General features: G+C 49.0%; 1 protein-coding gene across 2 annotated transcripts; it reads left to right on the forward strand.

Annotated features, from left to right (window-relative positions):
- The first annotated feature begins 24,221 nt into the window (after positions 1-24,221).
- Positions 24,222-96,855, forward strand: JADE2 (jade family PHD finger 2). Of its 2 annotated transcripts, XM_066329029.1 has the most exons (12): positions 24,373-24,777; positions 31,212-31,269; positions 33,733-33,818; positions 44,887-45,044; positions 61,114-61,283; positions 70,842-71,053; positions 74,747-74,914; positions 75,409-75,525; positions 81,019-81,480; positions 85,955-86,072; positions 89,980-90,108; positions 92,345-96,855. In XM_066329029.1, exons 2-12 carry the CDS (start codon positions 31,212-31,214, stop codon positions 93,193-93,195), a joined length of 2,529 nt encoding a protein of 842 aa, XP_066185126.1. In that variant the 5' UTR covers positions 24,373-24,777; the 3' UTR covers positions 93,196-96,855. The 2 variants fall into 2 exon arrangements, with proteins under 2 accessions (XP_066185127.1, XP_066185126.1); XM_066329030.1 differs by lacking the exon at positions 89,980-90,108 and having other exon boundaries at positions 24,222-24,777.
- Positions 96,856-110,757: the final 13,902 nt, after the last annotated feature.

Here is a 110,757-nt window from a genome sequence, read left to right on the forward strand (position 1 = left end):
CTGACAGTTACTGCTGCCCACGGCTTGCTTTTATACTTTCAACTATTTCTGCTGCCTTTGCTCCTCTCCCAAGCAGAGGCTTTCTCTGTGAGCACTGCAGCCCTGCACTGGTGTCTCCTGGAGCGTTGCTCCCATCTTTCTGCACCTGGTACACACCCAGTATTTTGTCTGGATTAATCACGAGCTGTAAGTTCCAGTCTTCTGCATCCTGACATTGACACTGAGCTCTGTCAGGGGAGAGAAAAACCTTTCTTCTGATTATTAAATTGTCTATCCGAAGTTGAAGAGTGTGTTGCAGCTGAAATGCTGATAAAAGCACTAAATGTGGAGCTTGCTAATACAAAGCTATAGCAGCAATTTAGCTCGTTATCAGGCAGTAAATAAGACTTACCTGCTATTCTTTGATCATCCATTTTTCTGTTACGAACTGCATGTGTTGACAAATTATGTCACCAAAAAGAAATCCAAGTCTTTGATGAAATAACAGGAAACATGCATGTGCTGGAAGTTTAAAAATGCATTTAAATTAACTGCTTTAGCGTTTTGGATAGTGGTGGTGGATTTGCTCAGGGTGCATGAGGAAGGGCTGGGCTGGGCATGGGGGGCCAAGAGAAGCCAGAGTGGCCTCAAAGTCACCCAGAGCCCCACACAGGTTTTGAGCAGTGTTTCCAGAACACTGGAACTGCAGCCACCAGATGTGACTGATTCTGCTTTGGGTTTGTAACAATAAACCGGCAGTTCCTGTAGATGGGTGGAAATGGATGCCTCTTCAGAGGAGAGGTGCCTTGATGAGAGCCACACCGTGCAGTACCTCATTGTGATAAGCAACTCTTTAAGGGGGAGATTTGGATCCACGGCTCTGACATGTGGAACTTTATTATTATTAGAATGCTAACAGTGGTGCTCGAAGGGTCCAGTGGAGCTTAGACATGAATCTTGGTCAAATTCCAGCTTTCTGAACTGTTTCCCAGAATATTAGACAGAACTGAAACCAATAGGTTTCCACGGCTGCTTCTTGAAAAACACGGCTGGAGAGCCAAGTGAAACAAGATACCACAACAAGGGAGAAGCGTGAAGCTGGAAAGCACAGATTTGGACCTGAACTCCCCCAGAGTCTGGAGGCTTTTAGATCCAAATTCTTCATTTGCTCCATCTCAGAATGTGAGGCTGCCCCTTGCATCCTCCCTGCCTTGAATTCTTCCCAAGTGCAGGACAGAGACTGGGGCTCTTCTCAGGTCAGTTTTTTCTGCTGTAACTGAACTCTGCAGTCAAAATCTCTAAAAGCTGGTCCTTCCCTAACTATAGGCATGTGATTGAGATTGGCTTCTGTCAAGTGTGAAAGGTCTCAGACTGTACCATGCTGGGGTCCAGCTGGCTCCTCGCCCTGTCTCCAGCAGGCTCAGTCTCACCCTGTCTCAGAGGCTGCAGAAGAGGACCCAGGAGACGTGGTGGTGGGTGTGTGCACAAAAGCCTGTTCCCCAGGAATATTTTCTCCCCCCAAATATGTTAGTCTAATACTGGCTCAAAACCTGATCTTTTCCCAGGCTGTGGCTCTGGATAGACAGTTAGATTTACCCACACAGGGCTTGGGGCTCTCCTTGGTTGTTGTTGATTTATGAGCATCCAGGATTTCTTCCAGCAGATCTAACAGTGTACTTTATCAGTTTTGAGTTTACCTTTTCACCTAAACGAGCATTAACTGACCACTAGATCAGGTGTTAGGAAGAAATTCTTCCCTGTGAGGGTGGTAAGGTGCTGGAAGAGGCTTCCCAGAAAAACTGTGGCTGCCCCACACCTGGAAGTGTTCAAGACCACGTTGCAGGAACCTGGTCTAGAAGAAAGTGTGGCAGAGGGGTTGGAATAAGATGGGATCTAAGGTCCTTTCTAGCCTAAACCATTCTATTATGATTAATTATATGATATTACAGCTAAATTATCCTTTATGTAGTAATATATTCAAATTGATAAGAATTAAGCCCAGAGGAATTAAACAGGAATCTTTCACATATTTTTCCAGTGGCTCCACCACTCACTGATGTGTGTTCTCACTCCCTTCTACTGAGCACTTCTCATGTGAATGGGAGCTACTCTGCCAGAGTAGCACTTCAAATTGACCTTGTCCAGCACATTTTAACCATGGCTGCTTGGGAGTACATTAATTTCTCCTTCCCCACTGACTGGCACATGCAGGATGGGCAGGTAGACCCTGCAATTAACAGGGAGAGACTTACAATTCATCTTAATCTCTCTCACATATAGTGCTCAATAAATACATTTGATTGCAGCTTTGATGGAGCTGCTGGAGCTCCAGAAGGCTCATGAAATCAGTGTGTTCAGTCAATTTTTAACCCGCAGAAGCGACCAGTGAAAGGTGTAGATCCATTTGCTGGGAAAACAGCTGAATTGGAGAAATGAAACATCTCACCAGGAACAAATATTGTTTGACAAGGTCGGGGGGTAGCAAAATACTTTTCACGGTATTTTTCTGCCTGAGGCACCTCCCTTTTGCTGCCAATACAATATACAGGAGGGATGATGGTAATAGTGGTGAGAAGGGATTATTGACAGCTTTCCCCTGTACTTTCTTCTTTGCCTCTCATCACAGCCACCAGCACAGCATGTGGGAAAAAAACCCTCAATGGGAAGCTCCTTTGCTGCCTTTTCCCTAAATTAACCTGCACAGAGGTGATTGCCATGGAGGAGGAAGGGGATTAGCCTTTCCAAATCCCTCTGATCTTCAGTTCCGCAGGAATCTTGACATTCCTCTAGAGACATTTTTCACTTGCAGTAAGAGCAGAGGCGTCCATGGGCTCCTTCCAAAGGTCTGGGAAGGGTTACTAAGGAAAGCCAACCTACTGCAGCCCCTTGGGGGAAATACTGGGGGCTGCTAAGCTGGAGAGGCTGCTGACCACCCCCTTGGGAGTGGAGGTACAACCAGGTGGAGCTGTGCCCCTGTCTGAGCCTGCTTCCTCCTGCCTCCCGGCTCCGGGCTGTGCTGCACAGACTTGCCAGCTGCGGCTGCCCACAGAAACAGGCTCTATAACCTAGAGGGAGGTTTGTGATTCCAGACAAGCCTTGCTGCACCACCTGTGCTGGGGCAGGTCTTTCTCCTCCCCTCTCCTTAGAATTCACCCATTTGTTTTGTCTACATCTGCTGGATCTGGCAGGAGAGTCTCTGTAAGTCTGAGGAGGAGGTCACAGCTATGCAGGATTTGAGCACCTTTTCAATTTAGGAAAGGGCTAGAACTGCCGTGGGAAGCCTGGGATGGATTTCTTCTAAGGTTTTTTTGTACCGTTTGGGTGATGTGAAGAGGACTTGACACAACCTGACTTCATGAGAAAGCCAAGAGACCAGCCCAACAGTGGTAAAATGTCTGTGGTCTCTGTCTCCGAATCTGCCCTAATTTGAACTTGAAAGTGAGCTCCAAAGCCCTGCTGCTCACTTTTGAAACTACAACCTTCTCATTGTTCAAGTGAAGTTCAAGCAATCACCAGCTTGAAGCTCTTAGATCCCCATCCCTGTAAAGAATAAACTCTGCCTTCCCACCACCCCTCTCCGCAGGGGAACATCAGAGCCTGTGGACGAAGCTCTGGGAGGAATTTTTTTTTTAGGTTCCTGTAGTTATCTCAAGCCTTCATCTCTAAAATGCAAAGGCTTTTATAGACTTTGTATTCTATTAGTGTAACACCGAATGCCCTCGTTCTTCAGGTATTTATAGCAACTTCTGCAGCTCCCATAATAACTCTTCGTGGCTCAGCACCTCACAACATGATGTCTTGTTATCCCCATTTCACAGATGTGGAAATAGGGCACACGGAAATTAAGTGATTTCTGCAGGATCTCCTATAACCCACTGCAGTGTCTTGACTGTAACAACCACCTTCATCTGAGTTTCAGCTCAGGTAGGAGATTGTGAGCTTCTGCTATTCTCTTCATTTAAGATTATATAAAGAGACATAAATACCAATTCTAGAGCAATGCCCTGATTTTTAGCAGTTCTGAGGAACCTCAGATGTCTCCGGACTCAATGCAGACATCCAGGAACTCAGAAAATTAGGCTGGGTTTTAGCAGCTTAAATAGTGGTGGTGTATTTTCTAGCAGAGCAAGGGATTAACAGGACATGGAGGGTTTGATTAATTCTTACAGCTACACTTGGTCTCAATCCGGAATTGAGCTGCAGGGGAGCAAGAGCCAGGCCCTGTGAGCCAGGGCAGAACTGGAGTGCAGGGCTCCCCAGGAGCTGTGTGGGCACACATGGGACCATGGGATGGAGCTGCAAGGCTCTTCCCCCTGGTCTGATGAGGCTGCAGGATCTGCAGGATCAATAAACTGCTGCTGTGGGATGGTTTTATGCATCCAGAGATGTTTCCTTCTTTTGTTCCGCACAGCAGGCACAAACAAAGTCCCTGCTTTGCTTGTGCCATCAGCAACGATTCTGGCTAATCACAGAATCACAGAATGGTGTGGGTGGTGTGGATCTTAAAGATCATCTATTCCAACCCCTGGTACTGGGCAGGGAGACTGACACTACACCAGGTGAAAAGTCTAATGAATGGCCCTGGGCAGAGCTGGATCAACAGGACAGTCCCCATCCTCCTCAAAAAAAATCCAGTGCTGAATCTTCAGCTTTTTTGAGAGCCTGCCTTGTCCTGAACCACACTGCACTTGAGACGACGTGGGGAAACTCCAGGAAAACGGCTTCTCCCAATAAAACTATATGAAGACGGCCATCCGTAAGGTTTTCATTAACCTTGCTCTGGGAATGCCTATTGCTTCCAGCCACGGTGTCTGGTTCTGCTTGGTACTGAACACACGTGGAACTAACCATTCCTGCCCCAAAAGAACCAGCAGTGCAAAGCTGTGCCTGCTCTGGAGACGTTTGCTGCACACACGAACATCAAAGGTCTGCAAAACCCTCTGTGTCAGTGTGTTACACAGATGGAATCCTGGAAAACTGGCAGGTACCAACACAGCACATTTTAAGAAGGATTATATTTTGTACAGCACAATGGTCCTTTATAGCCAGGGCCTTAATGTGGTGTTGGTTCACGATGGCAATTAGTTGGATTAAGTTGTACCAATATAAAAAAAGTATTAATGAGACAGTTACAGTAAATGGAATGAGCAGCACTCATCCTGTGCCAGCTGCAGGGGCACTGTCAGATGTTTGGGATGCAAAGCCTCGGGTGTTTGTGGCACTGGGGAGGACATTCACAGCCAAGCCATGAACATCCACCTGCTCTGGTGGCCTCTGCTGCTAAATAGAGCAGAATGGGGAACAGCAGCACTGCTGGCATCCCAGCAGGCAAGCTGGTTCCAACCCCCAAACAGGCAATGACAAATACTTCATCGTGGGAGAGATGAAGAGCTCAGAGGAAAAGGTGAAGCAGCAAGGCTAGAAGTAGGACATAAAATCAGATTATAGCTTTGCTATGTTTGAATTGCATTGCTTAATTCCAGTTTCTACTGCTCTAAGACTAGACATCAAATAGAATTTTAAAATTATTCGAAACCAAGCTACAAGTCTCAACATCAGAATGCCTATTATACTTATCTGTGACCTTCTTACCATTAAAACCACCATATTATCATTATTGTACATTTTCAGATTATTATTAGGCTTCTGAACTCTGCTGCAGCTTGATTTATAGAAACTGCTTAGTCACTGGCAGCAGTGCTGTGCTGGGAGTGGGAGAGATGCTCGCTTGTGTTTCAGCAGAGGCTCCTGCCAAGCAGCAGACACTGCCCTTGACAGATCATTGAGAGCTGGTGAGCATTTCCCTCTCATGTAAAACTTCTGGAATAGCTGCAAACCAAACCAACCTTCTTCCCTACCAAGAGCAGGGGTGAAAAAACTCAAGGCTCCATTAATGCATCCCCTCCAATGGTTTTGGGCGCATTTATGTTGCCCTTTGCATGGAAAGAGACCTTCTGGTTTGCTGTGTGCCTTGCTGGGAGCACTGCTCTGGATTTTGGGGAGGTAGAGCTCCTGTGAAATCGGGATTTAGGGTTTGGAAGGAGCAGTCTGACAGGACAGAAGTAGTCAGCAACGTGGGAAGAAGCCAGGCCAGGATGGGAGGTGGGGGGGGCTCAGCAGGTCCAGGCACCAGAGCACTGAAGAGCACATCCAAAATTAAACACAGGGGAGAGTGCCTGCTGCTTCATCACATTAATGAGGGTGATGGTTTCTGTGACCTCACTCAAGGAGCAAATGCTCTGAGCAGAAGTTGAAGGACAGGCCCTTACATGAAGGGTGTTTTCCCTGCGTTGTACATGCACCAGCGCAGAGTAAATGCTAATAATTTACAAACCTCTGAACAAACCAAATTACAAACCTGTTTCTTTGAGTTATTTGCTGAGTAATGACTATGCTGAGCTCTTTATAAAGTGTAGACAAAATCAGAGTCCTCATCCCTGTATGCCCTGAACAGGTAGGGAGTGATGGCTTGTTCACCACTGCTTCAGTCAAACTGCAGCAGCCCTGCAGGTCTGGCCCTCCACAGCCCTCTGAAACCTGCAGCTGAACTGAACTGAAAATAAAACAATAGGTATCAAACACTTCCATCCTGATTTCTTTTCAGGAAATGTTTCAGCATCACTAATGAAGTGTGCCTGTTTGCAGCATGCTGGTATCCTGGAGATTTAAATCCAATACTTCAAAGGACACACATTGGTTAAGTAGCTTAGTCTTTAGTTTTATTCACGCTGGAGTAAACCATTGCCAGATATTTTCAGGGAGCTAACAGGAGAGAAACAATGGCTCTATTTGGCAGAATCCAGTGGATGAAAAGTATCAAAGTATAAAGTCCTAAACTGCTGAAAATAGTGAAAAATAATGGATTGCTTCTTCTCTCCTGACTCAATACCTTTATTCTTTTTGACATTTATTTTTTTTATTGCCTTTTCTCCTCTAATGCATTGTGGTGACTCATGTGAAAGGTCTCTAATAATGTTTCACTGCTGTGAAGTCACTGGATAACCACCGCTCCTGCTCAGGCCCTACACAGTCATGTATGTTTAGAATACAGCCAGAAACGGGCTGACATTAATACAACAGGGTAAAATAAGAGGTGGAAAGAGCATTTAAAATCAGGTACTGAGGAGTCACACACTCAGAAAACAATGATTTATATATCTGTTGGAAATCAGAAAGGGGCATGCAATAATCCGGGTGATATACAGAGCTATTTCATGGGACAGCTGGTGCCACAGCAGCTCACTTCTGTCTTCCTTCTGTTCAAATAATTGCACTTGCTCTCAGATACCACGCTTGAGTCAATATTTTCAGGAACTTTGCAACTCACTTAGGCCCAGACCCTATCTGGCGTTTCACATTCTCTCAGAGAACAAATCCCATCCGTGTGATCCTGCAGATGTGCAGGGCTGTGCTGCAGAAGCAGGGCTGAGCTGGGATGAGGCTCTGGAGAAGGGACCCATTCCTTGGTTCGGCCTTGGATTTGGTGTTCAGGAGGGAGGTACTACCTCTCTTAAAGCCTCTGTGCCCAGTTCTGAGTTTTCTGGCTCATCAGATGCCTGGGTGTTGCTGTAAGGAGCAGAGAGCCTCTTCCCAGGGACTGGACTTAGTTTCCTCTCTTAGCACGGACATCTGAGGGCCATATTTCCAAGGAGAGACATCATGGCTTTGCCTAATAATAAACCTATTGACTTAGGGCATTTGGGGGCATGAATTCAATAAATTTGTGTTTTACTGAACATAGTGTCAGCCAAGCCCCTTCTAGCCAAAGGCCACCTCTTCTGAAGCAATCAGAGCCCTAAATGCAGCAAAACAGAAAATTTATAACTAAAAAAAATGAGCGAGGAGTGCTGGTTTGACAATATTGCACAGTCCTGTCCCACTCTGCATCCAGTTCTCAGCTATTCTCTGCCTGCAGTCCAATAGTAAAGTCATATTTATTTTCTTGGCTCTGCTGTGTTAATGAAAAAGCCACTTAACAAAACAAATAGAAGGAAGGACATTTGCAACCAATTATGGTATTGCTGATCAGTCACATTGTGCTGGAAATTACACACTGAAGTTCAGCCCAGGCAGCTGATCAATGGCCTGGTAGCTTGGCACCAGTGCACGCTATCAACTTAATAAATCAATGTAATTCCAGTCCCCGTGCCAGCAAATATATGTGTGGTCAATATGACATCAGTATTATGTAATGATGGTTAAAACTAATTGCCCAAACACGGTGGTCTCTTACCTGCTGTGCAATCCCACCAGAGCCTGACGGTGCTCCAGCAGCCAGGGTGGCATTTGGTACTGGCTGTCCCTTAAAAATGCCCCTGGGCATCACTTAAAAATCATGAGTTTAAACCCTTTTTTTTTTTTTTTTAACCACAAGGGAAGTCAGCACTCCAGCGTGTCATTCAGGGTTGACCAAATTGCCAGCCAGCTCCCTGCCTCTGGGAGGACGTGGTGTGCACGCCGGGCCCTGGCACGCGCTGCAGGAATGGGGTTTCTCCTTGGTGGCAGATGCACATCTTGGCTGGTTTATGCATGGCTTCCTCTTCTTAATTAGCTCTGACATTTTAGCTGTTGTAATATGGGTTTGGCTTAGGAGCTAAGGCTGAAAACTCTGGGAGTTTTTTGTTGGAAATGAAGTTTGGTTTAAGTACAGGGAATCTGGGATGTTTCTAACTGTGATTAAGCTTTCTGATGGGCTGGACCAGGGAACTAGAGAGCTTCTGAGAATGCTGGTGGTCACTTCCTCCCACACCTGATACCACCAGTTTCAGCGCTCTCTGCTCTTGTATTTCGTTCTTGTCACAGAATCTACAAAAAGCACACAAACTACTTAATTTGTCCTTATTAAAACTCTGTAGTTTATATTAACTGTTTAGAAACAGCTTTTTTAAGGGTACCTGGACACTGAACGCATCCTAACAGGGTTTTTGTAAGTCCCAACCCTCTCCAGCCAAGCGATTCACTCATCTCCCCACCTCTAATGTTTTATGCACAGTGTTTTACCTGGAACCACAGCAATGTCCACTCTGGCACATGCTCCAAGCCTCTTACTTGGCCATGGCTCCAGCTTTTCTGGGAACATACCTGGCCCTGTGTGATGTGGGACCTGCTGTTTGTCCCACACCAGGCCAACAAGAAAAGGGACATTTGGGCAGTACAGACCCAGCTTGGCACAGTAACACTGGTTGTGTCCTCACACCTCAGCTGCATTTCTCAGATTCATCATGTCCTGGAGTCACTGGGAAGATATGTGAGAGATTTCTATCTCATTCCTCTGTGTTTAATTCTTATAAATTCAAGTATTTTATTATATAAAGGACATTTTAACCATAATATTGATTAATCAATCATCAATGAATCATGATAGAATGGTTTGAGTTGGAAGGACCTTAAAGCACATTCTGTTCCAACCCCTGCCGTGGGCAGGGACACCTTCCACTATCCCCGGTTGCTCCAAGCCCCATCCAACCTGGTCTTGAACAGGATGGGGCAGCCACAACTTCTCAGGGCAGTCTATGCCAGTGCCTCACTGCTTTCACAGAGAAGAATTTCTTGTAATAACCAACATCTGTCAGTTTGAAGCCATTCCCCCTCGTCCTGACACTCCAGGCCCTTATCTGTTCAGTCTGATCTCCTTTCCCCCTCTGCTCTGTACCAGTGACAGCTGCAGTTCACTGGTGGTTCCCAGCTCTGCTGCACCTTTCCTCCAGGGAATGCTCTGTTATCAGCATGTGTTTATACTCTGGGAGCATGGACAGGAATTGAGCCATGGCTCTGTGAGGTGCTTTGCAAAAGTGGAGGGAAGAAGGCAATCCCTGCCCTGAGTGTCTTATGTTCTGCAGGCACTAGGAGCCAAGGGGGATATACAGCACTTGCACACACACAAAAGATGTGTGTGTGTGTGTACATACATACATATATATATATATATATATATATATATATTTATGGCAATGACCTTTCTTAGGCAGCATAATTTAGTTTGGCTAATGCTTAGCTGAGAGCACAGATAGGGAGCAAGGAAAGGAGTGAAGAAAATCCTGATTCATGTTGCCCAGCCACAGCCAAAGCTAAGTTTGGCTGGGCTCTTGGCAGAAGAGAGTTGTAAGGATACTTCTGAAGGAGGAGAAAGGAGTGGCTGTTCAGATGTTATCAGGAAGGTTTTCCCAGGCTTAAAAGAAAGCTGGGCAGAGAGTCTGTGCTTTGGGAAGGAGCTGACAGAAGGATTATAGAGCCTGGTGGGGTAAAGGTTGTGGGCTGGCTGTATGTAGGTAGGTTGTTGTTGGTTCAGCCAGGTAAGAGGAGATGTGCAAAGGTAACAGGAATAAAGAGCAGAAGGCAAGAAGCTCGTAAATTATGTAACTGAAGGTCTGGTATGGTTGTGGAGTGAATTGATGTGGCATTTGAGGGTAGCTGCTAAAACTGAAGTTTGTAATAACTGATGTAAGAAGAAGGAGGCTTGGAGGAGATTATTTGAAAAAATAAAGTTTTAGACATGATAAAAAGAGCAAATTTGAGACATGGTTCCAAGAAATCCAACCTGGTATCACTTGGGTGAGAAAGAAATGGAGAAAAGAAGGAGGGTGGCAGAAAACAACTTATTCCTGACTGATTGGGGGGCGTAGGGGGGTGGAAAACACTGACTGAGCTGCTTTGTAGATCTCTTGCAGTCTTTTTGAGTTATTTGGGTATTTCCCCAATTTGTTTTTGGATTAATGGATTTTTAAAAAATATCATTACTGATTCTGGTAACTTACCCAGTGTCACAAAACTTTGGTGACTGTGGGTGTACCCAGCCTGGTTCTTCCTCATAGGATACCAGCTTCACACAAACTTGGTTTCTTCTGCTATTTCTGGAAGGTCATAGTAGAAAAATACTCTGAGAAAATTTTGTCTTGTGGTGGCTTATACTTTATAACTCTGGCCATTGCTCAAATAAAAAAATGGCACTGGTCTGTGGAAAAAAAGAAAAATAGATTCTTAGTTCTCTTTTTCCAAACCACCAGAGCAGTTTACCATTTCTGGGAAAAGATGCAATCAGGCAACATTTCCCTTAATGTCAGAATGCAGAATAATGCTTAGACGAATTTTTCAAAGAAGACACTTTTATATTTGTCCTGTCAAATGGAGAAGATAATCAGCTTTATCTTTCTCTTACCCTTAAAATATTTACATCAAGAAATGTTAAGTAGATTTGTTTTCTTTCCTTAGTTTGCTTGATTTGGGGGGGAAAGAAAGGGATTTTCAATTGATTTTTTTGGTTTGTTTGTGTTGGAGTATAAAACCAGGACGTAGAACAGTTGGAAATGGGTTGGGGGATTTATCAGTTACACTTGGAGGGCAGCAGATCTCAGTATGGCATGATGGGAAGAAGGTGTGAAATCCTGGATCCAGCAGCATCAGTAGCAATACTTCCTTCAGCTTTCAGTACCTTTATTAGATAAGAATAATAGAATAATTTGTACTCTTTCAAGGCTTCTCCAAAATAAGCGAGGTCTTTGTGATCCTCCTCAAACTGGAAGCCGCCTTACTCCGTGTGAGTTCCCAACCACAGCAGTGACAGCTCTGTCTCTGCAGAAACCTCCATCCCCGCCCTGGCTCAGGGTCTGCTGGGGTCTGCAGGAGGAGATGCCCAACTCCCCGTGCCCATGGGCTGGGATGCTGAGGAGCAGGGCTGCTCTCGGGCAGGTGACACGGGTCACACCTGAGCTCCTGTGGCCTTGCTCAGGAGGGAGCAGCTCTGCGTGCTTGAGGCATCTCCTCCTGAGAGCTCTCCTCAGGGAGCCAGGAGCTCTCCCGAGGTCTGCAGCAGTCTCTGTGCCTGCCCCCAGCCTGTGACAGACATTTCCTCCCAACAGATGGCTGCAGGGGGAGTGACGAGGAAGGTGAAGCGATGCAGCCTCCGACTCTGCTCCCCACCACAAGACGCAGCTCCCGAGGCTCCTGTTTGACCGGTGAACCCACAGATCTGCAGGAGCGCTGTCTGCTGAGAAACGCGGCCCCAGAGGAGCCCTGTGGCTGTCCTCGGTCCCGGGTGGCACGCACAGATGGCCTCTCCAGCAGCCTGGGTGGCAGCTCCGGGCTCTGCTGTGCCGGTGACGGCGGCACACCGGCACAAGGCGGCAGCGGGGGAGCGATGCGGACAGCACAGCCCGCAAAGGCGCTGCGGCCAGCCCGCTGCTGCTCCGGCCGCGGAGCGTGCACCTTTCTCCGAAAGCAGGGGATGAAAGGCTCTGTGACAAGGGCTTCCTTTGAAAGGGCTGAGCCCGATCCTCCGCACAAGGGTTTATTACCAGAATCGCTGATCTCCGGAGCATTTAATGCCCCTGTCCGCACCGTAGGCAGCCAGCACTCACCGCGGCCTCGCAGTCTTTTGCCGAGTGTCTCGGACTTACTCCAGCAATATTGCTGCTAATTGCAATAAAATAGTGGATTTAAGGGATTTACCTGCTTCAGTCCCTTGTTCAGGTAGGCTCAGGACGGTACACGGTGACAATAACAACCTGAAATGGCAGTATTTGCCCAATTCCTCAGCTACAGGTGTGCAGCCAGGCAGACCTGAGCCTGTCAGCACAGAACTGTCTAAGAATTAACCAGACCTGCACCTTCCCTATCTGTCTGCAGATAAGAGCGTTACCTCAGACACAGGCAGTGGATATTGCTGATAGACTGAACCTGGGTGCTGGGTAACTCCTGACTTTGACCTTGGCCACTTATATCACAGGAGCAAAATTCCGCAGGCTTTGTTTGCTTACATGGAGATAAGGACACTGGTCTCTGGATTAAAAGTGTCATTAAGGAGGCACATTATGATTATAATTATTATTTTACAAGCTGAACAGCGTGGAGAAGCTGGCAGGGCTGCTGCTGAGGTCCTTCAAGGAGCGTGTGCCTTTGCGAAAGGCTGGAAGAAACTGTACAGGAGGATTTTCTCCTACATAAGCTGAGGAAAAGGATTATCTGTGAAACAGCCAACAGTTTTTATTTACTGTGAAAATCTGAGTCTCACTCTCAATTTCCCATCAAGATAAAATGCAGCCATTTGGTTAAAATGGTAACTTAATGCTCCAGAGGTTTAATTACCACCACTCTATAATCAAAATCAACACAGAGTGCAAGCTGTAGCTCCCAACTCCAACAAGAAATGCAGCTTCCCACAAAGCAGTCAATAAAAATAAGATATATAGCATGTGCTTGGATTTTGGGGTTCTTCCCACAGCTGAACTTAGCAAATCTGCTATTGCTAATTGTTTTCTTTCAAACCTCAAATTCTCCCTTAGGATTTATCAAACTCCAGAGCTCCTTATTTCAACATTTTAACTTTCTCTGTGTATAATATCTATATACAAGGTACTGAATTAAGGGAGTTCACAGTGCTGGAAGCTAAATTTAATTTTTTTTCCCCTGTACCAACAGAAAGCACTGAACTAATCTCAATAGTGGTTATTACTGAAACTTTATAAGGGCCTTGGTTGGAAAAAGTGTCACAAAAGTAGGGATGTCTTCTGGGCTGGGGCTGGTATGACCCCTGGCACAGACCTCCACAGATCAAATGATCCATCCTCCTCCATTGCAGCTCCTGGTGCTTTTCTTTAGGGACTTCAGGACCTCTGGATCATAGGACCAGCTTGGGTCTTGCTTAGGACAGTTTTCCCTTTGCAAGTTGAGATTTCTCCTGTGTCTCCTCCCAGTGCATTTTCTGAATGAGGCCGTTGTGCTGTGCCAAGTGATGATCCCTGTGAAAACTTCACATGCTCCGTATTTCGTCTGTTCCCTTGCAAGTCGGGTTTCTTGTGAGCAAAGCTTTTACCTGTCCTGCAGCCACACCCCTGGCAGGCACCAGGGCAAAGGTGTCCAGCATGGATACTCTTAACAATGCAGTCCTCTGTCCTCTGCCAGGGGCTGAGCCCTGAATTTACATCCTGGGATGCTCCCAGATGCTGCAGCAGCAAACACAGAAGTTGCTCTCCAAAAAACCTTTGCCATGGTTTCTGCCCTCTAGGCAAGGGTTAATTTTCCTGCTGATCAGCCCCCCATAAAAAGCAGCACATTTTGTGACCTGCTCCTACTGACTAGTGGAAATAAGAGATACCCTATTAGCAATCCTTGTCCAAACAGTGTTGGACTGGTTAGTGCCAGCACTTTCCATCCAGCACTAGTATTTGTTTTTCCATGCTCTTAATCTTAGAAATTGAATTGAGTCTGATAAAAGTGACTTCCTGAATATTGCATAACAGTTTACGTCTGTCAGGAGGGAAGACAAACAGACCTGACCTTGAACTCGGAAAGTTTCCTCCCAGCAGGTAAAAGCTTCCAAAAGTCTGAGTAAGGGCTCCTTGTCTCCTCACTGTCCTGGGACAGCAATGAGGCTTCCCTGGCAGCCTTTCTCTCCAGAAAAAAAAGCTCTGTAAAATGATTTGGATCCTCCTCTGGGACCTGAGAATCCCCTGAAAAGAGCAACAGCAGGAAGGCAGTTTCATGTTCTTGCTCCAAAAAAGAGGGAGAGGAGAAATCCTGTCCATATCTGGCAGGGTTTAGCCTCCAGGGATTAATTAAAGGCTTTTTCAGTTTTTCTTTCAAACCTCACAACATTCATCCCCGCCTCACTGAATAGGGAAAAGGGAGAGGCATTTTCTCTGGTGAAGCACCAGCCTGTTTCAATCTTCAGTTTTACATTGCAGTAATATGTTTTTCCTAAGGGAATACCACAGGAAGGGCAAACTTTGGCTTCTCACCATTGGAGCATTACGTCATTAAAACGAGCTGGAAATCTCAGCAGCGGGCAAAACAAATTCCCTAAACTTAATAATTCTCCCTTTCCTTGGCGCTTGTGTCCCCTCTTCCCTGCCCACAGGCAAGGCAGGTGGAGGTGTTGGCAGAGCCAGCGTGGGATGGGGACCAGTGAATGAGGAGGGGGTGATGATGCTACAGGAGCAGGGAGGAGTCATGCACCTTCTGAGCTGCTGGCACTGCTGGGGCTGGGACTAACGGAGCTCTGGGGCAGCAAAATCCTTCCTTCTTTGACTCAGGATTTTGGTGGTGGTTGCAGTTGGGGTAAAGGTGCCACCTGGCTCTCAGGATTCCCTGTAAAGCGTTTGGGGTCTTTTGCACAGCTTTCCCACTACCAGAAAAGTGCAGGGCTTGGGAGACTCCATGTTTTGGGCAGCATCCTGAGGAAGCACCACAGCTCCCAGCTCAGCCCACCCTGAGTGTGTGTGTGGTGCCCTGCAGAGCCCCTGGCAGTGCCCTGCCGTGTTGTTTTCTCACCCCATTACCTATTCCAGTTTGGTTTTCAGATGCTTAGGCTTAATTATTTTAAACCCCTCTATCTGATAATCAGCAGCCCAGCCAGGCCAGATACGGGGATCCTGGGGGATCCCCAGCAGTGCTGCAGAAGGATAACTTGCCTCTCATTCATGCTTCTGAGGGTGTTGGTCAGCTGAGAGGGCAGGGGGAAGAGTTACAGGGATATTCCAAACGGGATGAAGGCAGCTTCCCGTGCACCCCCTGTGCCACAGCCTCACAAATCTCAAACGGTGCTGCAGGATGGGGTACCTTGCTGCCGTGGGCGTGTGGGGAGATGTGTCCTGGCAGGTGCCCAGCACCCCAGGAGATCTCAGTAATGCACACCAGGGCACACAGTAACCCAGGCACGGGCAGGATGCTTCTGGAAGCAGAGCAGCCCAGGGACACACCGGCACGGCAGGGTGCAGCGGATTGGTACCCAAACCAGGCAGCCCTGTGAAACCTTTCCAGAGCTGCCTTGCTCTTGCTTTTCAGTTTTCTATTGTTGTCCTAGAGCTGTTTTCCTCCTCCTCCCCCCAGCAGGATGAAGCAGCCTCCAGCTGGCCTAGGAGGCTTATCAGCTCTGTCTGGCTGGGTGTTAACAGTTTATTTGCATAAGTACCTGTCCCCGTCATATGCCGCTTGCCTTTGTGACTCACTGTAGTTGTTTATTTTTCCTCCAGCAGCCAGGCTTTCGGCTGCTGCTCCCTGAGGTATGCCAGGGCAGATGCCAGCACCCCAGGCACTGCGGGATGCCTGGCACGCTTGGGGCAGGAGTTCACCCTCCCTGGCTCACCCGCTCCTCCAGCCCTGCGGGACCAGCTCGGAAATTAAATGTGTAACTGGTCGGGTCCTGATTTCTCCCGGCTGTCAAGATAAAATTAAACTAAACCCTCCCCATTTCACACCTCAGCAGCTGTCCCTGGCTGGGGAGAGCCAGGCTTCACCCAGGCCCACAGTCCCAGCTCCTGCTGCAGGGAAGGGTGATGCATCTGGGTCGAGGGCTGGGTGATGGGTAGGCGCCTCCTCCCTGCTGATAGCACTCACAGAGTCTTAGAATGCCCTGATTTGGAGAGGACGCACACAGACCATTGAGTCCAGCTCCTGACCCTGCACAGGACAACCCCCGAAATCCCACCATGTGCCTGAGGGTGTCATCCTAAGGGAATTTGGACATTGTCCAAATGCTCCTGGAGCTCTGTCAGGCTTGCTGCTGTGACCATTCCCAGGCGAACATGTTCCTCTGCATGACCACCCTCTGGGTGAAGAACCTTTTCCTGATACCTTTATTTTAAGGACCTGAGATCCTTAAGGTGTTTTCTGCACTCAGGTCTCAACTCCAAAGGCAGAGGCAGTGTAACCTGCCAGACCAACTCTTTGGGCTGTGCTAAAGCAAGCACTGTACAGCTCTGCTCCAAGGGCTGGTCGTGACCGCGGAGTCACCTCCTCAGCTAGGAGCCAAGCAATCTTGTTTCTGCTCATTAGCTCTGAAAGGTTTCTCCATCCATAATAAGAAAGTCATTAATGTTAAACTTCCGCTGCCAGGTAGGATTGATTTGAAGATTATAACCACTATAAAGGGGGGATGCATTGCATATACAATGTGTTGAAGTCCTGGCATGCAGGAATTGTTGCTTCAATGGTTGCCTGTCATCTGTGGAGCCCATCAAAGCTCATCCATGGCAGCTCAGCAGCCTGGAAGGGCTAGCAAAGAGTGGCTACTTTCAAAGGAAAAGGTAAATTCAAATCAGTAGCATCCTCTGCAGAAGGGCTGTAATCCTATCCCAGGAGATGACAGAATTGGTGATCTAACGTGTCTCCATGCTCTTGTTGCTGTGATATTTTACAAATATGATGCACAGCCTCAGTGTTCACAGATGTGAAAAGCTCAATGTGGAAGCCCCTCTCCAAGGAGCTACCAAGACTGACGTATCTTCAGGAAAATGTGTCCCAGAAACCTGGATGCTGTGATGTGGTGTGTTCTGCTGATGTTTCTGCTTCCCCTCCACGGCTGATGTGTCAGTGAATCATCTGTCCACCCAGCCAGCCACTTCTTGTATGTAAAAGTTATTTTAGACATGTATTTTTGGTGTTCATCATATCATTATAAAGTGCTTTTGACAATGTACCAGTTGAGCTGTGCCAGGCATGCTTTGCTCCTCTGACTGGGAGATGGGATGGATGGATGGATGGATGGATGGATGGATGGATGGATGGATGGATGGATGGAGGGATGGATGGATGGATGGATGGAGGGATGGATGGATGGATGGATGGAGGGATGGATGGATGGATGGATGGATGGATGGAGGGATGGATGGATGGATGGATGGATGGATGGATGGAGGGATGGATGGATGGAGGGATGGAAGGATGGATGGATGGAGGAACTTGGTGAGAAGAATGAGGGATTTGGCTCAGCTTACCACATCCAGCCTCAGCTCTGACTGTGTGATGTTACAGGGCAGACCAAAGTGTATGAGAAAGAAGTAAACATGGAAAGGCAGATAAGCATTAGTTTGCTATGTGTATGATCACTGAAGAATCCGTGGATTTGGTTTGTCCAAAGAAAAATGCAGAGAGAGAAAACAGAGAGAGAAAGAAGCAACCAATACACCCTGTGAACCGTTCGAAAAGTGGTTAAGATAAATTCGTGAAGCCAGGAGAGTGCTGCAGGAATCTCATTATAAACATCACGTTAAGTTGTATATCAAGAAATCCCCAGCTCTCCATCTTTATCTCTTCTCCTTAAATGCATTAGCAGCTGAATTGTCCTTCTGACTACTCTCAGGTCTTTCTGAGACATTGTTTCCCATTCCATGTGCTTCCCTAACCCAGGCTGGGTTTGCTGCATGGGAACACTGATGGAGTGTCCATGTCAGCCCCCCTATGGTTAAAACCAACCCTGTAAGCAAACCTTCATAATTTTATTTATGACTTTTGGATGAGATAATGGTTTTCCACTTTGAAAAGAAAGCTTGCTACTTCAACATTTATTTTCTATAAATGCCATGGCATTTATATTGCAACAGGAGACTATTCAGTGACATTATCTGATAAATATCGTGTTATACAGCTGCAATTTACAATGCATATATTTTTAACGGTGCTTCTAAGCTAAATTAAATGCTTCTAAAATATGGTACTTAAGGAAAACAAATGTCTGTTCTAGCAATTTTGTTTTTCAGAGTGCACTATTTTTTTAAAACCAGATACCATCTTCATCCTGTCAGGCAGTAAATTATGCACTTGCACTTTCATAAACTCTCCCCTTGGGAACTTAGTCAATGAAATGGAAATGTCTTTTTCACACCCTCCAACTCTAGAGAAATACAAGGAAATAGCCAACTTGGTTATAAACTGAATGTCTAGAGGGAATCCATATAAAATGTGGATTAATGCAGTCCTGATCCATGTATTGTTTAGCATATGTACCATTCACTCAAATGGTGCATTGAGTTGTGACTGGGATCAATAATGTCTTCCCTTTTATTTTTTTGAATTGAGAGAATAATTGCATGTTCTGTGGTGGGATGTGCAGGTACAAAGACCCCCCTGGCACTGGACTGTGAACCTCTCTCCCAAGGCAGGACACCTGCAGGAGAAGGAAAGCTCTGCTGGCCTGCTCAGGGAGTAAAGCACTTACACTTGGGTTGATCTTTGCTGTGCTCTGGGGTGGGAATGGGCAGGACACAAATGGCAAGTGCTGCCCGTGGGATAGCCTTTCATGAGGGAGAGCAGAGCTACTGAGGCAGCTGAATTCGATGTTCCCTGTAGGTCCCTTCCAACTGAATTACTCTAAATCTACTTCTACTTTCGCCATCCATCACCCAGAACCACAGAGTTTTGCCTGTTGCAGTCAAACGTCTTCCCATGAAGCCCTGTGTGGTCCAAGGAGTTGTGTTATCCCCTCACCACATCGCGTGTGGAAAACGTGAAAAGCCAGAAAAAGGCAGCAAAGGAAAGAAAGCCAGGAAGGGAGATGCAGGGGAGTCTGCTGAGATGCCCAAGGATCCCTCAGAAGCAGGAGGAGTTATAGCAGCTCTCTGGCCCAGGAAGGGCACTGAAGCTGTTCGCTTGACTACTGATGGTTCTCATTTCCCTCAATCTACCTTTAAGAGCCCTCTAAAAGCCTCAGCTCATCCAGCCTGGGCAATGCATGAAATGTGAGATGTGTTTAGATGTATTTGGCCATAGCAGCAAACTTAGAGAAAACAGGAAAATCAACAGCAACAACAACAAAAAAGGAATCTTGAAATTTGGCAGAAAAAAATGTAGTGCAAACCCCACAAGAACGTGAGTATCTTCACAAAAAGCCACTCGTGGATGCATTCCTTAAAGGTAATCCCTTCAGACAGTGTGAGGCTGCCATTTCTTTGAAAGATATTAAAGCAGCTGTTGCTAGAACACAGAGAATTACAGAGCTAGCTGTCAAGGGATGGACATTTTGTAATGCTATATCTACTTTTTTTGTTTTGTTTTGTTTTAATTTACAGTTTATTTTGATACCAAATTTCCAGGTATTGAAGGTAATTGAGACTGCAAACAAAATCTCACTATCCACTGATCTGCCAAATCAAATTTTTTCTCCTGTAAGTATAGGTTTTTTCCTTAGCTTCAGAGAGGAAAAGAATTATGCAGAATGAATGAGAAAGAAAAGGGATTAGTTTATATAATGACCATAGCAGCCATCTCTCCCTTGATCTGTAGCAGTTCATCCTTGAAGATGCGAATGATTATTATTGCAATTTAGAACAGAGCTTGTCCATTTTCCTTCTGCTACATCTGCTTACTACTCTACAAATTAGCACATATTTTAATAAAAACTAAATATCCTGTCTATAGCTGGGATACTGGATGGCCCCAGCTGGGATATGGATGCAGCAAGATTCTTATTATCTTTATGTTGCCCTCCTGGAATGACTCTGCACTGCTCTGGTCCTTGAAAAGAATTAAAGTAGCCACGAGGCTATTTTGATGACTTCTGGCCGCCAGAGGCCTCAAAAGAGGGCATCTAAGGCAGTAAATTAGCAGCTGTGTGTCTCCTGCGCTGTTTTTAAAGTTGTGTGGTGTTTCTGAGGGATCTCTAGGAACTCTCGGTCATTGGAGCAACTCCCTGCTCCATGATGGTCCTCCCACACCCAGCACCAGGACTGGGTGGGTGCCACAGCAGGAATGGGCCAAGGGAGCTGAGCTTCCCTCGGGTTCTTTCACTAGCTAATGTCAGAAGATAGAATAGTTCTAAAGATCTTCAAAATTACATTGCATTTTTGCTCTCTTTGGGAACTACCTGCACTCCCATGGACCAGTCCCATCAGTCTGGTTCTCCTGTACTATGGCAATGAAATTTGATGCCAGCGTGGGCATCCTCCTTCTCTTGCCTTCACTGAGATTTTCACTGGTCTCAGCTCGTACTGAGAGGTTTTTTCAAATCGAAGTGTTGAAGATGAACTATTTCATATGCTTGTTCTCCTGAAGTCGCTTTAACACTTCTGTAGCTCTAAGGTGAGCCAATTCAACCCTAAAACGCAGGCATTCGCACCTAATCACTCCAGCAGGATGCTCCTCCAAGGTGGGAAAACAGCCCCGAGGTGACAGCCCTGCAGCATTTTGGGGGACTCAGGGTAAGTGATGGGATTTAACTCAGCAGAACTCATACAAAACTCAGAGACTCTGTGTTTCACTTCAAAACATCTGTTAATTCTACTTGCATCCTCATCATCGAAAGGCTGCCTATATTTTTCCTTTCAGGTTTGAGAAAATAAGCACCGGTGAATGAAGATGAAAGAGAAATGTTGCTGGTTTCTTCCCTGGAGATCATATTTCTTACTTGTTGCATAACTGCTTATTTTAGCATCAATCAGCCAAGCCTTTGTTGTGCAGACAATTCTGTCCTTTTAAAGGATTTGTGCAGTATTGTTTCTTCCAAAATGCGCTTTTTTTTGTTTTTATTATTAGATTTATTTCCTCTCTTAGCAAACGCCAACTGACAACACCCTGCAACACCCCGTCAGAGCTCTTCATAAGTGTTACATAAATGTCATACCATGTAAACTGAGTGTTGTATATAACATATACACGGCCTTTTGGAGAACCATCCACCATGACACACGTTTCAGTGTGCGTCACGTTCATGCATTTGTACACAAGCTGTGTTTAAGTGTGCGTATATGGTAGCCAAAAACCTATTAAAGGTAGTACTCAAAAAGCAGAAATGTCCGAGCTCTTGTCAGTGCAACTCATCTACACCCTTTTGCTGAAGCAGAACAAGACTTTAATTGCGTGTTCAGATCCTCTTCTCCTTCTGCATCGCTGTGTGTGCGGTGAGATGGTCAGCGAGGGCTCAGCAGTGCCTATTGTTCAGCACAGGAGCCCAGGCAGAGCACATTATTCAGCACATTATTCACGTGTCTGACCACTTTTGGATTTCACAACAGCAATAGGAAATACAGCTCCAGTATTTCTCTGTGCAGTTTTCAAAGCAGAGCAAGGTGCTCATGTTGTGGATTGTAAAAATGTACTGAGGGTTTACAACTAGGCATGCTGTGGACCTGCCACGCCATGCCATGACCTTCTTCAGAGGTGAACTCCAGAAATCCTGGAGAAATGGCCCAGAGGGTGGTAAGGCTGTAGCATGCAGGACCAGAGCAGGGACCTGCAGGTTCCTCAAAAGACAGAATTATTAATTTCCTCATGGCTTTTTCTATAGCACTTTCCACTACACTGCCTCAGTGCTTCAGCACCTTCATTAATCTTCCCCAAACACTCATTCTGAAGATGGGTCAGAGTGACACATGGATGGATTAAGGTCAGTTTTGACTAATTCAGGGTACTCCATCTGAAAAGCATAACGTCTGCGTTTTCAGAGCATTTAACATGATACAGCACTTCATACATGCAAGCACAGCACCCAGTGCTTCCAGCTGCACAAAGATGGATGCCAGCAATTCAGGCTAAAGGTTTCCAGCCACACACCCGCAGTGTGGGCAATACAACCATCAGCAGCCAAAAGTTTGGGTTAATGACTGGTGGTGTTACACAGCCTGTGGCAAGGGCACGGAAAGAATCTGCTTCTTTGGGAGAGTTTTGTCCTCTCATCACAGTCTGTCTGTGTCTTGTAGCCCTTGCATTGCTCCTTTGGCAGTCTTTGGTTGTGCAGATAAAATGAGGATCTGGCCAAAATTTGTTTCCTTTTTGGACTTACAGAGCAGATCCGTGCTGTGCAGGTGTCACAGAGAAATCAGATTGTGATAGTGTAACTGAGAACTGCATTCGAGTATGTGTGCACAGCCAAATCTCCAGAAACTGGTATGGAATGCCTCACTTTGGACACTTCTGACGTCCGGACCAGGTAACACAGTGACCTTCACAACATCCCTTAAGGCAGACTGTGCTACAGATGAGGTGGGATCTCTGGGAGAAGTCCTGTCAAGGACTTCAAGACAGGGGCTGTGGTCATGAATCCCACTGCTCTTGTAACCCCAGGAAATGCTTTTTAGCCAGTAGCTGATGTCTCCTGTTCCCTGGGGGGCTGCTGAGAGGGCTATGAGCACCTGAAGCAGCAGCTGCCCCAAGAGCAGCATTTTGAGATTTCAGCTGCCAGAACTGGGCATGTTTAATTGCTGTGTGGTGAACTGCTCTTCAAAACCCAGTAACATGACTGATTTGGGTGGATTTGTCTAAAAGACCATGAAAGGCTGCTTCGTGCCAAATTTCAAGACCTTGTTTCCAGTGTTAGTCCTAAGAACCAGAGCAACTCCAAGAATGACCAAAGTGATGCTCTTCTCCTACTCTGCTTTGATCCTTGGAAGTGCCAAAGGACTTGGAACGTTCGGAAAACATCCAGCACAGGCTGCCAAGGCAGAAAGTTACAGCCTAATTCATTCAAGTTTGGTAATTTATAAGGAGCCACAACAGAGATGTAAGTCGGGGAGCATCTGGCTATTGTAGCTCTGGTTCCTAATGGTTTATAATTGGTAATTCACAGTTTTAGGACTGACCAGCTTGGCAAATTATAAGAGATGATGGCAGATTGTCACTGAAAGAGAGTCTTTAACTTGAGTTTTAATCTTCTGCAGTGATGGTTTAAAACAGTGCAAGCCAACTTCTGAAGGGCCCCTGGGAGTTGGGGAACACGTATGCTGTACATCCAATTATTATTATTATTTTAATTTGAGAAGCCGTTTCTATCCCGACAGCACTGCTGTCGTTGCTTTTAATCCTGCGGAAAACAGCTGGCAACAGGCAGCCCTGAACCACCCAGAGCCCAGAACACTGCTTTGGGGAGCGCACAGCAGCCTCATCCCGCGCGGAGTTGGGCGGCAGCCGCGCCGCTCCGCACCTCTGCGCGGAAACTCTGCGAAGTTTTTTGGGGGGAACACACACATACACGCACACGCGCGGCTCGGGGGGACTCTTCTGCTGCGGCCGCATCCCCAGCCCCGCCGCTCCTCGCCCCTCCGGAGCGGCCGCGGAGGCTCCGCGTGTCCCCCCCGCACACCCCCAGCGCTTCCCACGCCCCGCGCCCGCGGAACTTCGCTACGCGGGTGCGGGAGGGAGGGAGCAGCTCCGCACCGCGGCCCCCGCCCGCCCCGCGATGGGCAAGAGCCGTCTTTTTGACGCAGGAGAAATGGCAAATTTTAAGTACGTCATTAATATGGCGCCAAAAGCCTTGGTTTCTTTTTTTTTTTTTTTTTTTTTTTTTTAAGTATAAGCTTTCCCCCCCCCCTTTTTTTTTTTTTTTTTTTTTTTTTTTTTTTTTTCTGTAAGGTTGGCGAAGCCGGCCCGTGTACGCGTGTGCACAGCGCGGAGAGGGGGAGCGGGCGGCGGGGCGGGAGGGCTGAGGGGGGGCGGAGAGCGTGAGTGTGTGCGAGTGTGAGTGCGTGTGTGCAGGGCCGGGCTGCGGGGCGCCGGGGCTGCGGGCGAGCGGCGCTGGGGCTCCGGGCAGCGCCATGGGGCCCCGGCGGCCGGCGGGGGGGGTGACGCGGGGCGGGCGGCGGCGGCGGCGGCGCGGCCCGCGATGGGACCCGCGCTGCCCGCACCTGGCCCTGCCGCGGCGCCCGGGGAGGGGAGAAGGCGAAGAAATTGAAGATTTGGGGCGGCCGAGGCGGGGGGGGGGGGGGGGTGGGTGGGGGGGGGTGGAAGCACCGCCACCATTATCCGTCCCCGCTCCGAAAGTCGCTTCCCCGCCTCCCTGCCGGAGCCGGAGCCCGGGCGGCGGCGGGGCGCGGAGCGCCGGAGGAAGTGCGGGGTGAAAAAGAAAGAGAAACAGGCGGGCAGGGCTTGCCCGGCCGCGGCGGAGCGGCCATCTCGGCTGGGAGCGGGGCCGCATCCATGGAGTTACCGGGCGGGCGCTCCTAAGGAGGGCCCGGGCGGCGCGGCCCCGGCGATGACACCGTATTGAGCCGCCGAGGGGGCTCTCCCGGCCGGGGACTGCGGGAGCATCCCCCGCCCCCGCCTCCTCCCGCCTGTCACCCCAGAGACCGGCGCAACTCCGGGCGGACACTCCTGGCCAAGGTAAAGGCTCGGCGGGGTGGCGGCGGGAGCGGGCTGGGTTTGCAGCGGATGGTTATTTTGCAGCTCCCCCTGCTTTTGCCGTATTTCTCTCCTTTTTTATTATTTATTTTTTTCCTCTCTCCCTCCCCCGGCTGCCGGGCGGGGGATGTGCAGCATTCCCGGGGCGGATGGCGCACGGCGGTCACTCTCCTTTGGAAGTGCGGGAGGGAGGCGGCGGGGGGACGTAAACAAGAACTTTTCGAGGCTCGGTTCGCCGCTTCGTCCCTTTATTCCCCGAATTAATGACTGCGGCAGCGGCCCCGCGCCCTGCCCCGGCCGCCGGGAGAGGAGGGGACGGCGGGGCGGCCCGCGGGGCTCGGGCGGGCAGCGGCGGCTCGGCGGGCGGCAGCGCGGGGCGGGCGGCGCGCTCGGCAGCGGCGCGGCCGCGGGCGCGGAGCGCTGCGCGGGGCCGGGATGGCGGTGCCCGGGGGCGTGGCGGCTGCCGGCTCCCGCCTGCCCTCCCCTTCCTCCCCCCTTCCCTCCCCACCGCGGGGCTTTCCCCGCCGCCTTCCCCCGCCGCGCCGCGCCGCTGGCTCCCGGGGCTGCCGGGGCCCGGAGGCACCGCCGCGCTCCCCCCCCTCCCCCGGCGGCATCAGCCGCGCTCGGAAACATCCCGCGTCTCTCCGCGCCCTTGTCCCTCCGGGCCGCTCCCCCTTCCTCTCCCCGGCCACCTGCCCCCTCCGCAGGCTCCCCGCTGCATCCTTCGGGGAAGCCGGCGGCGCCCCCGCCGCGCTGCTGCCCCTTCCCCACCTGCCGAGCCGCTTCCCGGGCAGGATGCGGCGCCGGGAGCGCCCCCCGGCTGCCCCGCGCCCGCGGTGGGAGCGGCGAGCTGCAACTTGGGAAGCGCTGCAAAGGCGGGAGGCTGCTCAATTGTCAACCTCGATCGCAATTAGGGGAGAAAAAAAAAAAAAATCTCTCTCTCCATACCTATACGTTTTGAGCGCTTTTTGAGTGGGAAGAGAAGGATGGTGTGGCATTCACGGGGAAAATTCTCAGTGCCTTTTCAGCCCCCACAGTGAAAATTGTTTTGAAGGGCTTGAGCAAGGACCTTCCGACCGCTTGGACATTTCTAAGAGGAGATTTTGCTTGGGGGAAAAAAAAAATGATCTGATCTCAGCCTTCTCCCCAGGGGTAAGGATCCCAGCTTTTAGGAATGGTGTTTGACCTTTAAGCATTTATTGGCTACTGGGGTTAAAATAAGCTTGAGATAGGAGTAAAAATAGCTTGCAGAAAGGTTAAATCGAAGGTTAAATTTGTTTTTCTTAGGAAAATTGAGGCTGATGTTCAAAAATGTAGGCTTGGAGGAAAAGATGGAGGGTACCCGTTAGGGGGTCTGTAGGCAAGGAGATGCAATTCTTTTAAAGTATTGATGGCTGCTAATAGTGTTTGACACCCAAGTTCTGAAAGTTGCTGGCTGGGTGGTCCTTCAGATCAGGTCTTAGTCTTTACCTTTCTGTGGGTTTTCATCTTTCCCGGAGATTGGAATGTCTGTAGCTCCTGTTGATTTCCTCTTGAGTTTTTGATGCTCCAGAGACCTGCAGGATGGGGCAGCCAGCTGTGGGCATGGAGCTGTACCCGGTGTCCCTTCTCATGCCCTGTGTCCCTGCCTGCACCTTCCCCCAGGAAGGCAGGGGTGGCCCCAGTGCCCTCAGTAACCTTTCTGATTACCTGTGCTCTGTCTGGGCTTGCCAAAGAAAAAAATGGATAATTAGAAGGTAACGAGTCAGAAGAGGCAAGTAAAGTTAAAAATGTGAGTAGTAAAGAAAAAAAAAATCCCCTTGTAGATGGGGAGAAAAGCAAAGCACAGGAAGTAAACGAGGGCTTGTTTTGTTTTAAATTGAAATGAGATTAAATTTTGCCCTGGGGAGCCAAGACAGCAGAGTTGATACGGAGGAGAGGAGGGATGGCTTGCTCCTCACCTGGGCACCTGAGCTTTTGCTGGAAAGCTGGGGCTGGCAGCAACCTGTTGAGGAGGCGAGGGACAGACGAGCCCCGGCAGGCAGGGGCAGGCTCCTGCTGCCCAGAAAATGGTTATTCTAGGTACCAGGATCCTGCCCTTTCGCATTTACACTTTGCACGGCTACCAGGGAGGTTAGGAAAAGCTTCCTCCCAGATGTAGGAGGCTGAGCAGCGCGATTTGCTGCGAGTCTTGTTGGCCCCGCTGCTGTGCATCCTTTGGTCCAAAAGTTTGCTCTTCTGTTACTATGAAATTGGGGCTGTGCCAGTTTGGGGGATGCTGCTGCTCTCTCAGAGCCTCCTGTAGCAGTGCTTGGCTCCAGAATTTGCTCGTGGGAAAAGGCAATGGGACGAGGACAACCCTCCCACGGCGTTACAGACTGGGGCGTTCCAGCCCTCCACCCTTTTTATTACACTTTCTAACAACTGCCTGGTGTTCCTAGACAGAGGGAAAAGCACATTTGAGGCAGAGGGGAAGCGCTGAGGGGAAGCGTCGGGAGCAGCCCCGGGGCTCGGTGGCAGCCGGCGGCCACAGGCACCGGGACGGGGTCCCCGGCGCGGGGTCGGTGACCGGAGCCGTGTGCGTGCCGCTGGGGGCACTATGTTCTGTTTGTGTTCCTATTTCTGGGCCGGGAGAACAAACAGGGAAGTGGTTTTTCTGCAGTCTCATTGCAGCTCACAAACAGAGCACATCATTCAGGCGGTGTTGCTCACAGCGTCAGAGGTGACGGCGCGGGGACGGAGCGCGGCGCATCCCTCAACCTGCGGGGAGGAGGTGATGACCAAATCCTTTTCCTTTTTTTTTTTTTTTATTTTTTTTTTTTTTAAATTCCTGCGACTTACGCAGGTTTCTGTGCCTGTTCCCTGTGGAAGTGGGGAGCACAGGCACGTATGAATTTCTCTATTTGCTTGCCACAATTCAGAATGTTTCGTTCTTGGAAACAGTGGAAACAGCCTCTGCACAGGGTGCTGGGATGCCTCTAAAAATCTCCAAATCGCACGTGGACTTGATGTGAAGAAGAGTTTGCGGGGAGCTGGGAAACATCAGGGGGTTTCCCAGAGCACAGGGCTGGCGGAGGGGGTCTGCAGAGAAAGATCTCTGTACTAGCTGAAGGCTGGATGGGGCATTTGGGTTTAGTGTGGATGGCAGCGGGTGCCTGTCCCTGGCACTGTGCCCAGTTGAGCTCAGGGTCTGGGCACAAGCATCTCCGTGTTCCAGCAGTAGCTGTCTTCACCTCTCCCAGGTTGCATGAACAGGGCAAAATTGCATTCCCAAGAGCTCCTCTCCAACCTTCCCTGCTGTGAGGCAGGACCAGCCAGCCTCAAGCCATCATCCCCATTTTGACACCAATGGTGGTGCTAATTTGTCCAAGGATGTAGTGATTTACATTTGTTTAGGCTGATGAAGGGCCATCATCCTTGGTTTAGCATTTATCTGCCTTTCTCAGCTAGAACAATGGCAATGCTAAACATGTTGGTTTGCAGGCAGATCAGTTTTTGGTTTCCAGGCATTAGCCAGGGCTATGCCTGTGGATTTGAGTTGCAGACACTTCAGGGGGATGTTCATTTGTTTATAAAAGAAACCCACATCTGTTTCTGTTTGAATTTTTTAAGCAAGCCTACATAGAAACCTTTCACTTGGTTTCTGGCTCTGTAAAAACTAGATTTTGGGCCAAGTTTGACCTAACAGTGACCTTTTCAAAGTATTACAAATTTTTTTGGTATTTGTTTATGACTTTATTAATGATGCCATGTGGGGAATGGGTCAGTTAAAGGTGAAATTAACTTTAAATGTAAACAAAGATTAATTTTGGAGCAGAGACCAGATTTTGTGGCGACTTCAGTTGCTCAGTAGTTCACCAGCTGAATTGCTCCTGGGAGCTTTTGGGAGCAGGAGTTCTGGCCCTGGGAGGGATGTGGGCAGTGGGTCCTCCCACCCCCCATACTCGGTGCCAAAAGGGTGGTAGGAGCTCAGCCACCATCAGACTTTATAACTCTGGGATACAGATGGGGAAATGGCCCAATTACCCTTCTACAGTAAATTCCTCTCTTAAGTGCCATGGGGTTTACTACTGTCTGGCTGCTCAAGATGAGTCCCTCTGAAAAAAACAGCACCTTCTTAGCATGGCCTGGAATGTAACCATTTTCTGGAATGGCCTGGGTTTGCCCAAAAGGTTTTGCTCCCTTCAGGCTCACTACCTTGTGTGTCATCCCCTGCCCAGCCTTTCAGTGCTTCTGTTCAGAGATGCCTCTACTTCGCTCAAGCCAGAATTTCATTCAGAAATTTAATGCGGTTTGGTTTGGAGGATGCTGTCTTGGATCCTGCCAAACAGTGGCAAAATGATTTACTGGAGTACAGACACTATTTTTACCTGCAATGTGAACCACTTCTGTGTGTGAATATCAATTAATCTTGTTACGTAGTGAGTGTGTTAATTCTGTAGGCAGCTGTAGGACAAAAACAGGATGCAGAGACCAAGTTCAGCTAGAGGGATTAGTGCATCTCCTCATACAGATCAGCCAAAACCAGTGGCAACCTCCTGCTACCTGTGCTGAGCATTGATTGGAAACCTTTTCCCTGCCTTGGAAGCAGAGTGATGTCAGTGATGCTGTCTTGCTGTAAAAGCAGAGGTGGGAAACCTGGGAAATCTCACTGGCTATCAGTAGCATTCCTTTGCTTCAGCTCAGGTGTTTAGTTCCCTCCTCATGGCTTTGGTTTATTTAATCACTGTGATTAGGAACTCTTAATAAAAGCCTTGCTCTGTCTTTGTGCTCCAAGTGTCTGTTTGCCACTTCAGACCAGTAGGAACCAGTTTAAAAGGTTGAGGTAGGATTTTCACTAAAAGTAAACTGCAGTTTGAGCTATCTTCAATTTCATTTCCCCCAAGCAAAATCTAATGGCTACTTGGAACAAGGCTTTAATAACATCTGTTTTCCCTTGAATCACCAAGGGAAAAGTATTGATATTGCCATATTCTCAGGGAGTGTTTTAAGTCACATTTTGACAGGACAATGCCTTACCGCAATGCTGATAGTTAAAATGTTAAGGATATTTTGTAGTATTTTTCCTTATAATGCTGTGATAGCATTTCTATTGTAAAATACAGCTATTACAGGGTTTTTATATGCTTAACTTGAACATTTCCTGATGTTTGGGGGGAAATGTCATGCCTGCTATCCCAGTCTGTGCTGCTTGTACCTGCTGCAACCAAACCACACAAACCCAATGTTTCATTATCATTCCCACTTACCATTTGTGGAACCAATAGTGGGTATGACGTATGAACACATTCACATTCTTTGAAAATACCACAGAAAGTACCAGGAAGGTTTCCATGAGGTTAAGACTGTTTTTTGTGGATATATTTTGGCTTGCAGCCTGGTGGATAGTTGTCTGCTCCACAAGTAGCCCTTTTCATCCAGAAAAGCCCAAGCCCTGTATTGGGGGCCACGCTGATCAGCCACCAGCCACATTGGTGAAGTCTAGATTCTCAAAAGTTAAAGTACCTTTTTTTTTTTTTTTTTTTTTTTTTTTTTCCTTCCCTGAAGCACCTGCTTTGAGTTCTGAGTGCTTGGCTCCCGAGGGGCGAGTTCAGGAGAACCTGCTGGTTTCAAGCGCTCCTGTGGCTTGCTCAAAGTCTCGAAGCAAATCAGCTGAGCTTGAAACGGGTCTCCTCATCAGTGCAGTGGTACCTGCTGCTGTGATTTTAGGTCTGAAAGGATGGAGAAGCCACTTGCTCACCCCTGGGGGCTCTGGTGCTGGCAGTGCTGCCTGGGGGAGCTCCCAGCAGGGCAGGACACAGTGATGGGAAGTGCTTTGGGTTGGCCTGTGTGACAGATACTGCCTGAGTCTTAAAAGAAGTAGATGCCATGGGAAGATGGGTCAGAGGGTAAAACCCCAGGCTTGTGGTACACAGGGGTTCTCTTCAGCTTTGGGATGATTGTACTTCCCCCTGCAGACATACTGAGAGTGTGCAGTTTCATTCTTCTGTCATTACACTTCTCAACTTTGCAGCTCTGGCAGGTGGTTCACAGGATGTCTTTTCTCCCATCCAATGGCACCACAGTCCCTGGTAGGGCATCCTCTGGTCCTTGTTGGAGCTTCCTCCCTTGGCAGTGCTCTGGCAGAGGAAGAGACATTTGGATGCAAATCCTGCATAGACAAATTTCCATGCAAAGCTGAGTGATCCAGATGCACTCACTGTAACTGCTGGGAGTGGGAAAAGCTGGTAGAAAGACAATTAATGTTTTTTTAAAAATCCACGAGAATTGTTTTCTCTCTTTGTTTTTTTTTTAGCCTCTGGGTAGTTGTCTGTCCTGAGGGTAAGGACTGACTGGTGCTGGGGTAGAAGGGTTTGCAGATATTCAGACAGCAGTGCTTTGGTGCTGAGATGGGTTCTCTGGACATGAAGTGTAATGTTCAATTTCTTTTGTTACAGATGGAAGAAAAACGACGCAAGTACTCCATCAGCAGTGATAACTCAGACACCACTGACAGTAAGACTTTTAATTCAAAGCTTTGAACAAGATTCACCTCCAGCAGTCAAAATGCTTGAATAATTACTTTACAAAGAGTGGAGGAAACTGCATTTACTGGGAAGCCTCAGCACAATGAATAGTGTGTAGGGCTGGGTTTGTCAGAAGTGCAGCAACAAGCTGATATCAATTTATTTAAACACTTGGCTGTGGCTCCTCTTAACTGATGAGAGTGTCTCCCTCGTGTGAGGAGTCTGGGTGAGGAGAGCTGCTGATTGCAGATCTGCTAACGAAGCAGCAAACACCCTTTGTAGATGAGTTGTCCTTTCCTGTGGGCTGCAGCCTGAGACTAGTTTGCTCTTGATTTGGGTTGTTCCAGGGGAAAGGGAAGTTTTTACTGGAGTCAGAGTAAAACTGGAGCCGCATTGTTCCCTTCTTGCAAACTGAAGAGTGATGTGAGAAAAGGGATAGGGCTCAAGCCAGCAAACTTTGCAAGCCCATGCTTGCTTTTCAACATCTACCTCACTTCATCCTCGTTCAGGAAGGCACAGAGGCATATGTTCAACAATAAACATGTGCAAATGTGCTGAATTTTGTCTATAAATAGAGTGCTCTCCTCTCCCACTTACCCCAGGGTTTCACCTGCTGCAGACACACCGCAGTGCCTCGGTGTTCAGTACCCTCAAGGCACCAGCCTAATCCCTTGTCTGGACTCCGGAGTTACTTACTAGTTGCTCTTGGTTTCTTACAAATGTCACAGTAATTTCATCTGGGCAGTGCTGGGAATTTGCTCTCCACACTTTACAGGATCTGGCTGCTGGATATCCAAGAACGAAAGGGACTTCAGTAAAGACACTAAACTTCTGAGCTTTTTCCTAACAGGATGATGGAGAGATTACAGGGGGTTATGGAAAGGCTGATCTTGCTGGGCTTGGCTGCTGTTCCCACAGCTTTAGCCAAAAAAATTGTCAGTGTGAGTGGAGTTAGCACCACAACTGCTGAGGGGAGCCTGCTGCTGGGCTGCCAGCGGGGACCCCCATCCTGCTGGAGCCCCGGGGGCTGAGCTGTGCCTGCAGAAAGTGTTTCAGGCTCTGTCAACACCGCTCACTTCTCGTAAAATGAAACATCTCTATCTCAGAAAGGGGTTTGTTTTGGAAGCCGTGCTCCAAACTTCCCGTCTCCTAATCCCCAGATGCTCAAAGGCTTATGGAGCCGAGCTGTGCTCGCTGGCTTCACTGCCTTTCGGGGGTAAGGCATCTTTAATCATGGTATTAAACAACATGGCCTTATCTCTGTGGGGCTTGGATATTTATGCTGCAGGTGATATCTAAGCTGTTGACAAATGCTCTCCTGCAGGATAGTTGTAAACAGAGTGGTGACCTTCTTTTTCGTGCCTCTGCCAGGAAAGGGTAGTTGTGGTGTGTTATCCAAGCCTGTATAGCTGTGGCATCATACTGTAGCTTGAGAAGAAGGGGCAAGGTGGAAATCAGTGGCTGGTCTCTCCATGAAAGCTGTGGAGCTGCTGCTGCTGCAGTCCTTGGAGCACCTTGCTGAGTAAAGCAGCGTGTCCATGGGCTGCAGTGTAGGGATGTCTGCTCTGGGCTTTGCCTACACTGTCCTGTTATGCTCTGAAATGTTATAAAGAATTTCATCTGTGTGGAGCCCTCTTTAATAACATCTGGCCTGACACTTGAAAAGCAAGCTGTTATTTGGGAACAGGTGATGCCCCCACATTTGGTCTTCATTTTGTGAAGTACAAGAAAGTGCGCTGCAAGTAAAAGAGTACAGGTTGAGCTGGTGCCTCTTCCCCTGCCAGGAAAAACAGGCATGTGGAGTTTACCTGGGCTGAGCTGGTGGAAGAATGGGTGTTTCCCAGTGCAGTGGTACCACAGCCTGATCCCTGAGTCGGCTCAGCTCCTGGGCAGAGAGCACTTCCTGAGATCCCTGTGTACCTGGCTCCATGGGGTTTGGATGTTGCTTCCGCTGGTTTCCTCCTATTTAGCCCTCCAAGGATAAAATCAGTGTTAAGTAGGCCTACTGATAGTTACTTTGTTGCAACATCACAGAAACATTTTTATATACTAGAACATGGAGGGGTCCTGCTGTGCAGAAGACCAAACTGTCATGATTATTATACAGAAATTCCGATGATCAGTTTGTTATTTATTGTTAACAAATATGACTGTATTAAACTGTGTTAATACGACTATTAAACTTTCATTTAAGTGATAATGACACAAGTAGGTTAGAAATCAAGATCAGTAATATAGTGGTTCCTGCACATTTCAGGCTTTAGCTACCCTTCCCTTTGGGAGTGGCAGCAGTGGTGATGATACTGCACAAAAAAAAAGTCATGTCAAGGTATTATTTCATCTCAGTGCTGACCCATAGTGTTGGTTGAGGCTGGAGCAGTGGGCTGGTGGCAAAGGTAAGGAAAAGCTTTGACTCTTTCCCAGGTAACCTGTCTCTGTTGCCTTGTTGCAGGTCACACCACTTCCACCTCCAGATGCTCCAAAATTCCGAATACCAAATCCCCCTGGTCACGGCAGAAGGAGAAGAAGCCCTCTGAGGTACGTGGGCTTTTAGGCTTTTCCCAAAGGAGAGTTTTTCCCATGGGACTGTACTTGCCCAGATGTGGCAGCCAGTGTGCCCATGGCTGGCTGTGGGCAGCGGGTCCAGGACAGGGCATCCCTGGGCAGCCAGAGCCCGTGGTGCAGAGCCACAGCTCCCAGCAGCAGTGTCAGCCCCAGCTCTCCTGGGGAGGGAGCTGATGGATACACCAGGAGCATCTCTGGGGAATGGTGAGGGTCCTTGTGCCCACTCTGTCGCTGTTGAGGCAAGTAACACAGAGTTAAGTTGGAAGTTAAGTTTGGTGGGACTGGGAGGTCCTGCAATACTGGAGTGTCTGCCTGCCAAGATTCCCTGGCTTGGGTGCCTTCCTAGGTGCCCTTTTATTAATGACACAGGTCACAGCACTGGTGGCAGGGGAAGGTGATGTGGAGACTCCTCCCCATGAACAAGTGAGAGGCGTGGAGAGCTGTGAAATGACAGCACAGCTGAGTTGCAGATTGTGCTGTGTTGGTTTCCCCTTGTCACGGGGTTCAAGGACATTAAGCTGAGGCCATCAGTGTCTGACCTTGCTGCAGGGTTTCCCCTTGCTGGTATGAGCATTCTGGGGACACTGCCCAGGTTCACCTGCTGGCTCTGTAGTGCAGGGTCTGGGCTTTGGGTGGGAGGAGCTGTTTGTCCCCAGGGCTGTGCTGGAAGGGGTGGTGCTGTGTCCTGTTTTCCTTATGTGCCTCGGATACATTTCCACTAGCCATGGAAACTATACCAGGCATGAGCTGCTGTTGTAGCAACCTCAGTGTTTGGCAGTGGTCATCTTCATTTCAGCAGCAGCGTGAGCAAAGCCAGAGGGACATTGTTCTCACATTCCCTTCCCTCTGGACTGGGGTCTGGAGTCAAACAGCGCTAATTTTAGAAGCAGATGAAGCTGGCATGGCTCATGTGAACTCCCCAAGCCCTCCTGGTTTCACCTCTCCTGACACTGTGGCCTGGTGAGCACAAACCCCTGTAACATCCTCCTCTTGCATCAAGCTGAGTAGAGATTTTGAGGTTTTCCTGTGGTCACTGCCTGAATTACAGCTGCACTTGGTTCTTACTGCTCTGACAGGTTCACATTGATATATCTGTGTTGGCAAAGGACACAGACTGAAAAAGTCGAAGTTACTTGTGCCTTGGGTAACGAGAGGGACTGGAAAGCTGTTACTGCCAGCTGAGTTAGTTGGAAATACTCCAGAGAGCAAGAACCAGGGGTGCAGATGTTACTGACTGCTGGCAAGGCTGTTGGTAAATTGAATATTAGCACTCGTAATGCTGGGTTTTGGCTATAGATATGTGTCTCTGTGGGTGCAAGGGAGATTTCTGTAAGCTGAATCCTCCTTTGGAAAATGAAGTATTTTAGGCATCTGCTCCTCCTGTGGCATCGTTACCCCTCTCTGAAATAACTGCCCATCCCTGTGCCTGCTGTGTCCATACAGGCCTTTAGTGCTGTCAGGAGTCCCTGCCACAGACATGCCTCATGTTAGATGTGAGAGGATGTGACATGTCACTATGGTGTCACAGGTGCCACCCTGTTGCTGCCCAGTAAAATCTTTTTCTAAGAACTGGGCCATCTTTCTGCCTCAGTGGTGCAGACACATTTTTGTCTTTATTATGAATGACTTCAATCGGCCATCTAAGATTTTACCTGACTGTTACAGAATGTAAGTCCAAAATTCCTAGTGAAAATGCTTCTGGACTTGATGGTAAGACCTGGATCCAAGTTGCAGCTCTACAACAGCTGGAGGGAAAACTAGATCTTAGTCCATGGCACCTGAGGAGACATCAAATGGCTGCAGAGGGCTTATCCCTCTGCTTACTGCTCCATTATCCCTGAGGAGGGTTCTCAGTGAAATGTAGCTGTGGAACAAATAAAGTGGAGTAAAAGCTGAACATGCCCGGCTTAGCAGCAGTTGGGACTGAAAGTGAACCTCTGTGGCTTGTCTGAAATGAAACTCTGGGGGAATTTGGGGAGGCGATGTGTGATTACTCAAGCTGGAGTTTGGCCAGGATGCTCAAGCTGACAAACCATCTTTTACAAAAGCATGGTGGGCACACAAGCAGATGGAGCAGTCCAGAACTCAGCTGTGCTCCCCTCACTGTGCATTGTCCCTGCACTTGCTGGTGTCTAGACCTGCTGGAAATCAGCCCAGCTGAAACTCAGGGGTCAGGAGATTGTCAGAGGTTGGATAGAGTATCACCCCAGAACCTGCAGCAGTGCAGGGAGATGGTTTGGAGGTCACTTCCAATATGAATTTCCTCTCCAACAGCATCTTCTAAACGTTTCAGTGGGTGACCCAAGCTCTCTTCCTGTGAGCACCCATGAACACATGTGGTCCATGTGTGGGATCTTCTGCTTGTCATCTGTGAAATACTGTGGGCTTTGGCACATCCTCCTACAAGCACTGGGGATTTCAGGCATAGGCTGGGACAGGCATCATGTCCTGTTGGAGCAAGTACTGAGAAATGTAAAACACAAGCGACACCACTATCAAACTACTTCACATGAAACAGTGAATCACCTTTTCTTTTGTCCTTCCTGCTGAAGATGGAAACTACAGGGGAATAACAGGGAGAGCAGGATGTGTGTATTAGCAGATATTGAACCCCCAGCCATTTTGGGTCTGGACACACCTTTTCAAACAATAACTCAAACTCCAGGTTTACACATGGCTTGTAGCTCTGTCAAGAGCTGCAGTGGGTGCAGGCATGTCCTGAGGGATGGCCGTGCTGGAGGATGGGCTGGGGTTCACCTGTGTGTGGACCCACCAACCTGTCCTGCCCCTCTCCAAGTCATGTCCCCGTTTCTCTGGGAGCTGCTGTCCCGGAGAAACACGCATTCCTCCTGACAGCCCGGGCAGGAGATAAAAAAAAATGGAAAGCATTAGTGTTACATAGTTATTAGTCGGGTCAGGGGGTGATGTTTATTATGAAAGACTCTGTGAGAAGGGATTAACTATACACATTAAAAACCATCCAATACGAGGCATCTGGAAAAACAAGCTTCTTAACATGGAAAAGTACTGAGCTGTTTGTAAACATCCGCGGAGGGGCCATTGCCAGGGAGGGCGATTATATTTATCTGTGCCTGTCACGGGGCTCTGCCCGGCCTCTTTCCTCACTGTCCCAGGCACCAGGCCTCTGTCTTGGCTCTGTCCCTCGCCGAGGTGACAGTTGTCCTCCCCTGCCCCTTGCCTGGGCAGCAGAGCCTTTGGGGCTGAAACCTGATGCTGCTGGTGCCCTGGGCATGGCTCTGCTGCACTGCTTTGCCTGAAGGCAGAGGATGAACGTGGGCAGCTGCCAAAGGCTTCTTGCATCTGCAGTGATAGCAGTACCAATCTGGTGATTTTAATTAATCTCATTAGTGCTCGTTTGTCTCTTAACTTGTCTGCAAATGGAGCGTGGTGGCTGGTACCCATCTCCCTGGGTCCCTGCGAGGTGCTGCTGGTCGTGCTCCCCACCCTGGGAGCGAGAAGGAGGGAATGCTCTCTCAGGTTATGCCTGCTGTGGATCTGAATCTGCAGCAGGGAATAGACATGCCTGAAGGACAGATTTCTGCTCCTGTCAGTGGCACATTAGTGCAATCCTGCCCCCGGCTGTAGAGCTGCTGGGGATGTGAGCACGAGCCTCGCTGGTTTGACTGCAGTCATCAAGCCTCTCTCCTGTTCCTGACAGGGAACAGTTGTCAGTGTCTAAGGAGAGGATCTAAGAACAAGGCAAGGGTGTAATGATAGTCGCTGGTTCTATCTGCCAGCTCCCAGCCATCAGCAGCCCGGGGACTCCCTTGGATGCTGCCTCTGAGTCACTGCCTGAGCTGCTGTTAGTCACCACCTCCAGAGCTATCTGACATCCACAGTGCTCACCTGCACTGCTGGAGTATATTTTGTAGGGACAAAAGCCTGCTTTTTTTGTGCAGAGCACCTGCCTGCCAGCCCTCCAGCTGTCCTTTCTCAGCTGAAGAGCTGTGCGCAGTCTGGGCTGTGCTGTGCAGGTGCTGCTCATCCCACCGGACATCCTCACTGCCCTTCTCCCTCACTCCAGACCTTTGGGAGGCGAGGGGACTGCAGCTGCAGGCAGGGCTCAGGATGAAGGGGAAACCACAAATTTATACAATTTACATTGTTTTCTGCTTGCCTTGTTTAGATATTACTTCCGTGTTTTGAAAGGCACCTTTTTATATCTCTTTACAAGGATTTAAGTCTTTTCTCTTCTAAAAAGTAGTTCTTTGGATCAAGTAGTAGCATTGGATCATGTGTTTTTCCTCCTCCATTAGGTATATAATGACCCAGTGCAATGTGAATGTAGTTCCTGTGCTCTTCCATGCTTTGAGAAGAGCTTTAATGGATGTGGCCAAGCAAGACTGGACATGCTTTTATGGGGCTGGATGGGGAGAAAATCCTTCTCTGTTGAAAGGTTTGACTGCAGTTTGGCTTTGACTGCAGTTTGGCTTTGTCAGTTTTCCCTTGCCAGCATGGGGATAACAGATTAAAACCATTGTCTTCTGAATGCTGAGAAGGGCTGGACAAAAATGCTTCTTGTTCCTATTTTGAGTTCTGTTGTTCATTGAATCTTTAACATCCAGCATTTCAAGAGGAAACAAGACTAGATGAAGAGATAGGAGGCTGGCTCCCAAATGGACATGGGAGTTCAGAATTTCTTCCCCCACAGGCAAATAATTCCTCCTTGCACACACACTCCTTGCATTGCCACATTTCAAAACCTTGCTACCGAGTATCAATGCTCCTCTCATTTTGTAAAGGGCAGGAAAAATGTGATAGAACAGCAGGAATGTAGGACTGGGAGGTCCAGAGGGGAGAGGGGTGGGATAGCCAGGGCTGCACCAACAGAGGTGCCATCTCAAGCTGATATCAAGACAGTTTGTACAACCAAAACCTATTCTCAGGGCTCCCATTGTTCCCGTTGTTTTCTCTTTCTCTAAAAATCCTTGTGACTCATGAACTATAACAAACAATTTTATGCTTGAGAGAGTGAAGGGCTAACAGAGCTGGCTGGAAATGAGGAGGGAGTCCTGCGAGTATAGCAGCTGGAGAGTTCCCTGGTCCCAGTGTGGATGGAGGAAGGTGGTTATGGCTGTGGTTATGCAGCAGTCAGCTGCCAGGACTGCAGTCACAGAGGGAAAAAAAAGTGTTGAGCCAAAACCTGAAGAAAATCTGTTGTCTCAATATTAGGAAGCAGTCCCACACCCTGCCTGCGGTGACCTGCTGCTGCCCCTGCTTGGAGCAACGCTCAGAGCACCCACTCACTGTCCCTGCCTGCTGTGGAGGGATGTCACTGTGAGATTCTGTGTGGTGCGGAGTGTGAGGGTCGTCACCGTGAGATACCACATGGCTGCTGTGGCTGTGAGGGCAGCAGGGAGGATTGCAGGCCTGTTGGGTGATGGAGAGAGTGAATTCAAAGGTGAGATCTTGGATGCAGGCTGTGACCATCCCTTCCCACCTCTCCTGCCTGCCCTCACCCTAGTGAGTGCTGTGTTTTCTGCATGCACTTCATTTTGGGCTTCTGTTCTCTTACATTGTATACCAGCACTTCACAGCGTGGGGCACTTTGGAAAGAGTTCCTGTCGCTAAGACTTTTTGGGGACAGAGGTGTTACTGTATATTAAAAAAAGGCATCCCATCCTGGGACTTGAAGGAGGAGGGCCTGAGCTTATTCCTCTGGCCCAAGAGCAAGGTCTGAAAGCTCCAAAGTCAGCAGGGTGCAGATGCAGGGGAAGATGTGTAGCAGAATTCCCGCCAGCTCAGGACGCCTGGTGTGCAGGGAGCCGTCCTGCTGGAGCCCATCTGTGCTGGGCTGGGCCTGCTGGTCCCCGTGGGGCTGTTCTGTCCTGGGCTGGCTCGCAGCAGGCGCCGGGAGCCGAGCGCCCTTGCCGGGGGATCGCCGGGCGCGATCGGCTGCGCCGGATCCGGCACAGCAGTCCCTGTGCTGGCTGCTGCTTTCAGAGATAATTAAACCCAGTGCTAGACGAGTGTTTCTTTTCATTTCAGTTTAAAGCCCAAAACAGATCCGGCTCTTTGGCTCTCGCCCAGGAGCTGGTTTCGTACGACTGGAGAGCTGTTACCTCGGGATCCGCGTTGGGTGTTTCCGGGTGGGTTATCTGGGGCAAAGGGGCTGTTTGGCAGGCTCAGACCTACAGTGCAGGCACTGGAAAAAACGAGTCCTTGACAGAGCACGTGGAGTGGGAACTGAATGGCAGGGAGATTGCCGGCCACTTCATTAAGAGGGGTTTGTGAGTGAATCACGGAGCCTAGAAGCTGATGTGAGAATTGCATGGAAAAGTGGTGGAGAGGCTCTCAGAGGGGCTGGATGGTGATGGGAGGCAGAGACAGAGAAGGAGTGCTGGAAAGCAGCACAGCCTGGGAGCCCTTAGCTAAGGGAGGGATGGAGATCAGCATTTCTGGTGCCTCATGGCACGTCCATCATCCTTCCTGTTGTGGCAAGGCATTGTGTGCCTTGGCATCTCCCAGGGGTACATGTTTCTCTCTGAGGTTGTCCAAGTGTTGGACAAATTGATGCTGGTTCATGGAGAGCTCCCAGAGATGCCTCACAGCTGTCACAGGGCACAGGGAGAGCCTGCAGGGCTGTGTCCAGTGGGAGAAGCAGCAGATCCTCACTAAGGTGGAGCAGCTCATGTACAAGGTGCCAGGGGCTGAAGGAGGAGCCAGATCCAACCCCTGCCGTGCAGGTTTCTGCCATACCCACAGGAACATCCTTACAATGCCAGGCTGGATCCAACTGACACATGGGGAAGGGAACATCATAGGATGTTACATTTAATTAGCTCAGGGTTTGGGTTTGTTTTTTTTTTTTTTAATTTTTGAGAGGTAAAAGCAGTACAGCTTTTGCTTCAAAATAGAAAATTACAGAAATTACAAAAATACTGATGTACTATTGGGGAGCACCATGGTTATGGTGTCCCAGTGACTTCTCATGTTGCTGGACTGCCAGGATTGGCTCTACTGGTGAGTCAGTAGAGTGATGGGCTGCAGGGATGGGAAAGCAGTGTGATTGGGTAGTTCAGACTTTCCTGGCCTGTGAGATACAAGGGAGGTGAAAGTTTTCTTCTCATTCCTTTCTTTGCTTGGAGTCTGAGGCTGTGCAACCACACCACCCTGGTGTGGACTCCATGTCCATTTCTTTTGGAAATATGAAGGAAAAAAATACCTTTTTGATTTTGAAATCTCATGGTCTTTTTCCCTGTCTTTAAAGCTGACAGTAACAAAGGGAGAGGCTGGCCCTGGGCACTGGTGTGATGCATCTCTGAGCATCACTAAACCTCCGTGAGGTTCCTGAGCAAGCAGAGGTAATAAAGGAACGCCTTGGTTTGGCCTTTCCCATCAATGGCAGATCGATAGACAATAACTCAGCTCCCATCCAGGGCTGAAGGGGAAGGACAGCTCCTGGCCAGGGCTGTGGTGGTGGTGGGGGGAGCAGTGCAGGGCAGCAGACAATCTGTCAGCTCCCACGGCCGGGGAGAAACAGTAAACACTCCTATTGAGGGAAAATTGCTTGTTTTCTGGTACCCAACTTTCTCTTCATCGCCAGGTCCTCGGTTCATCAGTGCCCAATTTATCCTTTATTTGGTTTTCATAAATAATTCAGAAGAGTTTTAGTAGAATAATTGAGTCTTTTCCCAACCCTAATCCCAGACAATTCAAAACAAAAAGACATTTAGATTACAATTTGAGCGTATTAGCTGTTGGGAGATTTCCAGACAACTGATCTGCTTTCCTTTACAATTTCTGTGCTGTTCTATCATTTCTAAAGTGTTCTGCTTTGATAGTTAATAATTTGAGCATATCCAGTTCTTCATGAAAAGACAGAGGCGTCGCTGTGATAAAGTGCGGGCGCGTGCTGCCGTCGGATGGGTGAGCTTATCTGTTTTCCAAGAAGGACTAAATAAATGAAGTGGTGAGATTGCAAATCCAGCCTGCCATGCACCTTATCTTCAGGGAAATAGATACAATCGCGCTTATTTGGCTTAAAATTAAAACTTAAGCTTCTATGCTGATGCCAGCTGAAAAGCCAGAAGGGATGAATTTGGGGAAGACTTAATGCAGGAAAACACGAGCCTGGGATCTGCACGGTGCAGAGGGGAGGAATTACACTGAGGGCTGTGCAGGCTCCTCTGTCTCCTTGCCATTTGTAGGAGGAGGGAGATGGGCCAGGATTTTGACCCTGTTTCCTGGGTGCCCAGCCCTTACCCCAAAGGGACAGGGCTGGTCACCTCACTGCTGTCACCTGGTGCTGACCTAGAGAAAGAAAATGGGGATCCTTGCTTGGGGTAAGGCTCTGGGAAGGCCACAGCTGCTGTGGGTGCCTGGGGAGGCCCCAGGGAAGGGTAATGATATGGCTGGACTCTCCCAATGGTTGGTTGTCCTGGAAAGGGCAGTCCCATGTTCTCCAGTGCTCTGGAGCTGGCTGCCAGGTCTGTGCACTGAGGTGGAAGCAGGAGAGTGCTGCCATCCTGCCCTGCACTGCCAGCACTGCCCTGAGCAGCCTCCTGGCAGAATTGGGTGTATTTGCCTGCATGAAAGAGGGATGCAATGCTCCTGCACCCCACAGCATCAAAGGAAGTGTCCTCAGGAGGCAGCTGAGCTGGCATTGAGGGAGGAGGGTACTCACATATCAGCAGGATCCAGCCCAGGTCGTTCAGAAAAGCTTTTGGGTGCCCTGCACCTTTGGAAACCATTCCTACTTGGCTTTGCCCACAAATCCCAAGGGCATGTGTCTTTGAACAGTATTTTCTATAACAGTATTGTGCTGTTGCCAGGGGAAGGTTAGGTTGAGTATTAGGAAGAAGTTTTTCAGTGAAAGGCTGCCCAGGGCAGTGGTGGAATCACCATTCCTAGAGGGAATTAAAAAGACATGTGGATGTGGCTCTTGGGCCCATGGTTTAGTGCTGGGTTGATGGTTTGACTTGATGATCTTGTAGGGCTTTTCCAGCTTTGATGATTCTGTGGTTCAGTGATTGTATGGTGGTGGTGGCCAGAGCAGGGAGGTGACACTGACCCCCTGGTGGCCTCAGCTCTGTGTGGTTCAGGCACAGGGGAGCATCTCATTCATCCAAGCCAAGAGCTCTGAGGAGCGAGGCATTACTCAGGTTCATGTTGTCCTCATTGGAGCTGGGCACTTAAACTGGGTTAAGGAGATGATGTTGACCCAGGCCGTGACCTGTCAGTGCAGGGCTGTCAAGAACAGGTTGTATTTCTACCCTTTATTTTAGGAAACTACATTTTTAGAAAAATCCCACTACAGTGTGATTTCTGTGCTTGTTTGGATACACAGACCCACACTGCTGCAGGAACTATGATATCTCACATATCCCTTCTCGTGTTTAATTAATGCCTGTCTTAATATTTTTTTTAATTTCCCACACTGGCAGTGTGTTAAAAGGTTACTGTGGTATCTGTAACCATGTCTTTGTAGCACACAGAGATTTAAAGGACCCTAATCTTTCCCAAACTGAACTGACTGTAATATATAGGCTGTTAATTACATTTGTTGAAGGGTTTGCCAAGACTCTGTCTGACCAGCTCAAATCAGGTTTATATAGACATAGTCCAAAATGTCTCCAAACAGCTGCATCAGGAGGAAAGTACCAGTAAAATTCAGAGGTCCCAACATAGCAAAGGTTGTTTATATATTGTATTTAACTCTAATTGGGTTAGCAGCTGAGACTCTGAGGATTAAACAAACTGACCTAAATACTGGTCTCAGTGGTCTTAGTTAATGTCTAGTTTCCTGCATTTCAGTTGCTTTGGGTTCCCAAATACTCTCCTAAGTGTGTTATCTTTGTATCAAAAAATGTAAAACTGTACTGTATTACTTCTTGTGATTCTGACAAAGCAATTCTCATTTGGAGAACAGACTGTGAAGAGATTAAACAATATCCAGAGAAAACACCTAATCCATCCCAGCCTTGTGGAAGGAATGCAGAAGTAGCAGGGATGGAGCGAGATGATGTCCAGGCAGGATTGCTGGCACTGGCAGTTATTATTCCAGCTAATAGCAGATGGTAGAGAGGAGAAATCATCCATTTTCATTTACAATTTATTTTTATGCTGCAAGAAGCAGGATTGCTCGAATCATTGCTGTCAGGCAGCCCTCTGGAAGGAAAACCTTACTTACCGTGAGGGATATTTTTAGAATGAGTTTTTCATCCTTGTATACTGGGAGAAGATGCTGCAGGGCCAGGAGTGAGATGGAGAATGAGCCCATTCACTGACTGAAGGACTGGGGGATTTTCCTACAGGAGGGGACCAATGTTGATCTCACAAAGGGGTTTATTGAGTCAGGAAAAAATCTGTTTGTGGATGTGTAAGCAGCACCTAGATCATATTTTAGCCAGATAATTTCTGTGTGCAGCTTTTTTCTGTCCCTGTCCCTCATTTCAGGACAATGAGGTGATGTGATGGAGACATCAAGGTGCTTGGGGCAGTGAGGTGACCTGAAGGGGACACAAAGGTGCTCAGGATGGTGAGGTGACAGGATGAGGATATGAAGGTGCTTGGGACAAAGTGGGTCTGTGTTTCCCACATCTTCATTCATGTCAAGAACATGCTTTTCTTGTGGCCTAATGTTGCCCAGTTGCTGTACATCCCTTGGCATTTGGAGTAGATTTGTGTGGCTGGGCTGAAACCATCAATCCTCCTAGGATAAAACAGCCTGTTTCTTCAGTTTCAAACTAACTTTTGGTCTGCATCTTGTCCAAGCTCACACCCTGTGGCTGGATTTACTGACTGCCCAGTGTGGGGGACCTTGAAGGGGTTGAAGCTGCAGGGCTTGGGCTCTTGGCACTGCCTGGCTGGAGGGGGTCCCTGCCTGTTGCCGTGTTCTCCTGCCCTAAACTGACCCTGCAGGGGCTTGATTTGACACTCTGAGGCCACTCCACTGGTGATGCAGACACCCCCTGTGCAGTCCCTTGGGGGCAATTTCCCGAGGACACCCTACCTGGGCACATGTGCCCCCATCCTCTCTTAGACCTCTGCCCTCAGGCTGGTTTTTTTCCTGGTGCAGGTTTTCCGGACGGATCTGATAACAGCCATGAAGATCCCTGACTCCTTCCAGCTGAGTCCTGACGAGTACTACGTTCTGGCTGACCCTTGGAGGCAGGAGTGGGAGAAGGGTGTCCAGGTGCCAGCAAGTGCCGAGGCCATCCCTGAACCTGTGGTCAGGTAAGTGAGCTCCATCTGCTTCTGTCCCCGGGGTCCCCTCTGCCTGCTCCTCTCTGTGGGGTTCCCTCTGCCTTGGGGTGCTCACCACCTCGGGGAGCACATAAAGGTGATGTTTGGCATCCTGGGCTTGCACAGGGATGCACAGGGACCTCCCACCACATCCTGAAAAGTCCCTCTCATGCACGTGGCTTTTTTTGGGCAGTGGCCAGCTGGGACAGCTCCTTGTTTGCTCTTGGTCAGAGAAGTTTTTTAAAGATCTGATAAAATCAAAGGGACAGTATAAAAAATAACAACAGAAAACCGCCCAGAATGCCAGCCTCTGCCTGGCTGCTTGATGCTTCTCTGTCTGTGAGCACGTGGTTGTACTGCTGGTGTTTTACGGTAGGGGAGCAGGAGTTGGCCCTTAAATTAAAAACTTCCCTCTTTACCATGTTTGTGCGGGTTGGAGACGTGCTGGGCATGCTGAGATTCAGGGCTTGGGAAAAGGAGCTCAGCAAACACAGAAGCATCTCCCAGACCCTGCAGAGGCGACGTCTGTCAGCGGAGATCAGGGGCTCATTAGCTATTTTAAAATAGGGAACTGAGTTTTAAAATAGACACTTAAACAGCTGCTCAGGCGAGAAGGAAACATGGGGGAGCTGCTACTCCCTTGACGTGTGCAGGGGATTATCCCAGGGCACTGGCCAAAGCTGTGGGGGAAAGGTTGGTCCTGCTGCCAGTGGGGGGGATGGAAAAGGCTGGGAAGGGACCCCAGAACTTGCAGGGTTGGATCTGAAAACTTGCAGGATCAGACCCAGAACTCCCCAGAGGGTTTACAGGAGCTTGGCATCTCTGGTGTGTTCCCTTCGTGACGTGTGACACCGTGTGTGCATCCTGCAGAAACGCCCGTGGAGCATCGTGCCAGGGTGATGCTGGGGCTGCCCATGGGAGCGGGGTGGCTGCAGGGGGATGTGTTCCACCAAGGGATTTGGGAGCAGAGGCTGGTGGAGGCTCCACTTGTCCCACAGCTACAGCAGCTGCTGCAGCTGCCGACCCCGCTTCTGAAATAAACTTTTGTGTACACTCCCCTTCCTCCCCCGGGGAAAACAGAGAAAGAAATGAAACTTTAATGAGTCTGAATACATCAAAAGGGAAGTTGTAAAGGGGGCTGTTGAGTTGATTTAATCCTTGGGAAAAAAAAAAAAAAAAACAAACAAAAAACGCAACCAAAAAAAAAGAGAAGGGAAAAAAAAAGTCTTGTGTGTGAAATATCTTTTTTTAGTTATCTTTGATAGCTGACCACAGTCTGGCCTCACCAGTGCTTTGCTTCCCAGCTGAGGGCTCGTGCTGGGGCTATTTCCAGCCCAAAAATGATGGCTTGGCACTGCCTGGGCTGGTAGTGCCCATGTAGAGCCAGGAGTGTTGCTTCCCAGCAGTGGGATTTGGCATCCCAGACCTCACAGCCAGGGGCTTCTGGGGCACAGGACAGGCTGGAAATGTGCTTCTCTGCTGGATTCCTAGCCCTTGGATCTGGGGGTCCTGGAGCAGCTCTGCTGCATGTTTTCATACCTGGATATTCCCAGAGCAATGTCTGGAACAGGTCGTTCCCTCTCAGGTTCCCATTCTGTCCTACTCTGGTAGCCCCATCACCACAATGACATGGGTGGTGTCCCCTTTTGGTTTCAAGGGGGGACATCCTGGTGCTGCCCAATCACCTTGAGTGTGAAGTTTCACTTCAAGTGTCAGGTTATTCTCTGAAGAATTTCCTAATTCTTGGGATTATTTTGCTTGTTTAATTATTCTCAACATTGGCACTTTTCCATAATTCTTGATGAATTGCCTCCTGAAATAGTTCCAGTTCTTTCTTCAGAACCTCAACATTATTTTGAGTTCAAGCCTTGCTCTATAAAGAGTTTGTTTTATTTTTAAAGCAACATATATTAGAAAGAAGTGCTTCCCTGTGAGGAGGGTGGTGAGGTGCTGGCACAGAGAAGCTGTGGCTGCATCTCTAGAAGAATGGCCAGGCTGGACTTTGAGCAGCCTGGTCTAGGGGAAGGTGTCCCTGCCCATGGCAGGGGACTGGAGCTAGTGAGATCCTTGCAATGCAAGCCAGTCTGCAATTCTGAAATCTGACCCGTTCTCTGTGACCTCTCAGAGATACTCACTGCTGACTCCATCACTCCCAGCTAATCCCAGGTGGATTTCTGTAGCCCCTCTACTTTGTGTCATGCTCTGCTCATCCCAGGCTGCTCCTGGGCTTGGAGGTTGTGCTGCTTGCCCACACTTTCAGCTGCCTCTTCTTTTTTTGCCTGTTGCTCTGTCTTGCACTGTGTTTCAGTTGCCTGAACCATCTCTCTTTGCTGGCTGGACAGCAAGCATGGCCTGGAGGGCTTTGTCCTCGGATAGACACCTGTTTGGGATATTTTGCTCTCCCCAATGTGACGAGAGTGAAATGAAGAGCTCATTTTACAGCGGTGTTAATGGTTGCACCTGGTTTGTAGCCATGATGCACATCCCAGGGGGACAGGCAGTGACACTGCCAGATTTTTTTTTAATCAGGACAGCATGCACGCCAGAAGGCACAGTGTGCTTCTGCCGGGCAGCTCTCCCAAAGCATCGCTGCCCTCAAGGTTTTCCCTCCTGGGCCACTGATGTGAGAATGGGAGGTGGAAAGGGCAGTGTTGGACTGCCAGGGACAGTGCAGACTGCAGTCATTTTGCTATCTCCAGGGTTAGACAACTCCTCCTTGCATCTTGCCCTGTGTTGGAGAAATGCCAAATGTTTTTTCACAAGAGATGGCTCTATTTCATCTGCCTTAAGAGAGTGGCCTTAAAAGGCCTTACAACTCCATTTACCTCCCCTGTTTAATTACTTTACTTTATCCTAGTCTCCATCCCAGGAGCAGGTACCCTGCTGGTCCTGCCTGAGCTGCTGTTTTTGTCCCCCACCCTGTGGCTGCTGCCCCTTGCACTCAGCATCACCTTCCTCCTTTGCCTCCAAACTTTCCTTTTTCCCTGTTCTATTGTGGCTTGGAAAAGTGAATCGAATCACTGACTGTTCATTTCCCTACTCAAAAAATTTCATCTAAACCGAACACCCATTCTGCAGTGGGCATGGACAGTTCAAATTCCTGTAATCTGCTGAAAAACGTCCCAGCATTGATGTTTTTTGTAGACTGGAAATGTGGAGCCTGGCGGCTGACGCTCCTCCTCACTGTCAGCACTCTGCTTTCCCCCATCTCAGAGGTGTAGCAGAGCATCCTGCCCTTAGGGAGGGATGCCTGTGCTAATCCAGTCCTGATGTTGTCACTTCTGACAGCCACTTCCATGTGAAATTCCTAGAGGGAGGTGGAGGGGCTGGGGAGAAGACACGAGAGCCCCAGGAGCTGTGAGCAGACAAGCACTGCCTGCAGAATAACAGCCAGCCCGTCGTGCTGCTGCTCAGGAGTTGTTTCCTGGGCTGAGCCATTGGCAGGCAGTGGATTGTGCTCCAGAGATGGATCCTGTCCTCTGAAAGGTGCCGTGCACACAGCCACTGCTGCTGCTCTTTTCATCTCCTGCCTATCTGCTTGGAAACTGCCTCTCCCTGCCCGCGCCCTGCCGCTAGGTTTTGTGCCTCCAAAGCTCAAAATTAGATTTTTAAAACATCTTGTTTTACTGGAGCTGTAAAATGTCAAAAGCTGGGGGTGAGGCAGAAGGCAAGAGCTGTATTTTAAGGAATGCTTTCCCCAGAAAGCAGCTGTCTCAAAATGCCTCCACTAAGAGCCACCTTAAACTCGAGGGTCCTTTCTAGGTTAGCACAAATTGCAGTGCAGTTGTGAGGAAAGCAGGGAAGGAAGAGGTGCAGCATAGCTTGTTGTCCCAGGAGGATGCTGCTGGCAGCCACCTGGGTGCCAGGGTCATCAGAGGCAGCACAGGAGATCAGCTGTTTCCTCTCCACAGTCACTTCTGGCTCATGGCTGTTCAGAAGGGTTTTATTTTGTATGGCAACACGCCTGAGAATTGCCTGGAGCTTGAAAGGCTCCTGGGTGGTGATAAAAGCCGTTTGCAGTCAGATGGAAGCTATCAGAGGAGTGAGTAGTCAGGGCAGCTTTCCCTTCCAGCACGCAGGCTGGCATCCCTGCCCTTGTGTCCTCTGGTCACCCACCAGGGTGGGCAATGTGGGTGGTGGTGACCCTGCATCCCAGGGGTACTGTGTATTCCTCCTCTGCTAGAGCCCGCAGTGGAAGGGTCTCCACTGGCTTTCTTGAGCCAGAGCTGAGCCTTACAGCCCCCTGTGTGAGCTCTGCAGTTTTTACAGTTGTGTGAACAGAGGCACAGAGGTTTCCAGCACGAGGAGAGCCAGATGCAAGGTCCCAGTCTGGTGCAGTGTGTAGTTTGATGTTGGATGCAAAGTTGGCTCATCTCAGTACAGCTTCAGGATTAAACAAGGTGAAATAAGGGTAAGAGTTATCAGCAGTTTGGGAGCATCAGAGCTTTGGGTACCTTCTCTGCTGTAAATAGGAAGATGTTTCAGATGAGCTTGTATTCCCAGAGCCACACCATAATAAACCCCAAAGGACATGGACTTTGCTGGTTGATATGGGTGCTTGTAGGAGGTTGTGAAGCCATTTTTGGGCAGTGGATGTGCCAGCACCTGACCTGGGCTTGTCCCTTCCTACTGGTGGTGATGCTGGCAGCGTGTTGAGCTTGCACAGCGGAGCATCACTTTGTAAAGCAGCGGCAGCTACGCGGGATTTTATGCACCTGTGCAGGTTTTATTTCCTCCTTTATTTAATGATTTAATGTTCTTGGCATGTGGCCCCTTCCCCAGGCTGACAGGGATGCAAGCAGGATCTCAAGGTGGCTCTTGGATCTCACATTAAGCCACATTAGTATGTGCTGTAGATTCTGTTTCCTGTGAATTTGCACACAGCGGGAGGACGAGCAGGAAGGCTGCTTCTTGCTGGCAGGCTTCCCAGATATTCTTGGCGTTGCAGATCTATACTTGCATCGTCGCTGTGGCCCTGTTTTAACAGAAAACAGAAAGTGCTGTGGTAACAGGAAGGCACAACCTCGGCGAGTACCAGCCTGGCGATGGCGGCGGCTGCAGCGCAGACGTCTGCCACGTCGGCACGGTGCCTGTGTCCCTGTCCTGTCCTCCTCCCTCAGCCCCCTCTGCCCTGCTCTAGTGGCCACACACACGGGGCAGTCAGCTCCTGCTGTGCTGGTGGGAGCACATCCAGCTGCTGCAGGGCTGGATGGTGGTGCTGTGGCACAGCCCAGTCGGTGTCCATCTCCTCTGAGCTGTGTTGTTCTTTACTGGACTCCCATAAGGAGTTGCCCCCACGTCTCCAGGAGTTCCAGCAGCTCTTCCCAAGGGTGGGTAGTTGCTGGCAGGTCGTGGTTTTGTGATACCAGTGTTGTTGGAAGAGGAGGCACACGGGGCAGGTCTGTCTGTGGGAAGCAGTGCTGGAGATGAGTGTTCTGAGGGCAGGGAGAGGAATGAACTGGTGCACCAGCAGTGGGTGTAGGACTGGGACACATCCCTGCCCCCCTCCTGCAGTGAAAAGACAACACAGCTCCTCCTCACAGTGCTGCACCCAGATCCCCCAGTGCTGTGAGGGAGCGATTCCAGCAAAGAAAATCCCTCCAGGGGCAGTCTCTGCTGCAGTGTGGAGTGTGGTAGCCTGAGGAAAGGTGGCCAGGCTGGCCTGGCAGCAGGGTGGCACGGTGCAGATGTCCCAGCTATGCCTGGACGTCACCTCTCCCTGTCCCCAGGGAGTGCTGGCCGGCAGCCAGGCTGGATCCTTGCAGCTCCCAGCTCGGGGAGGGCTTCCCGAGGCTGTGTTCTCAGTGTGTACTCCCTGAACCAGCACACTTTGTTCTCGAGTGGTGAGATTGGACTTCCTTTCCTCGCTCGGCGACGCAGGCTGGCTGTTGACTCATCAGCTGCTTCCCTTGGGCTTTGCTGCAGAAGGGGCAGGCAGGATTCTGCAGCAGTTTGAGTAGCTTTTGGAGCAGAGCTTTTTTTTTTTTTTTAACATAATCCTTTTTTTTTTTTCTCCTGTTTTTTTTTTTTTCTCTTCCCTCCAGCTCATCATGAAAAATGTGTGAGTTTGGAGCTTGCAGATGGCATGCTGGCGATTTTACAAAGGGCTATTTCTTGGGTTGGTTATCCCCATTCTGTGGCTGCCTGCCCTTAAATAATGCCTGGGTTCTGGTATGCTCCAGAAATACATGTACACTTCCCTCAGAGACTGTGCTCTGATCAAAAGAAATGAAAATCCCAATTGCCCAAGGCCTAAATGTTTTGATCATGAGCCCTGGGCCATGTGTGAGGAGAGGAAGGCTCCCTGCCTGCCCCTTCCTGGGGACCCCCACAGTGAGAACTGGATGTGGTGAGGATGGGCTGGCCAGTGGCACTGATCCAGGACTGCAAAATAATCCTAGTGATGCAAAATAATCAGTGAGTTTCGTCTCCAGCTCTGCCACTGGGAAAGGGAGGTTTCCAGTCAGATCTGCTCAGGCAACCCTTGTCCCTGCAGGCAGTGGGGAGAGATGGACTGTGCACAGGGTGATCTGTCCTGCCAGTGCTTCAGGTACCTGGTTTAGGATGGGATGAATCACACCCAGGGCAGCAGAGGGTCTGGGCCATGCAGAAGGTGGTACTGGTGCTGCAGAAGGTTGTTGGCTCATGCCCAGTGCCTGCCAGTGCTTCGCCAAGGGGCAAGTGTGATTTACTCTGCCTGTTGCTTGTCATCATTTCTGGTTTACTCTCTGCTTGCAAGTTCTTGTGTGGGCTTTCAGCAAGTCCTCACCTTTATTAGTTTGCTATGGGAAACGTGTTAATCCAGCCTGTTCTTACCTCATTCTGAGCCACTTGGACTTCTATTTTGAATGTTTGCTAATCCTCCCAGTGGATACCTGTGGTTTATACTGGATCAAGCACACAGAAAGTTAAGTGTACTTCAGCAGCAAATGTATAGAATGAGTGACTTGATTTCCTGCTGCTCTTTAACAAGGTTTACAGCTCTTGGGACCGACTCTGGTTTGGTACAGCCTTGGGAGCCTCCACATCTCACTCCATTGCCTCTGCTCTCCATCCAGAACCACGGGTTTAGTGTGTAGCCAGGCAAACCCCAGCAGCTCTGATTGCTGGGCTTGCAACCACTGCACTAATGAAATCACCTCTTAGTGATTTAGTGCACCTTGGACCCCTTTGAACAATACAAGGAACTCTTACTTTTAAAGTGCTTTCCAGAGTGATGGGAGGAGTGGGATAGCCTAGTAGCAGGAATAACTGCTCAGTTCTTGGTGCTGTGGGTAATCCTGCTGAATTTAGGTGAAGTATTGCTGGAAAGTGAGCATCACTGTGTTGCCAGGACCTTTGGGGAGGTGGTGGAGAGCTGGCAGGTGGTTTCTTTCAGGGCACTTGAAGAAGATCTGGAAAATCTGATCTAGTTGAAAGTGGCCTGGGGTTTGGATTAGGTGACCTTTAAAAGTCCCTTCCAATTCAAACCACTCTGAGGTTTCATGAAGTGCACCCAAACAAGTGTAGCTGCACGTGGTGGTGGCCGAGGCAGATGGATCCTCCTTGTTTTCTGGGATGGGCTCTGTGCTGCTTCCAGTGACTCAGCGTCAGAACTGCTCTCATGTGTTCCAGGGTTCAGCGTTAGTTCAGTGATCCAGAACACATTAAAAGAGTCTGGATGCTGCCTTTTCAAATTCCTCAAAGCTTTGCTTTCACTGGGCTGGGTTTCTTTAAGGAGGTTCATGTGAAGACACTGTGCTGGTGGATGGGAGTTGTCATTTTGTGTCTGTGTTTTGAGTTTTCCCATACTCAGCTCTGTGAGTAACAGTGTCAGGGGGGTTTGTCCAGTTCTTGATCTGCTGTGTCTCATGCCCAGAGCATGGCAGGTGCAGAGCTGCCACCACTGCTCATGTCTTCTGTTTCTGGTCTCCATTAGTAGGTGGATACAAAGGCAAGTGGAGCTGTTTGCATTACTGAAGTAATTACGGAAACATTATCTGGCTGGGATAATTAATTCCAGATGCTTTAATGTTAGTAGCTTGGCTTAAGTTACATAAAGAAGCAAGATTTTTTTTGTCTTTTTATATCCAGAAAACACACAACTCAAGTGTCTCTGGCCTCTCTAGTAGCAATTTCAAGACATATATTAAATTGAGTATTTAATATAAATTGAAATATCGTTTAAATGGAAATGAGCAGAATACTGGCAGCCTGCAGGCTGGGTTTGGAGAAGGTTACTGTGTGACATGGTCCTTGAAGGGCCACCAGGTGGGTCAGTGATGCTCTAGGAAAAGGGGGAGAGCAGCACCTGTAGGTGCTGGAGCTGGCTGTGCCCCGCTTGCCTGCAGGGAGAAGGTGCTGTGTGAGCATCCTCTGCAGCTCCCCTGGCACTGGAGGCTGCTGCCTTTTGCTGGGTTTCAGAGCCAGAAGAGCAGCACAGGCTGTGTCCCCTCCCAGCACAAGTCCCCCTGCTGCCTTCAGCACTGCTGTTAGAGCTGAATGGCACAGAGAGAAAAGGGAGAAATGACTCTGGAGAAGATCCTTGCACAGCATCAGAAATGATGTGTGTATTTTGCTCTCAGCCCAGACACTGCTTTTGTCTAGTCGACCAGAAAAACATCTGCGTTTTGTTGTTCCAATCAGCCCACCAGCAAACCACTGCCCAGCCACTGCTGTGTCCCTGCAGCCGTGGTTTTCCTCTGACAGAAGTTGTGGAGATGAACCCAGCTGTGCTGTGGTGCTCTCCTCTGCAGACACTCCTCTGCACCTGCATTCCTCTGTACCAGGTCCCTATTCCCATCTACATCAAAATGATTCTCTGGGCACTGAGTCAGAGTGGCAACTTAAATAATTCATTTGTTGAGCTAAATCTCAGTGAGATTTAGCCTGGAATATAAACGTGAGAAAGACAGGGACATCAACACTGGTCTTTCTCTAGTCTGCTGGGTATCAGGCTTTTTATGTGGTGATAAACAGCTCAGAAATGGAATTGGTAAAGCTGTCTGGATTTCACAAGATGGCTGTTTAGTGCCTCCTGTTCACTTGTTTTCCTCTTTTTATCACATCAAAGAAGAGTGAATCACTTTCTCCGTAGAGAATTATGTTATTCCAGGGGCCTGGAAGGACCCACTATGGTTACAGGCTGTTACAGGAGGAGATTTCAGATGGGGAGGGAGCAACTAAAGCATTTTTCTTACTGCACCTGTTAATTGTGACTGGGAGCTTCAGCTGCCTTTCTGTAAAACTTCCAGAACCTGCCTATGTAAATCTTACACTGCCAGCAGCTCGGGAGGGGCCACCCTACCCCATCCTTAACGTTCTGCACTGAAATGGAATTGTCACAGGGGCATTTGCAAGCCCAGAGAGAGCTCTTGAATGGTCCCGGAGCTGAGAGGAGTTTGATGTGCTGAGGCTGTGCCCTGCAGAGCTGTGCTGTGCTGCTCACAGATCAGATGCTCCCAATGGCTGGGGATGCTTTAAAAGCTGATAATGAACATTTCTGATATCCACTGGACAGCGCCGAGTGCCGGAATTCAGCCGGGAAGGACAAGGGCAGCAGCTGAAGGGATGGGTGGGCGTAGCTGCAGCCCTCTGTGCTGGGCTGGTCCCTGGGACATGCGGGATCCCTCTGTGCTGGGCTGGTCCCTGCCTGGCAGGGGACAGCAGGGTCCCTGGGACATGCGGGTCCCTGACGCACGGTGCCCAGGCAGGAGGGCTGGGAGTGCAGCCTGCACAGCCACCCAGGCATTACGTCACCTGGAGCTGCACTCACTGGCTGCTGGTACCCGGAGGGCAGGACGCTGCTGCAAGCAGCATTAACCCCTTCCTGAGCATCCCCTCTGCCGCTTGGGTGACACAAAGGGACCTGCACGGAGCTCAGCGCTGGCCACCGATGTCTGTGCGGTCAGGGGGTGTGTTTTGGGCACAGCTGCTCCTGTTGCTGCGGCTTGGTGGAGCCTCCTGGGGCCAAATCCAGCTGCTCTGTCCTCTCAGAACAGCAGCCAAAGCTGACTAGATCTTCGTGGCTGGACTGTGTGTGTTAACTTCCTGCGTAGGATTTTGGGACAAGCAGTTAAAGGAAGGTTTAGGCTGCAGCAAAGGGCAGTGCCAGCCCAGCTACCCACTGTGCCCATCAGCAGCACTGGGGACAGACTGCACGGTGGCACTGAGCTGCTTGCTCAGACATGGATGTGCACAGGAAGGGTTGATGTTAAGTTCCCTCCATCAACCTTTTTTGCTAGGAATGTGCTTGTTACAGCCCCTGCCATGAAGGTAGCTTACAGGAGGTGCAGATTGGGTGGCAGACCAGGCTGTCAGCCATCATAGGTTCCCCTTCCCAGACCCACAGGTTCCCCTTCCCGTGGCTGCTCTGTTGATGTATGTATGATGAATTTTCTTGGATTTTCAGAGGCTATTGCCAAATCTTGAGGGGGTTTTGGCTCCAGCAGCCAATAAGCAAATACTGCAAATCGTTTATTTTCTGCACAAAGTGGTCCCAGCAGTGCCATCTCATTCTGCTTAGGTTCTTATTTGTTTGAAAATAAAACGGCTTGGTGACAGTGGCCTGTTGAGATGCGCTGTGTCAGCTCTCTCCTCCCTCTCTGGGACCAGCTACCTCCAGGCATCTCTTCTCCATCCACAGGAGGATGTGTTGACAGACTCTGGGTACCTGTGGTCGCTCCTGCAGGGTCCAGGGGCTCTGCTGTCAGGGGGTTTATGCCAGGGGTGACAACAGGGTGCCCACAGGGCTCTGAACTCTCTGCTGGTGACCAGGGTGCTCTGGATCTTACCTGGAGTATCTTCAGCCAAGGAGGGGAGGGCTGAAGTGCACAGGTACCTGTTAGCAACAAGACCTGGATCCTAAAGATGCTTTTAGGCTCATCCAGCTGGTCAGGGCAGCTTGCATGCAGGTCTGAACATCAGGCCAGTTAATTTAAAACCTAAGCATATATTATCTTCTTGGTGTTCCCTTTCATCCTTGAACCCAGCTTTGGGAGTATAATTTTTGGCTCATGGTTTTATTACCTTTACTAGAAGCCATAAAAATGCAAGAAGTAGGAGTAACATGGTCAGTAAATCTGGGTGTGGGTATGCTGAGGGTCACAAACCTTTGTGTGTGGGTTGTGGCTCATTATTGTGACCATCCACCACTATCTCCAACCCCATCCTTCACCCTTATACCCCCAGGCACTTTTCCTAACTTAAATTCTTAAATTCTGCTCTGCTGTTGAGCGGCAATAGCATCTATAGAATCTGTTAGCTTAAGTTGATAAGAAAATGGGGCATCTGGTCCAAATGGCCTGCTAGATAATATTTTAATAAACAGAAAGTGAAAATCATCCCTTTAAATTGCCTCTTTAAAGCTGTTGTGTGCCACAGGAGAGTTCCCCCATGAGCAGGGCTGGCAGTAGGAACAGTATCAGCATCCACAGAAGGTTGCTGGCAGAGCTGTCTTTCCACTGACTTTCCTAAGCTGACTTATTTATGGACATTGGACAAGACTAATTCAGGCTGGAAGGGAGGTAAAGAAAAGATGACTGGCTAAAGCCTTCGTTGTAATAAAATTAAGTATTTTTAGATGAGAAACACTATGCAGGATTAATCATTTCTCTCTGATATAGTAAAAGGGAGCATATAGAAAAAAAATGCCTTCTCCCTTCAGCCAAGTGAAGCATTCAGTTTACAGAGATGATTAACCATGGGAATTTGCTGAGTATATTTTATTACTGTGTAATCTTCTCCTGGGATAGATGTGATCCTCAAGAGTGTTTGGGTCCACATACTCCTTTTCCTCAAGTGCTCTTGAGGCCCATTTTCAGACTAATGGCCTCAGGTTTGTTGTGATTTTTAGGCTGATCCCAATTTTTAGCCCTTAGTTTAAATGAGCCTTTGATTGATACAGGATTTTTTCAAAATGCTGTGTCTCTGGCTGGCTGGGTAAATAAAGGAGTAAATGCTCCTGCTGTGTGATGGAGCTTCTGTGAATGGTCTGGCTCTTGGTGGAGGCTTTGCTTCTGTGATTCTTTGCCAGGGTGGCACAGGGAATTTGGGTGTGTTGGTGGCTCATGTGTAGACTCCTCATCACCCAGCCTGGGTATTTCTTTGTCCACTGAGCAGCTCTTTGGAAACATGTTTTCCCAATGGATTAAGGCTTGTCCCTGCACAGAAGGGGAGCCCGGATGACATCCCCAGCTCCTGGATCCCAGCAGGAGATGGATAGACCCTGGTGAGGGCAGCCTTTGTGGTTTGTTCCCTTTTTCTTGCTGTGTCTCCACTGCAGTGTTTGGAGCCTTTTGGGCTCCAGTGTCTTGAAGCTGTTGGAGGTGAAGAAGGGTGCCCAGCTTGGTCTGTTTTCTGTGTTACTGTGAGGCAGGGCATGGTCTTTCCCAAAGGATATTGCTCTCTTACACTGTAGGATCTCTTCCTTCCCAAGCTCCTCCGAGCCTAAGGCACTGTCACTGCAGTCTCTGATCTTTATATTTTATCACCAAGAAGCCCTTTGCAGGTGTGTTAGCATGTGTCAGGAAGGAGTGGGCTGCTTTTTAGGAACGTGATTTTATCCACCAAAGCAAATCCAGGAATCAGTGAGAGGCTGTGCACCTCTGGGCACTGCATCCTGCTTGGGCTTCCCAGAGGCTTGGGATGCCCCATGTGAGCCTCAGCATCTGGCGGCCTCCAGCTCCCCTCAGGGTGGGAAGAATGTTCATGGGAGCAGGGACAGGCTCTCTTAGGGTTTGCTGAATTGTTTGCAAGCCATAAACCCCTTGTGTTTAACCAAGTGCTGCAGATGAGTCAGGGAGCTAATCTGGACCAGGCTTCCAGCAGGTATATTTTTTATTTTTTATACAGTGAGAAGCTTGTGTAACCTTCATAGGGTTATACAAGCTTCTCACTGTATATAAAAAAATTACCAGCTATTTCAGTTTTTTCATTTCTGATCTTCTCTGTTTGCTGATATTTGAAATGGTGAGAAAATGGCACGAACATGTCCCAGCATCCCCAAGCCTGAATTAAGTCCAAGGGATCCCAGCCCATGCTGCCAGATCAGCATGTGGTTACGGGGAGAAAACTTCAAAAGTAAAGTTTAGTGATTCTCTTAAGAAGATGCTTTTCATATATTAATACTTACTCCTTGTAGGAAAGTGGCTGCTGAGTGCTGCAGCACCTGGTCATCCCTCCCTGATCCCTGTGTTCCCAGATGGGGAGAGGCAACTGCCATCACTTCATTGGCACATTCCAAACTTTTTAACAGAGTGCTGGTGAGCTTGTTAGATGTTTGTATCTTCATTACCTTGATCTTCATCATCAGTGACGTGGTAAGAAGCAAAATGTCACTCTGTAAGTGGCAGTTCCCGTTAAACCAAAGCAAACTGCACATTTAATTATGGTGTCAGAAAAAACTGGACATTGAGTGCTGGTGGAGCTGTTACCATCAGCGAGCCCCTGAGCTCCCTGTGATCTCTGCATCTCCAGGGACTGCAAATCCAGGACCTGAGAGTCTAAACATGCATCCAGGTTTTTGGGAGGGTTGAGAGTGCTGGGGAGGAGGGTGCCTGACTCAAGGAGAGAGTCACTAGTCTCTGTCTCTGAGCATCAGGTTCAGCAGAACTTCTCCATAAGGTATCTGCAGAAAGGAGGTGGAGGCTGTGTGCCCAGGTGGGAGGGGACATGCCCAGGCTCAGGCAGGTGCTGTGTCGCACACACTGCTCTTGGTGGGCAGTATGGTGTGCACTGTGTGAGATAACCCCGGGGGATTGCTGCAGTCACGTCAGCATCCTTATCACCCCTAGTGCATTTCAGTGCTGTCAATACAGTAAATGACCTCTTCAGGATACTCCTTTGATATGTACACAGAGCATTAATCTTTGCAATTTTATGCCAGGGTAAAAATAGCAGCTCTTTGCTCCTGCCATCCCAGGCATCCGTGGCTGGCTCGGTGCCGGAGCATCACCTGTTGCAGGGGCTGTTGGGTGTAACTGGGCTTAGTGAAGGCTTGTGGCCCCAACCTCGTGCCTGCTCAGGCAGCTCTTCCCAACAGAAATGTTCATTGCAGGTGGAGGACTGGTTTTTTTTCTCTCCCATAACAAGGCTGTGCCCAGCCTGGCTGCTCCCACACCAAGGTTCTGTTTCTGTGCAGGAGTGACCTGGACTTGGGCTCATGGGAAGGAGAGGTTCAGTCTGATGTGAACCAATGCATGTTGCACCAGCAGCTCCTGCTTTATATTTTGTTAATAGCATCTCCCAGTGGCTAAAGGGACTGAAAGAAAGGCTGGGCAGGGAGTTTTTAGATGGGTATTATGTAGGGGCTAGGCAGGAGGGAATAGCTTTGAACTGACAGAAGGCAGCTTTAGATTAGATATTTGAAAGGAACTCTTCCCTGTGAGGGTAGGGGGACCCTGGCACAGATTGCCCAGAGAAGGTGTTGACTGCTCCATCCCTGGAAGTGTCCGAGGCCAGACTGGATGGGGCTTGAAGCAACCTGGTCTAGTGGAATTTGTTCCTGCCAATGCAGGGAGGGTTGGAATTGGATGATCTTTAAGGTTCTCTCCAAACCCATCTTTTCTGTGATTCTATGATTTTAGGAGTTTGGGGGCTCCTTAGACACCAGTCCTGAAGATGTGGCTGGAGCATACCTGGTTTGAGTGTTAATTATTGCTGTCTTCATTAGAAACATCAGTGAATCCCCAACTTCTGTCCTAGATTACAGTGAGGTTATTTTAAAATGGGGGGACTGAGAGCTGTCCTTCCATGTGGCTCCTTTTAGTTCGTGAACTTAAATTTGGATATGTACTCAGGACATTGGATCACATTTTATTTTCAATTTACTGGTGGGGAAAGTAAAGCAAAAGAGATAATAAGAACCCATTTCTTGATGTTTCCCTCTCTGAGCCATAAATTGTTGCTTCTCCTGCTGGTGGCTCTGGAAGTACCTCCAGTGTTTGTGACCACAGAGGACAGCAGTTAAACTACATGTCTGGGTCTGTAGAAACTTTTATTTGCTTGTCCTGCCCCAGATTTCCTTTGTGACCTTGGGCAAGGCTGGTGGGGTCTCATTCCCAAGGACAGCTGGGCTCAAGTGCCTCTCCTTGGCACATCCAGGCCTTGGAGCATCTGGTACCACAGTTCATCTGGTTATGTGATGGGTGCCATGGCTTTGCCCCAGACACATCACAGAGCACAAGGCACTCGGTGCTCTGACATTAGCTGACATAGCAGGACAGAAGGCACATAAAAGTCTTCCAGGGATCAGGGGCTGTACCAGCTGGCACTGGTGCAAGAGCAGAGCTGGGTCCCCCAGCTTTGCATGGGGAGAAGCTGCTTGGAAGAGGCTGACGTGATGCAGCGAGTTGATGTTTGGTTGCTGTTTCTTTGCAGCATCTTTCTGGCTTGTGAGCTGTGCCAGGAGGTGGATTTCAGGGGAGGAAATGTGAGCTGTGCAAATACTGCAGCAAGCTCCAGTTCCCAACTTTGTCGAGATCTGTCAGCTGACACCACAGGCTGCTTCTCGTTTCCAGCTTGTCCTCTGCTTGCATGTCATTAGGCATGACACTGTTGACACGAGCATGGCAAGTATCATGCATATTGCTGCAGAGTTGCCAAGGAAAGGCAGAAGAGCTGACAGCCAGCGCCTGGTTGCTCTCTGTGTGGGGAGTTTGCACAGACAAGGCAGCTCCTCTCCCCATCCCTGTGACTGTGATTAGAGAGCACTCAGAACAAATCTCACAGGCCACCATGGGATGTTCTCCAGTGCCAAGTGTGCCAAAGTGCTGCCCAGCACAGTGTGGACGTGGCACTGCAGCGTACAGCACACTGGAGGTGTTCATGGAGGAGTGAATGGCTGGGGATCATCATCTCCAGTGCACCTCATTTTTCTCATGTAAAGACTTAATTTCTGTAGATGAATGGGAACACTTTTGCTGTAGTTGCTCTGCTGGGGCTGTCTGTCCCTTCTGGCCCATGGGCTGACTTCAGGTGCTTTGCTTTCCTTCACAGAGTGGGGCACCCAGTGTGGTCTCACCCTCCAAGAGTACTGTTCTGAGTTGTAGCTCTTTCTCAATCTCCCCTTCTTTTCTTCCAGGATCATCCCCCAGCTGGAGAACTCACTTTCACAGGTTTCACCAGGCAGCCTCCCTGGCTCTGAGATTTCAGAAGCTACAAGGACTTACTTGCAAGGAATGAGCCGCTATGACCTGGACGAGCTCGATGCCTGCTGGTTGGAACTTGTTAACATGGAGCTCAAGGAGATGGGTGAGTATTGCTGAGGTTTTTTTCTTTTCTTTCTGGCCTGGCTGTCCCACAGTGGGCATTCAGGCTTTTGGAGTAAGTATGTGGAACTAAAGAAAGAATTGAAGAAAAACATTGAAAAAAGTGAGAAATACTGATCCTGATTGTTTCCTGTTCCAGGCATCTCTAGATACCACAGTATAACAGCCTGCATCACTGCTGTTATATCACTGCACATTCTTCAAATCTTTTAGTGGATTTTGGTTGAGTGCAAGTACCTGAGCTTGGAATTTGACACTGGCACTAGTGCTTAGCATGGTCTGCTGGGCAAATTCGTTGGCACAGACCCATGGGTGTGTAGTCCTGCCAGACTGTGGAGGGATTTTCCAGTCCTTCTTAGGGAAGGGTTGCTGTGGTGTGGCTGCTGCTCTGCAGGTAAGACTAAGACCTCAATAAAACATTCACCTTGTGAGGTCAGTGCAGACTCACGTGTGCCTACATGAAGGGTTAGTCCTGGTGGCAAAGGCCTTTCAAGAGTGGGAAAAAGGATTTTACCAGGTGCTTGAGCAGATGGGGTAGTGCACTGTGGAGCAGGAGGGTTGTGCTGGCTCTCACAGGCAGCTGGTTGAGGGCTGCAGCAGGATTCAGGATGAAGTGAGGAGGATGCAGTTCAATGAGCTTGCATAGAGCACAAGTGAGTTCAGAAGTTGGCCATGACATTGACTGATCTTGGTTTTGGTAGATCTGTCCTTCTGGCAAACTCATGATTTACAATGAATGTTGTTACCATGACCTTGAGAAAGTTGTAGAAGCTGTTTCACAGTTTGTCTGATTATCTTGTATAGGTATCCTGTGTATTGGATTTCCCATAATCTCTCTTGTGGAGCCTCTAGCATCACAGAGAAATCACAAGTCAGTTTTGCCTTCATTATCTGGTCTGTATTAGCCTCAGCTCTGTCATATTAGCACATGCAGTTTTTGAGGCACTGGCAGCTACAGTGAAGTACTTGGGCAGAGCAGAGGATGCTGCTGGATACAGCCAAGTGCCTCAGTTCTGCTCAGGTACCTTGCAGAGGATCCACCCTTCCTAACCCTGCACAGCTGCTGTTGCTGCATCAAGGAACTACCTTCTACCACAGTGGGCATCATTCTGACCTCACTGTGCCTTCAGTGTATTCCCTACCACATTTCCCTTGCCATCTGCACAGTTGCATGGCCATCAGAAGTGTCTCTGGGCTCCAGAGAAGGTTTGTCTCTATTTCCACTTCCCCTTGTGTGTATTTCATAAGTCTCTAGAAATGAAGTGGGCAGAGATTTGGCTTCTCCAGCTTAGTTGGATTAAATTTGCCTTGCTTTATTGTTTCTTCAAAGTATTAGGTTTCAAATGCAGTGTCCAGATGTGGAGCTCCTGTTGTGATGGAAGGTTGAGATCCTGGAAGGTCTCAGGCCAAACAGGAGCTGGCTGCTGGCTGTCCCCATGTCACCTCTGGGCTGCCATGTGCCAAACCCAAGAGTGCTGCAGTGGAGTGGCAGCTTCTCCAGCAGCTCTGCTGTGGGAGTGAGCTGAGTTTAGGAGGGGAGCTTGAGCTTCATCCCAGCCATACCCCTGCTCCGTGCAGGCATGTGGCTGGGCTGCCACCTCAGCATCCTGGGGAATCCTAGGTCAGGGCACAGGCAGTGCTTTGCTGCAGACCCTCGGCCATTCTGAGCATACTGCGTTTTTTCCCCTCCATCTCATCGTTTATCAGCCAGTCACCTTTTCCAAGCAGTGTCCTTAGGAGGTGTTTGTCCAGGGCTGAGCTGGATGAAACCCTAGAAACTGAGGAAGCCCTTGAGCCTTCCTGCCATCACCAACTCTAGGTGGTGATAAGGTCTGAGGTGATCTCAGCAGTGGTCGTGCAGGGGACATCACTGCCCATCACCCGCTTCTCCAGCCCATTCCTGTCCCTGAGCCTTAAATATGCTGGGGAGAGAGCACCTTTGAAAACTAGTGTTTGGCATGTGAAATTCACTGCAATACAGCTTCAGCCCAATAGATTGTGGTATCTTGCCCCCTCCCCCAGTCCTCCCAACTTCTCTAGCAGTGCAAGGGCTAGTACTTCTTTTCCAGTGACTCGGAAAGGAAAAGATGTGGCTTTGATTACTGCCCCTGATGCTGTGGGGAGCTGGGGGTTTAGCAGGTGGGAAGCAGGGTGGGAGCTGGTGCTCCTGGCTGCAGGACCACGGTCACATCACCCATGGCAGCCATGCCTGCTCTGGAGACTGGAGGTCATCAGGCTTCTTTGAGGGGATGCATCTTCCTGCCCGTGGAGGTGATGGGGTTTGGGTGCTCACAGAGGAAAGCTGGATTTACTGCAGCAGGTCTGTTGCTGCTCAGCTCCTAGGCTGGGCCAGAGCAGGGGCTTTGCTCCCTCTGCTTCCCGGGTGGGAAAAGCCAGGGTGGTATTTGGGTGCCCTTCACCACCCGAGGCAGAGGATTGCTGCTGCTGGGTTGGTCCAAAGGCAGCCCATAAATAGCGTGTTCTCCCGGAAGCCCTTGACATTAATGACACTGTTAATGACTCGCTGAGATTTCCAAACCTGCTTTGCTAATCTCCAAGATCATTAACGTGGCAGCAGCCTCTCCTCCCATTCAGAGGAGTCGGGAGTTATCTCCCAGCATTAATTTAGGAGGTAGGCAGAAGTTTAAATTCCTCCTGGGTGTTTGGCTGAACTGTTGTCACTGGGCTGTCCAGGGGCACAATATGTCATTCCCAAAATATTTAATGACAAAGAAGGATTCTGATCTCTGACTGGTGCCTGAGGATGTGTGGGGAGGAGAGCTGGAAAACACCTATGAGATCATCCAGCTTGCCTTTCGTGGGTCCATGTAGCAGGCAGCACATGCCTTTTCCAGTCCTTTTTAGGTCACCCCAGGGATGGAATTTTATCACCAAGATCAGATAAACCTCCAGATAGCTCCAGCTCTCTGCATTCTGCCTGCTGACTCCTCTCCCAATTAAGTGGAATTGCTCAGAAAGCAAAGGTTTTACATGAAAAGCAAAAGTTTTAGACATAAAACAGCTTTAAATAGTTTTAAACCCCCCAGTAAGATGCCTCAGTAGCTGTTGCTGCACTCGATGGAAATGTGCTGTTTAAAGAACCTTTGTGTGCTGGGGATGAAGTCAGTATTTAGGCATGCCCTTAGTGTTTTATTTGTTGCTGCTGCAATATGAGATTGTAAAAAAAAGTGGATCTGAAGAAGACTGAATGAAGCCCGGAGGCAGATTAATGTCCATGCCACCCCAGGCAGCACAGGCCTGTCCTTTTAGACAGGAGCCATGCCATAAGCCTTCATTTTTATATTAACATTTTATGCTGTATTTTGTGATCTCCACTAAATCCAAAGCTATTGTAAGAGTGGAGCTAGAGACACTTCAAAGACCAAGGCTGAAAGATCCTTTTGCCGTGATCGTCACTTCATAAACACACGGAAAATCCTCAAGAAATTGCTAAAATTGTTGTCGGAATCAATTTTGCTGAAGGCAGAGTCGAAGTTTTTAAGTATTCCCTTGACTTAATCCATATGGTGTATTCTGCTCACATATGCCCACCACAGCTTCTATCTTGGGAGCTGGAGGTGTTCCTGGTATTTTATGGCAGGAACATGCAAAGGTCACATGGATTGCTTTTGAAGCTCCGGGGGGAATTCATCACTGCATACTTGAGATATGTCTGTGTACTAATGAGATGATACTTCCCTCGGCAGAGGTGAGATTGGTCAAGTAGATGTGAAATAAGCTGGAGTCAGTGGAGGACCCTGGGCAAGATGTGCTCAGTGGAGCAGAGGCTGCTGACAGTCCTGCTCCTCACAGAGTGGCTGCTTCCCTCCCTGGCAGTCCTGGGTGTCACACTCTGAGGCTGCTCCCATCCCACTGCATCCTTTTGGGAATTCTGGGAGCTCCTTTTTCACCCTGAGGCAGCAAGTTGGCACTCCCCAGGCTGAGCCTGTTGCCAAGCTGCTGTTGCCCACCAGTGTGTGTCCATGTCCCACTGTCCAGGACCACCCCAGGAGAGAATCATTGAATGGATTGGTTTGGAAGGGACCTTAAAGTTCATCCCAGTCCAAGCCCCATGCCGTGGGCAGGGACACCTTCCACTATCCCAAGTTTCTCCAAGCCTCATCCAGCCTGGCCTTTAACACTTCCAGGGATGGAGCAGCCACAACTGCTCTGGGCACCCTGTGCCAGAGCCTCATCACCCTCACAGGGAAGGATTTCTTCCTAATATCCAGTCTCTCCCTGCCCTCTGTCAGTATGAAGCTATAGCCCTCTGTAAAACACCACAAGCCTCTGGAGCTGAGCTTATTTAGCTCCTTAGAGACACAGATAATCAATACCACATGTAAATGAATGTATTAATTGTTTGTCTGTGATGTATTAATGTATGGATTAGCAGGGCTGGAGATCAGTGGGAGACTCTTAAGACATTTTCCCTCCACATTTTCAGCACAACCGGTTTTTACATGAAGCCTTTGTTTTGCTGTTTCCATAAATTCCTGGCAGTAATTGCAGTAGTTTCCAGCAATACTCCAGTTTTTGCTGCTGATGGGGTGAGGAGGCTTTCATCAGGAGTGCTCTAGGACAGCCCTGTCAGAGCCAAGCATCGCTGCAGAGAGGCAGCAGCTTCTAAAGTGGCTTCTGAAACGTTTTGTCATCATCTTAAATTTGAGCAATAATTGATGTCGGTGGGTGGCAGAAAGGGTGATAATTGGTTCCTGTAAATCTTTTAAGTGCATTAGCAGGCTGTGTTTGTAACAAAATGTCTGGAGGTTTCACTGTGGATGCTCAGTTGACTGTTTGTGTGTTGGTCACACTTTACATGCAGGGTCTGTTTATAAATAACATTGATAAAATATTAATGTACAATTGCTGCATCTTCCAGGGGCTGTGTGTCTGCAGGTGGTGGGCTGGAGGTGGCTGTGGGAGTCCCAGGTGGACTGATGTGGTGTTCAGGTGGTTGGCTGTCATCCCCTGATGTCCCTGAAGGATGCCTGGGGGGCATTCAGCCCGGGGCAGGGTGGCTGCTGTCCCCAAAGCAGGCAGGTTTGAAGTGGCTTGCCCAGGGCAAGCTGGAGGGCCAGTGAGCTGGAAGGAGATCTCTGGAATCTGTGGTCCCTGTACCATGTGTGAAAACCCTGTCTCATCAGAGACTTGTCATCCTTTCACCTCAGGTTTTCAGAGATAGTCAAGAGACAAGCCTACATCATCTCACAACTGCTTTCCCTTTTTTTATTATAATTCTTAAAAGCAGTAATTTTGCTTGTTTATATATATATATTTCCTGAAAAGTAGACTCCCAGGTTTGTGGTCTGTGAATCAGTGAATGGCACAGCCTGCAGTCCTGGTAGCTGTTTGTTCATGATCTGCTTCTATCTCCAGGTATTCTCCACAGGGGGAAAGGATTTATTGTTTCAGTAAATTGATATTAGTGCAGCACAGTTCAGTCAGAAATAGGTCTTTATTATGTGAAAGGTGGCTCTCCAGTTATTTTTTTCCCCTCCTTGCAGTGAGTTGGCTTACACTACGACAAAGAGTAGCTGAGAATTTGTTTAGCAGAAGAATATTGTTCCTTCATGCCACATAAATTAGGATATTACAGGAACAGTGATAACGGAGGGCGGCGTGGTGTAAAGGAATGTGCCTGGTACTTCTCCCAGGCGTGGTGCTGGGGCTGCAGTGCCAGCCCAGTAATCCCAGTTCCTCTGGGATAGCAGAGTGTCAAAATTATCAAGATGTTGTGTTTCAGGTGCTGTATGGGCAGTTGTAAGGGCTGAGTTGTGTGGGGTTGGGCTGGATGTCTTGGGAGCCCCCTGGGATGATGGGGCTGCTGGGTGGCTGTGAAGCTGCAGGGATCGTGGCAGACCCTGATGCAGACACACAGGGCACACTTTTTTGCTTGGAGCAAAGTTCCTTCATGTTTTCTTTTCATGAATCAGATCTGGAGACCTCCTGCAGTGCATCATCATCTGTCACCTCTTCTCCATTTCTGAAGCAAGTCCCATTTTCTGGTGCTTCCTTTAGCTGGGAAGGTGCTACCCTGCAGCATCCTGCCCTGTGCAAAGACGGGACAGTTTTTCTCATCTGAGATGTTGTGGGAGGCAGCGTTCCCTGGATACAGCCCTTCCCACTGTGGGGCAATACCAGGGTGTTCCAGGGAGGCTGGGTGGCCACATCAAAACCCTTCATCATTAATGCACTCAGTGTTAGTGGGGAAAGGGTGTGGGTGGCCTCCTGGAAGGGGTGATGGGACATATTCCTCCTGTGTTGGTGTTCTGAACGTGGCTCCAAATATCTTGGGATTATATTGGCATGGGATTGAAGCCTCACCTCTGCCTGTGACCCTCCAGACAGAAACTCTGAAGAAGTTTATGGCTGTCACTGCTGTTCTCTATGGAGGAAAGTTTTGTTTTCTTGCCTAAGACCTTGGCACACCTTAACCAGGTCAGCAGGTAGAGTCCGCTGACCAGCTGATGGTCCCAGATGTGGACATCACTGGATTTGTTCATTGTGGGCAAGATCAGTTGTCTGTGTCTTCACTTTCCTTCTCTGGGGACAGTAGTAGTGTCACTTGTGCACATACACGAGGAGTGTTTTTTTGAGCATTTTTTTTGTTTGCTGTTTAGCTGGCCATGATCAATAAAGACAGAGAGTTTTTGCAGCCAAAAAAGATGACAATTTTATGAATGGAGTTCAGTTGCACAAACTTCATGCGATGCAGAAGGAGATAAATGGAGCACAAATGGAAAAAGCACTTCACCCCCAGGCCCCATTGTTTAGTGCTTCATAAACGATTAATCGCTTCATCCCCATCAAGTGCAATTGTCAATTCAATGAGCTCCGAGGTATTCGGATGACGCTTGGCAAACGCATCCCTAATGTAATTACACCTCAATGGAGTGTGAGAGTGCCTGTGTGCGGGAGGCACGGATCCATACTCCCCATGCACTGCTGGAACAGCTGCACGGCACAGAGCTCATCAGGGAACCCCCCAGGCTGCTCTCCTGCTGGCTCTGGCCTTCCTCTGGCGCAGGAGTTTTGGGATCAGCGTGAACTTCCTTCCCAGGGTTCAGGAGGTGATGATGGAAAGTTCAGGAGGTGGGGTGGGTGCTGGTTCTTTCCAGTCACGGTGGAACGGTGGCAATGCCAGCGTGATCCTGACCCCAGGCAAGGTCAGAATCATGATTCCTGTGGAAAACCCCCTCCTTTTCCTTCCTCATGTTGCTGCAGCTGCCAGCTCTCTGCCTGCCCTATCCCATGAGCACAGGACAGCTCTGAAAAGTGTGTTGGGAAAAGCACTGGAAATGCCTTGATGATCTTTTTGCTTTTCAGAAGAGCAGAGCCTGAAATGTTGTAAGGAATGGAGCAACTCCAGTGCTGAGGCTCATAGTCACAGATGGGGAGTTGAAACCCTGACCAAGAGGAGGATATTCTTGCTGGACTGGTTTAATACTCACATAAAGTCATGTTGAGCAAGTGCACCTTGGGTGGTGTGTTTGTAAAGGGACTCTTTTAAGGCAAAACTAATGCAACATGCAGGCAATAACAGGACAAGGGGGAAAGGCTTTGATTTGAAAGAGGATCGATTTAGATAAAATATTGGGAAAATTTTCCCTGTTGGGGTTGGGAGGCCCTGGCACAGGTTACCCAGAGAAGCTGTGGCTGTCCCATCCCTGGAATTGTTCAGGGGAACACTTGGACAGGGCTTGGAGCACCCTGGTCTAGTGGAAGTTGTCCCTGCCCAGGGAGGGGGCTTGGAACAAGAAGATCTTTAAGGTCTCTTCCAACCCAAACCATTCCATATTTCCATGACATCCAACCAGAACTATGCCAAGAGCAAGATGATGGCTCCATCCCAGCCCTGGTGCCCAGAACTCGCTGTGCTAGTGCAGGATGCTTCACATTGCTGAGCTCCAGGGGCCCCAGGCAGCCTGTGCCAGGGGCTGAGATCCATCGCTGGGGCTGCTCTGGAATCAAACAGGTACCAGCAGGTTCCTTGGCGTGTTGCAGCACAGCAGCCCGAGCTCTTGAAAGGGCTGTGATAGGGAACAGTGTTGTCTGTCTTAGATGGTATCTGAGACTCAACATAGACGTGTAAAATGCCAGTCTGGATGTTTGCAGAGACTTGTCAAGCCAAGGGAAACCGTGCCAGTGAAACTTTGGGGAAGAGCTTAAAAAGGCAGACAATGGTGTGTTCGCTTGCCGAGCTTGCCTACGTGATACTTTTACCCTTGACAGAGTTTTTTAAGTTGATCAGTGGCTATGGGGGGAAAGATGAAGCCTCTGCCAGCCCCATCCAGCCAGAGGTGCTGAGAGCCCTGCAACCCCATCCCTGGGGGCTTTAGAGCAGCCCAGAGTTCAGCCCAGAGCAGGGACATCACACTGTGGCTTGAGAGATGACCATGATGCCAAATTTTTCACTAACATTTAATTAGTAACTGCTCCTTATGGGTTCTTCCTCAAACCTTTTTTCTCTGTCTCTGCTCATAAATGAGGTGGGTTTTTTTTCCCATTGCTTTGCATCAAGGAGGGAGGACAGCAGTTTGGGTCACACTCTCCCACTGTCTGGCCAGTTGTGGATATTTCACACTAATGAACTACGAAGTCTAATTGTTTCTTATTGCATCCTGCTGATAACTTCTGTTTTCTCCGTGCTTTCTCCTCTGATGACATAATTCTCCTTGGGAGACAGGGTGTGATAGGGGCTTTACTCTGTCTCTAACCCTTCATGGAGAACCTCACTCCTGCTCCTGACAGGTTTTTGTCCTTGCCTAGAGTGACCTGATGTTGATTTGTGGCACCAGGATCTTTGGGCACAGGTGGGAGGCAGCACTTCTGGGACCAGCCTTCAGTGTGACACCACTTTGGGGCTGCTAAGCTCCTGGCAGCAGCATGCTCCATCTAAAGGCAGCTGGGTATCCCACTCCTAGAGGTTGCTGCTCTAAAAAATCCTCTCCTGGTTATTGACCTTGTATTCCTCGTTGTCTCTGTGGAAGAAGCTGTGCTAAAGCATCTCTGCCACCTCTCACCATTAAAGGTGAGGGGGGAATAAAAGACCCACCTGGGTCTGACCTCCTGATTGCACTAAACCCAAACATAAAAAAAAACCCTAATTTATCCTCAGTTTCTGCCTTTGGCTTAAGTTATACATTTCCATTTAATTGACCTTAAAATGGTCAGTTTTCAGTCTTAACAATTAAAGCGCTGACTTTGTGTTGCCAAAGCTTGTCTGAGCCCTCGCTGCAGAAAGCATCTTTGCAAGACTTGTCTCCTTGAACATTTAAACTGTCAGCCCCAATTATCCGCATTCCTTCAGCTGAATGGCTTTCCTTCCTCTCAGCCAGCAGCAATATTTTGTTACTGTCTATAAAATACAAACTGCAGCCCCAGTTAGGAGCAGCCTTTCTCTGAGTCGCCGCTTTTACCGTCGCTGTGGGTTTGCTCTTGAGTCCCTCTGAAATGCTCAGCCCCAGCTCCAGGCTCCCCCAGGGCAGGTGGGCTGCCTCAGTGGCTTTGCCTTCATGCTCTGCCCTCTGCCTTGCAGAAAAGCCCGAGCTGGACGAGATCACCCTGGAGCGAGTGCTGGAGGAGCTGGAGACCATGTGCTACGAGAACATGAACATCGCCATCGAGACCGAGGAGGGCCTGGGCATCGAGTACGACGAGGACGTGGTGTGTGACGTGTGCCGCTCGCCAGAGGGGGAGGACGGCAACGAGATGGTCTTCTGTGACAAGTGCAACGTCTGCGTGCACCAGGTGAGCAGCTCCTGCCTCTGCTCATCACACTCTGGTACCCTCCTCTGGGTTCCTGCCATGCCCACCCATCCCTGCCCCATGGCTGCTGTAGACTCCTGTTAAGCTTTCTCCTGGATCCCAAGTGCAGCTCCAGGGTGATGGGGATAGCAGAGGGGTCTTGGATAGCTGGCAGACAACAAACTTGGTTTTCTTAATTTCTGACTGCCAGCCATTTATAAGTGCCCACAGAAATACACAACCAGAGGTTGAAGTGCCCCTTCCTCCTTATTCTCTGGTCTCTGTGATATTTTATGTCTCCTCATCCTTTAATATGCTCGCTCTTCTTTACCCCATTTATTGAACCCCAGTGGGATCTTTAGCACCCTCAGGTGACCAGCACTGTGTGCCAGACTTGGCTGGTGGCTGGGTGGGGTGTGGGTCTGCAGTCCTGTGCTCTCTAAAGGGGTGGGCTTGCACAGACCCTCCCAGCTTCCTCCTCCTCCTCTGCTTTATCTGGGGAGTGGTTGGACCTTCCAGCTCCACCAGTGCGGTCTCACATTGCAGGGTTTCTGTCCCAGCTTCCCCACTGTGTGAGCGTGGGATTTCATTTTATTTTGCTGCCTGGAGGAAAATAATGTTATTTTTAGAATTGAATGCAAATGCTTCAAGCTCTTGCTGTGGGCCTCCTGCTTTTGGGGAAACCTTGTCAAGGGGAAGGCAGCCACTTGAGGGTCTCCTGGGTCCCTCGTGGACCCAGGGAGGTTTTACTGGTCGTGCTTCAAGGGGAAGCGCTGTGTGGGGCTGGGATGGCAGCAGCAGCACCTGGGCTTCACCCTCTGTGTGAACGGTTTTGGGTTTTTTTAGTTCTGAAGAGAGCCATTTGCTCATCTTCTGGGCAGCTTTTCCATCAGTGCTTCCTGGAGGTGGGAGAGCACTGGAGATATCTATAGTTGCGGGAGGTGGGTGTTTTGAATGGTTTCCATCAGTGAATCAGATTCCACAAAATACCAGAATGATTCAGGATTTGGTTTAGGGTAATTTTTTTTGTCTTGGTTTCTTTTTTAACAAGCCCAAGTGGCACTGTCAGGCTGTGAGCTGGCATGAGCCACAGCAGGGACTCAGGGGGAGCCGTGGCACCGTGGGCTCCACTTTAAGTAGCAGCCCCAGTGCTGCAGAAGGGGACACAGCAGCCTGCATTTCAAGAATGTTGAAAGAAAAGAGGGATTTTCAGTTGTTTTCAGGGAGCAAAGTCCAGCCCTAAGCCCTATGCCAGCCCATAAGCTGCCTGTGATTTAATCTCTGCCCCGATTTACACCCTAAGCCACAAAGTCCACAGGCACAGTGCAGGATGTTACATGGTTATCTAACCTGCACCATCCTTTGCCAGCACCACATCCTGCCAGCATCCACAAAACCTGCTGGGAATGATGCTTTCCTGCAGACATGTGGGTGCTGGTGTTGTGGGCTTCACCAGAGCCATGCCTTGTCCTCCTGCATCCCAAAGGGAAGGGGCTCAAGACACACAGTGGTGGGTTATGGTGCCAGGTGATGTCTTTGTGCTCACTTCATCTGCATAACACAAGCCACGAGACTTGCTGTTAATTAATTCCTGTGAAGTGAAGCTTTTAGAAAGCACATGCAGTTGTCCTTTTAAAATTGTTTGCGAGGTGGAACCATGTCTCCCACTGCTAAATCACAGTTCATTGCTCTCACAGTGACAACATCACACTTCTGTTTAGCATAGGAACGATCCACCTTCGGTTTCCAGCCACCATGCCACGGGGCTGTCATCACTGAATTCCCTTTCCCTGGTGTGGGCACATGGCTGAACACTCCCTCTGTTCCATGGACCACACCAAGCTTGGCTATGGCTCCCCAGTTTTTTGGCGTCTCGTTCTCAGTGATGTTGCACCCTAGATAGATGCAGCAATAAAAATAGCTGTGCTGTTTCTATTTAGCATTCTTCTGGCTTCATGTTTCTGGAGCACCTTCTGCCTGGTGCTGGACTTGGAAGAGTGTGTTTAGCTGATAATGCACCTTGTTCCTAGAGCTGCTCCTTGTCTGGGACAGAAGGCCTGTATTTGCTTCTCAGGAGCAGAATTGCACCTTCAGGTGCTCTAAAATCACCAGAAATAAATAACCAAGATCCAAGAGTCTGCTAGAGATGGGCACCTGGTCATAATTCCTGCTTTCCCCTGAATTTTGAGATGAGTCTGCCAGTTCATTCTGCTGCTAGTACATATCAGGCTGATTCTTGACTGGTACTAAATCACATGTTTTATAAAACTGTGTTCCAGAAATGATTTATCTATCAGATTTGGAGCCACTGTGAAACACACAGTTAAGTCTCTTCGACCCGTGTAGTCTCTCAGCAATATTTCCTCTCTTAATTCCTTGTTATCCCAGTAATCTGTTCACGAAGTGGCTTTTTCCACTTGGAAACCACTATCAGAGTCAATTTGTGATTTGGAGCAACTTAAAGTCGTGTTGTAGTCTGTTCTGGGCCAGTAAAGACTGATGATGTATTTCTGCCATGCTCACACATCTCCATGTGCCCCCTCTGTTCCTGTCCCCACCCACAACACTGTCACTTGCAGTGACAATGACCTGCAGCAGCAGGAGAAAAAGCTATTCTTTTTGAGGGGTAAACTTCAAGAAGTGGAGCTGATGAATGCCTGGGCTCAATTTGCAGCCACCAGTGCTGGGGGTCCTTGTCAGCACTGGCTGCATGTCTTCTGCAGGGATGTCAGAGCAGCCAAATGTAGAATTAATTACATCCACTCACTTTAAATAGGGACGCAGCCCTGTGTTAGTGCCCAAGGCAGTGTGTTGCCCTCTGAAAACCCTTTAAGTGTTGAGTTATCAGGACCTGCCAGTTCAAAACTATCCAGTTTTAGTAGTAGCTGTTTAAAACAGTCATGAATTATGGTCAAAGTGGAAAGTATTTATCATTGTGTGATACGGCTTATCATTTGGCTCTTCCCCAAGGACGGAAGGGAAACATTTATGAAACACTTTCGCTTCTCAGTGTCCTGCATTACCAGAGCAGGTCAGGGAGGTCCATGGGCAGCTTGAGTCCTTTAGTTCTCACTTTCTTAGCTGGAGACTTGTCTGTGCCCCCTTTAGATGTGTCATCCTTAAGATTTATTATCCCTTCTGGTTCCTCCCATCTCATTTACATTCATGACTATTGGCTTCCCCTTTTTACCTTTCCGTAGTTATTTTTGCTTCCCCTTTGGGCTGTGCTGGGTCTGTAACCAGTGTGGTCAACTTTCTCAATCGTGGGCTTGTGGCTTTTCAGACCTCAGTGACCTCAGAAGATTTCTCTGCCCAGCATTTTCTTACTTTTCCTAGTCCTCATGGGTCAGGAACAGGACATGAGCGGGCAGATGTCTGCACCGCAGAGCTGCTGGTGGTGGGGGCTCTGCCCACCCCCAGCCTGGAGCCGGGTGGGTGCTTGGCATGAGCAGCACATTTTTATACTTAGCTCTTAATTAAAAGCCAGGACACACTGATCTGCTGTGAGCATCCATGTGAAAACAGGGAAGGTGGTAAGGAAGAGCTTCATCTCCCTGTCTGTGCCTTTGGCGCTGCGTTGAGTCTGCTGTTTATTGGGATGCAGCGGCAGTGAGAAAGGTGGGAGTGGTGGAGGAGGTCTGGGAGGATGTTCATCCTGGCCTGCTGGCTTAACAGTCATGCCTCATGTCCCCACAGGCGTGCTATGGCATCCTGAAGGTGCCCATTGGGAGCTGGCTGTGCAGGACCTGTGCCCTCGGTGTCCAGCCCAAGTGTCTGCTGTGCCCCAAGAGGGGCGGAGCGCTGAAGCCCACCCGCAGCGGGACAAAGTGGGTCCACGTTAGCTGTGCCTTATGGATACCTGAAGTAAGATGTTTGCCAGTCTCCTGCTGACACGGGGGTGGGCACAGTCCTGGTGTTAGGTCTTGGCCCAGGGTGTTTGTTAATGGTGTAAGTAGCCAATGCAGTGTGGCTCGTCAGGCTGTGCCAGAGCCACAGTGCCAGGCAGTTACCACGCCGTGTGTTCAGTTAGCAGCCAAGGGGCACCCTGTTAAGGGAGGGCAGAGAACTGGGATGCAAGGCCATAGAGGTGGGCCTTTGAGCAGAAAAGCTAATTTCATATGCCCATCTGAAATACACCTCAGATGAGGAATTAATGCAGAGGAAAAAACAACAAAAAGTTTTCCTTCTGTGTCAGATTTGTTTCTGGTTTTGGGGGTTTGGGTTTTTTCTAAATTACAACTGACCCTGAAAAATAAGAAATATAATCCATCCCTCAGTTAGACTGCCACAGACACCCTCTTGTAGGAGATTTGGGACCATAGCTGATACTTACAACTTGTCTTCTATCTTGTGGCCAGGTTAGCATTGGATGTCCTGAAAAAATGGAACCCATTACGAAGATCTCACATATCCCAGCAAGCAGATGGGCTTTGTCCTGCAGCCTCTGCAAGGAGTGCACTGGGACATGCATTCAGGTATGTAACTTGGCACTGAAGAAACTCAGACCTCTGGGGTTGTGCCTGTATTAACCACTGGAGAGTCTTCAGATGCTGAAGGACATGGTCTGAATGATGCTTATTTCTGTTCTGAGTAAACCTAATGACAAGAGCCTGTCAGGCATCATCAGATGTTGTTTGCAATCATTTAATGCACTGAGTGCTAGAAATCTAGATTAACTTTCTTTGCATAACACAGTGGTGTTGCTGTAGTGACACTAATTACTGGGACTGCAAATGACCTTGGTTTAGATCAGAAACCTCCAGGAGAAGGGCTTTGTGAGGCTGCCAGGAAAGTGAGATGCTCATGGGGTACATAACACAAGTATTTCACAAACTCAGGGGGTCAGCCTTTCAGTTGTGGGGAAATCAGGGTGCACCAGGTTTGGATAGTCCTCACTGACCTGCTGGCTCAGAAAAGAAAGTGTATTACATTACTGTGTATTACATTTCCACATTTTCTGTTTGGCCACACCTAAGCAAACTACTGCAGACACCTGATTCGCCTGCCCTCCCCACAACAGGAGAGACAGACATTTCTCTTTTCAGATAGAGAGCAGGATTCTCCAGGCTTTTCTATTGCAAAGTGGGACACAGCTTCCCACGCCATGATCTCTATTCTTGGGGAGCAGAGCAGAAGCTCCCATCCAAAATGCAGCACTCTTGGCGTGAGGGCATTTGGGAAGCCCTGCTGAACCCCATGATTCCCTGTCCTTTCACCTGCTTGGCCAGTGGGATGTCCTGGTGGTCCCCAGAGGATAGCCATTACACTTTGAGAAATTGAGAGAAATTGAGGGATGTGTCCCAATCCCAAGTGATGAGCTCTGGTACCTCAGCAGGAGCTGCATGGGAGAGGTCAGTGTTTGCAGCAGTGACTGTGGACCAGGAGCTGCTGGCTGGTGGCACAAGGACAGCGGGGATAGGAGCTCTGCAGGCTCTGCTGTGTTTGTGCTGTCGTCTTGGGTTTAATACTTTAAAGGCAGCTATTTAAAAGTAATCCCCATAGTTTGAAATGAAATCTCACAATACTTCTTTAAATCTGTCGCATTGACTCATTTTTTTGATGGCTCTGGGTGCTTATTCACCCTGCCAGATGGAGATACTGTGTCAGAATGGCAACTGCTTTCAAAGAACAGAGGGGCAGGGAAGGAAGCAAACAGGCTTGGCAGCATCAAAAAGAATTCAGTGTCTCTCAGGCTTCATCCTCTTAGTGCCATCCTGACATGGGAGCTGCGAGATCCTGGGGACTGAATGGATTTGCATTAAAGGTGACCTGAGATGGAACAGGAGCCTTGCTGCCTCATGAGCTGGCAGCTCATGGTTTATAAGGCTTCATGAGATTGCCTTATAAACGTTTCCTGAGGCCACCCTGCCGTGTGCAGGATGGTTTTGCTTCAAGGAAAAGGGGGAGAAGTGGAAGAAAAGCAGCCAGTGCCTTTATTTAAGGATTTATGGGGTAAATTAACACCCATAGGTAAACAAATACACTCTGCTCATCCATGGTACAGAGCTCTGTTTCTAAAGCTTATGTTTATGGAACATATTTTGTGGAACATATTTTGTGGAGCATATTTTATGGAGCATATTTTATGGAGTGCATTCTTGCTGGTGCCTGTTTATACAGGTGGGATCTGCCCTTGTCAGAATTCTGGGTTTGTGACCCAGCTCTGAAAGAAGGATGTTGTTTTCTGCAAAAGCACTGGGTGTTTGTTCCTGGCAGCAGCAATCAGGTCCTGCAGGTGGGCAGGTCTGCAGAAGGAAGGAAGTTGCTTCCAGGAGGGGATTTTCCAAGTGGCCAAGAGGGTTTTATGATTAAGGAAATCTGGGAGGCAGGCTGGAGGAGTAGAAGACTGCTATCCCAGCAGGGCATGTCAGAGGCAGCACTGCAGCTTGAGAAAACACCCACCTCAGCCACATTTGCAGAGACAAACACAAGAAGTCTTTGTAGGGACCTCTGTGTGTGGAGGTGGTTTTCCCCATGCAGATTTGACCATCAGAAGGGAAAAAAACTCAGAGAAGCCCGAGGAAGGGCTCCCCACTGCTGCCCATGCCTTTGCCCGTGCTGCTGCACATAACTCAACCCCTTTCTGGTACAGAGCTGTGAGCCAGGTGTAACTTGGTGTGACCATAACAGAGCCTAAACTACTGGATGCTGTGCAGAGATGCAGCTCTGGAGACACCCTTTGCCTGACTCCTGTTAAGAGGAAGTCATTACTTCATGGTGGTTCTTGTGGTCAGACATCAGGAGATGCCAGAGAGCTCAGAATGCAGGAGGAATTTTCTTGTTTGCATTTCTGAGATGGAAAAGAGAGTGCCAGGAGCCAGGCTTTGGTGCAGCCTGAGTCCTGACCGTGCTTTTTTGGGACTCCTCTCCCTCCTCCGTGCTTGTCAGAGTGACTGGAAGAGCTCAGCCAGGCAGCACAGAATGCCAGGGCGCTCCTAGTTGCTGGCAAGCTTCTGCAAAGGGCACAATCTTCGGCTGTCATCGTCTTCCAGCTTCCTTTTTGTTGTTGCTTTTTGGAGAGAAAGCCCTTGGAAATGTCCTCCATCACTCCCCCATTCATCATCACTTCTCTGCCCACTGCCACCTGCTCCCATTAAGCCAGCAGTGCCACTGGTCCTCATCCACTGGGATAACTGGTGGTTCCCAAAGCTGTCCTCTGCCTGTAGTGCTGAAAGGGCAGAGCGTGGCATCAGGGGTAAGAGCAGAGTGTGCTGCCCATGCTGCCCCAGTCCCATCCATTGTCTGCCCCATATCCTCTGAGGAGTCTGCGAGGCTGAAATTGCCTTTTTCAGCTGAGAAGCTCTACCAGGCACCAGACCATCTGTGGTCATGAAAAATCACATGGTAGTTTTTAAGGATGCAGAAGTGTTGTGTCTGATGGCTTGGCCAGTGTTCAGCACCGGTAATTAATTTTTCCTTCCTGAGCTCCCCTCACAGGTCTGTTGGAGGAGCCGCTTCCTTCCCCTCAGCCCCAAACTGCAGCAGAGCACCACTGCAAGCTGCTAAACTTCTGTTTGAATGTCCTTGGCAACTAAAATCATCTCTCTGTTTCTTCCCAGTAAGAATGATTTAAAGACTAATTAAGAGCCCACGTGAAATCTCTGGGGCAGTTTTTACCCTCTCTCTCACAGAATGTTGTTTGGGCATGGATTTGCCTGGATAAGCAAAGCGTGCTGAAATCCTTCAATGAAAGGTGCTGTAAGATAATGAAGCACAATCGATAACGAAGCGGGGATTGCTCCAGTCCTTTGAGCCTGGTTTATTCTGTGTGGCAGATCCCTCCCTCCTGCCACAAGTGGCTTCATTCCAGTGCCATTCTGGGATGGATCAATATGTTTTTATCGTTCGTTTATCCAGGGTCCCTCAGTGGCTGTGGCCGACCAGGTATCTTTCTTTGTCGCCCTGTCAGCTGAGCTGCCTAATTATTTTCTGTTTGCATTTTGGGCACAGCTTCTGACAAGTGCTGCTTGCCATCTGTTGGAGTAGAGAGATCCAGGATGAGTGTCACTGGATTTGCTTTATTCCTAAGGTGGAGAGATGGTCATTCCTGTTAGCAAGACACTGTCCTGGCAGAAGACATGGGCGTGTTGTTAGTGCTGTTTTTAGCACTGATGGCAGAAACAGAAGGGAAGGGACAGCACTGCGTGTGCTCTAAAAGCCAGCGTGTGATATACTGACTGCCCTGAGTAAATCTGGAAGCTGCAAGTCAGGCTGGGCTCCCTCTGTCCCTCCTTCATTGCCAAAAATAAATACTTGAGAACAGAGCTGGTGCTTCAGCTGCGAGTGTGGCTGTGACAGGGCTTGTCCCAGGGGATGGCCAGGGTGACAGGGCAGGCACCCTCTGCCCACTGCAGTGGTGAGTGCCCTGGACTGGCACAGGGAGCATCAGTGGGTCCCTCACAATGCCAGGCTCCAAGCGAGTGCCAGCAGCATAGCAGGAGGAGTTGAGTTTTGCAAATTACCAGATATTTTCATGAACAATTTCAGACTGAAATTAGGACCAAATGGCCGTTTTTAAACAGGATGAACACGGTGTTGGAGTTCATAATCCACTTGCTTATGGTGCCTGGGGGAGTTAGTGCCCAGCATTGCTGCCCAGAGCCATGATGGTACAGCCAGAGCTGCATCCAACTCTTCTCACTGATCTCTGAGGCTTTGGAGCGGGGCCTGGAGAGCTCTGGAAGTGACAGATTTGGACAATGCTTGCCTATGCTTTTCTTGGACCTGGCAGCTTCTTAAGCACCAGCAGACTGATTAAAGAAGTCAAAGGAAAATAGCTAAAAGCAGCAACGTCAAAAGTTTGCCCCCAGGTGCCTGTGCAGGATTCAGGGCTGATGGATGGGATGGTGATAAAAAGCTGTAACTTCTGTCCTCAGCTACTACCAGAACATACTTTTCTTTTTGAGAATTAAGGTGTAGCAGGGCCCCAGTAAAACTGAATGGTTTGCCATCAACGTTCAGGAAATTTCACACAGCTCCACCTGGTCCTTCAGGCCACAAGTGCATCTTCATCCCCCACAAGAACAATCCTTCTATTAACGCCAAAGTAGTGCCTACAGTAATAGCCCACTTAAAATGTCTCATTATTGCAGTTTAACTGGTCATTAGCAGCTGGAATAGACTGATTTCTTATGGGTTATGGTTGAAATAATTACCTGACACTCTGAGCCATTAAAAACAGTTAATGAGTAGAGGGGGAGAAGGTGCTGACATAGACACGGGCACAGCGCTGGCTGGTGGGAGTTCCTCCGTGGGACACCAGGCTGAGATTTGTTGCCTGTGGGATCCAAAGTAATTTAAGCCTGAGGTAAGTTAGGAAAACCATTAAAAAATTGATCTGCTCTAAGTTTGACAACATTGTAGCCACTGTACAAGCTCTAAAGCATTCATTTTGTGATGTGTTGCTCCAGTTGCATTTTTCTTTCTTTTTTGAATGGAGCAAGTTAGAGGCCATGTAATTTCCTGAGGAGGGAGGCATTTAGGAACATTGACTGCTCCTTTGATCCTAAGTTCCCTCCTAAACCTTGCCATGTTCTGTATGCTTCCAGTAAAAATAGCATATTGGCTTTAGATGTGGTAACAGCAGGAGTAGCATGAGGGTGAAATACAGGTGAGCATTTCTCCATCAGGAGAAATCCACTGACTGTACCTTTGGAAGCTTCTGGTTATGGTAGGTGAGAGATGAGCAGGGCCCATTACAGAGGTGGAGTAAAGAAGGTGAGGTGGGAAAATGTCACCTCTTGAACCCTGGAGTTCTGCTTGTGTTTGTGGTGTTGGGCCCTTGGGTCCCTGTGACTGGGGCAATATAAGTGTTTCTCCATCAGAGGAGTTCCTGCTGTGGAGCATCCATCACTTCATGGCAGGTGTCACCCTGATGGTGTCCCCGGGTTTGTGGCGTGCCCTTGCTGTGTTGGTGAGTGTCCCCTGAGCCGTGGTGCCTGGCCCTGAGCCCTGTCCTTGTCCCGCAGTGCTCCATGCCCGCCTGTGTCACCGCGTTCCACGTCACCTGCGCCTTCGACCACAACCTGGACATGAGGACGATCCTTGCAGACAATGATGAGGTGAAGTTCAAGTCCTTCTGCCTCGAGCACAGCACCGGGGCCACCAAGCTGCCCGAGGAGGCACGGACAGAGCCCGACCAAGCCCAGCTGGACTTGGAGAAGGTCACGCTGCGGAAGCAGAAGCTCCAGCAGCTGGAGGAGGACTTCTATGAGCTTGTGAAGCCTTCAGAGGTGGCAGAGAACCTTGACTTAAGTGAATCACTGGTGGATTTTGTCTACCAGTACTGGAAGCTGAAGAGGAAAGCAAACTCCAACAAACCGCTGCTGACACCAAAAACAGATGAGGTGGACAACTTGGCTCAGCAAGAGCAGGATGTTCTCTACCGACGCTTAAAGCTCTTCATGCACCTCAGGCAAGACCTGGAGAGGGTGAGTACTGCTCCTCCTTCAGTGTGTACCTGTGTGCTGCAGCAGGGCTGCTGGCACCCACAGGCAGCACAAGCCCTGTTCCCCCAACTCAGTTTGACTCCCCCGACAGTTTTGTTCTTTCGTCTTCATTCAGAAGCATAGCAGGGCTCGGTGTGTGTGCATCATCACTGCCAAAACACTGACATTGATGGAATAAGTTAGTGTTGGTCCCAGCCGGGGGTTCAAAAGAACAAATGTCTGCAGGGAGAGGTGCCTTGGCAGGGCAGGGTGGATGGGAGGCAGATGATGCTGCAGCTTATATCCACTATACCTCAATAGATTCAAACCACAAAATTATCCTGCATTGTCCCTCAGATGCTTTGCAGCAGCAAGGCTTGGGAGCACATCATTATTTACTTACGTTAAACATCAAAGATGAGTGAAAAGCAGAGAGCAGGGCCAGTGGGAATGGGCATACCCTGCCCTGCTGCAACCAAAAGTGGGTCAGCTCCTCAGGGAGCTGCTGGTGGAGGCAGAGCCAGGCCAGAGGATGCAGACAGAGGATGCAGGCAGGGGATGCAGGCACCTGCAGCTCCCAGTGGTGCAGAACATCCTTGAATCCTTCCAACCACAGCAAAGGAAGCAGCAGCCTCCAAAGCAGCTTTTCAGGTGAGGGGGAGCATTTGAGGAGCAGCAGTGCCCAAGTGGTGCCAGAGCTCCCTGGGCTGGGCTTGCTGCCACACCAGGCAGCTGCCTGTGGATTTGGCTGTCATGGCTGCACAAAGGGCAGGAGCAGGAATGGGGCAGAGGCTGGAAAGGAGGAGCAGCAGTGAAGGTGAGAAGCAGCGAGAGGAAGAAGCACAGGGGAAGGAGAGACACACACAGAACCTGGGGTGAGATGGCAGAGAGGGGACAGGTGCAGAAGTGCTGCTGTGGGTGCACATGGGCATAGCACACAGCAGCAGTGGGACAGGGACAGGCAGGGCAGGGATGCTGAGCTCAGCATGCACAGCCCAAGCTCCTTTTTCTCCTTTGCTTAAAACCCAAGGCCTGCCTGGACCCCTCTCTCCTGTTCCTGCCAGAGGGGTGAATCCACTGCCCTTGCCCAGGTCACTGTTAGACCACCCACTCACAGTGCAAAAGCCATGGATGGGCTGTGGGAGTCTCTAGGAAGAAGGAAACCAAAAAAATAGCATTGCTCTGATCTAGTGGATGTGGTGCTGTGGTTCCCTGAGCAGGGGCTGAGGGTGCTGTAGGTGACATGCTGTTCTCTGGGAAGTGAAGGTGGTAGGGATGTCTCTGCATGTCCTTGAACCCTCTTTTCAAACTGCTGTGGGTCTGTGACATAACTGAAGCTGTGGGAGAAAGGCAGTGTGTGTGGGCACTGTGTTCATGTCCAGGTGGGGTTCAGCTTTGGACCAGCCCACCCTGGGCCCTTGCTGCACCCACCTCTGGTGTGGATCCTGGAGCCCCAGAGCTGCCTTCTGTGTAAAACAGTTGGGTTTGAATCTGTTGGTCACTTTCCTGTGATCCTGTGTGCCTTCATCCCTGTGGTCATCACTGCCATCCCTCTGCCAGTCCATCCCCACTTTGTTCTTGCCTTTACTTATCACATTTCCATTTTTGTGTTGTGCTGGGCTGATGCCACCATTAGTGGGTCTCCAGCCACAGGCTGCATCTGCCTGATCCAAGGGTGACAAGTTCAACTCACTTTTTCCCCTCATCTGCTCTATATTGTAAATCTAAACCAGGCTGCTTTGCCTCCTGCTGCTTCCTCTTGTTCCCAGCTTGGCTTTTTCAGCTGCACTGAACCACTGTGCATCCCTGGGTACCATGCTTTGCTCACGGCAGCTTCTCTTTGATTTCCTTGTGTCAAAACTACGTGTTTTACCAGATTTCTCATTTTCCAGAGTTGCCTTCAGGCTTTGTGGGGTGTGCCCATCAGCATTCAGTCTCTGCTTAGCAACTCTGTGCCAGGTTTCACTGCCTGGCCCTGGAAGAGCTGTTTGTTTGTTCTGTTTCCAAGAGTGGAACAATAAACACCAGCCAGATCAAAGTCCAGTGCTCAGATGGGTAAAAGGCGTTTAAATCCAGTTGTGGGCAGAGCATCCCAGGTATCTGATCCTGCACCTGGCAGGTCACAGCCACCCTGTTTCACTTGCAAATAGTGAGGAAGCACATCAAATTGGGATCAGAGATGAGCAGCCTGGAAGGTTCTGAAGGCTTTCAGAGGGTGCCCACAGGACATCATGTTGGATTTTAGCAATTTCAGCAATTAATCTGGCAGAAGTGATTTTGGGGCTGATAATGGTATAGGGATCCAGGAGTTGGGGAGGCAGAAGCAGACAGCAGATGACAGCTAGAGTGATGGTGGTTCCCTCTGTCATTCCTTCATCCCTGACATTTCTGCACTTCACGGTGTCAGCAAATTAAAGCTTTTACTTGGTATTACCTGGGAATCCTAATACAGTCCCCCCGTTTTATTTTTGGCCTTTTTTAACCCTCTTTGCATTTTCAAAAAAGCTTTTTCCAAGGACTTGAGTGCTCAAATTAGCTTTAACAAAAAGCTGTGGTTTCCAGGCTTTCACACCAGCATCTAAACTTGGCTTGGGGAAGCAGCACTGGGTAGTGTTGAGCTGTGTGTGGGTAAATACCAGCAGTCTCTAAGCAAAGCTAAAGTAATGTTTTCTTCCAGGAATATCAAATCATAGAGAAGAGATGCGGCCAAACTCTTGGAGATTCAGGTTGCCAGAAGCAGTTGTTTTCTTCATAAAAAAATAGTCTGATGTTTTCTTCAATCCAGAGGAAAAAAAGAAAAAGAAAAAAAAAAAAAAAAAAAAGAGAGAGAGAGAGAACATAGTAAAATATGCTATATAACTCCCTGCCTTGTATTTACAGCTAGGGGATTCAACAACAACAACCACAAAAGAGCGGCTTTTGCTTCTTTTTTTTCTGAACATTCCCAAATTGTCCTTAAGTGAGACAGTATTAGGGGTTGGCTGCAGTTGTCCTGCTGCCCTCACAGCCCCTGGTGGCAGATACGAGGTAGGCGTGGGACAATGTCCTGGCTTGCTCTGTCATTGTGAGAGGCACAAAGCTCCTGGCCACACTGGGACAGTCCCCCAAGCCTGGAAATGTTCTCTGCAGAGAAAGGTGTGAGCATGAGGAGGGGGATGAATGGAAGACATCAGGGTCACACGTGAGTGTAGACATACCCATGTGCATGTTCCTTTATTCAGGCCACCTCCTCCTTACCTGATTACAGGCAGCTTTGCTCTTTCAGAGCATCAGAAAGCTGAGTAAATGCTGTCAAATCCTGTTAGCTGCCATTAGCATTTCCTGCTGTGCAGCTGAAAGCTTCTGCTTGCTCCAAAAGCCTTGATGTCCACTGTGGCAGCAGTGCCAGAGCCTGGCTCTCCAGCCACCCTTACATGGGGCTGGCATAAGCATGGCACTGAAACTCATCAAGTGCCAGGTGCCAGGAGTTAGCAGCAATAGCTCTGTCATCTTCTGCTCCTGGGGGTGTTTATCAGCAACAGGGTTTAGCTGCTGGTGCTGCGCTGGCTCATGTGAGCAGTTAGATTTTGTGCTTTGCTCTTTGTGTTTAGAGATTCAGAGAATCATAGAATGGGTTGTGTTGGATGGGATGGGGTTGGAAGGAACCCTAAAAGATCATCTGCTTCCAACCCCATGAAATGAAAGTTCTTGAACTGGGACAGAATGCACCAGTGATTCACAGGTAGATGTGGAGCAAGTGTGAATAACCACATGGAGGGGCCAGATGTGAGGTACAGAGCTGCTCCAGCTGCTGATCTGGGTCAGCACCACCAGGGTATTTTGCTGTATTTTCTGTGCTTTTTCCTGGTATCTGCTTTAGGGCAGTTGTGTGAGGCTCTCACATCCCAGCTCAGCCCCTACCCTGCACTGGCTGTGGGGAAGAGGGTTTATCCCTCACTGCAAAAGTGCAGTTTGTGGATGAGAACTGGTGCATTGACTCAGGGCACCAAGCTGCTTCACAGAATTCAGCATTTTTGCAGGTGGCCATGTCAGGTGTGAACAGGACATGTGCATGATGCAGCTGCTGAGCCAAGGATGCTCAGATGGTTGGTGCTGGACCTTTGCATGACCTTGTTATAATGCTCCTTCCACAGCCTCTTCCTTTCCCAGACTTGAGTGCCCATGCTGGAGAAGCCAGGCAGCCTTCCTTGCCCAGTGTGGGGTCCTGGCTGTTGGAGCCAGGACAGAGACATTTAGGCTGGGAATTATTTACTGGATGGTTTTTCCTACATGGATCACTCAGTTTGGATCAAGAGCCCTCACTGCTAGCCCTGGCTCACCCCAAGGGCCATGGCAGGAGTGCAGCACAGATGGTGAGGTGAAAAGGATGGAATCCCAGGGAGTGGGGATTTCCCTGGGCAGCAGGAGCAGCAGCACTACTTGAGGGGACCTGCTTTGACCCTGCCTAAACCAGACACTGTTTCTTGTGTTTCTTTAGGTTAGAAATCTCTGTTACATGGTGACCAGACGGGAGAAAATGAAACACACCATTTGTAAACTGCAGGAACAGATCTTCCATCTCCAGATGAAGCTTATTGAGAAAGATCTTTACCCAGGTCAGTACCAAAGAGCTCATTCTCACAGATGCTGTCCCCAGTTAAACCAAGTTGTGTGCCCCAGCTCCCCTCACCAGGGAAGCCAGAGCTGCCCCCTCCCCTGATATGTTATTTTGGCACAATTCTGATATTGACTCAGAAACACTCAATAAAGCCAGACTCTGGGTGACTGGAGTGCTGGAGCTGTTTGTTTTCACAGATCCCTCTTGATCCTCCCTGGAAATCAGTCAGAAGGACCAAGCATTTGCTTAGGTGGGGATGCTGAGACAGTATTTGGTGGCTTTGTGAGCTGGGATTGCTTGGGGGGAGATGGCACATCCTGGGCATGAGGCTGCTCTGCAGCTGAGTCCCTGGCACAGGGTGGAAGCCCTGCTTCAGGCTCTTTGCAGATGCCTTTGAGCATTCTGTCAAGAATCAAGGGTTAAGCTGTTGCTTCAGGAGAGCAGCTACTTTAGCTGTGGTCAGCTGCAGCTCCCTGCTTCACATACCCATTAGTGGAGATCATGCTGCTGACTGCAAAGCCTCTGCCAACTCTTATTAAGGAGCTGAAATAAAGCTGGTTTCCTTTTGTCCTACTTTTTTTTTTTTCTTTTGCACAAGCAGTGCCGGATCCCATGGCTCCTGCTCCCTCCTTCTTCCCCTCCTTTGCCTCTGGTGGCAGGGCAGACCAGACCCTGTGGCTGCAGAACAGTTTTTCCAGCAGCAGCATCTGGTGCTTTGGCAGCTGCTTCCGACGGTTGTTGTGTTTGTGGCTTTGGAGTTGTGTTTGAAGCCATCACATGGTTGGGGTTTCTTCAGGAACTGTCTGGGCTGAGCTTTCCTTGACAAAAGTCTCCTTTGACTGAAGTTCTGGAGGCTGAGGAATGTGTGTGTTGAGGTGTCTGTGACTCGGGCCCATGCAAATTCCTGTTGATAGCCAAAGGCAGGCAGTGATGGGGCACAGGAGTGGTTTGGACCCCAGGGTGTGCTCTGGGGTGGTGTGGGTCCTGCAAATCCCAGTCCTTGTCAGACTCTGTTGCTCTGCATATCCTTACTGGACCAGGGGTACAGCTCAGCAGCCTGAACACACACAAATGGTGTTCCCACCAGCTGGAGACCCCACACTGCACATCCCTTCCCTGGCACCCAGGGTATTATGCACATGTCGTTCCTGAGCTGGTTCCCCACCTCACTACCCCAGCCAGCAGTGTCCCTGCCATGTGCTGTCCCTGCCAGGCTCTGTGGGGTTTGGAGGCATCACAGGGGACTTGTGGATGCTCTTCACTTCAGCTGGGCAAACCCAGCACAACATTTGCAGCTTTCAGGAGGAGACAGACCACAGTGTAGTTTGCCAGGACAGGTTTTTAAGCTCACCTCTCTCGCAGACAAGGTGGTAGATAGCTGGAAGTGCTCTTGAGGACCTTTGTTCCCCAAAATGCCTTGGGGGTACATGTCCAACCCTCTCTCTGATGCAGCAGTGGGATGGTAGCTGGCAATTCCTCCCAGGGAGAGCTGCAGTAGGTGAGCTGGGAGCCTCACCAGTGGGGTGCAGATGCCAGCCAGTGTTGGGGAGCTGTGTTGGGGCTCTGCTGATACTATTTTGGGGCTGTCTGCACTGCCCAGTGCTGCTGCTGTGCAATTGCCCTTCCCAAAAATGTCATGGTTGTACTTGAGAAAAGCACAGCTGCTGTTCCCATGATGTTTGTTCTGCCTAAAGGTGAGTGGTCAGAGACAAACCCACAGTGGGAGGGTGGCTTGGGTGGGGATTGGTGTGCAGGGATCACTTCAGACCTTGTGATGCAGATGCTCTTCTCTCCTGCCCACCTGGCTGGCCTTTGCACTTTCCTTTTCCACTCTGAACCGTCCGAGATGAGCTGCTTGTCTCTCCTGGGATGGATTTACTGGTTGAACCTGAGCAGGGACTGACTGCTTCCTCTGGGACACAGCTCCTGTGAATCCCTGCTGCCAGGGAAACGGCCCAGCTCCAGGAAATTGGTCTTGGGATCTCCAGGTGGTTTGGGCATCTGGGTCCTTCCCGTGCCAGGGGGAACCCTAGGGACCTGAGTGCCTTTTGGCATCAGTCTGCAGAGTGTCCTGAGCTCAGGAGGAGTTCCCTTGCCAAGTGACCACACCAGGAGCTGCAGATACTCAGCATCCAGTGGAACTAAAGCTTTGGATAATTCACTGCTGCCTTTTCCAGCATTACAAAACACTTACTGGTTTGGAAGTGGGGGATGGTTCCATTAGCATCCTGCCCCACAGCTCCTGACCAGGATGCTCTCCATACCTGGGGTTCTTGGGAGAAGGGAAGAACTCTCCATTATTTCCCCAGGATGAGGCCAGTTTTTAACTGCTGTTGCAGTAGCCATCAACTGAGATCTGTTGGGGTTGTTCCAAAGATGGTTTTGGCACCAAGGTTTTGTTGGACTGGCTCCCACAGAAAACTCAGAACAGGAGGGGTTTATTTTTCCTGCTGTCAAATGATCATTTAAGCAGGAGATTCTTAATAAAATCAGTGAGAACTGCCCGTGTAAAATGAACCCTCCTTTCTTCCCTGTATTTTTCTTGCACAGAGTGGAAAGTAAACACTATCTGGCTTTGAAACATGGCTACTATTTTGACAGGTTCCTCTTCAAAAAGTGCTGCTCGGGTTTCTCTTCAGCCCCGTTGTGCTGTCTAAACAAAGTTAGATTTTGATTTTGTAAGCGAAGTGAAAAATGTCTCTGCCTTCCTCCCATTACTTGGCAGGAGTGTAGCAAATACCAAATTTGCTTTTGCATTTCTTTCTTCCTGTAAGTCCTTTGGTCAGGAGGGGTTCCTGGCTGGCAACTCCAGGACTGTAAATCCTCTGTTAATTCAGACTCAGGCAGGTGCAATGCAAATTCCCTCCCCTACTCACCCAGTACATTTCCACTGCTGCTGCAGGGGGAGAGCTGAGGTTATTCCCTCTGACCCATCCACCCTCTGGCCTCTCTGCTGAGGATTTGCTGCTGGCTGACACAATAAACTGATTTCTTCCTTAAGATCATTGTTTAGCCTATGGGCCAGACTCTTGAAAAACTGCCTGTCTCGCCTCTATTTCCATAGCCACCCACATTTTGGTTTAAGGGCAACATCCTTCCCTCTGAAAATTAACAGGAGTTTTAGCATGGACTTGTGGGGAAGAATGGCCTAACAGAGTAAGTAAAAACTGTTGGAAGTATTTTACTTGGCAATACAAGTTATACTTCTATACAGTATTTGTCCTGTTTACCGAAGAGGAATAAATCCAGTAGAGGTTCAAAGCCATTTAGGAAATTCTAATTTTTAGCTGAATGTCTGTACAGCTAAGAGTTAGATCCCTGCCTTTCTATAGGCAATCCTGGGCATCTTTCCTACTTCTTGTAGCTATATCACTTTGGGGTTTTTTCACTCCTGCACAGTTTTGCCAAAAGGTCAAATCAGGGTTGGCTTTAAAACTGCCTTTGTTCTGTCAGTCTGGCCGAGTCCCTTCCTGGAGATGCTCTTCTTGGTGATGGGTGACACAGCAGCAACAGCCGGTTTGTGGGTCACCATGGCTCCTGCAAGGTGTCTGAGCAGGATTTGGGATCACTCCCTAGTGGCTCCTCACCCCAAAGTCCTGGTCCAGGTCTGTGGCTGTAGAGTCTCCAGCAGTCACCTGCCTTCAGTGGGGCTGCTCCTGTGGCCACTTCTCTCCAAGGCTAAAATCTCCCTTTTTTTATAACCTACAGAATTCAGATTTTAACATATAGAGACCTTAGCCTACAGCTGGCCAAAGAACAGCCCTTGTTCTCCCTTTGGCTTGGAGTTGTTTGCAGGTGTGCTCCAGGTCTGCACTGCAGGGTGTGCCCCAGGGGAACTTGCTCACCGCAGCGTCCCTGATGCCTTGTCTCACACGGCGTTTTCCTTTTTCTCTAAAAAATGCCAGAACAAACTGGGAAGAAGACAAGGGGTAAGAAAAGTGACCCAAGAAGGAAAGGAAGAGATGGTAGAAAAAATAGTCCTGAGAAGACAGAGAAAAGGAAATCGGTCAACGAAACTGTTTTGGGACAACTGGGTAAGTCTGATTTTATGGCGCAGAGTCGACCCGTGATTCTGGAGGCTCCCTGTTTTGGGGAGCAGGGTTTAAAGTCCCAGCCCCTGATCCCTCCTGCATGTAACAGGGTGGAGTTACACCTTCCATCTCTCCTTTGTGGGAATCAGCCTGAATTATCCGGGTCCTGCTAGAGAGACTGGGTCAGAAACATATTCACTGGCAGGGCAGGGGATTTAAAATTCCCCCCTGTAGCTCCAGGATTGGGATAATGTTACAAAACCTGTGCTAGGCTGCTGGAGCAGGATTTCTCTTTCAGCTGATAAAATCAGACTTACCCACCCCATGGCAGGGCTGCTCCCCTGTGCCTTCTGTTCTATGCAGCACCGGTGAGGACAGCACGTGGAATGTGAGGTTTCATGTGCTGTCCATGGCATAAATAGCCTTGCTGGTGCCAGTGGTGCAGGAACATCCAGGAGTCAGGCACAAAGCACATCCATCTCTTGAATTTGTTCAGAGGGTGAGGAGCCTGGCCCCACAGATGCTTCAGCCACCTCCAGCTTGTCCCCTTCTGCTTCTCCCCCAGCAGGCAGGGCTGGGGGAGAAGCAGAAGCAGAACAAAAAGGTGGTTTTGGACACGGTCCTTGACAACTGCATATGGTTCTAAATGGAATTGGATTGTTGCTTGACTTCTCTGGTGCTGCCACCTCCACCAGCAGAGGCAGAAGGTGATGAGTTGATGTGTGCCTAGCTGCCGCAGGGGCACAGGGAAACCCTGGTCCTATGAGGCTCTCAGGCAGTCTGGAGATGCTGTAACACCTTCCAGGAGGTACAGAATGTTTCTGTGGGAGGTCTAGACCACCCTGCCTTGCTTTGCTTTGCACATTGCTCACCTGACTATGATGCTTTCTGGTCATCTCAGAGCTGTTGGGTTTTAAGACCTTTGGAAATGGGGTTTTGCAGTCATTCTGTCTTTGCTCTGTTCTTTGCTAAAGAAGTTTTGGGTTTACTGGGGCAAATTTCAGCAAACAAGGGAGGCTGGAGAATCTCCGAGGAAAGCTGCATGACTATGAGCTTGGGAAACCAGGCAGCTTGACCCAAAGCTTCACCAAGGTCTTGCAACCTCCTGAATTTTGTGAAGGGTTTGAAGCATCTCTTGGGAGTGCTGTCATCAGAGAAGGGCTGGGAAAGGTGAACTGGGCAGTGCCCTTCCCCACAAAACTTGGGCCTTTTGTTGTTTGGGTACCATGCAGTGCCCTAAGTTCATTCTTGCTCCTGCTTCACCTTCCCTGCCTTGGGCTGGTGTCGGGGTGGGGTGCTTTCTTCTCCAAAAGGGCCATGGTGACTTGCATGAGGTGCAGGGTCACAACCTGTCTTGCTGCTCACAGGTGATGTAAAGGTGACAGAAACCTGTCACTGCTACCAGCAAATACTGTGGATGTGAGTCACCCTGCCCAGGCCACTGCTCTTTCTATCTCTGTTGCTACACTGACTGTTTCAAAGCAAAGGTCTTCCTGGAATCCAAAATCAAGCCCCATTTTTCCTCCATCCATAAAACCAACTCAGATGTTGAACCTGTGGTTTACTGTTTCAAAGATTAAAACTGCCTGTGCCTGTGTAGGTGTGCACCTTTCCCATTGCTAATTGGATACAATTAGCCCAGCCCACAGTGCTCACACTTGCTCTCAATGATCATTATCAGGAATTTTTTTAGCTTTTTCCATTACAACCTTCATCTCTGCTCCTCTTCTTCAGTTTCCACGCCTTTTGAGATGTCCTCAGACATGCAGATGTAGCAGTGGTCGCTTCACCACACTGGCTGCTTGGCTCTGGTGGTGGCTTGGCAGCAGCTGCCTCCTGAGGAACCTGTCATCCCTTGTCTGGGCACAAGTCTTGCTCTGTCACCATATTTTTTAACTTACATTTGAATTGTCTTTTGCCTTTGCACGAGAATGCTTCCCCCTGTGCTGGGATGTGTCATTGCTTGTCATCTTCGCTGAAGGAAGAAGCTTGGTTTGGATTCAGGGAGGTTTGTGGAGAGCTGGGTGTGAGGGACCGCTGGGGTTGTTGTACTGTGACCTCAGTGAGCTCCAGGTTCAGCGCAGGTGTAAACCCTGCTTGTGTCCAGTGTGGTGTGTTATAGTTGATCTTCGAGTGTTTCTCCAGTGCCAGGGAGTTTTGCTGGAGCTGGTGATGGTGATAGAGGGCAGCACGGCTGTTCCTGGCTTCTGAAGCACTCTTCCACTCTTGTTTTTCTCAGGCTTGTCAACCTCTTTCCCCATCGACGGGACCTTCTTCAACAGCTGGCTGGCACAGTCCGTGCAGATCACCGCGGAGAACATGGCCATGAGCGAGTGGTCACTCAACAACGCCCACCATGAGGACAGCACCCCTGGCCTCTCCGAGGAGCTCCTCCAGGATGAGGAGACCTTGCTGAGCTTCATGATGGACCATTCCCTCAGGTCCCCATTCAGGCAGAGCGAGGCCACAAAGAAAGTGAAAAGCAGAACGAGAACGAACACTAAGAAAAAGCTGCCGAGGAGCAGCCCCTCTGCAGTGGGTGGGGGCCACCCGGAGGGCTCAGAGCCCTGGACTAACAATGCCAGCAACCTGTCGGATGATCCCTCCAAGCCCTTCGCTCTGGATTCCAGACCCAGCAAGTCGGAAAAAGGGGCAGCAAAGCTCCCCACCGAACGCAAAGGGACGGGCGAGGCCAAAAAGGTGTCCAGGAAGGGCTCTCTCCAGAAAGCCAGCGAGCCTCATCCCCCTGCCGGGCCACGGGGCTGCGTCAGCAAAGAGGAGGAGGAGGAGACGCCGCGCTGCGCTCAGACGGAGCCCAGCCCCGCGGCCAAAGTGCCTGACTCCATCGGCAGCCCCAAAACCATCGTGCGGTTCAAATTACCAAAGGAGAGCCGGGGGCCGCGGCGCTCGCAGCCCCCCAAGGCCGAGGGCGGAGCCGCCCTGCGGCGCTTCGAGGCCGACACGGACGGATACTTCTCGGACGCCGAGATGAGCGACTCGGACGGGGAGTCCCGCGGCGGCCGGGCGCAGCGGGGACAGCTGGACGCGGCCGGCGAGGACATCGTCAGGATGAGCATCCTGGCGTCCTAACTGCCCCCGGCCCGACGAGGCCTCAACCCAGTTCCAACTGCCATGTCCGATTTCTGCCTGGTGTCACGGCGAGGGGGGTTTTTAATGTGTGTATATAGTTGGAAATTCGGCACTGTTGTCTTTTCTCTTCCCGATACGTCTGAGATACAGCTTCAGCTTCACCGACATCGATGACTGTGACAGCAGTGGTCCCTCCCCGGCTCCCTGCCAGACCCCACTTCCTGGGAATGTGTGCCAGGACCGATGTCGAGGGTGCTGAGAGGGTGGAGGGTGCCGGTACCCGTGCTTTCTGCAGGGATGACAGTTCAATTAATGGGCATTATTTAATGAGGGGCAGATTTCTGCCTGGGACGGTTGCCCTCAGAGCAGGGAGCGAGTAGAGGGTCCGGCAGTGGCCAGCTGTGGGAGGGGAAATTCCCACCTGTGTGTGCGGAGAGAAGGAAGCGAAATAAGTGATTCTAAAATAAATAATGACTAAAGCACAAAAAGCTTGTTGGAGGAAAACGCTTGGGGTGGAAGAGAGCAATGTTACATTTCTATTTTTAGGGGGGAAAAGCCCCTTGGTCATTATTTTTCCCCTCACCTTTCCATCTGGTTGGGATCCGTCCAGGGGCCAGGATACAAAAGTCCTCCCCGTCCATGTCCCCACTGAGGTTCTTAGAAACACCGAAGTGATTTACTCAGGTGAATGGATCAGCAAGTGGAAAATGGAAATGTGGGGCAGGATGGAAGAGGAAAGTGTCCTTTAAAACCACCGTGGGGAGCCAGGGTTGGTGTAACCCGGGAGGCTGAGCAATTTTTTTGCCCATGCTTCTCTCCAATGCTGCCGTGGTCCCACCGTGTCAGGGCAGCATATTTGAAATCCCCCTTGCAAACCAAAACCATGCCCCCAAGGCCAAATGTGCCATCACCAAGGGGAAATGGCAACCCTTGCCACCACCATTGTGTTTTCCTACTAAATGCTAAAATGGAAATGGTGAATTTATTCCTCTCCATCCTTTGTTTTGGTTTGTTGGGTTTCTTTTTAACCTTAAATCCTGGTTACAAGCTGTTGACTCGTTGTGGAGGGGTGATTCACAGAAGCTGACATTATAAATATGACAATAATTTAATGCATAAAATGTCCCCAATAAGCCTTAAATGTTGTTTAAAAGCCCATGTTACCTATAAGTCAGGCGAATTTCCATGTTTGCACTTAATTGCACCATTACTTCGGTTTTGGCTTCAAAGGTCACAGTTAAGTCATGCTACGTGTTTTATTGGAGTGACCCCAGTGTGAGCTCAGGGAACAAAAACAAAAAAGGAATTCACTGAAACTTTTGTTGTTGTTGTTTTTTAAAAATAAAAAATGTTTAAAAAAAAAACTAAAAAAAAAAAATAACAAAACAAAATCAACCCAAACCTGGGACACTTCTGCAACCGGTTAAACCCATCACTAAACAAAAAAACCTTGCAATTGTCAAACCAATCAGTCAAACAATTTTGTGGATGCCAAAGAAATATTTTGACAGTCAAGCAGCACAGCCAGAAACCGGAAACTTGTCATTATGAAAAAAAAATTGGAAGTTATTTAGCAACCAAGGACTAAAGACACACTCATACCACACTGCTGCGGCGTTAGGTTCCAGGCTTGCTCCGAGGGATGCTGCTGCTCCGAGACTGCATCCTGCCGTTTTGGTTTCTGATGTTTTTTGCTCATTTCACTGTGAGCTTTCTTTTTGAAACTCTGAGACTATTTCGATTGGTGTTTTAGAGTAGATCATCATCTTTATCAGCCTTCCAAAGTCCTTACTATTGATAAAATTGCAGCAAAGATCAGCGATGACAGCCCAGCTGATCCCAGACACGGCAACCGGTGGGGGCTTTGGGTGGGATGCCCAGCCCTGCTTAAGCCCAACACTCACCTGGCTGAGACTGACCGTGCCTGGGAAGGAATCTTCCTCAGATGGGAAAAATGTGACACAAGTTATTAGTGGAAAAAAAAAAACCAAACAGCAAAATACCAACAAAACAGGAACCACCTTTGATATAAATTAGCATAATCCATTGAGGTTGGAAATGAAAATCTGCTCATTAATTAAGGCTCAGTATGTTCAGATAATGTTAAATACAGTAAATAGGACTTAGTTTATCTTATCAGGCTTGCTAGCTTTAGCTCCAGTATCCTAGTATACGAGTCATAACAATAATCAATATGCTGCCTTTTAATGAATCTTGCTTCCGTGTGCTTCACTCAATTATGGTTAAAAAAAGCAATCCACAAATTTCACTGTACACAGTTCCATTCATCAGCTTCTGCACTACTTGTCTTCTCAGTACAGGAAAGCAAAAAGGGGAAAACTTTAAAGAACAACCGACCTGGCACCTCCAGCACTGGGCAATAACACAGTTTGAAACACTCCCAAAACATCAGGCATCATGTTTTGCATCAGGAGATGGGGGAAAAACGAAGGGAGCTGATGGGGCACAGGGAGAAGAATGGGATGGCAGGAATAGAGAGGAGGAAAAGGGCTCTGGTGAGCTGTGGGGCTGAGCAAGGGCTGGACCATGGCAGGATGGCTGCAGCCACCCCAGAGCATCCCCTGCCTGGAGCCTCCTGGGAGCAGGGGAGTCTGGTGTTCTGGAGAGAAAATGCACAAGGAAAATATTTTTGATGTTAATGTAAATGTATTTTGAAATGAATAGAAAGAGAAGAAAAAAAAAAGGTTTATTTTAGTACAGAAATGTTATCTTTTAAGATGTATAAACTGCAGGAATTGACATTTGCACTGTAAGAGCACCTGTTTCCTTGGAGAAGCAGCCGCTGTTGAGATGAGGATGCAGAAAGCGTCATACCCTGATGGAGCACAGCCTCACACCAGCCCCAACCCTGATGGTTGAGGGAGTTTCCCCAGGACAGCTCCCATTCTACACTGCCATTTTTCCCACACCCATCTTTTGATTTTTTTTTCCTTTTTTCGTTTTATTTTTTTTCTTTCCACTTGCACCTGTTTTATGGGGTTAGGATGCCTGCTGTCCCATGGAACTCGCCCCAAAGGTGGATGCAGAATGGAGCCAGGATGGATGCAGGCTGCAGGAAAATGCTGCTACAGGGCAGGGCATGAGGTTTGGTTGTTCTTTAAGGAAATCCCCTGCAGTTTGCACCATTCCACATTCAAAGCAACCCACTTCACATCAGTTACAGGAAACGATATGAATGTCACAGGAGGAGAAACCCTTCTGTTTTCTTTGTTTCAAAGAACGTGATGTGCCATTTGTTAATACAAAAGAGAAATATTGAAAATATATTGAAAAGAGCAATTTTAAATTATTTTTGGCTTATGTTGCAATATTTATTTTCTTGTATTAGAAATTCCTTTGTAGAGAAAAAAATGTATTTTTCATTAATGCAAAAACCTATTTCTCCTTTTTGTACATTTTCCATGTTAGTTAATCCTTAAAGCAATATAATGTTATCAAACTCGTTCTGTGTGAGACTGTATTATGCATGCTATTTGTGTTGCCTTGGAATAGCTCTGTCTGCCATTATTTTCATCCTGTTTAGATACAGTGTATGCTTTAATACACATTGGGACCATGGCCCATTGCTTATGAAAAAAACCCCTTTGCATTCCTCAATGTGTTGGCAAATGCAGTCAATAAAGCAGTGTTTTCTGTGTACCTCGTGTCAGTGTACTGACTGTGGTCACACAGAGCAAACTCATCCCAGGGATGCAGCTCTGTGGGGGTGCAGGGCTGCTGCAGTCTTGCTGATGCAGCCACTCTGCCTGTGAGTAGCAGATTTTTGAACTTCCATTGCATTTCCATTGACAAATCTTAGCCAGCTCTTGGGAAACGCAGCTGGAGATGTTTGTCACAGCTGGAAGGGCGAGCCCAAGCAAGAGGATGTTCACAAATTTCTCCATGCCTGAAAGTTTCTGTAATCCAGGGTAGCCACCTTTCTCGTGGAGATTTAAGTCTTGTTTTGCAGACTTGGAACAAAGCCCACAGAGGAAGTCCTGCTGTGAGACAGGATGCTCAGAGAAACAGCTTCTTGCACCAGGAGCTGGTTTAACAGGCAGGGGAACACACTGCTAGATATGCTATTCATGGGAGCAAAAGCAAGCTGTGAAGTCTAAAATACTCCAGCAATGTGTTCCTGTTTGTAAGACACTCCTTGTATCCTACTGATACCAGCCAGCAACCCATCCAGTGAGTGGCATCCTTGCCCATGGAAGAGGATTGGAACTAAATGGCCTTTAAGGTCCCTTCCAGCCCAACCATTCTGTGGCTCTGCTGGTATGGCCTGACCCTCCACCTGTGGAGTGTGGAGGGAGCACAGGGCTCATCACACAGCTTTAAAAACTTGAATGGGATCCATGTCTTCTGCATGCTTAGCTGGTTTGGAAGCCACAGGCAAGGGTGCTGCCTTCCTTCAGCAAGTATTAGAGTCATCAAGGAATGGCTCTTCTACCTTTTTAGGCCTTTACTGGCACATTTTTCTTCTGTAAAATTGCCCAAGTACCCAAGCTGCTAAAGGAAAATGAGCTGTTTAGTAGACATACTTCATTCAGTTTGTTGAAGTGATTAATCGGGCGAGTCATGGTGCACAGTGAAGACAGAGCAAAACCATTCATTGAGATGGGTCTTCTAGGGGATGGAGGCAACTATTTATATTTTTGCATATTTACATGGCCTTACATGTAGCTCTTCAGTGAAAAGGCAAAGGATTGGTTTATTGCAAACTAAGGATTTTGTTACTGGGCTGTGTTCTTGCTCACAGCTCTCCAGGCACCCCAGTAATGAACTCAACTCCAGTCTAGTCCCCAGAGCCTCTTGGTGCAGCTGTGATGCCCACAGCAATGTGCATGAACCTGTCAAAAGCCAGTTCAACCTGCCTCCTGTAGCAGGTTTTTCACCTGTTCTAGGCAAGGAGATAGTCAGGAGTTCAATTCAAAAGCAGGGAGCAAGGCCAGCCTGACCTATCATTGAACCTGAAACAGCAACCCCTTTCGCAGCCCCAGAATGCCCCAAGGGGATGATGTCAAGCCCAGATGGATCTCAGAGATCTGATGCTGGGGAACATGAGGCATCATCTTTACAAACTGGCAAGGATTTTGTCTCCAAAATATTTAAGGCTCATGGAAGAGCTAGCCAAATTGCTGGGAAGAGGCATCCCTGCCTGCTGGCACCTACATTAGACCAGAGATGGCTGGGATGGTCTAGCTGGATGTATCATGGAAATGGGCATGGGGAATGGAACAGAAATGCCTGCAAGCGAAGGAAGAGAGAATTTTGGGCTGCTAAGAAGACTACATCATCTCTGTCACCTCCTCTCCCAGAGACCCCATTTCATAGGAGATAAAATAACCAAGCTGAGAACAAAACCAACTGGCCAAGAACAGCCCAGCAGTTCATATCTGACAGGCACCTTCTAAACCCCAAGCTGGCTTTTGAAGGAGTGAGGTGCAGGAGGGAGTTCCACAAGGCCAGGACCCAAACCCTGAGTACCAAACCCAGGCAGCAACCCCTCTGCCCATCACCAAAGGAAAGCCATCAGCCACGAGGGGCACTGCTGACAGAGCAGGGACAGCACTGGGGCTCCACCACACCGTCCTACAGCCCAGCCTGAGAAATTATTCCTCAATAAAGTTACAAAGAACTATTACTAAACATATATTTGTAGGCAGTTAGAGCACATAGGGCTTTGCTATGGTTCTCACTCAAGGCTTGCCTATAGTATCCTCATCACAGATGGTGCTGAATGCCTCGGTTTGGAGCGAGTAGCCAAAGAATCATTTCAGTTTAATTGCAAAATAAATGTTGGGCTAGTCCCTATATGTTTTGCATATGGATTGCAAGTGCCACCATAAATACTAATGGGTCAAATACACCCCAGTGTCAGTAAATCATCAGCAACAGATGTGGAAAGTAATTAATTTTCCTTCAGCTTATCCTGAAAGAACTGCAGTAAAACCTTGTTTTATTGTGTTTGATTAAGTGCTGGTGGTATAACATAATTTCCCCTAACCATTAAAACCGCTGGTGCTGTACTTCTGCATAAATGCCTCTAATGTGATGAGACCATATTTAATATTTACTCTTCCGAAGTTAATACATTTAGGGGAGATGTTTTGTGCACTAAAAATAGTTCCTTGGTCTTGGATTTCCATATAGGGCTGTGAAATGATGTGTCTGCTGTGATTGCAACAGATGAATAAGAAAAAAAAATCTCTAAAAAAATAAACCTATGACTAACCTACAAAACAAGGGAAAAATCCCACTGCAGCAAGTGTCGACCCCGGCTGTTCCAGAGGTTTCACAAGCACTGCCTCTGCCATCTTGCCCATCACAAACTCTATTTGACAAACTCATTCCCTGTTCATTTAATGCACAAGTGAAAACTAGACTTGTGGAGGGTCAAACTGGGCATTTTTTCATGGAGGGTTTAACCAGGTACATTTTCCCATGACAACTTAGCTTGGGGATGAGTTGGGACTGGTACCGGTTGCAGGCAGTCCTTCCTCCTCCTGAGATGGCCAAATATGCGGGACATCCACCACAAAGTCATGGTGGGGAGGTGCCAAGCCCCCAGCCAAGTTTTGGGGCACAGGGTGGGCCCACAGCTTTGCCCATACCCATCCCTCATCCATGACAGGGTGCTATGGGCATAGACCCTGGACCTTGTCTGCCATCGGGGATAAATCATGTGGACAGCAGAGATTACAGGGGAATTAGGTGGGAAGAGGAATGCAGCTCCTTTCCAAAATCAGAACTCAAGTGTTGGTGGTACTGTTTGTGCTGTGGGTGCCCTGAGAAATGAGCCCTGGGGCAGTCTGGGCTCTGCTGTTGTGTGCAGTGCTGGGATGAAGTTTCCCAAAGTGGCAGGATTTGGGCATTTCCCAAAGCACTGGGGTGGTGTTTCCCAGCTAAACCCTCTGTGCTGGGTATCAGATGGAGTGTTTTTCCTCAGGAGTGGCTGCTGTACATTCAGATGTAATAAAGATTAAAGTGATTGACTGTGCTCGTATTTTAAGTGGTACTTTATAATACTGACACTGGGCACGAGGAGAAAATGCAGAGGTTAAAATACTGTTGTCACACCTGGTCATTAGCAGCCCTGCAATGAGCTCCAAATGGTCGGATCAATGAAATGGAGTTTTTCCAGGGAAAACAGCAGCAGGTCAAGAAAGCAAAATAACACATCTGCAACTATAACTCCTAGGAAAATTATTCTCAGGAGAGAGATGCTGAGGACACCAGCCATCCATGTGGGAATGGACTTGCCACATGCTCTGCCTCCATCCAAACATCTCCCTGTGCAGGCTGGAGTGCAGTACCCTGCAAGAAAGAAAATTCCCTGCAGAAAACAAGGTACCAAAACCCCTTCCAAGAATGCTCAGCTATAAATAGGTGTTTGTTGTATGGGATACCACAAATAACACTGACACTCCAGAGAGCGACCGGCAGGCGGGGGATGAATTCCTGCCCTTAATAAGAAACCAGGATAAATAAAGCATTTCTAAAAGAGGGAAATCAGCAATTTTTGCAGCTCCAGCTTTAAAATGAGTAAGTTTGGGGGATAAAGCACAGCAGCAGGGATGCCAGCTCTTGTGTTCCTGCATTCCCAAAGCCAGGTGCCATGCTGGAGGACACAGGAGTCCTCGATGCACAGAGAGACCAGCACACAGACCTGGCATGATCCAGCTCCCTTGAAGGACTGTTCTGGAGAGCCATGGGGAACAAGCTGGTTCCAATTAGGTTTTTTAATCCACCACACAGGGAGCAGCTCCAGAGCAGCACAGGGCCAAGCAGCATCACTGTGTGGCCAGAGGCAGGACAGGGACACCCATCCCTGTGCCACGAGCATCACCTGCTCTTCAGCAGCTCTCCCCTAGCAGCAAAAGGACTCAAGGCTGGTATTTTAGGCTGTCACAAGGATGCCAAGGCACAGTCAGCCGCAAGGCACATTTATTGGCACAGCAAGAGCCAGAAGTCTGCTGAGCTGTGGGGACTTAGGTCACTGCTCTGATCTGAAGCCTGTGAGCATCTCCCCAGTCCTCTGTGTGTGGTGCACAACAGCTCCAAAACTGGCTCATACAAGCACACCAGGAGGAAGAAGGAGTATAAATAAAGGAGTATAAATAGCTGAGCTCCAGTAGCACAGGCTGGCAGCAGCAAAGGCATGGCATGGCACTGGCACAACCAGAGCCAAGAGTAAGCCAAGAGGCCACACCTCCCTCACTCCATCAACAACCACAGCTCCCACCCAGCACCCCACCAGCCCCCCTGACAGGCATCTGCAGTATTTTCCACCCCAAGCTTTAGAGGACATTCAGTGATGATGAAGTAACACCTGACACCAAGGGAGATGTCACTGCTGCCTCTGGCTCACAGCTGCCTGTTGTAAAACATGACCTGAGAGCTGAAACTCAGTACAACTCTGCTTCCTAATGGGGGAACACAGGATGCCATTACTGGCTCCTGAGACTGCTCACTGGTTTGGTTATTTTTTTATAGTTTCATAAAGTCTTTTGCTTAGCTAAGGGTTTTCACCTCTTGATAATTAAGTGGACAACAGCTGCTTCATCAAACAGAACTACCTTACACTAAGGCAGGTGGCAGCACTGTCTGATAGCCAGAGGAGCCACACTGCGGCCCTCACAGAAATCACATTTCAGCTGATTTTCCAGTCTGAGGGTGGTGTTTACTGGCTGTTGGAGAGCTGTGATGCTGGGGGCTGGCAGAAGTGAAATTGTCATGCACATACAAACTCATTTTGCCTTTTGGTTTCTGTAATGTATCAATGAAAGCAGTTTGTTGGAAATTAGGGAAAAGGTTTGTGGACCTGGAGGGCTGTACTGATGGGGTGACTAAGCAAGGAATTGGCTCATTACTGAATGACTGGAAAGAACAAGGCTTCTGTTTGCAGCAGCAACTGAAGCATCTTCCAGACTCAGCCATAGGCTAAACCCAGCTGGAATGAGCATCTGCAGCCCTCAGAAGGGAAGCAGCAGGAGCAGGGGTTTTGCTGACAAAATATCCCCATCCCCTTCTTTTAATTTTCTGCCTCTGTCTTTCCCAGGGAGACTGTGTGGGGCTGTGACTGTCCCCCTGTAGGACACGACACTCAGAGCAGGGCCATCCCCTCCCCGAGGGTGCTCCTGTGATCTATTACAAGTGGAAAGACACAGGCAGCAATTTCATTTACATTTTGCTTTTAGAAGTTGACTCATGCCAGACTGAAAGTCAGAACCCTGAACTCCTGGGGTGGGGGAATGAACGGCACCTGAAACACCCACAGCCGGGGGAGGCTGGTACCCACACCAGGAGCCAAAGGCAGTGGGCAGCCTGACACTGCCTGCATCTCTGACTGTCAGGGCTCTGCTCCCAAGCCTGGCCTCCCAAGGGTGCTGCAGCCCCTTCCAGGGTGCTCTTAGCCCCCCTCTGAGCAAGAGGACTGACAGACTCAGATCCTCCACAAATGATCAAACAAAGTGAAAGAAAAGCCTGGACTGAAACACCTCTCCCCCCACCCAGCCCCGGCTCTGTTCCTCTCATCACCAGCCCCTATGCTGGCTTTGATCCCGCTCCCCGAGTGCCCCACACAGCTGAGGGCTGCTGCAGCTCAGCAGCACTGGGGGATGCCCCGTTGCCACTCCAGCAGGAGTAATCATGTCCCCAAACCATCAAAGCAGGGAACATAACCCCCTCCTAATGAAGAAAAGGAGCTGTGGTGCTGCTGGTCGCATGCAGGGCTGAACCCCTGTTTTGCCATCCCCCAGAGCCATCAGCTGCCCTCAGTGCTGTTTTCACTGAGTCCCAGTTTGAACTGGGTTGGAAGGAACCTTAAAGCTCATTTACAACCTCCTGCCGTGGGCAGGGACACCTTCCACTGGACCAGGTTGCTCCAAGCCTCATCCAGCCCGGGCTTGGACACTTCCAGGGATGGAGAAGATACTGCTTCTATGGGAAAACTGTGCCAATGCCCCACCACCTTCACAGGGAAGCATCTCCTTTTAATATCGAATATAAATCTACCCTCCTTTAGCTTAAATCCATTCCCATTTCTCCTGTCACTCCATGCCCTGGTAAAAAGTCCCTAAAGCAGGTTCAGCTGCATTACTGCAGCCCCTTTATGTACTGGAAGGCTTTTGGCTCCTTCACCTCGGGAGCGGAGGAAAGGAGAGGCACCACTCGGCGACACGGAGAGCATCATGTTCGCTGCGAAACGCATGAGTCATCTCGGCCCAGCAGCCCCGAGCCGCGGGATCGCACAGCGCCGGGGAGAGCCGGCCAAAGCCAGCGCCTTCGGCTTCCCGGGGGCCGGCCCCTTCCTCCTCATCCTCATCCTCATCCTCATCCTCATCCTCATCCTCATCCTCATCCTCCTCCTCCCTCGCTGCCCGTCGGGACGCTGCGGGGTTTTGCGGTCACTCGGGACAAGCTGGCTTGAGAGGACAACCCGGGCCCGATGTCCCCTCTCCGGGCAGCTCGTGTTGGGTCCGTGGGGCAGGTTCCACAACTCCTGCAGGGCTGCTGCAGTGCAGAGGGGCTTTGCTCCTGGACAGCTTCTCCTCACTGCTGCACAGAGAGCACAGCCCCGCAGCGGGGACAGGGACGGGGACAGGGACAGCGACAGCGACTGGGACAGCGATAGGGACAGGGACAAGGACAGGGACAGGGACAGGGCATGTCCCGAGGCATGGCAGGATGCTCAGCACTGCTGCAGCCTGAGGACCACCAGCTTCCTTACGCTCTGTGCCTGCAGAGATTTTGCTTAGTGATGTAAACAGTGTGAAGGTGTTACCACAATACTTTTGTGACTTCTCAAGTCTGGTTTGATGGCAAGTTGGTGCTCCAGCCCCATGGGCAGGTGATTGTGCTGCAGAACACACCAGAGCCATCGCTGCTCCTTCAGATGGCACTGAGTTGTCCCCATGTGCTTGTCCTGGTGGCTCATCACCCAGCAAGCTGGTGGGTGGGGGCTAGGCTGGACGAGGCAAAATAAATCCAAAAATGAATAAAACCTTCGTGAAGGAACAACACTCAGCCTGCTGCAGACAGGGTTTCCCCCAGCCCACTCCAACTCGCCCAGACCAGTCTCTGGAGCAGGGAGCAGAGGTGACACAGAGCTGTGCATGAAGGAACAGCTTTTGTGGGAGAAGCACGTGGGAATTGCTCTTTTCTGCAGGAATATGAGGCCCCAACAGGGCCACTGCCAATATCCTGATGATGAGCACCCCACTTGTTCATGCTCCAGTCTGGACACTGCTGACTCCAGGCAGGCATCCCAGTGCTGGGGAAAGCAGTTTTGGGAGTGCAGTGCCACTGGGCTGGTGCAAATTGCCATGTGGACCACACCAAGTGCCTGCAGAGCGTTTTCATCCCCTGGAATAGCCTAGGAGCAGCTGAGGAAACTGTCCTACTGCCTGCAGTGGCATTTGCTGTGCCCGTGGAGGGACAACTCTGCTATGGCTCCCAGCTTTGGCACTTTTAGTGAGCTCCATGTGAACCACTAGAGCAGCAAACAATACACCAAAGCCACAGGGAAGGGTGGAGGGTCTGAAATTGTGGGCTCGTGTCAGGTACAAACACTGCTTGGCTGTACAACAGCAACTTCCCATGTGGTTAATGCAAAGAAATGGTGAAAATAAATAAAACCAGTGTTTGCTGTAGTGACAGAGCAGAATCCACATGACAGAGCTCCCATTTCAGCTACGCAGAAGCTGCTGCATCCCCAGCTCAGAGTCAAAAAGCATTTGGAGGTCTTTTTTGGATGAAGGCATGGACTGCTTGAGCCAGAGGGGAACAGCTGAACTTCTGGAAGTAATTGGTGTGTTGGAGCAGCAGGACAGATGGAGGCTGGGAATAGCAGATCAGAGCCCAGCCTGAGCAGGACAGGATTCTACTGAGTGTGACACTTAAACTGCAAATGTCTCCCACTCACCTGCAATTCCTCTCTGGGTTTTCCCAAGGCAGATGTGAACCCCAATATGAAATGCCTTTAAAACACAAACATGGCCTAACACCTGTCCTAACGTTTCCTATCCTGCTCTTGCTGAAAGAAGAACAACCAAACCAGTGTGGATGGCACCAGCAACCACCAAGGAGCAAATCTGTGCTGAAGCTGTGGGGTTAAAGGGCTTCTCCTTGGTCAGCTCCCACCCATGGGCACAGAAGCTACTCAGGCATCACAGCTGAGCACCCCACCAATGCCAGCATCCACACTTTCCTGAAATTACAAAAGTTTTTAGTCTATAAATGTATATTACAGGCACATCTATAATGAATATCTTGAGATGTCTATAATGGATAGATACCTATAGATAGATAGCGCTATAAATACAGCTTTTCATCTGCAGATAGTCAAGATATCTTGAATATCTATAAATGAAAAACTATATTCCTAGAATTTAAGGCTGAAAAATCCAGTTCCACATGGAAAGAGAGCAAAGTGTTTACTTGTGTGCTGAGCTCTACTCAGTGATACTTGTGTGTCTCTTCCAACCCAGAAGATCCTCTGATCCTATGTGATTCTATGTGGCACCAGCCACCACCAAGGCTCAGTTTTGGGGTGCTCACAGCACAGGGGGCTCCTTGCAGCTCTGTGGCAGGTGCTTATCCTGGATAGGATCCAGCCTCTGAACTTTGCCTCCAAGGAAATACGACATCGGCAGCTACCAAGAATGGGCTATACATTGGTGATTTGAATAATGGTTTTCTTGAAAATATTTTTTTTCTGGTGTTTCTGGGTATCAGGAGCATGGCAAATGGGTACTCAAGACCAGTGAGGGGGATCTAAGCTGTGGGCTTCCCCCTTTCCCAGGCCAGGCAGCAGCACAGGACAGCCACTGCCTGTGTCATGCACAAAGCTGCATTTTATGCTACAGCAGATGAAGAACTGCTGTTCTCACAGCTGTCTGACACAGAAATCATTCTTTGGGAAGTTCCTGAGGAGGAAAAGTTAAAAGCCACCCAAATACAGGCAGAACACTGCAGAAGCCCAGTCTCCTGAGCAGCCTCCACTGCCCAGGCAAGACCCCTCTCCCTGACCCTCTTTTCCCCCCAGGATTTCAGCACCCACTCCCACCCCACACTACTGGTTTCTAACCAATGGCCACTGCAAACTAGACTGAGATCACCAGATCATTTTATGTTAGACACTAAACAGACGTGAGATGATCACTTCAACTTAATTATATCATAATTAAGCCTTCATATTCCTGTCATCTGGAACTGTCAACGGCAGCCTGAGTGGAGCTGCTGCTCCTCTCCAAGAGCCGTCACTCAGTGCTTCTGAGAGGTGTCAAAATAGGGGTAATTTTGCCTGCAGAGCCAGCTCGTGGCTGTAAACAAGCAGTCGTGATTCACTTCAGAGCTCTGCAGTGCAGCAGGGGCTGTGGGCATCCCCAGCCAGTGGTGTGGGGTAATGATTGTCCAGAGAATGTGCCATCCCAGCACTCTACCAGCATTGCACCCCACATTAAATCACCTCCTTGCCTTGCGCGAGCCAGCTGTGTAAAACACGCATTTAATCACATTATTGGGAAAAGTTAAATTTAAGTCAGCATGTACTTTTCCCTACAGGATCAGAAATCGAGGCTGAGGATATAAATGTGGGGAAGGTGCCTTTCCCTGAGGTTCAGCTGAGCACAGCCCCCAGCCAGCACATGCAGAATGGATGGCCTCTGTCTCTGCTGAAGGAGGCAGCAAGGGAACCATGTCCCTCCCAGCCTCTCTGCTCACCAGGCCTGATCCTGCTCCCTCAAAGCCTCAAGATATCCATCCACAAACCCAGGCTTTCTTCTTCTCCTTTGGATGCCTCTGCTCCAGCCCAGCTCACAGAGCTCCCTGCATATAGGCACTATTGTAACTACCATTTTATTATTATTTAATTTTACAAGCACCATGTAAAGCTTGAAAGGTTTTACTTAGGACTGTCTGTCAAAATTCCTGTCACCTTTGTGGTTTCCAAGCCAGTCATTACCACTACTCCAGCAACGCCCCATCAGCTACTGGCCAGGTGGAAAAGAATATCTCCTTCAGTTGAAGCAGTGATTAATTTTTGCTGAAGTATAATGACTTCCATGGAGGGTTTCCCTCACCCTAGGCCAGTGCACCTGCTGCTGTGCTTTTCTTTCTTCATGCTTTAACAAACTCGCAATTAATCACCCTGGGAGGTGGCCATGACTCATTGCCTCCTGCAAGCAGCCCTGCCTCATTCTGGGGAGCCCTCTGACCTCCCAGCCCTGCCTCCAGCCCGCCTGGCTTTTGGCTGGTCCTTGTCCACACCATCAGATTTGTTTGTGTGAGCCTGGCACCACACACACGGGAACAAGGCAAAGCACAGGCAGCCACTGGAGTGTGCTGGGCACGTGGCGCCACGTCCCCAGGATGTGCTGAGCACTTGGAGCAGGCACCCACAACCTAAAATCAATGTGAGTAGTGACAGTGATGCTTCTGTCAGCTGCTCCATGCTCAGAAGGAGTTGGGGTGGGGGGCTGGAGCAGGGCTGGCTCACAGCTCTGCCCAGCCCAGGGCAGCCGGGGAGATGCTGTGGAGCTGGAGGCATCAGGGTGGAGATCCCAGGCCCCGGAGATGCTGAGCAGCCTTTGGAGCTGCAGTTAACACCACCGTGGAGCAGATCACTGTCTGTGTGCTGCTGGAGCAGGAGCAGCCAGCCTGCCCCTTGCTGTCCCTGTGTCCCCAGCGTGCAGACTGCAGCAGCCAGGCACCACGGCAGAGAGAAGAGGGGTCCCCAGCTGCAGGCAGAGGCACACAGAAGCAAAATAGAGCAGAGCTGCTAAAATCCACATCACAGCTTTTTGCATCCACCTACTTTTGCAGGGGAAAGCTGTTAACCACATTAGTCTTCCTGAGCTGCTTATCTGATGAAAACGCTGCCCTTTGCAAGGATATGCTGGCCCCAAATATGTGCCTGTTTGCCCTTTCTTGCTCCCGAGTTTGACTTTCTGCTGTTTGTCTTCACAATTCAGCAATTCAGTAAGTAGCTGCAGAGTATGTTTCATTCCTTGAGAAGAATCTGTTCTCTTACAGCAGCTCTGTGCGCAGTAGTTCTGGAGATCGTTGCACAACCCCCTGAGCTCTTGAAAGACATCAGTGTTGAGAGGTTAAAGATTTTAAAGCCTGCTGCCACCTATGGATGGAAGGAAAGCAGCGAGAGCAGGGATCCTCCCGGGAGCATGCCTGACTGGAAGGAGACCTGAACTGTGGATGAGGTCCTTGGCAGCGGGGAGATGCCAGCAGCCCAGAAAGACACGAGCTTTCTGCTTCTTCAGACAGACCCAACAAGGTTCAGGACACAAAGGGCTGATGGAAGGTATTGGGAAATTTTCTACCCATCACAAGACACATGTAGTATAGAGAGAAAATAACCCTGGTTTTTGGCTTGCTGGATTAATCTGATTATGGCGTTTTCATTGACAGACTGTAGCTTGCCTTCCCCTTCACCTATTCGTTCTGTTGTAATTAAATCCTTAAAAAAATCCCACATACTAGCATTCAGATTTCTATGGTGATAATTTCTGCAATAATACTCTACGAAACGCCTGGAATGGATATTTGTGGGGCCATGCAAGCTACAGAGCAGCATATTCTACCCTCACTGGAGGAAACAGGCATATTTCTAATATAGATGTTATAGATAACAACACATCTATAACATGGATGTGTTATTTTTATAGCACTGTCCCTAGCAGAGCCCTTAGTTCATGAAAGAGGCTCTTTGGTCCATGGCAGGAGACATCTCCCATCCCAAGAGAATCCCACCAGGACCTGCTGTCCTGGGCTCAGCAGGACCAGCCTTTACCTCACACTGGGCAAAGAGGAGAGGGCAGGGACTGAGGTGCAGATAAATGATCACATTTCTGAGTTAAATGAGATGTTAGATACAGGGTGCTCATACACATGGTATTCATTGTTTTTTGCTCTGGTTATCTCCATGCATGCTCTGGAAATAGAAAATGAGCTGAAAGCAGGTACCTGATCCCTGATCTCAGGCACCCACCACCTTACCCTTTAGAAACAGATATACTTCCAGCACAGGGTTAAAGATGTCCTATTGTTTTAGTATTTTAATTTTTCTTTTTTTTTTTTTTTTTGTAATTTCATCAGCTTCTTGAAAAACCTGTTTTTCTTTTATCCTGAGTCATTTCACATGAAGAAACTATTGTTCTAAACTGTGACTCATCAGTTTGCATCACCACTTTCAAACCCCTCGGGGGCACGTGGGATTCGAAGCAGGGAATGGCAGCCAGCCTTTATTTACCAATAAATAGGCACTTCATTTCTGCATTGACTCATCACTGGTTAAGCCTTGGTTTGTTCCTACTCCTCGGTGAACCTGGAGTGATGGTTCTGTTTGCTTTTGCAATCGTTTTTTATGAGGAGCATTCACATGAACCACATCTGACTGCCAATCTGTCTGCTGTTTAAATACAAATGCTTCCAAGGAGAGTCAAGTATTTAAACGATAGAGCTGAAATACCTGGAAATATCAAGTTTCCATAAACTGCCACTAGGCAGAAAACACAACTGTTGGTTAATGAGACACATCTAATTACAAAAATTCATGGGGGAAAGGAGGCCACCATCCAAATTATCCACTTCACTGAAGCTCTTACACAGATCTTAACTATATATTTTTGAGATTTGAATCAAAGGAGCCCTTTTGGAGCTAGAATCCCCTCCGTCACTCAGAGATACATCACCCCTGCCCAGAAAATGCAGCACCAGCAGCATGTGAGGGATGAACAAATTTTGCATGAGCAAAACCAAGCCTTGAGAGCTTAAAGGTGCAAAATGAAAGGCTTGATCCTGCTTTTCCTATGCAACAAGACCTGAATAATTCTCCTCCTGTCCTTCTGCAGCTGAATAAGTACCAATAAAGAAAAGAAATGAAGACTTCTGGCAGCATTTGTCCTTCTAACCTCACAGTTGTCAAGATCGAATTATACTCAGCACCTTATCCTAAATATCTGATGCTGCACTTCCCTGTGGGACATAAATCAAATCATGGCTCAAATCTCTTGCAGTTGTAGTGTTGAATGCTCCAGCAAACCCTTGCCCTGGTCCAGTTGGGCTGGGATTTATCTCAAGGGCGGGAGGAATGCACAGGGCACAGAGCAGCCTTAACACTAATAATTGTGTGAATGGTTGCGCTTGATCTTAGAGGACTTTCCCAGCCTAAACAATTCTGTGACTCCGTGTGTCCAAGGCAAAGAAAACCACAAGAACATAACTTGAAAGCCACTGGGAATAAAATGAATGCTCCAATTATGGCTGGGGTGATTTCTGCTAAGTACCCCAAAAGTGGCTTGCACACCATGATAAGCTTAAACTGGGGTATAAATTTCAGGTTTTCCCTAACAGCAAGTAGCCAGCTGATGTGAAATTTTAACAATTTTTTTTCTTGCCATCCTCCTGTTCTACGGAGTCCTTTGTATACATTTAGGAAGGTAATAGGAAAACAATTTAAAAGTAATTTCTAGTAAAAAATTCTGCAGTTGTCACCAACAATTCACTGCTGACAGAGCTGCTCAGGCAGACAATAGGGGGTAT

This window comes from Sylvia atricapilla, chromosome 14 (assembly GCF_009819655.1).
Source record: "Sylvia atricapilla isolate bSylAtr1 chromosome 14, bSylAtr1.pri, whole genome shotgun sequence".
NCBI classification, from domain to species: Eukaryota; Metazoa; Chordata; class Aves; order Passeriformes; family Sylviidae; genus Sylvia; species Sylvia atricapilla.

What these genes read in the sequence shown, in the direction of transcription:
- JADE2 (XM_066329029.1), top strand. Translation starts at nt 31,212, where the DNA reads ATGGAAGAAAAACGACGCAAGTACTCCATCAGCAGTGATAACTCAGAC. An exon ending in AGGAGAAGAAGCCCTCTGAG is followed by an intron (nt 33,819 to 44,886) that starts GTACGTGGGCTT and finishes TTCCTGGTGCAG; the next exon opens with GTTTTCCGGACGGATCTGAT. An exon ending in GCAACGTCTGCGTGCACCAG is followed by an intron (nt 71,054 to 74,746) that starts GTGAGCAGCTCC and finishes ATGTCCCCACAG; the next exon opens with GCGTGCTATGGCATCCTGAA.